General features: G+C 41.5%; 2 protein-coding genes, 1 long non-coding RNA gene and 1 pseudogene across 6 annotated transcripts; 3 read left to right on the top strand and 1 right to left on the bottom strand.

Annotated features, from left to right (window-relative positions):
- The first annotated feature begins 3,121 nt into the window (after positions 1-3,121).
- LOC100687423 lies at positions 3,122-3,892 on the top strand (annotated as a pseudogene).
- Positions 3,893-11,526: 7,634 nt separating this feature from the next.
- On the top strand, positions 11,527-90,130 carry AOX2 (aldehyde oxidase 2). The gene is given in 36 exon segments (NM_001048132.1): positions 11,527-11,718; positions 13,653-13,710; positions 15,199-15,295; positions 16,895-17,003; positions 18,386-18,512; positions 19,734-19,795; positions 22,351-22,440; positions 24,866-24,946; positions 26,741-26,885; positions 31,260-31,352; positions 35,665-35,816; positions 37,268-37,361; positions 39,321-39,430; positions 40,852-41,036; positions 41,688-41,865; positions 43,426-43,518; positions 44,623-44,792; positions 45,365-45,479; positions 46,989-47,111; positions 49,790-49,886; positions 50,341-50,465; positions 51,373-51,506; positions 53,488-53,575; positions 55,609-55,695; positions 55,881-56,072; positions 58,444-58,671; positions 62,908-63,003; positions 64,787-64,915; positions 66,635-66,709; positions 67,562-67,614; positions 68,980-69,094; positions 73,326-73,391; positions 73,504-73,692; positions 76,156-76,323; positions 86,798-86,873; positions 89,777-90,130. Coding segments are annotated over 35 exon segments (4,032 nt in total). The 5' UTR covers positions 11,527-11,664; the 3' UTR covers positions 86,852-86,873; positions 89,777-90,130.
- LOC102154768 lies at positions 78,991-83,822 on the bottom strand. The gene is made up of 5 exons (XR_005385215.1): positions 83,513-83,822; positions 82,189-82,332; positions 80,692-80,754; positions 80,474-80,552; positions 78,991-79,169 (listed from the first exon to the last, which is right to left on the bottom strand). It is a non-coding gene; the product is annotated as an uncharacterized LOC102154768 (long non-coding RNA).
- A 12,821-nt stretch (positions 90,131-102,951) lies between the features above and the next one.
- BZW1 (basic leucine zipper and W2 domains 1) lies at positions 102,952-119,257 on the top strand. 4 transcript variants are annotated; one of them, XM_038585299.1, is made up of 12 exons: positions 102,952-103,108; positions 104,253-104,326; positions 106,290-106,466; positions 108,458-108,552; positions 109,353-109,418; positions 110,057-110,192; positions 110,871-110,980; positions 111,116-111,286; positions 111,752-111,898; positions 112,739-112,877; positions 114,453-114,575; positions 114,979-119,257. In XM_038585299.1, exons 2-12 carry the CDS (start codon positions 104,263-104,265, stop codon positions 115,008-115,010), a joined length of 1,260 nt encoding a protein of 419 aa, XP_038441227.1. In that variant the 5' UTR covers positions 102,952-103,108; positions 104,253-104,262; the 3' UTR covers positions 115,011-119,257. The 4 variants fall into 4 exon arrangements, with proteins under 4 accessions (XP_038441227.1, XP_038441226.1, XP_038441228.1 ...); XM_038585298.1 differs by lacking the exon at positions 102,952-103,108 and adding an exon at positions 103,486-103,586; XM_038585300.1 differs by lacking the exon at positions 102,952-103,108 and adding an exon at positions 103,912-103,930.
- The last annotated feature ends 1,774 nt before the right edge of the window (positions 119,258-121,031 follow it).

Raw genomic sequence — 121,031 nt, forward strand, 5'->3', positions numbered from 1 at the left:
CTGTTCATGTGTTCATGAGACCAGACTGGAAGAAGAGAAGGCTGCCAGTAGAAAGGGAAGGCTTCTTTCCAAACAAAATTCTTGCCAATCAGTTTCTCTTATTCTAAAAGAAATGTGTGTGTGTGTGTGTGTGTGTGTGTGTACATATATATTTTTTAAATGTCTGTTTAAATTCACCCAATAATCTAGTTTGCCCAGAGCGCAACCCACACAAATTCATTGTGCCAGACAGAACAGCAAAAATAGGATTACTGGTATATTTCTCTAGCAGTAAAATGCGAAGACACATTTATCACAGACACAAATTAATTTAAAAAGTGTTGTATTTCATAGACTGTGTGGGCAAAGGCTCCGAAAACTCAGAAATTGAATTTTTACAAAATAAGTCTGATCATTTCAGCAGTACTTAATTAATGTGAAGAATGGGATTTGGGATAAAGTATTTACAAAAATAGTACATTTTATAGGATAGCAGTTTTCAAACATAGGATTAATATTCTAATGTCCTTAAAATTTGACAGTTTTTAATATCTATTATGTTAAAGCTTAATGCATATTACTAATTTAGATAAGTATCTTACAATTTAATTGTTGACCATCTAATTTTAAAGTGTTACCACATTGACAGTTGCACAGAAGGGTAAAATAGGGTCTTTTTTTAAAGACTTTATTTATTTATTTGAGAGAGAGAGCACGAGCGGGGGGTAGAGGGAGAAGCATTCTCCCAATTGAGCAGGGAGTTGGACTCGGGGCTCAATCCCTGGACCCTGGGATCATGACCTGAACCAAAGGCAGACCCTTAGCTGACTGAGCCACCCAGGCTCCCAGATAGGACTTCTTGAACCAATGGTCCATAAATGGTCGAGAGCCCTTTCAATGATGAAAGTACGTGATCATTATTAACTTTGGGCAAAACTGCAGTTGCTAGTAACTTGGAAACCTACCATGACTACTATTTGATTGTGGGTTCAGTAAAAGTTTGTCAGAAGAGGAATAACATGTGGCAGGCCTGCACTAGCTGTGCGCCTCCTTGCTCCTTTTGACCTGCGGGGCCAAAGACATCTTACCTCTCCTAGACCAAAAGTTTATGACAGACCAGTGTTGCACCATCTTACCAAAATGCTGGGCAGATGGAGCTGAGTGAGTAGTAGCAGGAAGATATTTGATTTCTGTTCATTGTCTTGACCTGTAGACACTCACATGCACTCAGGTTTTAGAAATGGGATTGATCGAAAAGGGGGCTGGGATTGGAGGGCTGGATTATCTACGTTGTTTCTTTTAAGGAAAAGTCTTTATTTCATTTTATTTTTAGATTTTATTTATTTACTCATGAGAATACACAGAGAGGAGAGAGAGAGGCAGAGACACAGGCAGAGGAGCAGACTCCACGCAGGGAGCCCAACATAGGACCCGATCCCGGGTCTCCAGGATCACGCCCTGGGCTGAAGGTGGCGCTAAACTGGTGAGCTACCCGGACTGCCCAAGGAAAAGTTTTTTTGTTTTTTTTTTTAAAGCAGAATTATTCCTTTTATTACAAAACTTAATAATCTAATGACTTCTAAAAACCAAAACAAAATTTAATGACTCCTGTACTTTTCCTTATAAGAATAAGATATTTAAAAAAAGCACTACTGATGTCCAAAATCGGAAACCAGATAATCAGACCAAAAAAAATCACATTTATTTCAATAGTTCAAAGTGAAAATACAGCAAGTCACTTCACAACATTTCAAGATATAGTTTTAAGTATAATGAAAACTTGATATACAAAAATGAAAGGGTAAATAGCAGAAATAAAACTCTTTAAAAAAAAATCAAGTAACCCGAAAACCTTTGGACTAAAATATTCCATTTACAGTTCGAAAACGCCTTAATTTATAGATACCAGTAGCACATTGCCATCCAAATAGGGCTTCTCAAAGAAGGAGAATCAGTCAGCTCAGGACCAGAGTGGAAGTTCTTGGGGTGGGCTTCTCCTGACTTGGCCACCTCAATCTCCCTGTCAACCCATATGGTACGACCCATGATACTTGGATGTTTAGGCAAATTCCAGAAAATTTTTAAAGTTCAATATGAGGCCAACACCCTGATAAGAGATACTGAAATGGCCACTATGTATTTACAGGATTTTAAAGACCAATCTTAGCTTCAGGCCTCTGGTGTTACAGGGGAAAGACAGACTGATTCTTCTTCCATTACCTAAAACCTTTCTGTAAGGTTAGCAACACGGCCTTTACAACCTCCTCACGAAATCACACTTCGTTATATATTTACTTATTTCTACACATACAGAACTTTTATGTAAAGTAGAAAAAGTTCCCACTAGGAAGATAATTAAACGTTGTTAATGTTCTTTGTATCACTGAGCAGCCAAGACACTTATTTCTGCTCCGCAGAAGCAATGTGAGCTACTCGCTTCAATTCAGGGAAGGTGTGTGCTTTCCGGATGGTGGAGATGAGATATTTATTGCATCTTTTTCTCAATCTTCTTCATCTTTTCATTATAAGCAATAAACTGAGAGTCTGTTCCGAAAATTCTATCCCACCATGTAAATGTGGAAGCATAGTTTCTGATGAAGTTCATGTGGTGGAAATCATGATGCTGAGAACCAGCATAGAAAGGGATCAGATTTAAAGGGTTCAGGGGGATAGTGGAAAGGGAGGTGGGTGGAGGGTTGGGGTGACTGGGTGACAGGCACTGAGGGGGGCACTTGATGGGATGAGCACTAGGTGATATGCTATATGTTGGTAAATTGAACTTCAATTTAAAAAATCTGAAAAAAAAATAATAATAAATAAAGGGTTCAGGGGAATGTCATAGCCACTATGGGCATCAATAGTTTCTATCAAACGAATGGGTGACTACCCATGCCCAAAGGAGAATGACATAATCACATAAAAGCATGAATCCAAGGAAAAATCCAGTTCCAAGAATCAGAGTTTCCAAAGGATGTGCATATTCAGCTTCCATTCCAAATGGAGCCTGAAACTCACGATGAACTTTATGAATATATTTATATATTCTTTTGTGATGTAAGAGCTTATGCAGGAAATAGTGCCAGGTAGCCTCAATTCCTGCCGTTCGGCCAGAATTCTAAGGCTTTCTGCAGAGATTTGAAAAATGGCAACAAATTAAAGTATCAGCATCTTTAGTTCAGCATCCTTGGCTGTAGAGTATGTAGATTCTCTTTTACCTGAGAACCCCCTACAAGAACCATTTAACAATGCTTGGAACTGTATGTTGAATAATTATGCAAAGTTCCAGATTGCAACATGGGGATCCTTGATAGTCCACGAAGTTCTTTATTTCTTGTTCTGTTTACCTGGATTTTTGTTCCAATTTATACCTTTCATGAAAAAGTACAAAATTCAAAAGGATAAACCAGAAACATGGGAAAACCAATGGAAATGTTTTAAAGTACTTCTCTTTAATCACTTTTGTATCCAGCTTCCTTTGATCTGTGGAACTTATTATTTTACAGAGTATTTTGATACACCTTATGATTGGGAAGGGATGCCAAGATGGTGTATGCTTTTGGCAAGATGCTTTAGCTGTGCGGTGACTGAGGCTACCTGGCACTATTTCCTCTTACATCACAAAAGGAAAAGTCTTTAAATCGTCTGCGCTATTGATGCTTTCAATTATGGAAACTGGCCAAATTCTTCACACTATAAGAATACGTGGAATCACAGGCTGAGTTTTCTGGAATCAGATGCAGAGACAGAGTATAGGGAGCAGGATGTTTTTCAGGGATCAACATGAGAGACAGGAAGGTTGGAGAAGCAGAATAGAGCAGAGGAAGAAATCAAGCAAGACCCTGGGGGCATCAGAACTCTGTGTGGAGCTTTGGAGCAAGCACTGCCCCCGCGACTCATCCCCCTTGGTTGAAAGGGAAAGGCCTGTGTGCTCAGTCACTCAGTCAGATGCCCCACCCCTCACCCCCAGGAAGGGCAGGCCTTGAGGAAGGACACTCTCTGCCCCTGAAGCCAACCCTGACGAACCTGCCTTCCATCTGCCAGATGGGATGCTGCCCAATTCATGCATTATTGCATAAAGCCAATCAGATCCTTACATTTACTCAGCTGAATTTTCTTTTTTGAACAGTATGTATCAAATACTTAACATAAAGTATCTTAAGCTATGATTTCCATTTTATTCTTCTCGTTATTTTTGCTGGTTTGTTCAGGGATAAGTAATTCCATTTCTTCTCTTAATTTTGAAGTTTTACTATACCACTAGTGATATATTTCCACTTATTTTAAGAAACAAACACATATTTCTCTACCACTATTTGAAAACACGATACCAACTATTTCCACCATGAAAAGTTACTCTCCTGGCCTCCTGGTCTCTGTCCCCCTGTTTCCACCCTTTGCCCAGTGAAATAATACTTTCATAGCTTTTACTTTCCCCTCTCCCCAGCAACCCCACCCCTGAATTGGTTGAGGCTGTGGTCAATTTTAGTTCTAGACTATGAATTGAATTTCCTGTACTATACAACTCTTTAGCATTTATGTTACACTTTCCCTAATAGCCTACCCTATCCACTTCGACTTCCTCCCCCTTTCTCTCTCATCTAAATTACGTTATTGTTTGATCCTTCTCCTCAGACGGGTGGTCTTTATCCAGGAGGGAAGATGTTTTGCTCCACTTACAGAGTCCTCATTGCCCTTCTTTCCTCTCAGAAACCTTCTGCTGCTAGGCTCCTGCCCTCTAGGGTCCACTGGGGCAGCCAGAACTTTTGATACCAGGAAGCAGGTGCCCACCAGCCCCAGAATCTGCAGGTGCCTCCATCTAGAGATAGGACCTGGGAGGGGAATGGCATAGTCAAAACAGTTGAGAAAAGAGGGTCTGGAACATAGGTGTTTAATGACCAACCCAAGGGTCCTAAAAGTGCCCTATTATGGGTCTGCTTGGCTGTGTTCTGCCTTTGGGGTTTGAAGAGCTCACCACAGAAAGCAGCAACCTGGGAACACTGAAGTCATGGCCAGTACTTTTCCATTTCCATCCATGAGCAGAATTTGTTGCAGATTTCTTCCAGAAATAGGTTTGTTTGGATTGTTGGGGAAGGCAGTGTCTCATCCAATATTATTCTTCCACTGGGTAAGAGGGACTTTTTGATGTGACTTTAAGACCTTTCTTACAACAAACATAAAACCTCATGGGTCAATATATGTCAAGTTTCTCTCGCTTACCAGAATAACCTGTTTAAAAGGGAAGAAATTTAGCCTTCCCTTTTCATTAAAGGAAGAAAAGAAAAAAGCAGTGGTGGCTTTTTTTTTCCCTTTGTCTTGACTAAGATCTGAGAGTCAGAAAACTTCAGCAGAGATTGCATGCTATCTTCCACTGTAGGCAACCTTTTGTTCCCTCTGCTGCTGAGTCATTTTCACACCGAGCTCCCCAGAGCCCTGGGGCTTTCTGAAAGCGAGAAAACCAGAGGTCTCCAGGCCTTACCCCCAGCCCTCTGGGCTAAGCGGTAACCTTTTTGTTTAATTTGTTGACACTCTAAGATTTCAATCAAACAAAAGTTTCCCTGCCTGAGACAAGTTTGAGAAACATTTCCCCAAAGCCATTCAGGGTCAGATTTCAGTTTCCCAGCAATTGATGTATTTGGTTCCGTAATCCAAACTAATTTTTTATCTTCCAAATCTAATACCATAATCACACTTTAGTACCCTAAAACCCTTCTTCTGCATTAAAGGCTTGTATTTTATGTTGACACTGAAGGATTTATTCCTCTAAGTATTTTGAAACTCCATGATCCATGCTTTTCATTGCTAGTGTGCATGCTCCTTCCTGTCAATGGGATCCGTGAGCTCTTGGTGTTCACGACTTCCCTCTCTTAGGGGCAGAGTGAGGTGGTGAATAGACGGTAGACCCTGGAAAACAATCCCTGTGTTAGTTTTCCCCTAAATGGAAGCAGCCATAAAAGGGGCCTCTGCCTCCCCTCCATTCCCAGTTCTAACGGAATCAACTCCCATTCATCTGTCAGGACTAGATGTCCCTTCCTCAGGCCTTCACTGATCCCCCTCCCCAGAACAAAGCTTATTTCCCTGCTCCATGCTTCTCACAATGATAAATATTTAATGGTATGTCAGTACCTACTGAGTGAATGAATGAATGAATCATTAATGCCTCTTTCACTTAAAAGTATCTCAGGTAACCAATCAGCCATATATTCACCCCCTCAGTTAACAAGTTGTCATTCGTGTTGAGCAGTGTGTAGGGGATACAACCACCTATTCTAACCTCCAAGAGCTTGCTACTCAATTGGGAAAATGAGATACAAACATCAAATAGACAACCAACTATTCGTGGCAAATAAGAGGCTAGTCTTATTTAATAAGCCGGGTTCCTGGTTTATTAAATGACAAGTAAAGAAGCAGTGGGTTGGATTTGCAGGTGCTTTTGGAGTTGCCTGAAAGAAGAGAGTGAAAATGAAAACAGGGATCCCTGGGTGGCGCAGCGGTTTGGCGCCTGCCTTTGGCCCAGGGCGCGATCCTGGAGACCCAGGATCGAATCCCACATCAGGCTCCCGGTGCATGGAGCCTGCTTCTCCCTCTGCCTGTGTCTCTGCCTCTCTCTCTCTCTCTGTGACTGTCATAAATAAATAAATTTAAAAAAAGAAAGAAAGAAAATGAAAACACAACTGCTCAAAACCTTTGGGATACAGCAAAGGCTGTCCTAAGAGGGAACTAACAAGCCTTTCTCAAGAAACAAGAAAAGTCTCAAATACACAACATAACCTTACACCTAAAGGAGCTGGAGAAAGAATAGCAAATAAAGCCTGAACCCAGCAGGAGAAGAGAAATTATAAAGATTAGAGCCACTGAGTGAAGTAAGTCAGTCGGAGAAGGACAAACATTATATGTTCTCATTCATTTGGGGAATATAAATAATAGTGAGAGGGAATATAAGGGAAGGGAGAAGAAATGTGTGGGAAATATCAGAAAGGGAGACAGAACATAAAGACTGCTAACTCTGGGAAACGAACTAGGGGTGGTAGAAGGGGAGGAGGGCGGGGGGTGGGAGTGAATGGGTGACGGGCATTGGGGGTTATTCTGTATGTTGGTAAATTGAACACCAATAAAAAATAAATTTAAAAAAAAAAGATTAGAGCCAAATCAATTAAATAGAAACCAAAAGAACAGTAGAATAGACCAACAAAACTAGGATCTGGTTCTTTGAAAGAATTAGTAAGATCGATAAACCCCTTGTCAGGCTTATCAAGAAGAAAAAAGACTCAAATTAATAAAATCATGAATGGAAGAGGAGAAATCACAACCAACACCAAGGAAATACAAACAGTTATAGGAACATTTTAAAAGCAACAATATGCCAGCAAATTAGGCAATCTGGAAGAAATGGATGCAATCCTATAAACATATAAACTACCAAAGTTGAAACAGGAAGAAATAGAAAACCTGAATAGACCATAACTAGCAAGGAAATTGAAGCAGTAATCAAAAATCTCTCAAAAAACAAGAGTCCATGGTTGCATGGCTTCCCAGGGGAATTCTAACAAACATTTAAAGAATAATTAATATTTAATCATCTGAAGCTGCTTCAAAAAATAAAAATGGAAAGAAAACTTCCAAACTCTTTCTATGAGGCCAGCATTACCGTGATCCCAAAACCAGACACAGATTCCACCAAAAAGGAGAATTACAGACTAATATTCCCAATGAACATGGATGCAAAAATTCTCACCAAGATACTGGTCAAGAGGATCCAATAGTACATTAAAAGGATTATTCACCGGGATGCATGGGTGGCTCAGCGGTTGGGCATCTGCCTTCAGCTCAGGTCGTGATCCTGGGGTCCCGGGATCGAGTTCCACATCGGGTTGCCTGCATGGAGCCTGCTTCTCCCTCTGCCTGTGTCTCTGCTTCTCTCTCTGTGTGTCTCCAATAAATAAATACATACATACATACATACATAAAATTTTTTTTAAAAAAAGGATTATTCACCACAACAAAGTGAGATTTATTCCTGGGCTGCAAGAGTGGTTCAACATATGCAAATCAATCAATGTGAAGGAATACATTAATAAAAGAAAGGACAAGAACCATATGATCCTCTCAAAAAGATGCAGAAAAAGCATTTGACAAAGTACAGCATGCTTTCATAATTAAAACTCCCCACAGTGTAGGGATAGAGGCAACATATCTCAATATCATAAAAACCATATATGATAAACCCACGGAGAATGTCATTCTCAACAGGGAAACACTGACAACTTTTCTCCTAAGGTCAGGAACACAACAGGGATGTCCACTCTAGTCACCATTGTTCAACATAGTACTAGAAGTCCTAGCCTCAGCAGATAACAAAAAGAAATAAAAGAAGAAAAAAAAAAGAAAAAAAGAAAAGGCATCTGAATAGGCAAAGAAGTCAAACTTTCACTCTTCACAGATGACATAACACTCAATGTGAAAAACCCAAAAGACTCCACCCCAAAATTACTAGAACTCATACAAAAGTTCAGCAAAGTAGCAGGATATAAAATCAATGCACAGAAATCAGTTCCATTTCTATACACTAACAATGAGACAGAAGAAAGAGAAATAAAGGAATGGATCTCATTTACAATCGCACCAAAAAGCATAAGATACCTAGGAATAAACCTAACTAAAGAGGTAAAGGATCTGTACTCTGAAAACTATGGAACACTCATGAAAGAAATTGAGGAAGACACAAAGAAATGGTAAAACATTCCATGCTCATGGATTGGAAGAATAAATATCGTTAAACTGTCTATGCTATCTAGAGCAATCTATACATTTAATGCAATCCCTATCAACATATCATCAACTTATTTCACAGAGTTGGAACAAATAATCCTACAATATATATGGAACCAGAAAAGACCCCAAATAGTCAAAGGAATGTTGAAAAAGAAAACCAAAACTGGGGATCCCTGGGTGGCGCAGCGGTTTGGCGCCTGCCTTTGGCCCAGGGCATGATCCTGGAGACCCGGGATCGAATCCCACGTCGGGCTCCTGGTGCATGGAGCCTGCTTCTCCCTCTGCCTGTGTCTCTGCCTCTCTCTCTCTCTGTGTGACTATCATAAATAAATTAAAAAAAAAAAAGAAAAAAAGAAAACCAAAACTGGTGGCATCGCAATTCCGGACTTCAAGCTCTGTTACAAAGCTGTAATCATCAAGACAGCATGGTACTGACAAAAAACAGACACACAGATCATGGAACAGAATAAAGAACCCAGAAATGGATGCTTGACTCTATGGTCAACTCATCTTCAACAAGGCAGGAAAGAATATCCAATGGAAAAAAAAAAGACAGTCTCTTAAACAAATGGTTTTGGAAAAATTGGACAGCCATGTGCAGAAGAATGAAATTGGACCATTTTATTACACCATACACAAAAATAAATTCAAAATGAATGGGAGACCTAAACGTGAGATGGGAATTCATCAAAATCCTAGAAGAGAACATAGCAGCAACCTCTTTGATCCGCAGCAACTTCTTGCTAGACACATTTCCAAAGGCAAGGGAAACAAAGGCAAAAGTGAATTATTGGGACTTTATCAAGATAAAAAGCTTTTGCACAGCAAAGAAAACAGTCAACAAAACCAAAACACAACCTACAGAATGGGAGAAGATAGTTGCAATGTTTTATCAGATAAAGGGTTAGTATCCAAGATCGATAAAGAATTTATCAAGCTCAACACCCAAAGAACAAATAATCCAATCAAGAAATGGGCAGAAGACATGAACAGATATTTCTGCAAAGAAGACATACAAATGGCCAACAGACACATGAAAAAATGCTCAACATCACTCAGCATTAGGGAAATACACATCAAAGCCACGATGAGATATCACCTTGCACCAGTCAGAATGGCTAACATTAACAAGTCAGGAAATGACAGATGTTGATGAGGATGCAGAGAAAGGGGAACCCTCTTACACTGTTGGTGGGAATGCAAGCTGGTGCAGCCACTCGGGAAAACAGCATGGAAGTTCCTCAAGAAGTTACAAATAGAAACACCCTAGAACCCAGCAATTGCACTACTAGGTATTTACCCCAAAGATTCAAATGTAATGACATGAAGGGGTACCTGCACCCCAATGTTTACAGCAGCAATGTCCACAATAGCCAAACTGTGGAAAGAACAAAGATGTCTACTGACAGATGAATGGATAAAGAAGATGCAGTATATATATACACAATGGAATATTAGCCATCGAAAACTGAAATCTTGCCACTTGCAATGGTGTGGCTGGAACTAGAATGTATTATGCTAAGCGAAATAAGTTAATCAGAGAAAGATAATTATCATATGGTTTCACTCATATGTGGAATTTAAGAAACAAGCATGATCTCCAACATCTCTTCTCAGGACCCAGTTGTGGGTTTATTCAGCAACTTTTTAACACATGTAGAACACCTGCATGCACATCCACACACGTGTGTAGACACTCATCTCCACAGGTGTAGGAAGACAGGTATGCCTGGAACTTCAGCATTAGAATAGTAAAGAAAGTCGGAAGCCACCAACTCCATTTGATTAGGAGTGTTTCTGGACTAGCTCTGTGGTGGGCGGATTCTGAAGCCCCATGTGGACCACGAAGGAAAGCCCATCATCCCAAGTTAACCTAGTCAGGAGGATGCTAGGTCCTTGCCGTCTCTGGCTTGAGGCCCTGTCGCAAGGTGAGGTCATCTTAAGGCAAAGGGTTGACCCTAACAGCGGTATGCCAAGGCTCCATGCACTTGTGAAGGACACGTCAGGGAGCAGAGGGGTCTTGCCTCCGCTCTGGAAACCAGTCCACTTGAGTGGTTACCTGCTTCACTCATAGGTGAGGCCTGGCCATTACTTTAGCCAAAACACAAGAACTGCTTGATTTTACCTCCTAATATCTAACTGGAGAGGTTCAGAAAAATCAAAAATTATATTTTTCCTTTTATTAAAGAATCTGTCTTTACACTTAGTGTTTTCAGCCAAGAGATCTTGGTTTGGGTTCCTGCTTTGCCACTAAACTTTCTGTGTGACGCTGAGCTACTGATCTCACATATCATTTACCTGCAAAGTGGCTGCCTTAACTATATCACTCTTTTCCAATGGAGCAACTCTGTGGGTGAAAAGGAAGTCGTGGTGGCAGAGAGGGGCTGGGTGGATGTGGCACCCCACACCTCCACTTTAGGGCACAGAGTAGTACACTTATCCACAGGATTCCCTATGAGGATATTTCTAGAGTAAGAAAAAAGTTGAGAAAAGTGGGAGGTCTCAGAAAGCCCACTTCTAGCTCTCTTTGAGAAGAATGAAATCCATTCAGAATATATTCCTGGGGCTGAGACAGTATGAAGAGTGGGTTTAAGTTTAGGTGGTTGTTTATGGTTTTCACACTAAAGCCCTCCAACTCACAAGAAGACAGGAAGAGTGGGCTGTGCACGGAGCAAGCTTTGAAGCCAGGATTGGTGGGAAACAGAGTAAGAGGCCGGGCCACACAGGTGCCCTAGACTTAAAAGGCCACAAAGCAAGGAAGTCCCCACCCATTGCCCTCTTCTCTGGGGCTCTAGGCTGCCTGCTTCTGCACGGGGAAGGATTTCAATTGCTTGGCACTACATTTTCATTTCTCTGACTGGTGCCAAAGAACATCTGCACCTAGAGTTGTAAGGCAAAACTGAACTTATGGGTACAATGCCTTGCCCATCGAAATCCGATGATTTGGTTTTCTTTGTGAATGGGAGAAAGGTAAGTGTCGGGTGATACTACCGTGGCTTGCAGAGAGCAGGAAACTATTAGCTTGGGGGCAGTTCTTGTCCAGTCAGGGACAAGAAGCCAGGGACTAGGAACCCATACTATTTTGGGCTCTTACCCACTCAGCCAAGGCTCAGCTTCTGAGGATATGGGGAGGTGGCAAAGCATTGGGGTTAATCACACACGCCTTGGCATCAGGCAGTCTGGTTCCAATCCAGCTCTGCCACTTTCTATATGACTTTATACAAGTTACTTCACCTTCGTGAGCCTCAGAGTACCCATCTCTAAAATCTACTTCCTAAAAAGATTAAAAGGACCCCTTAGGTCCTTATAAAGCACTTAGCACTGGGCCTGATATCCTAGAAGCACAGTATCTAGTAACATGTCTTGAACCTCAAACTCAGGAGGACAAGAAATAGAGCGCCATTTTTATATTTATCAATTTAATTTTTCTGTCAAGACTCCATTAATCACAATTGGTTGAAATGTAATTACAGTCAATTTTCAATCCCCTCTTTCCCAGGTTGCAACTAAGTTCTAGAGGAACCTATACAACGAAAAAAAGGGAGCTCTTCCATTGTAGCTCTTCCCTAGCAGCCCCTTTTCAGTGCTCACCATCTGCCCAACACAGGCCGCTGGTTGACCCTCGGTGTCCTTTGCCAGGCCTGCTCTGCTCATGAGCCTCTATCTCTCATTCTGTAGTCCCCAACGTGTGTGACTTCTCTGGCGTCTTGCCACCACCTCTAAGGCCCCTCAGCCCTCCAATCCCACAAACCTAACTGGGATTTGGCCATGTCTCTCCTCCCACCCCAAGAAAGAAGACAGAACATAGAGCCTCTAAGTTCTCATCATATCCCTTGTAACTCTCTTTCCTGTACCAGTCTCCACAGCCAGCAGCCACCATACATTTTTTCTAACCATTCATGACCTGAGTCCTAACTCACTTGCTCCACCGGCCTAGGCTTTGGAGGCTCCTTTGTCTATTTTCTGTTGCAAATCCCTTCTGAGCCATGAGTCTGGAATTATTTTTGGGGGGTCTACACAAATTCATGTTTTTCTTCTGAGGAGAAAGGAAGACCCTAACATGAATAGCCCACTGTGTCCTCCTTTCCTTTGGTTGCCACAGAATGGCTGGAGGTGTTTGCAGGACACTCTAAGACAAAGTCAAAGGAAATATCCCCAAATGAGCAAATGGAATAGAAGCACCAAAGAAGATCTCCCCAGGTTTCTGAGTGACAATCCCCCACTTTTCAAGGAGTTGGGGGAGAAATTCTAGGGTACCACCAGAGGCACCCTGGGTCCTGAGCTAGGACAACAAAGGTTCACCATTAGCCTCTGTGCCATGAGGGGACTGGCAGAGGACCCCTTCAGGATGACAGCAACTCTCCCCACCTCTCATTTCTGCCACCAACTCTTGAGATACCTCGTGTTATCAGGGATCCCCAGGAGTTGTCTCAGAAGTACCAGAATAGAAACCCTTCCCATTCAGACTTCTTCCCTCCAGGACCTTTCATTGTACACACATTGTACACACATTGTAAACACATTGTACACACACACACACACTCACACACACACAGCATCCAAGTCTCTCCCCAGTTTCAAATATTCCATGAATACAAAAGACTGAGTTGGAAGATTCCACAAACATAGAGAACGGAGCAAACATGAAGAATGTAACTCCCAGTGGTGGCTTACCCAGCGGTGGCTCCCTACTCTAGTCACCTACCAAAGCATTGTTGTCTCCCTTATTTGGTAAGCCTCCAGCTCTTTACAAATATGTGAAACTTGTTTGACTTCAGAGCAAAAACTAAACAGGCAAATGAAAGTATTATACCCCAGTCCCTAAATCAAGCAGGCCACCGCAGACATTACACTGGGTCACCCATTCGATCCCCATAATAATCTCTTTTCTGTTCTCAACACAGGTGATAGAGAGAAACGTGGACCCAGAAGTCACTCTGCTGACCTTCCTACGAAAGAACTGGATCCTTTTGATCAAAATCTGGGCAGTGTCTATGTTTGCCTTAAAACTTAAGCCTGTAATGATGATGAAAACTAATCTCACCTCTCCATCCCCAGCCAGCTCCACTGGCCCTTACTTTCTTTGCTTTTGGCAGTAGTTAAGGATATTAAGTTAATTGGGCTATTTGGAGAGGATGAAGTTTCCCCAGAGCTTCTTATATCTTGATTTAATAGCAATGAAAAAGAAGCTAAGCTCTTTACTTCAGTGCTAATTATTCTTTTAAGGGCTCTCCAAATCCCCAGGAGGGTAGTTATATAATAGAGGCTTGTGTTGCGTGTAGCCTGCCCTGGAGGGAAACCAAATTCTCCAGATTCAGAAAGATCATGTGTCATCGGAAAAGATTGCCTTTCCCTACATCCATCGTCTTATGACATATTTTCCCTACCATTTTATATTCTGAATTGTATATCTTCATAATGGCAAACATTTTAAATGGTAAGTCTAATGCATCTCTCAGAGAAGTCAAAGGTAAATAAAGAAATGGCTGAAATAATAAATTGATGGAGTCAACCCATGGACAAGTTTTGTTTAAAAGTCCACATGGTTTTTAGTTATCAATGTTTAAAAATTAGGAAACCTCAATTTTTAGAAAATCAAGATTTTTCAAGTTCTCACGAAAAATGAGAAAATAGTCATTGCTGCATGACAGCCGTCTTCCTGAGTAGAGATGGGACTGTCCCTAGTGCCCTATTTAGAATGAGGCACAAGATCTCCAGTTATACCCAGCCCACCCCATTCATTTACGTACCCTCTCTGATGCTATAACTTAATTTAGATGAATAAGCCCTATGGCTTAAAAAAAAAAAAGTCAGTGATTCTGAAATTTTCTTAGCCAGTCTAATGAATTATATCCAATCTCATAAACTAAACTAGGTGGAAATGGACCGCAATTGGGGAGGAGGACGAAAGAGACGGGAAAGAGTCTGAGCCTGGATTTGGGCTTGGACTCAGACCAAGCGAGAGCAGAGGGACACTTTAGGTGGAATCTGAAAGTAAGGCTGGGAGTTTTCTCCAAAGGCTCACTCACTTGTTTTCAAATGCAATACAAGTGGACAAAACTAGCAATACATTGAACTGCTAAAAATAAGATCTTCTCTTCTAATTACATGATTGGAACCCAGAATACCTATAATGAAATAGGACTTTTCAAAGTGTTTTTACAGCCATCATCCTATAAGATGCTTATGATAAACCTGTGAAGATAAAGTAGATATTACTTTTCCCTCTTTGCAAGTGAGAAAACAGGCAGAGAAAGGTTAATATGTTCAGTCCCACACAACTAATAAGATCTAAAGTGGCCTTTACTGAGACCTGGCGGACAAATGACTTCCCAGACCTATCCTTTACCCCCAGAAGAAGACCTTCCTTACTTTGACACCCTAGGGAGGCAGCTATAATGGGGGTAACATGTGTGCCATGCCATCTTTTCCTTAACCACCCCCCTGTAGTACGCCTCACAGGAACCAAGTATGCCTGTGGAAGAGGAGGCTGTGGTGCCTGTACTGTGATGGTGTCTAAGTATGACCCAGTGTTGGCGAAGATAAGGTATCCTACCCAGAAGCCCAGCAGCCAGAGGGGGTCTTTGTTTCTTTGCCAGGCTTGTATCCTCATCTCAGAGCAAAAAGTCTCTAAGATCTTGTGATTCTAACCCTCTCTAGATCTTCAACCCCTGAAAATCTGGTAAAAGCTATGAGCCCTCTACTCAGAAAGTATATAAACTAGGGACGCCTGGGTGGCTCAGCGGTTGAGTGTCTGCCTTCGGCCAGGGCCTGATCCTGGAGTCCCAGGATCGAGTTCCGCATCGGGCTCCCTGCATGGAATCTGCTTCTCTCTCTGCCTATGTCTCTGTCTCTCTCTCTCTCTGTGTCGCTCATGAATAAATAAAAAAAAAAAAGAAAGTATATAAACTAATTATGTTTGCACATAGTTTCAGGGTGATTACAGACTTCCTGAGGCCCCTCTATGCATCTCAGTTTAAGAAACCCCAATTTAGGTAAACCATTAATTTTATAGATGAAGAAACTGAAGCTTAAAGAGACGAAATTATGGGCAGCCCGGGTGGCTCAGCGATTTAGTGCCGCCTTCAGCTCAGGGTGTGATCCTGGAGACCTGGGATCGAGTCCCACGTTGGGCTCCCTGCATGGAGCCTGCTTCTCCCTCTGCCTGTGTCTCTGCCTCTGTGTGTGTGTGTGTGTCTCCCATGAATAAATAAAAATTTTTTAAAAAGATGAAATTGCTTGTTCAAGGTCATACAAGGTTGTAGAACAAGGACTTGAACCCACATTTTCTGGCTCTGAAGATAATGCCTTTTCTACCACTGGATTGGACCAACCCTGCAAAGCAGGGACCTGGGCCATGATTGCATCCTTAATTAAGGGCCAGTTTCAGGACTTGGGCTGCTCCCAAATCCACTGGCCCAAGAAATCAAGAAATGGTCTCAGAACACATGCCATTCCACTGTTGAATGATCTTATCCAGAGAGATTTTTTTTTAAGATTTTATTTATCTATTTATTTGAGAGAGAGAGAGAGAGAGAGAGAGAGAGGAGAGAGCATGAGTGAGGAGGCAGTTTCAGAGTGAGAGAGAATCCCAAGCAGACTCCCTGCCAAGTGTGGAGCTCGATGCCGGGCTCAATTCCAAGACCCTGAGATCATGATCTGAGCCGAAATCAAGAGTTGGAAGCTCAACTGACTGAACCACCCAAGCACCCCTCATCTAGAGAGTTTAAAATTAACAAGCAAAAAATTCTCAAATGTAGGCATAAAAGACGTAAGTGTGCTTTTACCTGTTATGGGGTCAATATCCTAATGAACACTAGTTGAAGTCGAATCATACTCCTAGTGACGTGAGTCTATTCTCATTGAGTCCAGACTCAAGTGAGTCTGTATAGGCTTAGAACGTTTTTCTGAAGTTCAGAATGCCCAAGTTCCCTCTAAGGGTCCTCAATTCTTACAGATAGTACAGAATCAGCAGAGAGGACTCTAAATTCTTCCTCCCTGTCACCCCTCCAGTTCCCCATCCCCCAGGCTGAATGATAGGCTTGGGGGAGGGGGATGGTTTCTGCTGCCCTCCTTGGTTCACTGGTTTTCCAAGGGGCAGGACTGTGTTACTCTCCTTATTTTTCTTTGTGTTCCTCGTATGAAGACACTTCTCCGTTACCGCATGCCTGGTGCCAATCTGCTCTCTGTACGGGAATGCTGTCACCACCGTGGAAGGTGTTGGAAGTATCAACACCAGGCTTCACCCTGTGCAGGTAAGAGCACAGTGTAATTTTCTCACTTCGTAACTCTTTCTTTTTAACCAACACTGTGTTACCGTGTTACCTGGAGCTTCTGGGCTGTGATCAGGCAAGTAGAAGCTTTGGATGCATACTGATCAAGATAATAATATTAAGGGATTGAAAGAAAGATGAAAATCCACTCACATTTTATTAGATGATCATCTTCTTTCTTACTTTTTCCATTAGAATGATAAGCGGGATTATCAAACATTCACTAATGCCTATGTGACTACAGGCTGGAATAAATATTGTACAAAGGATATTATTCATAGAATAAAATGTCAGAGGCAAACAAGATAAAGCTCAGGATCATTCCCTATGGCATAGGATATCTTGGGAGTAAAATTAGAACTGAGGCTGACTGTACCAGAGCACAAGGACAATCATTTCTCCACATCTTAACTTGAAGCTGGAACAGAGAGACTGTTTTTAAGAGAACTGTGACATGCATTGACAGAAAACACACTGACTCCTCTGTCATTGTCACAAAGAAGGGAGATAGAGAACTCATAGGTCCAGTTAAGAATCATAGGTCCAGATCCACCAACACTGCAAGTGCTTCCAGCAGGAGGAGCCCTGAGGGTCTCTGCGCTTCACAAGTGAGAATTAACTCCAGGAAAGGTCAGTGAAGGCAAAGGACCCAGCAGAACTTACTAGAGTGTCTGGGGAGATCAGAGAGGATTACACTGAAATCTAGAACAAGGATTCCCAAACTTTAATGTGCTAAGAATCATCTGGGAACTTGTTAAAAATAAAGATTCTGAGTCAGGACGTTTGGACCAGAGGGCTGAGATTTTGCACTTCCTGCAAGCTCCCAGGTGGAACCAACACTGCTGGTCCATGGACTACACTTTAAATAGCAGGGATCTAGGACACAGATCAAAATCTTGGATCTTTGAAAGTAGAACTTCTTTTGAACTAACACAAAAGAATTTGAAGAAGAAAGTAAAGTGAGGTCAACAGTAAATAGTCTCCAAATTAATCAAAAAGAGGTGGCCCCATGGTCAGAATCAAGATATGGAGGTGCTCAGGAAAATAGTTTTTGAAACTTACACATACTTTCCTTATAATTACTGATTTCTGGAGAATTCTTACTCTGGGAATAGAAACTGCACACCGCTAATTCCCAGTTAGAAAGATCTGAGCTTGAAAGCTGAATGTGATGATAGAATATGGCTTCTGAGGCACCTCCTCCAGAGCAGCATAGGAAAGGGGATGCTGGCCATCACTGAACAAGGGGAGGGGTGCACTGCTCAGGGACTGGGTTCCACCATGATAAGGGTGGGGCTGAATGTAGACTTTGGTGAGGGGTAGTGACAGCAGAAACACCTGTGATCATGCACATGTCCTTCCAGGAGAGGATCGCCAAGAGCCATGGCACCCAGTGTGGGTTCTGCACCCCCGGGATGGTGATGTCCATGTACACACTGCTTAGGAACCATCCACAGCCCTCAGAGGAGCAGCTCACAGAAGCCCTGGGAGGTAGGTCTTACACGAAAAAACACCACCACCTGCCTGAGGCTAGGTGGGAATCATGCTTCAGACTGCTCCACCCCACTCCTGAGGCCATCCCAAACCCACTGGGATGTTTCTGAGGTAGCCACAGCTCACCTAGGAGCAGAGAAGAATGCCAGAGTGCTGGCTGGAGAGGCCTGTGGACCACACGCCCATCTTGACCTCTCACTTCTCTACGCAGTGACCTATTTGGCTGCCTTCACTAAAGCTGTCATAACAAAGTGCCACCAGCTAGATGAGCTAAAACAACAGGAATTTATTCTTTCACAGTTCTAGAGGCTACAAGTCTGAAACCAAGGTGTCAGCAGGATGGTTTTTCCTTGCCTCTTCTTTGTTTCTGGTGGTTGATAGGCATCCTGGCATTCTTTGGCCTACAGATGCGTCACTACAGTCTCTGCCTCAGTCTTCTCATGGCCTTCTCCCTTGTGTGTCTTTGTCCAAATTTTCCTTAGGATGGATTAGGATTGGCCCGAATCCAATATGACCCCAATTTAACTTGAGTATATCTGCAGAGGACCTATTTCCAAATAAGATCACATTCATGGGTTCCAGGTGTTAGAACTGCAACATATCTACTGCAAGTGATATGTTCACTTCATATCAACAATTCAACCCTTCACATTTTGAAAAGATGCTTTAAATTTTCCAGTGGGTTTACGTTACTAAAGAGGATTGCCTACTCATATCCCTTTTGCAGGATCAATGAATACCATTTTCAAGCTCAACAATCTCTAAACAAGTCATCTATTAAAAACACAAATTCTTAGATTGAGACCTGAAGAGTGAGCACAGACACACCCTCATAATCTGCCAGTTGCTGGCAGTTGCTTCCTTTATTCTCTTGGCCCCATTACAGAAAATGATACAGTACCTTAGAAATGGCCTATATTTTCTTGTTTTAAGATTCCCTGTATCCTATATAAATACATGTTGAATGAACGAATAAACTAATAGAATGAATTCAAGTGAGCTCACCAGATAGATGATCCTCTTCTTTAGGACAGAGAATAAAACTGGAATTGATATGGTAGAAAGGTTCATATTCTAAGAAGAGGAAAAAAGCATTGAACAATCTGGAAGATATTTAAACATTCTCAAAAAAAGAAAACTCAACCTAGATCTGTTTTAACTTTCAAAAGAAACCAGTAAAAATAAAGCCTACTGATAAGTGTGCTTCTTCTCTATAAGGTAATCTTTGCCGCTGCACTGGGTATCGGCCAATTCTTGCAAGTGGAAGGACCTTCTGTGTGGTGAGTAGGTGACTGGGGATACCGTACAGAGCAAGAATGACAGTGACAGCTGGTCAAGGCTGGGAATACAGGGGTTGAATTGTTTAAATCATCTAATAAGACTACAAGGGAGACCAAGTGTGTTAGTTCCAACTGACTCATGAAAATTTTAGCTATTTGTTGAGGCTAGGGCGAAAGTTACACCACCTCTGATGTTCCACATCCCATCACAAAGGGAAGTTGGGTGATCTAACCAGGCATCCCGATATCTTCCATGACTCATTAAGCGAAGCATCAGAACAGAACAAGTAAGAGGGCTCCAGCAAACCCAAGGAGATGAGCAAAGGTATAGAATTTACTTTGGAGAGGCAAGGTTAGTTCCAAGAATCCAGACTGGCTGGCAAAGTGTAAGCAAGTAAAGAAACCAAATATACAAACTGGAATCCACAATTCACCCTAAGTACAAGAATACAAGACGTTTCCTCCATAACACTGGGTACTTCACTGGGCTGCTGTGAAGATCAAATGAGAAACCATGGGCAAAGCATGTAGCAGAGTCCTGGCTGGCACCTAGTTGCTACTGTTTACTGACCATGCTGTTGAGGCGGGATGGATGTGGGCAGTACTGCCTTTATGCCCAAGCAAGGGGGACTCCATATTTTGGAGGGCACTTTGCTGGTCCTCCCCTAGCCATTCTCGGGAGACCATGGAGCCAAGGTGAGTTGTTCAGCTAGACCTTTCACCCTTTTCTAGACCATGCTCCCGATATGGTCTTGACCCCATTCCCAGGCCTGACACCAACGTCTTCCTGAGCCCATCTTCCTAGGGAAGATCATAATGATAGCCAGTGTGTGTACCCCTAGGTTAAATGGTAGCCAACAAACTGGCTGTTTCTGGAAAAAGTGGGTGCAGCTGAGGCATTCTGACTGGGATGCACACCCACATGTTTGAGGCTCCTCGATACAGAACAGAGCCAGGGTAGGAAGAGGAGGGCAGCAGGCCAAGGCCGGGGCGTCCATTTATACTCTTGCCCTAGTTCCACAAATAGTAGAAGAGGTGGGCCTGGACGTAGGTCAGCAGGTGTATCCGTCTCTCCAGAGCCAGGCGTGTCCCAGACTTCTACTGCCACATGGGGGAGCCAAAGTTGATGAGCTGAGAAAATCAATAGCTTGTAAACCCATTAAATTGTCAAATATGAATAAAGGAAGTTAAAAGAAACCTCTCTCCCTCTGGAATATGGATGTTATGCACCTTTCTGGGCACAGACTCTGGGAATAAAGGCAAAAAATGTGGTTGGAGACCTACCCTGTAGCCAGCTGGCCCCAGGGACTTTAATAGGTGAAAGAAACTGTGCCCTGGCAGGAATATGTGAGGCTTATATCTACTAGGTCAAGAAAAAACTGGCTGCCTCTGTCATAGTTAGCTCGTGGCCCATTGTGAATGTTCTCAGAGCTCTGAGTAAGAGAGGAAGCTCTGGTCACTGGACCCAGGTGGTTTTGCCTCTTGGACAGAGTTAGGAAGATGGTACCCTGAAGCATTCGGGCAGAGAACTGGGGTGTCTAAAAGTATTTTACTAGACACTGCGGAGAAACTTTTTAAGGAAGAAAATACTAGAGATAAGTTTGGAGGAAATGGGAATTGAAGGAACTAGTAAATGGAAACCTGCTGTAAAATTCATCAATTGTCCATTCATTCCCAGCTAATCCCACACAGATCACATATGTTTAGAAGACTTGGTTCCAAAATAGTTTCTTTTTTCCTGCCTTTATTTTTTTTCTTTTGTTTTAAAGATCTTTATATAAATGATAATATTCAATGTTGTTGAATCTTACAAATACTAGAGAATGAATAAATCATCATTGCCCTAAAAGGCATTATATCAGTTAATTCTACCACTAGGAATTCACCTAGAAAAAAAGATATACACAAAGCTTTCCATGTAATGAACAGAAATGTCCATTATGTTATTTATAATTATACAATGTAGAGAAAAAAACCTGTGTATAATAATAGCAAATGTTATGAATATATTATAGACAAATCAGAAGATTGACTAATATATGATTGGCAAAATTAAATTTTAAAGACATTTTAATGATACAGAAGAAGATTTGCAACATAAGTGAATAAACATATAAATGAACAAAACAATAAGCAAATAAATGAACAAAAAGGCAAAATAAAAAGTATACTGTACCATAAATATAGTACAAATATATAATATATAATATATTATTGATGGAATAGGGTAATAATAGTGTCTTCTATGCTTCTTTATATTCTTTATTATTATATACATTATTATTATGCTGTATATTATATTTTTTGTATATATTACAAATGTTATACATTTCATATGGTCTATATTATCATTTTATTTTTGAAATAAAGCAAAGAAGAAAGATCTTGTGATTAGCCGTGTTCCAGCAAAAACCACCAAAAATAACTACCAAAAGCCTGGAGTCTCACTTGTATTGCCAAGCCTTTCAAGGCACACACCCATATACCTAATAAAAAGGTTTTCTCTTTTTTATTAAAAAGTTTTTCATCTCAAGGCATTTATTTCACTGTCCTAGGAGTCAAATGGCTGTCAACAGAGAGGAACAGGAAAATGCTGCTTGGATCCAGGAGGAAATGATTCTTCCTCAGTTGGCAGGGAAAGTGACGTGAGTCCCTCTTTGTTTTGTCCTCTCCCTGAGAGTATTGCTTAATGCTGGCTCAATGTTAAGACTTTGCTTGTAAATGTTGATAGTCATACTCTGCATTACTTCCAAAACTCCAAAGCACATGCATGAATAAAGCACTTTTCATTTGGAACTCAGTAATGGGGCGATTCAAAGCCAGGCTCTGATTTTCTCTTTCAAGTCTCTGGAAGGATAAAAAAATAAATAAAAAATAAAAAAAACACCATAAAACCACTCAGACAAGAGAAAAAGACCTGTCCCAGCTATGAGGAGTCCCATCCTTGGCTGAGAAAGGGGTTTTGTGCCTGCCCCACCCACCCACCCAGAGCTGTCCTCTATCACTGTGTCCCCCCCCACCTTTGCAGAGAGAGGGCGCTGCAACCTCAGGAAGGAAGCCTGTCCAAAGGTACATGGCAAGGGCATGATCATCACAGCTGAGAAAACTAGCCTGAAACATTGTAGTCTCTAGCTTTGCTCTCAGAGAGATTCTAGTTTCTTAAAAAGGCTCACTGCCAAGTTCTTAAAGGAATTACTTAGAGAAGTTGGAATAAGGATAAAATAGTCTACTTCCTATAGACGAGGAAATCTGAGAACAGAGCTGTCCTTAGATGAAACTGAGCCCATCATCCCCCTGCTGTAATTATTTCTATCCCACACACCTACATTGTTCCCATTCATGGCTCCCACTGTGACTCATTTTGGTCTGAAGAAAGTGTGCAGTGAAATAGAGAGCGTTATTGCCAAAGAAGGCTGGCTGCACCCCCACCCCACAACTACCTCATAGAGGATCAGTGCACCTCAGAGAAGTCCGTACATTCTAAAGTCTGGTTCTCAATTTTGCAGCCTCAGGGAGTCAATCTGGGCAATGACTGGGCTCTGGAGATCATGTGATTCACTTTAACCAAACTTGAAAAAACATGATATTTAAATTGGAATGTGCCCTAATATTTATTTACAGAAACACAATTTTAAAGTGGATCTTATGGTCACTGAGCTGCATGTTCTTTCCCTATAGGAGAACACACATAGGAAGCCACATTATAATGAGGTTGCTCAGTGAGCATGGATTCAGAGCAAATTGGGTAATTTTAAGGGTAATATAGAAAACCCCTCTCTTCCACCAGGGTAGACCGCTGGATGGCGGGTGTCTGCCCCATGACTCTCCCTTCTCTTAAAGCTCTGTTAAGATCTTCTATTATTAAGTCCTGGCCTAACACTTGATTGGATGAACTTTTAATTCCTCAGATCTGATTCATTATGCTTGTTTTACATTTTCATTCTCAAACACGATCTTATTTCTAGGTTTTAGAGATACACCACATAATTGCCCCCGGGTACTGCCTACTTTTCTAATTGTAGCTAATGCAAAAACTGATCGTTCAGATATTGGCCTATAATTCCTCAATCTGGAGTCTTACTAAGAAACTTTATAAGGAAGAGTTGCAAGTTTCCATTCTGGAACCTGGGAAGACCCCAGACAAATAGAAAAAGAGAGGAAGTGTTGGACAAATGTCAGGTCTATTTCACCTAATTGTCATGATTACCTTTCAAAATATGCATTATTTCCATTTAATCTTTAGAGAGGTTAAGTACCTTTCCACTGGGAGGGTCAGGGATCCAAGTCATGGCAAAGCTGAAAATGAACCCAGATTTACCCCCAGTGTCTACCCATGCTCTCCTCCACTACACAGACCTCTAGCTCTGCTTCCCATGGTTCTCCCAGTTTGCCTTACCTCTTCAGGAATGTTTTTTGGGAATAAGTGTTTCCAAAGCTAAAACAGGTCTCTTTTAGACAAGATTAGAGTTTGGGTAACCTTTCATTGTGCGTTTGATTCCTAATTGGTAAAAATGAAGATGATAATTTACTTTCTTTATATAACTGTTGTGAGGACTAAGCATGTTATTAATACATGTAAAAGCCCTTGGAATGCAACATTCCATAAATGTTAGCTATTGTTATTAAAATTAGTGTGTGAGGGGGTGTTCATGCATAGGCATGTATATCTAGTCATTTTTATTAAACTTCAGGATTTCTCAGAGCCGTTAGCATTTTGAACCCTGACTTGACAGGTGAGAGGACAGTGGCTGGGGCACAGGGGAGACAAGTCCCCAAACTTAATGACCCCTGTTCGTTTCTCATATACTGCCGTAGTGTGACGTAGGGGACTCTGAACTATTTCAGAGAACACTCTTTTCTTTAGTATTATATCAGTAGCAAATCAGTATTTCTCTTACAACAAAATTCTTATTTAACACTTTGATTGCATTTGAACCATTTCCCATTACTCTCGTATTAGGAGAGTAGGAGAGTTATTACTATGCTCATTTTTCCTAATTAAGGTAAAGAATTACAATGCTGTTTCCAGTTCAGCTGGGCTGACAAGGCCATCTTCTGCCTTTTATAAAGATTTGCACAGAGTTATTTGCGGAAGACGAGTTCCAACCCCTGGACCCTACCCAGGAGCTCATATTTCCCCCGGAACTCTTGGTAAGATAAGTTGAGTGCTTTATGCGTTTATGTAAATGTCACTGGTTATAGTCAGCTTTATAGAACCACCCTTTCCTTCCTGTGAAGTTGTCAAACTGTGGAAATATTTAATCACATCAAGAAGCCTGTCCTCACCCAGCTCACCAAGCCCTCCCTGCCTGATGCCCTGGACACACTCCCTGAAGCTTCAGCTAAGGCTATTTGTTGGATGATTTGGTCATTAGTCTCATCGTTGTCATCTGTAGTGTGTCCCTGTTGACGGTCCGAGCCATCCAACTTTGCTCAGCTTCTAACTTGGTCTTCCAGCCGCTCTGGTACATTGACCCCAAGGAGCACCTCCAGGGCCCTCCCTGAGCCCCCCTCTTCCCTCTGTCAGCATCTCTCTCCTCTCTGACTTCCAGTGGTTCCATCCTTTAAAACATCTATTTCTAAAGGGGGTTCTTATGTGTTTATTCACTCATTCAACAGATATCAATCATCCAGCAACGTGCCAGGTACTGTTCTAGGACTAAATATACAGCAATGCATAAAACTAATACAAAAACCTACCCTCGAGGAGTTGTAACCTGGTAGAAACGATAGATAATAACCAAGATAACAGATCAGAGATATAGTGTATTAACCAGTGAGAAGTGGTAAGAAGAAAAATAATAATAAAACAGAGAAGGGAGCTAGAATACTGGCCAGGGAAGAGTTCCCTGAGAAAGCAACATTTGATAGAAGTTCTAGCAGAAGTGAGGGAGCAGCCTCGAAGGTATGGGGAAAAGCATTCCAGGCAGTGCACACACCAAGAGCAAAGGTGCTAAGGAGAGGAGAATGCCTGCCCTGACCCAGGGGCAGAGCAGTGTCCAGCCCCGCTGGAGCAAGTGAACGAGGTTGGAAAGCCACTGGGGAACAGACCATAAGGACTCAGGCTGCTGACTTTCACCCTGCGAGAAATGAGAAATGATTAGGGAGGTTGGACAGGGGAGGGGCAGGCTCCTATTAATTCTGTGATGGGATATGGGATCGTTCTGGCTGTTGGGATGGGACTAGCCTACCAAGGGGCACAGGACAGAAAGGCGAGCCTAGTCAGGGTGCTAACACTGTCCTGAGAGAGGGTGGTACTGGACCAGGCTGCCAGCACGTAAGTAAGTAAGAGAGTGGATTCTGGATATATTTGGAAGGAGAGCCAACAAGATTTGCTGCTGGATGTGATGTGGGGTGTGGAACAGAGAGAGAGAGAGAGAGAGAGAGATCAAGGTTGACTCTGGGACTTCAGACAGCTGAAAAGAGGAGTGGCCATTTACAGAGAGGGGAAAGACCTCAAGAAGAGCAGGATATTTTTTTGATGGGGCTTTGAAAAGGATGGGCTATGAGGAGCTCAGTTTGAGATATGTTAAACCTGAGATGCCTATTAGACATCTAAGAAGAGACATCAAGTTCTCATTCAGAGCTATGAGTTTGGATTTCAGAGGAAAAGTCCAGACTGATGATAGTAATTTAGGAGTATTAGTATAATTATGATTTTTAAGGCCATGATACTGAATTGTGTTCAGTTAGTCTATACTGAGACAGGTGCCAGCCTATATCATCACTTGCCTGCAAAGAGCTACATATACTAATAAATCTTAAGTTAAAGAAGTTAATATCTAATTATGGAAATACAGGCTTTAGTCAATGGGTGTAGTGAGTATCTTTTCAGTCAAGTGGACCCCAGGTACTCCTGAAATCTCTCTAGAGGACCATACCTCCGTCTGGGATCCTGGAAGACAGGTGTGCACTTGTGCATACATACTTGTCCTTTGCACTTAGAGAATGGCAGAGAAGCCAGAAAAACAAACTCTGACCTTTCATGGAGAGAGGGTTACCTGGATCTCTCCTGGCACCCTCAAGGATCTCCTGGAGCTGAAAGCAAAACATCCTGAAGCCCCTCTCATCTTGGGCAACACCTCACTGGGTGAGTGATTATAATGTTTCCTACGCCACCGTTAACGCCGAGCTGAACTTCCTGTCCTCTAGTTTGCCCTCAGCCTACGAAAACTACTTTTTAAGGACAAAGCCTCATCCTTTATTACAAAAATATTATAATAGTATACTACAAAATATATATAATAATAGTATATTATAAAATATATATTATATTAGTATATAGTATAGTATATTTATATTACAAAATATACTATTACATATCATATGATATAATTATCTAATTTTTCTATAATTTAATATATAAATAATATATACATATTGTATATATTATATATTAGAATAATAATAGAATAGTTTTATTAGAATAATAGTTTTATTAGAATAATAAAATATATAATATAATAATATATATTATGTATTATAATAATGATGAGTGATGCCTATACCCTGGGAGTATGCAGCATGATCCCCCGAGATGTGGGGGAAAAATATTAGAGGGTCTTTTTTTAACATTTAATTTATCTTGTCCTTTTTAATTTTGTTTTTGTTAAATAGTGAGTAGATATAATAGAGGTTTGTAAAATATGTATGGTCACATTAATAGTGCACACCCAGTTATCACCTATACCCAGTTTAAGAATGAGAACTTTACCAAAAACCTTGAAAGCCCCATGAGCCCTCCCAAACCACATCCCCTTCCCTTCTCTTCCTCTCAGAAGCACTCATTAGTCTGAATGTGGCGGTGGTCAGTCACTTTCTTGTTTTTACAATTTTACCACATGTATTTGAGTGTTTGGGCAATATGTCATTTACTTTAGCATATTTTTGAACTTCACATAAATAGACTGGCACAGTATTATTCTTCTTCAGTTTGTTTTGTTTGTTTAATGTTCTTGACCTGAAATACACTCAGTGTTGCAGGTGACTGCTGGATTCCATTGTATGACTGTACAATTTGTTCATCCATTCCACTGTTGAAGGACATGGAGTGTTTTCCAAGTTTGGGCTATTATGATTATTCTTTTTTATTATTAAGTTTTTCATTTAAATTCCACTACAGTCAACATACAGTGTTATATTAAAATAAAGCTTTAATCCCCATCACCTATTTCACCCATTCATCCACCCACCTCCCCTGTAGTAACTATCAGTTTGTTCTCTGTAGTTAAAAATCATTTCTCAGTTTGTCCCTCCTCCTTTTTTTTGCCTTTTCTCATTTGTTTTGTTTCTTAAATTCTGCATATTAGTGAAATTGTATGTTATTTGTCTTTCTCTGACTGACTTATTTCACTCAGCATTTTGCCCTCTAACTCCATCCATGTCATTGCAAATGGCAAGATCTCACTCTTTCTTATGGCTGAGTAATATTCCATTATATATATGCCACATCTTCTTCATCCATTCATCTATTGATGGACACTTCCGCTGTTTCCGTAATTTGCCTTTTGTAAAAAATGTTGCAATAAACATAGGGCTGCATGTATCCCTTTGAATTAGTGTCTTTGTATTTTGGGGATAAATACCCAGTAATGAAATTATTGTATCAAAGGATAGTTCTACTTTTAACTTTTTGAAGAAACTCCATACTGTTTTGCACAGTGGTTGCAGCAGTTTGCATTCCTACCAATAGTGCATGAGTATTCCTTTTTTCTTCTTGTTTCTTGTGTTTTTTATTTTAGCCATTCAGACAGGTGTGAGGTGATGTCGTACTGTAGTTTGATTTGCATTTCCCTGATGATGAGTGATGCTGATCATCTTTTCATGTGTCTGTTAGCCATCTGTATGTTTTCTTTGGAGAAATATCTGTTCATGTCTTCTGCCCATTTTTAATTGGATTATTTGGTTATATAAGTTCTTTACACATTTGGGATACTAACCTTTTATTGGATATGTCATTTACAGATATGTTCTCCCATTCGGTAGGTTGCCTTTTAGTTTTGTTGATTGTTTCCTTTGCTGTGGAGAAACTTTATTTTGATAGAGTCCCAGTAGTTTGTTTTTACTTTTATTTCTCTTGCTTTGGAATTCATATCTAGAAAAATGTTACTACGGATATTGTCAGAGAGATTACTGCCTATGTTCTCTACTAGGATTTTTGTGGTTTCAGATCTTACAGTTAGATTTTTAATCCATTTTGAGTTTATTTTTGTGTATGGTGTAAGAAAGGGGTCCAGTTTCATTCTTTTGCAAGTAGCTGTTCAGTTTTCCCAACACCATTTGTTGAAGAAACTGTCTTTCTCCCATTGTATATGTTTGCCTCCTCTGTCAAAGGTTAATTGACCAAATAATTGTGGTATAATTCTGAGTTTTCTATTCTATTCCATTGATCTATGTGCCTATTTTTATGCCAGTACCATACTTTTTTTAAAGATTGATTATTTGTTTGTTTGTTTGTTTGTTTGTTTAAGAGAGAGCATGAGCAGGGAGGAGGGGCAAAGAGAGAGGTAGAAGCATACTCCCCACTGAGCAGGGAAGCCCAATGCAGGGCTCTATCCCAAGACCCTGAGATCACAACCTGAGCTGAAGGCAGACACTTAATCAACTCAGTCACCCAGGCACCCCTACCATACTGTTTTGATTACTATAGCTTTGTAATGTGATTTGAAGTTTTGAATTGTGATACCTGCAATTTTGCTTTTCTCTTTCAAGATTGCTTTGGTTATTCAGGCTCTTTCATGGTTCCATACAAACTTTAGGATTATTTGTTCTAGTTCTGTGAAAAATGCTGTTGGCATTTTGATAGAGATTGCATTAAATTTGTAGTTAGCTTTGGGTAGCATAGACATTTTAACAATATTTGTTCTCCTAACCCATGAACATGGAATGTCATTTCTTTTTGTCATCTTGAATTTCTTTCATCAATGTTTTATAGTTTTCAGAGTACAAGTCTTTAATCTCTTTGGTTAAGTTTATTCCTAGGTATTTTGTTATTTTTGGTGTCATTGTAAATGGGATTGTTTTCCTAATTTCACTTTCTGCTACTTCTTTTTTAGTGTATAAGAATGCAATGGATTTCTATACAATTGGTTTTATATCCTGCAACTTTACTGAATTCACTTATCAGTACTACGTTGTTGTTGTCATTTTTGGTGGAGTCTTTACAGTTTTCTATAAATAGTATCATGTCATCTGCAAATAGTGAAAGTTTTACTTCTTTCTTACCAATTGGGTGCCCTTTATATCTTTTCATTGTCTAGCTGCTGTGGATAGGACTTCCAGTACTGTGTTGAATAAAAGTCCACTGAGTGGACTGACTTTAGGGGAAAAGCTCTGTTTTTCCCCCTTCAGTATGATGTTAGTCATGGGGTTTTCATAGAAGGCTTTTATGATGTTGAGATATATTCCCTCCAAACCTTTGTCAAGGGTCTTTATTATGAATGGATGTTGTACTTTGTAAATGCCTTTTCTGCATCTATTGAAATGATCATATGGTTTTTATCCTTTCTCTTATTGATGTGATGCATCACGTTGATTGATTTGTGAATATTGAACCACCTTTGCCGTTCATTTCCCAGGAATGAATCCCACTTGATCATGGTGAATGATTTTTTTAATGTATTGTTGGATTCTGTTTGCTAGTATTTCATTGAGGATTTTTGCGTCTATGTTCATCAGCGATATTGGCCTGTAGTTCTCTTTTTAAGTCATGCCTCTATTTGGTTTTGGTATCAGAGTGATACTGGCCTCACAGATTTCCTCTTTTATTTTTTGGAATCGTTTGATAAAAATAGGTATTAACTCTTCTTTAGGTGTTTGGTAGATTTCACCTGTGAAGCTCTCTGGTCCAAGACTTTAGTTTGTTGGGAGTTTTTTGATTACTGAATCAAATTGCTTGTAATTAGTGTTTTCAAATTTTCTTTTCCTTCCTACTTCATTTTTGGTAGGTTATATGGTTGTTGTTTTTTTTTAAGATTTTATTTATTTATTCATGAGACACAGAGAGAGAATCAAAGACACAGGCAGAGGGAGAAGCAGGCTCCTTACACAGAGCCGGACACGGGACTCGATCCCCAGACTGGGATCAGACCCTGAGCCAAAGGCAGACGCTCAACCGCTGAGCCACCCAGGCGTCCCGGGTTATATGTTTCTTATTATGACTATTCTTATGTATGTCTCCTGGTGCCAATGTATCAGAGCTTTCTGATAATCTCCCATCCATTCTGTTTTCTATTTTTATTCACATATAGTGAATGTATAAATAAGTAAATACATATACTGGGAGAGCATCCTCATAAATTTACTTTGAAGGGTATATAGCCACTGCCTTTACATCTATATACATCTATATTATTATTCATTTTTTAAATTAGTATCTGAATATTTTTATGAGAAACTTTCAACACCAAAAAAAGGGCATTTATCTTTCCTAAATCTCTCTAAAATATATATATTTACTTTTCAGGACCTGCAATGAAATCTCAAGGACATTTTCACCCAATTCTCCTCTCTGCTGCTAGGATTTCTGAGCTCAGTGTGGTATCTAAAACAAGTGAGGGTGAGTTCCTGGTATTCTTAGTAAAACATTAGTGAACTAATCCCTGCACTAAGCTTACACTTCCCAAGGAGCTTTGAACCTACTTATATGTTTGTCTTGTCTGGCCTATTTCTAATTCTTCATCATTTTTCTGATGTGATATAATATCCCTACTATAAAACCTTACCATCAAAATTTTTGCATAGAATATGAGGTATTCAGATTATATCATTCAAGACCTTGTAGTCACCTGCAGGATTCTTGCCTATAAAATGCCATAGTGATCTAAAGACAATAAATTTACAGGGAAATTTTGATAGGAAGATAGCAAGAGAACTAGTGCTAACCATCAGTTGAATAATCAATTCCCAGGAGGGAGGATTTTGGAAGGAGAAAGTAAGAGAACTATCTGACACTTGAATGCTACTTATTTCATGTGGACAACGGCAAGAGGTAAAATGAGACAAAGACTTGCCCAGGTGAGCACCCTCCGTCCCTGACAACGTCTTTAAGGGCCTACTACAAGCAAATACTACTGATCATGCAAGGTGGAACTCACAAAGTAGGAAGAAAACATGTGAGATTTGCCTTCAAGATACAGAGTAAACCCTTTGATAAAAGGAACCTTATTTTATTCCTTTCCTCATCCCCCAGAGCTCCAGGCATGTAAGTACCTGCAAATAAATACATGCATGGAAGTGCTCAGTTCAATGACTGACTAATGAATTAATGGGAAAAAAAAATGAGTGAATGAGTGGATTAGGAACTTGAATTTGGGATGCAGTGGTAATGATGACTTTCTTAAGTCATCTTGGGCAACAAGATGGTGGGCTGAACTGAGAGCTGAGTCAAGACTAACTTGTGGGCCATTGTGTGCTCGTGGGCATCAGTGATAGCCAGGGGAGGGGACTTGCCTTGGCTGTATCACTGTCATCCAGGAGTCCTACCTTCCTGGCTTCTAACCATCATCAGCCGAACTTAGACTGTGCTGCAGGCCAGCAAGCATGCCCGTCCCTGGCATTACCCTACCCATTTGCCAGGGAAGGGACCCTTCCTGGTTTTCCCAGCACTGCGGCTTCACAGCTTCAGCCTCAGGACAATTCAGACAGCACACCTGAATATCACTCAGAAAATGAGGGGAATATGCTTAGATTCCCTCAAAATCTTGGTGATAACAGAAGGGAGAGAAGAGAGAGTAGTAGAATGGGTGGATTGGGAGCAGAGATAACCAGTATAAGCAAGAGGTTAAGGCAGGAAAACCCTTCCCAAATCTTCACCCCAGGTATCAGCCCACAGTTTTCAGACTTTTCTAGCACAACTGTGTCCTCAAAACAAATCTTAAACAGAATAAGTAAATGAAAATATGTTGTTCTATTTGGAGGAGAGGGGAGATTTTTCACCATCACCCTGTCACTGAGCCCCCTTATGTCTGTGCTTGAGAGGATGCTTCAGAGCACAGTTCAGAGTCCCCAGTGTAACCCCAATCCCTCATTTTAGGAATTTCTCATGAGGAATCCAAGAAGCAAAAGGAGAGTAGACTTGCCCAAGGTCCCCAAACTGGCTGGTGGCCAGGTCACCAAGCCACACATCTCCCATTTCCAACTCAGAACTCTTTTCCTTACTTGATGAGCCTTCCCCCAGGCCCACCCTGCGGCCTGCAGTTGTTGGAACAGACTGCTCAGTTTGGATATGCAAACAAAGCATAGCCAGATTCTGAAATCTGAAGAATCCGTATGCCAGCCTCAGGCCCTCTTAAAATTAAAGTGTGAGTTCCCTCTAGTGGCAGAATGTTCCCCAAAAAACATTTCCCAAGGTTCTCAAACTTTTCCCAAGGCCCAGAAGACTGCCAAAACAGATGGGACTGTTGAGGGAGGAGTACATTGGAGCCAGATGTGTGTTCCCCCTTCCCAGGACCCCTCCCTGGATAAATTTCTGTGAAGGCTTATGTTTGTTTAAATTTTGCATGCTGATCCATATCAGTGTACGTTTTCCCCCTCAAAAATCTTTAGTGTAATAAGTGCTCCAGAAAGTCCCTACATCTTTATCCCGTAGACCCATGAGCTCTGAAAAGCATGAAGTTAAAACCCACATTCTGAAAATTAAGCAAAGTTGAAGCTCTTTCTAATTCTATTGGAAGACAAGCGAGGTTTTGCGACCAAAGATGGAATGAAATAGGAATAGGAATATAGTAAATAGAATTTTCTCGGTATAGCTGTGTCTAGCCTGGCACAAAGTCAGGGGGTGATGTGAGCAATGCAGAAATAGAGCAGAGCAGACAGCAAGCATTTTATTCTCCCCTGGGGCTGAACTGCCCTGTTTACCTGTGTCAGATAAGAGATGGTCATGCTGGTCTATATGATGCTTCTGACCTTAAAAGAATAACAACAACATCTTTTTTGTTTCTGACTTCTTCCCCATGAATAAGGCTCTGGGACTATAGGGCAGGAGGGATTGCATGACAGGAAGCAAGCTTGGACTTCCCAGTGCTCCTGAAAGCAAAAGCATGGCCAGGATTTTTGCAGAAGTTAAAAACCAAGCTGCAATGGACCCTGGATAGGAAGAAATGAACCATCACTGATGGGCCTGGGATGTGCTCCCACGTTATGGAGTGCCTTTTATGAAACCCTGGGCAGTAACAGGGTGAGGACTCTAGACTGAGATATTCCAGGAAGGAGGAGAAGTTGAGTTACCTTTAGACAAGATTTGCTTAGTATAAGGATAATAAGGAACAGATAGTGGTTTCCCTAATCAGTTAGGTTAGCTGTGATTATTGAAGCTGCAGGTATGTTATGTGTATGAGGATATGTTGGCAGGGGTGGGGGAAGTATTGTGCCAAGTACATTTTTAATATTGATAAAAGATAAAGCTAGGTGGGAGGGTAAAATATTCTCAAAGATTAATCCACAAGAGGAAAATCAAAGCCTGGCCCGAAACCTGATGAGAACAGACTAACTGAAGTTAGAACTCAGCCCTCAAAGTGATGTCAAATCAGACTCTATGTGTGAGCTATTCGTTCTACAAACCCAGGGAAGTCAAGGATTAATTTAATTTTATTTTTTTAAGATTTTATTTATTTATTCACGACAGACACAGAGAGAAAGAGAGAGGCAGAGACACAGGCAGAGGGAGAAGCAGGCTCCATGCAGGGAGCCTGACATGGGACCCGATCCGGGGTCTCCAGGATCACACCCTGGGCTGAAGGCGGCACTAAACCACTGGGCCACTGGGGCTGCCCCCCAAGGATTAATTTTAAAGGCCAACTAAGTGATCTCCTGACGGTTTGGGTGACTTCTTCACTTTCAAAGATTGATCTAAACCCTTCATCCCTACTGTAGGGAAACCCCAAAGCTGGTACTAATATCCTGCCAATACTCACAAGTATGCCTGCAACACCTGTAAATTTTTAATTACTTCCTTGTCAAGTAGCAAATAACATTGCCCCGATCCTCCTGGATGCTCTCCCATCATTCCCACTGCCCTGGCCACCCCAGTGTTCCCACACCCAATAACACCTAATATAATACCCAGGGAAGCTCCCTGCATCCAGGAGCTGTTTTCATTCTGATTGGCTGGCATCCTCTTGGAACTGGTTGTCAAGGATTTTGAGTATCAACACTACCTGTAGAGGTGCAAATCACCAGTCATAGCATTTTTGAGGGGCGCCTGGGTGGCTCAGACAGTTAGGCATCTGCCTTCAGCTCAGGTCATGATCCCAGGGTCCTGAAATTAAGCCCTGTGTCACACTCCCTAATCAGAAGAGACTCTGCTTCTCCCTCTCCCTCTGCCACTCCCCACTGCTTATGCTCTCTCTGTCAAATAAATACATGAATAAAATCTAAAAAAAAAAAAAAATTTAAGCATTATTGATTACAGACAATGCTCTAGGCAATTGAAAGTCCTTTGTCATTTTTTAATGCCATCAAATTTATTCCCCTTAATCACGAAACAGTTTTGCATAATTTCACTGTGTTCAGTCAGGAGAGGGTAGAGAAAGGTTCTAACAGGGTCTGCTACCTACTAGTTGTCACTGTGAGTTCCTCTTTCTAGCCTCTATTTCCTTGCATTTGTCTACAGAAGAGTACAGACCATCCCAGGGGTTCCTCTTGGCTACACAAGAGAACTACCTGAGGAGTCTTTGAAAAAGCCACATGTCCAAAAATTCTGACTTCATTGATCTGGGAGTGAGGGATCTGTGCTGTTTTACGTTCCCAGTGGTTCCCCGTGCAACCAGTGTAGAGAGCAAATGTACCAGTGGAACACTAAGGCCCCGGCACCATGATTATAACTCAGTTGCTCCTCTCATGTCACCTATAAAAAACAATTTGCCTCCTAGGACTGATAATAGGTGCTGGCTGCAGTCTGGCCCAAGTGAAAGACATTTTGGCTGAGCGAGTTTCTGAGCTTCCAGAGGAGAAAACTCAGACATACCGAGCCCTGCTGAAGCAGCTGAAGAGTCTGGCGGGCCAGCAGATCCGGAATATGGCAGTACGTTCCGTGGCCAATCATGCGACACACTGCACCTATTTCTTAATCTCACTGCAGTGCTGAAATAAGCATCAGCAGAATCAGAATGCACAAAGGTCTCAGCAGATTGAAACGACAGGCACGATAAATAAATATTTAATACTTAATAAGCATTATTAAAAATATATTTTAAAAGACTCTGAGTCAAGCTCAATCTAATAGCCAAGTAGTAATGCAGGTGGGAAAGGGAGGTCATAGCTTTCATATTTTCATGATAAGACCATCAAAGAACCTAATCTAGTTTTAGAAGACATTAACAGAAGTTTAGTACCTAAAACAAGGAGGGTAGTCTTCTCTACTCCATACTGTTCAGACCGCAGCTCTGATCTGAGAGTCACACTTTAAAGTCTAGCTATTTCTGACCTCAGAAAAAAAGCAGAAGAGGCACAGTTAGGTTTTCAAAATATACTTGCTCCCTCTGCTACGTACCCCAAATGGGGTGTCAGAAATCCTTGGGATATGGGGAATTAAGGGAGGACATATTTCCTTCGAAAAAGCTCTTCAAGTGATTCCAAAATAGTCTCTCCTCCTGCGAAGAACTCTAACACCTTGCAGCCTGGCAAGGAGATGGTGGCAGGAGGGTAAGAGGTTGGAAACCACCTCAGAAGGAGATATGGTGGGGGATGGAACATCAGAGGGATCATGAGAGCTGCCTTCAAATGCTTATAGATTCATGAGGGCAGATGTGATTTATTTCATATAATCACAAAAGGTAGATGTATGATAGGGGAGAGTCCAGGGAGGCAAAGTCAGCTCAGCAGAAACTAGAGCTGTTCGCAGAGGACTGGGAAGACTGGGAACGTCCTCATCCACGTCCCAGCCCAGACCGTGGCAAGCCAGGGTGGTCCCCGGAGGCTCCATCGCTATGTGGGGTGGAGAGTACGAAGTTGAACAGCCAGTCATTTCCCTCCCATGTTCTGAGATGCTAGTGGCTCAACAAGATCCAAGAAGAGCAAGAGGGCAACTGGCTCTCAGCAGTGTGGTCCCCAGAGCCCCAGCACAGCCACATGGGTTCTGGCCATCTTGGAGGCAGTGCTGGGTGCAGGAGAGCACCTCTGGAGCTGACACCACAGCCCCCTGTGCCGTGGCCAAGCCTGAGTTGGCGCTGGTTCAGAATGGGCCATGGAGCCCCCTACTTGGGCTTGAATCCCAGTCCTGCCCCTTCCTCACTAGGATACCGTGGTCAAGGCTCATAATTTCTCTGTGTCCCAGTGTCCTCATCTGAAAAATGGGGATAATGGCATCAATTTCATTGGGTTGTTGAGAGAAGTGAGTAACTTCCTGTCCCTCTGCCAGGAAGACCAAGACTCCTTGTGACACTTTCACTGCAAGAGGACCTTAAGCAGGTGCATGTGGGGTGTTGGGCACAGGATGGGGATAAAATGACCAAAGCTATAACTCTCTCTCTTTAGTCCTTAGGGGGACATATTATAAGCCGGCACTGCTATTCGGATCTGAATCCAATTTTGGCTGTGGGCAACACTACCCTCAATCTGATATCAGTAGGTAAGCTACCCCAGAACATTCTGAACTGCACCTAAGATTTTCCGTCTTTCTTTTAGGGAATTATTGTAAGTGAAAGCCCTGGTCTCTAGCTCTTAATCCACCACGTGGGAGGGGGGGACACGACTCAGGATCCTAGAGGAAGACACACTGAGGCATGGGAGTGGCTAGTGCTTCCTTCTGGCACCACACCCCGCACACACACAGCCCTCACCCCACCGTAGCCATGGGACAGCCAGGGGTGGTGTTCAGAGACTGAGCTGGAGGCCCTCTGCTGCCTGAGGACTGCTCCCTCCTCCTCTCCATGCCCACCCTTCTAAGCTGTGGTGCATGAGGCCACAAGTCTCGGGAAGACACACTGCAGACACTGTGGGCCCTCGGGGGGGGGGGGGGCGGAGGAAGGCAATGATTAATTTTACACACTGGCTGAAAATATCACTCCCTGGGGGCCGCTCCATGCAGAACCACCCTCGTCTCCCTGGAAACCTCCTGTGCCTCCACTGCTCCAAGGATGCCGACACGCCCCTTTGCTGGGCACTAACTGTGCCAGGCTGTGCTGGACATTGTACACACAGCACGTCTAGTACATCCAACCTCCTGGCCAAGGTCACTCATAGAGACAGACACGGGGGGGGGGGTGGCGTGGACCATTGTCTGCAACAAGCCGTCTCTCCGGGGCCTCTACGTCTCCCTGCCATCACGCCTCCCCAGTCCTCACCCACGGCCCATCAGATACTCCCCCTTCCATCCATCTCACTTGGCCAGCTGCCGTTTGCCCCTCCTATGGGCTGACTGGACCCAAGGACTAGGGTGCAGGAAAGCAACCAATCTGCTCCCCACATGAACTTTGGGGGTGTGTCCAACCAGGAATTATATCACAGGCAACGTAATCCTCCCAAGGGGTTTGTTGGCCATAATATGATCCCATCCCTAGTTGGTAGGAAGTGTTGGGAGAGGCTTTGTGCAGAGGAAAAGCTCTCCTGCCCCTATTCAGCCTAGTATGGGGCCCACCCAGGAGGGAGGAAGGGAAAGGCCTCCCCCGGCCTGGCCCTGTCAGCCATTTTCCTGAGTCCTCCCTGCCTGTGGGCCGAGACAACCCCGGCCTGACCCCCAAAGACCAGGAAAGAAGAAGCCGAGACTCTGGGCATCAGGACAGCGAAGAGAGCCTGGCCCCCATGCAGAGCCTTCTGCTGCACCAGTACTGGTAGTACTAGTGGTACTAGTAATAGTGTGGTTCTACTCGGGTGTTGGTCGTCACCTTTGGCTTAAGGTCTCTGCTTCCCCCGCTTGACCAAAGCCACCTGCAGCCTGAGCGCAGCCCCGCTCCAGCAAGGTGGCGGCAGCAGGACGGGGCAGCAAAGGGCAGCGGGGGCTCCTCGGGGGCTCCTGCCTCCCCCGCGACCACCCCTAGATCCGGCCAGCGTCTGGCCGCCTTTGTCGGGGACAGAACCCATCAGACTACGGTTGGGTCCCGTCACCCCTGCTGAGGGGCCACAGAGCACGCTTTCCAGCAGCGGGGGCCAGTCCTCACCACTAACTGGTAACAACTGGGCTCAAGGGAGGTTTCGTGAGCTGCTCACTTGGTTTGAAAGGTGAGGGTGTCCAGCTTAGAAGCCAAAGGCAGCAGCGAGAAGGCAAAGCAAACACCGGGACTTGGGCTCGGCCACTGGTGGCAGCAAACCCTGAAGCTCCCCCCACTGTGGTCAGAGCGTTGACGAGGTGGGGTTCGTTGACCAGCCTCTGCCTGCGGGGCCTGGAGGAGGCAGAGGCCCAGCTGGTGGAGGCCGGGAGGCGGGGAGGCTGGGAGGCCGCACCAGCCCTGCGCTTGCAGAGGACCCGGTGCCCCGAGGGCGCACACGGAGCCCGAGGCGGCCTCTCCCCCTTCCTTGCTGACACTCAAGGCTGCAGAGCGACTCCTCGTCGCACCCTTGCACCGGGCAGAAATGTCACTTTCTTCACCAGAAGGTGCGCGGCAGATGCCTCTGAACGAACGTTTTCTTGCCGGGTTGGCAAGCGCAGACCTTAAGCCAGAGGAGATCTTGGAGTCTGTGTACGTCCCCCACTCTCACGCGGTAAGAATTCTGCTGGCTGCTTCTGAGAGCTGTTTTTCCCTTTTCACGACTGAATGCAGTCATCTTTAGAAATCCGAAAACAGATGGAAGGAAAATAACTCTGCCCTAAAAACCTGTTTCCCGTCCACCGTGGGCTGGCCCAGCACCAAAGCCCGCAGACAGCCTCGAGCCAGCAGCTCCGGGTGTGGACGTGGCCGCGGCCCGGGCTGTTGTTTCAGCTGCGGGGTGGGGCCTGCTGAGGGCAGCCGTCGTGCTTCCTCGCCTCCGCCTCGGGTCTACAGGCCGACCCGGGAGGCGGAAATTAAAGCTCTCCAGCTCCGGGCTGGGTTTCTCTGCCTGACCCACGAAGAGGTGGAAGCTGGGGCAGGGCCTCCCCACTTCCCACTCTAGCTAACTCCAACAGCTCATGGGAACGTGGGGCCTCCGGAGGTTTGCTAACGCGGGGTATCTGGGGGTGATGTGGCCATGGAGTGGGTCCAGCTGGCTATGGAGTGGGTCCTCTGTCCTCACTCAGTGTTCTGTGTCTCTCCCCAAAACTGTACCTGAATCCAGGAGGACAGTCTTCTCAGAGAGAGGCAATTTAATAAACACACACACACACACACACACACACACGCCCGCACACTGATCAAAAGCCAAGAGTTAGCTTGGTTATGCAGGAAGTCTTAAATTAAGTCATGTTTCCAGCCATGTATGACCTTCATTTATTTTTCCTTTGGAATGGAAACTTTGAAATGTGTTCTAGTCAAATGTGCATCTGTGTAAAGACCCAAGACAGAAAACCAGGCTGACTCAAGCATGGTGCCCTCGGTGGCTGCACAGATGGAAACACACTTGAGTCACAGGTCATTGCCATCAACCCCATGTCAAAATAATGTCAAAACACTGACAGTCACCATGCCCAAGGGCCCAGTGGGGCAGCCATCACCCTCCTGACTCTTGTTCCTGATATAAGATTTCCTAGTTCACTGTCAGAAAGTTCTATTCAACTCCCTTATGACCTTTGCATAGTGGAAACATAGTCGTTTCTACAAACTGGGGAAGGTGGGGGGTCTCTTTCACACTTGAAGCAAATCGCATTTAAAAGCACCTGTGCTGGCAGGGATCCTCCATCCTCCCGAAGACAGAAGCATCTGAAGACTAGCAGAGAGAGCTGCTGGACACGAGCCAGTCATCTTGGCCTCAGGAAGAATGCACAGTGATCCCTGGTCCTTGAGGGTATTGGGTGTTGGGGATGGGCCTTTGGGGGAACCCCATTCTCACTTCAAATGGGAAGGCCGCCGACTTATCCTCTAATTGTGCCAAGTGCCTCTTGTGTCCCCTTAGATTGAGTCTCAGTGATTAGTTAGTGGCACCAAGAAGCAGAAACCGTCTCTTTGTTTTGACATGTCGAACAACACACATGGTTCCTGTCTCCACAGTGGGAATTTGTGTCAGCCTTCCGACAGGCTCAGTGCCAGCAGAATGCCTTGGCCGATGTGAATGCTGGCATGCGAGTCCTCCTCAAGGAAGGCACAGGCACTATTGAGGACCTGAGCATCTCCTACGGAGGGGCTGGGGCTGTCATGGTCAGTGCACAGAAATCCTGCCAGCGGCTCATAGGGAGGTAAGCAACGAGCCGCCCTGCACCCCAAAGGTGATGCTTGATGTCAGAAAAAAAAGGTGGACATTTGGCTCTGGCAAATGTTGTTAACACCCTGGGAAGATGGAAACTCCTATTTGTAGAACCACTGCCTGTTATTTCTGTAATTTTCCTAATAGCAAACCTCACTGGACTTTGATTTCATTAGGAGTGAGGGCTACTGGCCCAGGATTGCATCCAGCCCTGGTTCTCGAACACACATCAGCATTCCAGTACCCACACCAGGCAGTGTCCAAGGGCACCTATTGCTGCTGCTGCCTGACTACACTCTAGCTCTTCCTCAATAAAGGCCTGTCCAGTTCATAAAGGAATTGTCCCCAATTTGTCTATTTGTTAAGTGCCCAGTTCCAGCACGGTCTGGCTCTTGAACATCCTTGGTTCACGTTGCAACGAAAGGGTCCCATCCTCACCCTGCCATGACCCTCAGGCCACTCGGTGCAGTCTCGCAGGCCTGGGTTTTCCTGAAGGACTTGGTTAGGTGATTTCTAAGTTCCCCTCCAACTCATAAAAGGAGACCCTGGGTTCTCTAAATTGTCACTATCCAATATCTAGCACCTACTGGGCGATTGAAACTGCCCTTGAACTCGTCCCATCCCTGCCTTTCAACCCTACCAGGCCCTGGGATGAGCTGATGCTGGAGGAAGCTTGCAGGCTGCTTCTGGAAGAAGTCTCCCTCCCAGGCTGGGCCCCAGGGGGGAAAGTGGAATTCAAGAGGACTCTGGTGGTCAGTTTCTTCTTCAAATTCTACCTAGAAGTTCTACAGGAACTGAAGAAGCTGGCAAAGTTTATGCCTGTAAGTGGTCTGGTACTTATGTGCTCCTTGCAGCCAAAAACTCCCAGCTTTTCCTACTACATTTGAGAACCATCTTGTGGGCAGCCTGTGCCATCATCTGTCACCTGTTCTGAGCCGGACCTCGTCCATTCCCAGCCATCCCGCCTTCAGGGATCCAGCCCTGAGGGGCTGCTCCATGAGGCTCAGGATGCCAGGCTGTCTTCCTTTCACAGATATCCACTGTGTGCCCTGAGCAATGCAGCATCATGGTGCGCCCTGCCTCCAGTGTGCAGTCTCTTTTTCTTTTAAAGTCAACCTATAGGGATCCCTGGGTGGCGCAGTGGTTTGGCGCCTGCCTTTGGCCCAGGGCGTGATCCTGGAGACCCGGGATCAAATCCCATGTCGGGCTCCCGGTGCATGGAGCCTGCTTCTCCCTCTGCCTGTGTCTCTGCCTCTCTCTCTCTCTCTCTCTCTCTCTCTCTGTGTGACTATCATAAATAAATTTAAAAAATTTTAAAAAAATAAAAAATAAAGTCAACCAATAAATAAATAAATAAATAAATAAATAAATAAATAAAATCAACTTTATACTGAAGTATAATTACATATAATAAAATGCACTTATTTAAACTCAATGAGTTTTAACAAATGTGCAAACCCATGTAGCCACCTTCAAACCAGGTATAGAGCATTTTCAACACTCCAAAAAGTACCTTTTGGCCCCTTTGCAGTAAATCCTCCTACCCCCACCCCCAGGCAGCCACCGATCTGCTTCATGGCACTATGGATTAGGTTGGCCTGTTCTGAAATTTTATATTCAACATAAAACACAAAATAAAATTTTATTTTTCAAAAAAAATACTAAAATTTATTTGTATGCAAATATTGAAGTGGTTCTAGACTTTCTGATTGCAAACTTCTGGAATAGATTAAGCAAAGTAAAACATTCTCTTTCCCTCCCTCTGTTTCCTTCCCTGACCATGAATATAGCTCTCTCCCTACCTTGTCCCCCCGTTTCCAACCACATCCTACTCCAACACTCTTCACGTCACCCAAAGTGTCCAATTTTCATTTACTCAGAGGTAGGCCCTCACCAACCACATCCACCAAGGGAATCATCACTGCCATTTAATTTCTGAATCCAAACACTTGGTGTGTTCAGACACCCAGAGAGCCTTCCCAGTTTTACTGCTGAATTGCTCAGTTGCTGAGAAAAACAATCAGGACATGGTTTCTTTTGTGTACAGTGAACTCTAGCTCATTCTGGGATGGCTTATCCAGCCCCCAATTTTCTTGTCTTTTCTGCCTTTACCCAGCTCACTGGCAGGCCTCTCTCTCCTTGGGGTGACTTGAGAATCAGATTCAAAGCAGTCAGTGCCGTCCCTCCTTCTGGGGAAAGGAAAAGAGGGCAGGATAGCTTCATCAAGGGAGATCCTGGGAGGTGATGTGGATTTTGGTCCTCGAGGCTACCCGGGCCCTGCAGTTTCTTGGGTACTTTAGCCACGTCATTTCACACAAATTAAAACCTAGCTTAACCATAGACTAATCAGTTCAACTTTATTGTTTTGAATTGTCTCTCAGGACAGCCATCATTATCCTGAAATTCCAGACGGATTCCTAAGTGCTCTAGAAGATTTCCCCATCACAGGACCCCAGGGAGTCCAAAGGTACCAGGTCAGTGAGGGTAATTTAATGGAAACTAGAAACTAAAAGATAAGCTATAGCTATGTGAACAAAGCAAGCATTTCAGGGTTGTGATCTGTAGTTCTGACTTTCTAGCTTTGGCCTGTACGTTGCCCTTTGTTTGGGCCTAGCCAAGAAGACTCTGGATCTAAGATCAGGCCTGAGCTACCACTACACACATTCGAGGCCGAACCAGCCTCGTGACTCATAATTGATGATAGTCCTCAAACTGATGTTCTTTGGGCTTTTGTTTGAAGAGCACCTAAGTCAGGTGTGTGGGAAGGACTGAGCAAGAAGTAGCAAGGTTCAGCCTTCAGCCCTGACTGCAAAATCTGATCTCCAGGCAGCAAAACAAGAGCCCTGCCCGTACCTGAACCCACACTTCCTGGAGGACAATTTAGAAAGTATCTGTTATTATCTGTTGGCATACAGCCCCTCCCCGACCCCATCTACACACACACACACACACACACACACACACACACACACACACACAACTTCCAGAGTAAACACTGTCTCCCTCTCCTTATCCACCCAGTGATGTTCTGGGGCCACTCACAGGGGCAGCCAAGGCACCTTGGTCTGGATCTGAGTGGACTCCACTGCCATTTGCTCTCCTCCCCTCTCTGCAGCTCCAGGCCCTGTTCAAGTTGACATTCAAGCTTTTGGCTTAGATTTGGGTTCCCCACCATCAGGATTTATATCACTTTAAGCTCCATCATCGTGATCACTTTACTGGTGAACGGTTTGGTCATGGGAAAGTTAAGACAGCAGGGCAGAGAGACCCACTGAATTCCAGAAAAAAAGCAGTACATGGGCATGACTTGGGAAAAGCTGCCAAAAGGAGAAGCTGGGGAGGCGGCCCCTTCACCTACTCCACAATTCTGCCAAAAGGTCAGCATGGCCACATAACTGCCAAGACAATTCCCCAGTCTAGTTACATCATTAAATTGTCACATTTATCATCTGACCCACTCCAGTGTTTGTTGCCTGTGGGTGACTGATTTCTTAATTCTGAATCAAGAGTGTTAGTAATTGGCCAGGCCACTTCTGGAGATTCAAGTTTTCCAGGGCAACTTCTGTCTCCCTCTGTAGAGTGTGGATTCTCACCAATCCCTCCAAGACCCAGTTGGACGCCCCATCGTGCACCTATCAGGTCTTAAACATGCTACAGGTGAAGCCATATTTTGTGATGACATTCCGACGATGGATAGAGAACTTTTCATGGTTTTGGTGACTAGTACCAGAGCCCATGCAAAAATCATGTAAGTAAATAGAAAACTTTCCAAAAAAACTTTTAAAAGCACACCTGCTGGTTCCTTCAAAAGAATGTGCCTCTTCCGCCATGTGCTAAACCCAAAGAACCTAAAATTAAAAGAATAAAGAAAAGGTCACCATCCCCAGGAGGAGCAAGGGAGAGTATCCGGAAATGACCATTAAGAAAGAGAGAACAAAAATAGTAGTTATGGGCTCCTTCCATTCTAACCTCACAGTACCTCAGCTCTCTGCTGGAGCCTGAGGCATGGTGCCCAGGAGTAACTGAGTACTGCGATACTCAGCTGGTGATATTTCTAAACGGTAAATGCCCATTGTCCTAAGCTTCCTAAGACTTGCCACAGCTACACAGGCCCCTCCCCCAACGCCCCTCCAGGAGCCAAAGTGTTACTCTGACGCAGCGGGGAGCCTCCTGGACCCTGGGGTAGGTCAACTCTTATTGGTCAGGACCTAAACTGGACCAGTTGCTATATATTTTGATTGTCAACAGTGTTCTATCCTTTCCTTGGGTCTGGGGCCCTCAAAATTTATATTTTGAATATAAATATTTCTCTTTTTTCAGATCAATTGATTCATCTGAGGCCCTTGAACTACCTGGGGTGGTTGATGTGATAACAGCTGAGGACATTCCAGGCACCAATGGGGCTGAGGATGACAAGTTGATGGCTGTAGATGAGGTACAGAGCATGCCTTCTGAGTGACTTAGTGCAGATAATTACCAAGGTACCACCTGGAGCCAGTTTTCAACCACCCCCCTCCACCCACCCACTGGGGGATAGAAGCGCTAATTCTTCTAGCTTCTCTCTATACCTAACATCGTTATTCAGACAGGCTTAGAAATTACAGAGTAAAAAGGACATTTATTACAGAGGAACAAGTCCTAGTTTTCCCACTGTGTGCTCTTGAGTCAATTTACCCTCGTCTGAAAAATAAATGTAGGATCCTGACCTACAGGATAGAATACCCTAGAAAGACCTAAATAGGAGAGTACAAAAAAAAATACAGCCACTCCCTGTTACTTATACTGAACTCCGTCCCTTCCTGGACCAACCCCACATACAGACCCCCAACACCCTCCTAACTCTTACACACTCCATTTTTTATAAAGTTGCTCTTGCCATCTGGGAACTTTTAATTCAATTCTACAGTCATTCATTGAAATCTTGCTTTTGGAGCCAAGCTACCTTGGCTCATGTTCCAGTTCCATCACTCACTAGCTGTGTGCCTTTGGGTATCATTATCTGTGAAATGGGAATCACCAAAGCCCCAACCCCATAGTGTTAGTGCATGTAAAATGCTTACAATAGTGCTTGGCACCTAAAGTGAAGGCTCTCAGTAAGTGTTAGCTAGTATTGTCACGTCTCAGTGAGTCACACAGACTGTTTCTCCTCCAGCCATGAAAGGAATCACTGTTCTTTTGGTTGAACTCCAAATGAAGAGATCAGCTGTTGCTTAAAGAGCTATATTATCTGCTCAGGCTGCCATAACAAAATACCACAGACTGGGTCACTTTAAAAAAAACAGGAATTTATTTTTTCACAGTTCTGGTGGCGGATCACCCAAGATCAAGGTATTAGCAGGTTTGGTTTCTCCTGAGGCCTCTCTTCCTGGCTTGCAGGTGGCCATCTTCTCACTGTGTCCTCACATGGCCTTTTGTCTGTGGATGAGCCTCCCTGGTATCACTTCCTCCCCTTATAAGAACATCAGTCATATTGGATTAGAGCTCCACCCTGATGACCTCATTTAATCTTAATTACCCCTTTAAGGCCCTGGCTCCAAATACAATCACACTGGAGATTAGGGCTTCAATATATCAGTTTAGGAAGAAGGAGGGGACACGGTGCAATTCATAACAGGAATCACATTGTACAAAAAAGCACTTTCCTCATCTTTAAACTCTAAAATGATAAGTGATACCATGAAGATGACCTATGTGAACCAAATTTGACAGAGATCCCAGACAATTTGACATCCACTCTGGGGTTTACATTCATTGAGTAAAATGGCCAATGGAATCATCTAATTATTTAAATTATTTTTGTAATTAAAAAGGTTTTTTTTACCCAAGCCTAATGTGATTATTATCACAGTGTGGTTATTCTCACAATAGAAACTAAGACACTGGTCTGTTGCTGGTAAGACTATTGCTACCAATATTTTCCTACCTATGCATGTACTTTCCACAGGTGCTTTGCGTGGGCCACATTATCTGTGCTGTGGTTGCAGAGACAAATGTACAGGCAAAGAGTGCGATTGAAAAGATAAAGATCACCTATGAAGATATAGAGCCAGTAATCTTCACCATCAATGTAAGCAGGACTGGCTGGCTTCTTTCCTGTAAGGTTATAGAATCAAAAGTACCTTTGTGAATTTCTTAATGCAAGGCTAATTCTAACTTTTCCTTGTCACTGGCTTGTTGTGGGAAAATCAGCTTTCTCTGGAAGGTATTACTTGTACGAATTGAAAGTAGTTTGGGCTCTAAGAAACGGTGAGGGGGGACGGGACACACCAAGAATTAAAATTTCTTTCTCTCTCACATTCAAAAAATCTAGAAGTGGTCAGTCCAGAGCTTATGGGGGGTTCTAGGTGTCAGGGATCTAGTTGCTCCATCATGCATGGTTTCTATCATCCAGGTCACACTGTGGTCCACAATGGCTGCTAAAGCTTTGGCCATTAAGTCCACATGCCAGACAACAGAGAGAATGAGAAAATGAAGAAGGGCATATCCTGTCCCTTTAAGGACACTTCCCATATCTCATTGGTTAATACCTATTCACATGCCATACCTACATGCAAGGGGTGCTGCGAAATGTAGACTTTATGCCAGGTGACTACATATCCACTAAAAATCAGGGAAGACGATGAGAATGGATATTGAGAACAATCATGTTTTCAAGGTGGGGTCCAAACACAGAGTCTTTCATGATGGAATTCCACAGAAACTTCCACTCTTATTTTTGAGTCTAGCTGATGGAATGCTAATGCTATTTCCAAAGCAGAAAGAATGAAGTTAGAATATAAAATTCAGATATAGACTGAGATTCGCAGGTTCTAAGTCCATGAAGGGCAAGTTCATAGTAATTGAGTTGAGAAAAGCTTTCTTATTTGTACACATGTGACAGAAAACAGAATTTTTTCAAAGGCCCCAGTGAACCATTTGACATTTTTTAAATGTGCCTAAAAGGTACAACTTGCTCAATATTCCAAGTGTTAAAAAGGCCATGTTTCTTGATCTTTCTAAACCAAATCAGGTCTGTTCCAAATTCCTATTTTGCCAAGTCTGCAAGAAGTCCAGGCCCTTTTTCTTGGCTCAATCTCCGTCCCTGGTTTGTACTAGGATTCAAATGTCAGTTTTTGAAATCTCAATTCTAATCCCATTTCCTCAAGGGTGAAATGGCACCCAGAAGAAAAACCATGAAATATCTTGGGACTCAGAATGGTTAGAGATCTAGAGTTCTCTCAGAATAGGATTGCCCAGAGTCAGCTAAAAATTTCTTTTGTGAACAAAAGTAGGTAACAAAATAGTCATACACATCAATTCTTATTCACTCACCCATCCATTCATTCATGTAAATGACCATATATATGAGAAGCAGTGCAGAGTAGTTCTAGAATGAAACTGCTAGGTTTGAACCCTGGCTGCACACCTGCAGACTAACTGCATCACCTTAGGTGAATTAAAGTGTAAGATGGAGATAATAATAATACTTACCTCATCAAATTGTTATAAGACTAAATGAGTTAATGCATGTAAAGCACTTAGCACAGTGCCTGGCACATACTTAATCCTCATTAAATATAGCATATATTACAATAAGATGATGTGATCTTATGATGCACTTCCAGTATGGCAGTAAACATACTTCCACACGAACTTGGGTGACTCATTGAGATCTTAGTGTAGCAGGAAATGAAAAATTCAATTATATCATACATTTTCTGCTGCTTTAAGAAATCAAGTATATTTTACTAGACAAGAGGCTTCTGAAAAACCAAGCCTGGACTTGAATGCTACCTCCATCACTTATTGGCAGCATGACTTTTAAGAAAGGTATTTGACCTCTCTAAGCTCAGTCTCTTTGTCTGGAAAATGGAGATCACAATGGAATTAATGTGAGAATGTACATAAATACACTGTGTATTGTGCAGTTGCTTGATACCAAGCAAGTACTCAGTAAATATTGGCTGCTCTCATTATCATTATCATAATTAGCAAGATAGATGATGAACTCTAAGGCTATTGGGGAGCAAGAATGCAGGACACAGGTGCCGTCCTGAAGTATGGAAAATCACCTTGGGCCTTAAGGCTAAGTGAGGATCAGTTGTCAATAGGTGAATCCACAGAGCCTCAAAGTGGGATGGATTCCAGTCTTCATGTGTAGTCAGTTCACACTATTGACAGAAAGAAAGCATGGAAGTAAGGACTAGAAAGGTCCTTAAAAGATGTGTGAAGTACCCAAAGAAATGAATAAACTTCCCACAACATCTATTGGGCTTTCTTGCCCAGAGATGTGTTAGGACTTAAGCCTCTTCCCTCAACATGGCCTCAATGCTTTAACCCCTGAGTTAGAGGTCCTTGTGCATGAGCTACATAAGTTTGACATGAATATTTTTCTTCAGGGAAAGGTTAAAGAGGGAGGGTCTAGAACCTTACCCATATTGCAGTTAGATCCATCTCCTGTTCCCTGGACATCCACACTGAAAATGAGAAAAGAGTGTTTATCATCCTGAGCCATCATAGCATCCTCAGATCTCTATTCTTGACATTTCTCTAAGGCTTCCTGTTGGTTTTCCCTGCAGTCTAGAAGACATCTTTTTGACATCTCATCTCTGCCACGAGCCCACTACTCTAGTACTCCCCCGTTTGATGACTCCCTTCATGGCTATTCTAGGGAGTTTACTGGCCTTTGATTAAGAAAAAAAAATACCATTGGATGAAAAAAAATTTTTAAAGTGGTTTGTGTGGTGTTTTTTCCCTATCATTTAGGATGCCATAAAGCACAACTCATTCCTATGTCCTGAAAAAAAACTTGAACAAGGAAATATTGAGGAGGCATTTGAAAAAGTTGATCAAATTGTTGAAGGTAAGCATATTTAATAGAATCTTTGCACAATTCTATTCCAAAGCAGACATTGAGAGCATGTGATTTCCTCTCAGAAAGGGCATCCTTTAAAGGTTCAGCTCTTTTGCCAAATTTCTCTTATATCTCTTCCTCTCAAATTGCAAGTTTGTGTGTGTGTATTGCCCTTAGAGGTTAGGGGATAGGGAGCAACAGAATATATAGAAGAAAAATCCCTAGCACTTTATGATTAGTCAAGGACAGGGGAATAGACCCAGACATTTTCAACTTGTTATCTAAAACTGTAGCCTCAGAAACAGACTGCCCTCGGTTGCCACAGGACAAATGCCTGATCCATCAGTTCTTTGGTCAGAACAAATCCAGACTGGTCAGTCCACATCTTATTTGTGAATTCCCCAACATGGTAGTTTCCAACTAGCACACACTTTCAAGAATTTCCCTACCTTGCACTTAACAGGAGAGGTCCATGTTGGAGGACAGGAACATTTTTACATGGAAACACAAAGAGTGCTTGTTATTCCGAAGGCGGAGGACAAAGAACTGGACATTTATGTGTCAACACAGGATCCAAGTCACGTGCAGGTGAGGTCCAGGATCGCCCTGGCCTTCCCAACTTCCTGATCCCATCGATGGCCTTCAGTCCCCAGAGCTTCCCAGTTGGCAGCCATTTTACCTGTAGAAACGTGATGTCCAGGTACTGGCCATCAGTGGAGCAACTAAGAAACCAGAACCCTTTTATTTTTCTGGTCTTATCAGGTAAGTAAAAGAACAGTCGAGGTGAAGGGGATTAAGAGGCACTAATGATGACCCCCGAGTAATGTATCAAATTGTTGAATCACTATATTGTACACCTGAAACTAACAACACTGTATGTTAACTACACTGGAATTAAAATTAGATCAAATAAATTTAATTTTTAAAAAAAGAACAGTCACCGTGACTTCAGATTTAGAGTACATTCATTTGCAACATGCTCAAATGAGTTCTACAATTGGATAACAACACTAAATTATATCTGTACTTGATTTTTCTCTAAAGTAACCATTACAGATAACCTTTGGAGTAGACATATCACTTTATAGCACACTTTCATTTCCCAGTCAGGAAGTGCTCTAGGTTTTAGCTGCAAACATCTTCTTTAGCAACTTGTCAGGAGTTTGCTGATTTTCACCTTGTTGGGACTTGAGGTCTAGGCGTGTGGCTATGATTCCAGCTTCTGACAGGAATCCAGGATTCAGAAAGTTTCCCTTCTGGAAAATACCGTTTTTCTGCTAGAATGGCTGTTCTGTAAGATTAACGATGTTTATGAACTGAATAGAGCTCCGCAAGGCCGATTTAGACTTGGTTTTTTGAGGGGTTTTTTGTTTGTTTGTTTGTTTTGTTTTTTTTCCTGACAGCAGGTGTGGATGAATATTGCTGTGGTATTTCAGAAAACAAAAGGCTTCTTTGCCATTTCTTGTAAAACTTTTCCATTATCCAACTTTTACAGAAAACAGTGTCCTCTACTTTAAGCATCCCCATCAACAGGATCACCTGTCACGTCAAACGGGTAGGTGGAGGTTTTGGAGGGAAAGTAGGAAGACCGGCTGTATTTGGAGCTATTGCAGCTGTGGGCGCTATCAAGTAAGTGCACTTGGGGATACAAGAGGGTGTAAAATGTACAGAGCTAAGGGTAAATCAGCAGACCGAGAGTCACTTGGATGCTGTCATAAGCATCTGGGTGTCCTTGGACAATTCAGGCTCCTGTCTCTTTTTCTTTATAATTATAGATATAATACCCACCCTCCTAGAGTTATTGGAAAAGTCAAATGTACATAGGACTTCACATAGGCTCATTTGCTATAAAAAGGAAAAGTGATGTCATTAGTTAAATAGCTCCAAGGCTGAGGCTGCCCTGTCCTTGAGCTTCAGGGAAGGTGACCCATTTAGGAGTGGAACAAGTACCCTGCCCAAGTGGAAGCCAAAGGAGTGGCTCCTCCCCCACATTTCCTTACTACTCTAACTGCAGACAGGGTGGATTAAGGAAAGAAAGGCTCCCACCCTCTGCCCCTCTGCACCTGGGGAGGGCTGGCTATTCAATGTTTGCTTAATGACAGATACCATCCTCAAAAAAAGTTCCCAGGCTAACCTCAACCGCAAGGCTTGCTCCTTTGCTGTTCTTGCTGTTCAAGTTGCTGGCTTTTCTGTTCCTTGTTCATTTTCTATGGCTGTTTCTCGGTGGTAACAAATACTGTCAGAGCCCCAATCAGCCTGCAAAGTTCAAAGATCCTCCTTCCTTTGACAGAGTCTGTGTAATTCAAAGCTAGGTCCCAAAGCACTCAGATGTATGTCTTGTTCTGCAATGAGAGGTGGGAAATCACAAGATCTGAATCCTATCTCCAGTTCTCTCCATTATGAACCTCTCTATTTACACCCACCAAGTACCAGCAAGGGATCAGTTCATCATTCCCCCACCAGGCTTTGTGCCTTTAAGACCTCCCAAGCATTGCTGCACAGTTAAAATCATCTGGAGAGTATTTAAATCCCAATGCCTAGGCTGCCCCATACCAATCCATCCAGGTCAGTACATTTAAAACTATCCCAGTGTTCTAAGTGTGGGAACCAAATGCCTTAGGCTACAACCCTACCTTAGCACACATCTAGCATGCATTAAGTAATCTAATCCCCAGAGCAGGGTTCCCAAACTGTTGAAAATAAGACTATTGCAGGTTCATAGAAATTCCTGCCTCTCCATTCCAGACCCACCAAATCAGAATCACCAGGGGGTGGACCCAGAAACTTTATATTTAACTCATGCTCCAGGTAGTCTTCACCATTAAAACAAAACAAAACAAGAAGTCTTGTGCCAGAATTGTAGTTTTCAACATGTACCTGAAAATACTTGCATAAGAATCACTGAGAATAATGACAATTCTGGGGCGCCTCCCTAACATACTGAATGAAACTCCTAGTGCTAAGGCTCAGGAATCTGCATTTTTACCTAAAAACCAGATGATTCTTTTGTCCAAAGAGCATGGAACCTCCACCCTAGAGATACAAAAAAGCTAAATCTCTGACTATCCAAGGGCCCAATGGGGCCAATATGATAGCATTCATGGGTAGAAATGAAGACACTAAACCATCAGACTAAGGACAAGTCCTTGGCCTTGTTTTTGCAGTTGTGTTAAGTTTGCATTTATCTATTTGCACGCTTTCTCTTTTGTCACATGTGGTAGGGATATGCAAAATGACTAGATCTGGGTGAGCATCAAATCTGAAGCCATTAGAATACAAGTTAACTGCCATGTGGCATTAATCACTTTAGCTAGATCTCCAACCACTAAGTTATAGGCTAAGAGACAGTAGTAATTTGGTCACATATTAATTCAGATCAGTGCCTACCTCATTGTATGTTCTCAAGGAATATATATGGGGTGGATGGATAGTTAAGTGAATGGTTGGATAAATGGGTGGGAGAATGAATGGAGGATGGATGGGTAGAAAGGTAGATGGATGGGTAGATAGTTAAATGAGAGGATGAATAAATGGGTGAGTGGATACAGAGGGATGAATAGGGGAATGGATGGGTGGAATGGGTGGAGAATGTAAGATTTATTTTCTTTAGAACTGGTCGTCCCATTCGTCTTGTTCTTGATCGTGAAGATGATATGTTAATAACTGGGGGAAGGCACCCATTATTTGGAAAATATAAAGTGAGTATTAAAGATGAAATTACTAAATTACCTCATTTTATCTGAGTGGTTTTAACATTTTCTATTATTTTGATTTTGCTAAATTCTAAAAACAATTACCTTATCTAAAATATTAAATGAAAAAGTTGTGCATTTAAATACTCAAATTTTATAAGGAACTTTTAGTAAATCTAGTGTAGATTATAAAGAAATCGAATGATAAAAATGCAATTTTAAATTATAAAAACATTATTGAAGGAACAAGATTTTCATTAGCAGTTCCTCAAAGATAAAAAAAGCTACAAGCACTTGTTATACCAAAACTCCTTGACTATAAAAGTATTTTGCAGTAGAAATGTTTAGACACAATTTTACCATTTTAACTACAAAATCATTTTTACAAGTGTTCCCACCTAGTTGTTATGAAAGTGTCCCAAAAGATCTTTGCAAATAGGAAGAAAAGAACTCACTAATGAAATAATTTTAAATTGTTTTAAACCATGCTCATTGCATTTTATGCAACTATGGCATAAATACCATTAAAAATACTGTTAACATTGGGCAGCCCTGGTGGCTTAGTGGTTTAGTGCCACCGTCAGCCCAGGGTGTGATCCTGGAGACCCAGGATCGAGTCCCGTGTTGGGCTCCTTGCATGGAGCCTGCTTCTTCCTCTGCCTGTGTCTCTGCCTCTCTGTGTGTGTATGTCTCTCATGAATAAATAAGTTTTTTTTAAAAAAAAGAATTCTCTCTGCTACCTTATTTGTTATACGATTTTGCTTAGCAATTCTTCATGAAAAGTCACAGGTAAACTTCCACCCTGCATTTGTCAAAATTACCATAAATTCTGAATTTGTGGGGTTTTCTACATGTGCTAAGTGCTCTGCTTTGTTATCCAACATGTCCATAGATGATAATAGTCATATAGTTGTGCCCATTTTTTGGGAACAAAGAGACCAGGGCCGATCCTTTTCTGGTAGGACTACAATAGGAAGTGGAAAATTTTCAATCTGAGCTGTGCAGACCAACAGGTCTAGATGAGCCACAAGGGAGTGGCAACTTCAGAAAAACGTAAGGTGCTTCTTTGAGTCCCAATAAGAACAGCAGCACTAGCTCACCTTTATTCCATCCTTAATCAATCACAAAGCCTCAGCTCTCTAAAATAAGAACAGCAGTTTTCATGTCCATTCCTCCCCAGCCTCAGTTTCCAAGGCTTTCCCATAACAAGATCCACTGTGATTCATTCCCATGCACTCTGGAATTCCAGAGACTTCCATAAGAAAGACAAGCTACAGACTAAATTATAAGGAAAACTAGTAAAAAGTGAAGGAGATTTGGGGTACCTGGGTGGTTGAGTCAGTTAAGCATCTGACTTTGGTTCAGGTCATGATCTCAGGGTCCCAGGATTGAGCCCCCAGGATGAGCCCCTGTCAGACTCCTCACTCAGCAGGGAGTCTGCTTCTCCGTCTTCCTCTGCCCCTCTCCCTACTCATGCATTCTCTCTCTCTCTCTCTCTCTCTCTCTCTCATAAGTAAATAAAGTCTTTTAAAAAAAAAAAGTGAAGGAAACTCTTCCAGAAATTAGGAAGAAGAGGGTAGCAATTATATACCAGGAGGCAAGGAAGGACTTTGGAATTCTATACTGACTGAGATCAGAAAATGACACTTTGAAAGGAAGGACTCAGCAAAATTCAGGTCAGAGGGGGTCTTTGTCAGTGGAGCACTGAGATACAAGGGGACGGCCAGGTGTGGCAAAGAACCACACAAACAAGAGCAGAGTCTGTCTTCAGTCCCACCGAATCGTAGAGATGGGCTGTGACTTAAACTTGGCATATAAATTTTTTTTAAGATTTTATTTATTTATTCATGACAGAGAGAGAGAGAGACAGGCAGGCAGAGGGAGAAGCAGGCTCCATGCTGGGAGCCTGATGTGGGACTCGATCCCCGGTCTCCAGGATCACACCCCAGGCAGAAGGCAGCGCTAAACCGCTGGGCCACCAGGGCTGCCTGGCATATAAATTTTAAACAGATCATAAAACGTCCTTCATTTGGTGACAGGTGGGATTCATGAACAACGGGCGAATCAAAGCTCTAGACATTGAGTGCTTCATTAATGGAGGATGCATGCTGGATGACTCTGAGCAGGTATGTGCATCAGAAACCAGCAACATCCTTAATGGTGAATAGAAGGAAGAATTTCCAGATGAGTCTTTATGGAATATATTTCTTCAAGTACTTACTCAAGTTCCACAAGCAGACTCTGTACTTGACTTTTACAGGGGAAAAAAAACATATTGTCCAATATATATTAATACCTCCTTTCCCTTTAGGTAACAGAATTTCTTATATTGAAGCTGGAAAATGCATATAAAATCCGTAACCTCAGGTTCCGGGGTCGTGCATGCATGACAAATTTACCATCTAATACGGCCTTTCGAGGATTTGGCTTCCCACAAGGAACCCTGATAACAGAATCTTGCATCACAGCTGTGGCAGCCAAGTGTGGCCTTCTGCCAGAAAAGGTGAGGTTGTAATCAAGGTCATAACCAACGTTGTTAAAGAAGCAGATGAGGTAGGGAACTAGCTACCCAAGGAAAGATCCTAGAAGAACCACTCAAATTAGCCCTAAATCAGATTTCAAGATAAATTAAGTGCTACCCAAAAGAAATGACTTTTCACTATCTTCCTACTTCCTTATGCAAACAACTTTCTGTTCCTTTCTTTTTTCTAACTTGTACTAAAATACTCTTTTTAAAATTCTAACCACATTGAGGTAAGTAAAGTAAAAAGTGAACATCCCCTTTTCCATCCCATCATCCCTATTGGTCAAGAGTAGCTACTGTGAATGGTTCTATGTTTATTGTTCCAGCCTTCTGTATTCATACACACATACATAAACATGGATGTATTATATATATATATATATATATATATATATATAGAGAGAGAGAGAGAGAGAGAGAGAGAGAGAATTATTTACCAAAATGGGACCATGATAAGCATATTATTCTGCACTTTACTTTTTCTACTTGACAGTAGGCCGTGGCCATCTTCCTGTGTCAGTAGAATGACCCACTTCATTCTTTTTCATAACTGAATAGTATTATGTTATATGGACTTACTGTAATTTGTTTAGCCACTCCACTATTGATACACATTTATGTTGTTATGCAGTTTTGGCTATTAAAATGATGTTGCAAGAAACATCTTGGTACAGAAATACCAAAATATAGATGTATTTTTGCCTTATTGTCTATCTCTGTACAATAAATTTATAGAAGTGGAATTGCCAGTACACTTGAAAACTTTTGAGAGATACACTGCCAAAAGAATACCCTCCAAGAATATTATTTTGTACAGTATCCTAGAAGGTGCACAGCATATACAGGATGCTAAGCCAGAGAGAGGCAGACACTGGCAATTGAGATAATTATTAATAACACCTTTCTAGCCTTTACACATTTCAATTAGACCCTACCCTACTTTTTACCCTTCTCTTCCCTGTTTCCTCCGCATAGTCCCTCTGCTCTAGAGAGCACACAATATATTGCCCTTTGAACCCCTTTGCCCCTAAGTTCAACAGAAAGGACCACCAGGTTTGTGATTGTCAGGGTACTTCCTATGCACAAGAAAACACCTACATATTGTACAATGAAGATAATAATTATCCTAAGAGAAGTCACAAAAAGTGTTCTATGTGTACAAAGGAGAAACACATCACTTTGACTTGTGGGGAGGAGAGTCAGGAAGAACTTTCTGGAGAAGATAACACTTAAAGATAGGCCTTGAAGAATAATGGGCACAGATAATGGGAAGGTAATCTAGGCAAATGGAATGGCTCCAACAAGGAGAGGCAATCTTTTTGTGGTTCAGTTTCCTTATCTGCAAAACAAGGACGATGTGACTCACTACACAGAGTTCCTGCAAGAATCAAATGAGTTAGCACTTGTTGAAACATTTGTTTTCATAAACTGGATAGTATTATTCCAATATTACTTCTGAGAATAATAATTCTTTTATTGTTACTAGAGTGAAATGGGGAGAATGAAGACTTCCTGGGCACGTCTCAGTAGCTGAGATATGGCAGCAATACTATTCCTCTTTGGCAGAACCAATCTTCAGTTAGGACAGTAAATCTTTGCTTTTTTTTTTTTTTTTTAGATTTTATTTATGTATTCATGACAGCCACAGAGTGAGAGAGAGAGGCAGAGACACAGGCAGAGGGAGAAAGAAGCAGGCTCCATGCAGGGAGCCTGACGTGGGACTCGATCCCGAGTCTCCAGGATCATACCCCGGGCTGAAGGCAGTGCCAAACCTCTGGGCCATCAGGGCTGCCCTAAATCCTTGCTTTTATATATAATATACCAACTCTTTTTTTATCCTCTGAATCTTGTAGGAAAAAAGGAGTATCTGCTTCCCTCACCCCTCCAGCCTACTGCCCTCCAGGGACCAGTTACTACCATTACCCTCTACTTTCAAGAGGGAAAAACCCTATTAGTACATTGAAGAAGAGATAGGAAATAACTCCCATTATTTTTTTTTTAAGATTTTATCTATTTGAGAGAGAGCACAAGTCGGGAATGGAAAGGAGGTGAGGGGCAGAGAAAGAGGGAGAAACAGACTCCCTGAGCAGCAGGGAGCCACCAGGGAGCTCAGTCCCAGGACCCTGAGATCATCACCCAAGCCGAAGGCAAATGCTTAACCGACTAAACCACCCAGGCACCCCTAACTCCCTTATTTTTGCAAAAGCACATGCTGTTCAAAGAAAGAAGAAACACCCTGTCTTCTCCCCACCAAAGTTTGTGTTTTAATGGGGAAGCTTTTGAAGTCTCTTTTTTACAGTCAGTTTCTGGTCTTACTGTAACCATCAACTCAACTTCTCACCCATTTCAGATTAGGGAGAAAAACATGTACAAAACAGTTGATAAGACCATCTACAAACAAGCATTCAGCCCTGAGACCCTGATAAGATGTTGGAATGAGTGTCTGGACAAGTCTTCCTTTCACAGCAGAAGAATGCAAGTGGAAGAGTTTAACAAGAAGAATTATTGGAAGAAGAAAGGCATTGCAATCGTCCCCATGAAGTTTTCAGTTGGCTTTGCTGCAACAAGCTATCATCAGGTAAGGCTTTCCTATGTGGTAAATAACCCTCAGGTCAGATGCACTTCTAGCCACATCAGCTCCTGTTGACTCTGGGAGAGTGCCATATTTTCCAGGTAGCGAGCCCCTTCCTCCCCCAGCACCTGGGAGAAATGTAAAGAACTCTCCTGGGCAGAGTAACCACATCTGTAAGCACGTTCAACACAGCGCAGTAGAAAACATGTCTCAGTGGCAGAAAATGGCATCAGCAGGCAGGCTGCCAGCATAACTGCCAGGTCACAGCAGCGTGACCACGACCACTACCCCACCCCACCCCGAACCATCCCTATCCCAAAGGGAACAAGAGCCTACAAGGCCTGTGGTGCTGAGTTCTCTGAGCCCAGATGTTATGACTTGGGCAGGAAATGGGCCTCGCCTGGTCTGTGCCCCAGACACCTCAGCTCTCTTCGGTGCCTGAAAGTCTAGCATGTTGTCCTGACAAGCTGGCTGTTTCCAGCCACCTCTCCCAGGCATCTGTGTCAATTCTAAAGGGAAAATGGAGGTACGTGGTCCAAAAATCCTTCCGGTAGATTTGCCAAAGGAAGAGGCCCCATCCAGAAGGGAGCAGGAAAAGTAGCAAATAGATGAGTCCATTAAATAACACAAGACTGGTACAGACAAGTGTTCCTAGCAATCCCAACAGGTCATATATGGGAATGCTGTTTAGAAACCTGGGAAATGTTATTGCCTCCCCATTATTGTCCACCAGAAGCAGAGGCTCCACAACTGGAAAAATCTTGTATACATTAGATCTCCCTTGTATATATACCATTGAAAGCATTTTTCCACTTATACCCAACTACAAGCAGCCAATAGACACACACACATACACACATAACAAAAGCTGCCCTGTCCAAGGAAATCTTTCTTAGGGAATAAAGCAGATGCCCCATAACCCTAAGCAACTAGAGTTGACCTGAGAAATTCCTTAGCCCTGCCACTTACTCACTGTGTAATATTAAGCAAGTCATTTAACCTCTCTGAGTCTCGGCTTCCTCAATTATAAAATAAGAGTAATAACCCTTTCTCCTAGGATTGATGAGGATTCAACAAGCTAAGAAACAAACGTAAAGCACTTGGCAGGGTTCCTGGAGCACTATATAGTTAGATCTCTCTCCCCCAGAGATCTCATACACACCTCTCAGGGCTGCGGCTACTCCTACAGGCAGGATAAGACTCCCTGGCCGCCGGAGTCACACTCCTATTCAGATCCAGCATGCCCATTTTATACAGAGGTGCGAAAAGGTTAACCGTTATACCTACGAGCCTGAACTAACTCAGCAGCTAGAGCATAAATGATTCTAGATATCCACCTGTGTGGTTTTTTTCTCTGACACAAAATGTGTTTTTTCTGCACCGATCCTCCAACACCAACTAAGCCTGCAGCAATTCAGTTCAATTCTGACACTAACTTTAACCCCAAGTTATCACAGACCCCACAGATCAAGGGCTAGTCTCACAAGACTGCCTCCATTTCAGACACCAGCAAAAGTGAGGTGACCAAACTATTCACACTTCTGCCCAGGCAACTACAAATTCAGGGGTTTCGACTAGCCACCTCCCTTAGGTGTAATAATTTGCTAGAATGACTCACAGAGCCCAGGAAAGCACTTTACCTACTGTTGGTACTAGTTTGTTATAAAGGATACTACCCATGAACAGCCACATGGAAGAGATGGGCAAGGTATGTGAGAGGGAGTGTGGGGCTGTCATGCCCTTCCCCTCTAGCTTGCCAACCCAGAAGCTACCCGAACGCTGTTGTTTCCGAGTTTTATGAAGGTTTCATTACATAGGCACAGTTGATTAAGTCATTGGCCATTGGTGGTTGAACTCAATCTCTAGTCCCTCTCCCCTCCCTGAAAGTCAGAGGGTGGGGCTGAAAGCTGGAACCCTTTAACCACGTGGTTCGTTTTTTCTGGCAACAATCCCCAGTCCCCAGGAGCTGTCTAAGCTCCTCCCAAGAATTATCTGAACAGCAGACAAAAGACAGTAAATTCCCAGGGTTTTAGGACCACTATGCCAAAAATCAGGGACAAAGACCATAGATTTATTTTTTATTATACAACACTTCCCCTCATGTGATGGCTGCCCCTCACCTAAACCACAGTCTACTCTCTGCCATCATCCATGGGAGCCAACTTCTCACCTCGACACACACACCCACACACACACACACACACACACACACAAACACACACAAATCCTTAAATCAAGCAATGACTTTAAAGCTCTATTTGGAAGATCTCCAGCTTCTTCACAGAGTTCCAAATTGATGCACCCAAGAATCACCAAGCTAGGAGTTGAAATGTGTAATTTCAGGGCAGCTGATGACTCACAAAGCTGGAATACCTACTCTTCAAACTAGGCATGGGTAGCATTGTCAGAGGGAGTCAAAAGGCCCATGATGATAAATATTGTCACTAGCATCTCAAGCCTGGCTGCCCCAAAGCTCCTCCAAGCCACTCTGAGCCTCCAGGCATCTCCAGACAGAATAAACTGAAGTCCTAATTCCTCCTCCTTCTCCTCCTCCCCCTCTTGGAATGAAAACTACCACATTTCCATTTGTCCAGTTCAACAAATAGTTATTTAGTGTCTCTGTGAGTCAGACTTGCTCTGACTTCTCTACAGGACACAAAACTGAATGAATCTCTCCATGAGACTCTCACAGAAGAGCTGGTCACCCCCTGTATTCATTTTCTGTGGCTGCCATAAGAAAGTACCACAGACTGGGTGTCTTACAGCAACCAGTTCTCCCAATTTATGCTCTCCCAGTTCTGGAGGCTTGGAGTTCAAAAACAAGGTGTGAGCAGGGCAATGCTCCTCAGAAATCTCCAGAGAACCCTTCCTTGCCTCTTCCAGCTTCTGGTGTTTCCTAGTGTTCCTTGGCTTGTGGCCACGCCACTCCGGTCTCTGCCTCCATCTTCACATGACCTTCTTTGCTCTGTGTCTTCACATGGCCTTGTATAAGGACACCAGTCATTGAATTTAGAGCCCACCATAATCCACTATGACCCCATCTTTATTAATTATGTCTGCAAAGACTCAATTTCCAAATAAGGTTGTATTCTGAGGTTCCAGGTAGACAGGAATTTGCAGGGGACACTACTCAGCCTAGTTCACCGAGAAGCAGGTAACTTATCCTTCCCAGATGGGAATGAGAAGTATTTGAGGAAGCTTTAACAGAACAGAGACCACAGATGTGGGTCTGAAGCCCGGGGAGCAGACCAGGAAGTGAGAACAGCGTAAGCATGAGCACAGGGCAGGAAGGAGCAGCAATCACACAAAGCAGGAAAAGACAGTGATGAACTGGGAAAATCTACTAGACCAAATCCTAAAAGGCCTCATATTGTAATGAGAAGCTTGGCTTTCCCATACAGACAGACAATGGGGAATTTTGCCCACCTTGCCCAGTGGTGACCCTTCCTCGCTTTCATGATTTCATTCAATTGTCCCTTTGGGGAACCCTTCCCCAAGCCTCTCCAAAGCAGCTGGGTCTGTCCTCCCAGGACCCTAGGGCCCCTTATGCCATGCCCATTGTCTCACAGATCATTCTGCATTATAATGACTTGCTTTCCAACCTGTCCCCCCCTTACAGTGTGTGCTACTGTTTTGTTGAGGAAGAACCACATCTTGTTCACCTGTGTATATCCAGAGCTGAGCACAGGTTGGCACATAACATGTGTCAAGGACTTAAGAAATGTTTATATGTTACCTGAGTGGTCAGCCAGAGCCTTTAAGCAGGGGAGTGACTTTCAAATAGTTGGAACCAATACTCATAACTCCTGAGTATCCAAAGACGTTCCTATTAAAATCAGGTTCCTGGGACACCTGGGGGGCTCAGTCAGTTAAATGTCTGACTCTTGGTTTTGTCTCAGGTCCTGATCTCAGGCTCATGAGACTGAGCCCCAAGTCAGCCCCACGTCAGGCTCTGCGCTCAGTGTGGAGTCTGCTTAAAATTTTTCCCCCTGCTTCTCCCCGCCCCCACTCCCCCCCTCCCCCCACCACATTCATGCTTGCTCACACTCTCTCTCTTTCCAGGTTCCTTGGAATACGAATGTTCTTTACAGGTGACTTTTGCACGGAACTAAGCTTCAGAATTCCACCAGAAGAGACTGCCCCTCTGACCCTCCACACTCCGTGAGACCGGGGTTTCACTATCTTATTTGTTTATATTGAACCTCACTAAACTGAACTGTGACTTCTGGGTTGTTTTACTAGGCAGCTGCCCTCGTTCATATCTACACAGATGGCTCTGTATTGGTCACACATGGAGGCAATGAACTAGGACAAGGTATTCACACCAAAATGCTACAGGTAAGCCACGTAAAATTAAGTCATTAATCTCTCTGTGCATTGTGGACATGACTGACATTTGGACTAATCTTAGGGTGGATGATAGTTCCTTGTATCCAAGCCCTAAACTCTTGGCTATTTAGTTGAAAAACTTCTTTCAGATCAAATAGAATGTCTAACGTAGCAGAAGTCCCATGTATGTATAGATAGTCCTAGCGTGTGGCCAGGCTGTATGGGTGGAGGTGGTTGCTGATGAAAACGCCACTAATGAGCCCCTGGAGTGCTGCGTAGGTGCCCCACGCAGGCTTTACCTAGAGTAGGAGTTTCTCAGGTTTTCTACTTTGAGACCAGTATGAACGATTTTTAAAGTTTGGGCAACAACAGTAGGTTGCTATATACAATTTGGACAAGTAAGGACAAGTATGTCATCAAGTGCCATCATGCTATAATTTTTCAGGTATATTTTAACACACACATACATAACACAAAGTAGGAAGATATGAGCTCAAGAGAAAAAAGAATAATCCTTTAAATTGAATAACTATGATAAATTTATTAGATTATTATAGGACACATATGCAGCTTCTTACTCTCCAGCCCATTAGCTCCTTTAGAGGAGCTATGTTCCCTAGAGTCCTAGAGGACTTCTCAAGTCTGGTACCTTTTAGCCTCATTTCCCTCCTTTCCCCAGCTCCTGCCACAGATACAGGCACAGGTGCCAGGTCCAGCTAGTCATGGCTCCTGAACTCACTGGCTGCAGGGACGGGTCCAGGGGGAAGGCATGTGACCAAGAGCCTTTCCTGGGACTGCTGTGTAGATGCTGGCAGAAAAGAACTATCATTCCCTTATGGTTGTTTAGCTCCTGTGCTGTAAACTAGGGGTTGTCAGAGGCAATTTTCCTGTGCCATCAAGAAAGCATGCCTATTCTTGGAAATAATATAGCCATTGTAGAAAGAAAAACAAATGTGAGAGGCAGCCAGAGGACTCTGAAGAAACCAGAGTCTTAAAGAAAGAAAGAAAGAAAGAAAGAAAGAAAGAAAGAAAGAAAGAAAGAAAGAAACCAGAAAGACTTAGATACAGATATATGTGACACTGGCTCCATCTGTCCTTCCCAGATAGGGAACCCAATAAATTCCCTTTGGCTCTTCATCATCAAGAATAAAACTGTCCTTTTTTTTTTTTTTTTTTCCATTTTGCCTCTTTCTGGGGAAACTTAGTCTTACAACAGCATTAGTCTGTTGATCACCACTCAGGAACAGGTACATAACTGCAGACATCTGGAGAAACTGTTTTTGCCAAAACTAAAAGACAACAGAAACCAAAATAATGCTTCTTCTCTTCCTTCCTTCACTCCCTTTATTCTCTCTTTTGCGTTCTTTGTGATTAAAGATCTTTCTTTTCACATGTGTCTGCTAGAGAAACTACAAGAAAAAGAACAGAACAGAGAACAGTGAAGAGCAAATGCAAGAGGAGTATAAACAAGAGGGAACAAATAAAAACAAAATTTAAAAAAGAGAGAGAGGGAACAAATAGAAGACAATGGGAAGAATGGAAAGATAAGGTGGGAATGAGGGCAAGAGAGAAGACAGGCCCTCAGGGTCACTTGAAATTCATCTGATGCTTATACCAACAGATTCAGGACCAACCTCTGAACCAATCAGTCCAATCTCTCTCTTCCTGTCACTGCTACCAAATAAAACTCAGAAAAAAAGGAAGTCCTTAACATCCTAAACACTTTAATTTTTTTTTTTTTTTTTTTTTTTTTTTTTTTTGCTGGGCTTGAAAATATTTATTTTTCTCATAGGTGGCCAGCCGTGAATTAAAAATACCCATGTCTTCTATGCACATCTGTGAAACAAGTACAGCCACGGTGCCTAATACAATTGCTACAGCAGCTTCCATTGGTTCTGATGTCAATGGCAGAGCCGTACAGGTGCTTCCTCCTGTCTGTCTTTCCCTTCAGCACTTTTTCCATATTGCTGGTTTTCTTAGCTGGATACAAACACAAGCAGTTGGCTTCAGGGCAGTCATCTGTGGCACTAAACATAGGATAGGATAGCCAGACTGTCAGGAGAGGGTGCTAGTTTGAGTAAGCTAAACTGAAGTGACACATAGACACATAATACAGTGGCTCAAACACAACAAAAGTCCCTTTTGTAACACGTAACAGTTCAGAGGGATCATTTGGTCATCAGGGCACCCTGGGATTAATGGCAGTTCCTCCACCTTCAACATGTGACTTTCATGGTTGCTCTGAGGATCATCAGCAAGGAACATGCCTGGAGGTCAGACCTGGAAGTGATCCAAGTGACTTCCACTAATCATCCACTAGCAGAACTAGTCTCAGGTCATGTCTACCTGCAGAGGAGGTTGGGGAAATGTGGAGTAGGATGCCATATGCCTGGCTACCATGGAACAAGGGGAGAATAAGGTTTGATGAGCAAGCAGTCTCTGTCCCTCGGAGACACAGAAAGAAGAAATCTGGGTACCAAGTAATGCAGAGCTGGGCAAGTTTCCTCTGACACAAGCAAGTTCTTGCAAGCAGGTAAGCAAGCAGAACCCCAGCCAAGTAGATATGGTTCAATTAAAGTGTCTACATCAGTGGAATTTTACCACAGCACTTACGCTTACCCTTTGTACTTATTTTCAAACTATTTTTTTAATTGCTTAATTTTCACTTCTTCAGAATAGCCTGTGTCTTTAATATCCCTTAATTCAAATATCTGATCACATGTACTTTTGAAGCAATGTCATGTTTCTGCTATATACTGTCCACTTTTTCCCATTGGGATATTGTGGAGGGATATATTCTCAGAACACTACACTTATGCTACGAAAAGCACCCACTTTCAAATCCATCTGATCTTCATGGAGACAATTGTTAGAGGCTAAAAACCAGAGGCTCTTTCACTCAGAACAAATACATAGGACACTTCAAATTCATGAGACCCAGTTTGGGGTAGGATCGAAACGAAGATAGGAATAGCTCAGTGTTAATGGGAATTGTCAACCCTAACTAAGCATTAACCCATCTTCTAGAGTTTTATGTTTCTGTGTTAAGGATCAGAAACTTTGCAGATCTAGGTTATTATAAAGACAAACTTAGTTATTTTCTCACTTCATATCCAAAACTAAGGCCTTCATTACAGTAGTTTGATGGTGGATGGATAAACTGATAGGAGGATAGACAGAGAATTGACTAATATTTCAGACCCACAGAGATATTGGCATGTTATTGTTGCAGATTGGAAAGCACATATTGGAATGAAAATAAGATGTTTTGTTCCTTTTATGTTAATGGCTGGAAAATACAAAATAATGTGCAAGTCAAAAATGTAGAAAAAGAGAAGGAATTAAGAGCACAAATAGAAAGGGGACCTGAAAGTAGAAATTCAGTTGAGCCCGTATTTTCATAGGAAGTGAACCAGGGAGGTTTAAAAAAAACAAAACAAAACAAAACAACCCTGCAGTAACTGATACTCTCCTTAAGGTCAGGGGCTGTGCTGTTATTGTGTCTGTGTTCCCAGCATATTAATATCAAGCAGTCCATAAACATTCACTGACCTAATCAGTTATCAGTTACTCTTCTTCCATAAAAATCCTAACTACCGGGCTCTTCTCTAATGAGGCTTCACTTCTTTACCCCTTCAAGAATGCTTGTCAGATCCTTCTGAAACGCCTTGAACCCATCATCAAGAAAAATCCAGAAGGTACTTGGGAAGACTGGGTAAGTGTTGCCCTCTGTTTGTGACTACAAATGAGAAAAGAATCCAAAGCAGTGCTGAGAACATCATGGCAACATACAGCCACACCCATACACAGGCAGTTTTTCTAAGAGCGGATTTCTGCAAAAGGGCAGGATCACAAGAGGTTGAGGCAGCTGCCCCCACACTGTATACCAGGTACGTGTGAGAGAGCGCACAAGGAGTAGCATCACTGAGAGGAGGAACGGAAGTGTGTGAAGAACACCCAGAAGACCTTACCCACTCTGCTTAAATAAGAAGAGGGAAAGACTTGGCCTTCCTAAGCCACACACACACACACACACACACACACACACACACAAACCATGTTTTAAATGGGGAAGAGGAAAAAAATATAAAATAAAATAAAATAAAATAAAATAAAATAAAATAAAATAAAATAAAATAAAATAAATGGGGAAGAGGAAAACTAAAAGGCCTAATTGCTATTAAATATGTCTCAAAGGAAATGACTCATCTAATCCAACTTCACAACGTCCTTTATCTTATCTCATTAGAACAGTTATCTCATACACGTACACTTATCAAGAGTTCTAACATTTAGAAACAAAGCCCATACCTTGTGAACTAAGCCCCTACATCACGGATGTGCAGTAGGAGTCTATTTATTTGTTTAATTCAGACATCTCAACCCAATCAGAAGGGAATTGTTAGTGTAACCAGCTGAGGAAAACAATATGACAATGAGTTCTATTATTGGTAACAAAGCATCAGCAACAATTATCAAATGTCAATTTTGATACAGGGAATATTTTCATTGTCACCTCTCAGATGATGTATCTATTTTACTCTGACTAAATATGCCCATTCTGCAGATAGAAGCTGCTTTTGAACAAAGAATCAGTCTTTCGGCCACTGGATACTTCAGGTAAAAATTACAATCATGGGAAGACCTGGGTGGCTCAGTGGTTGAGCATCTGCCTTTCGCTCAGGTTGTGATCCCGGGGTCCTGGGATCAAGTCCCACATCGGGCTCCCCACAGGGAGCCTGTTCTCCCTCTGCCTATGTCTCTGCCTCTCTCTGTGTGTCTATCATGAAGAAATAAATAAAATCTTCTTTAAAAAATTACAATCAAAAAAAAAATTACAATCATGTCTGGGCTTAGCTGAGAAAATATGAGGTGACCCAATTGCTCTGGGGTTTAGGTCCCTTATTTGTAAAACAAGTTTTTATTATGTGATCATTGAGGTCCCTTCTAAGCCTAAAATTATATGATTTTATGTAAGCCTTTGAACTATGTCCAAAGAAATATTAAATAATAAAGATACCCTTATTGGGTAAAAAGAAAATTTTTAATATGACTTAGAACACCTCATCATCATTTACTATTCATTGTTGAGTAGTAAAAAAATATATATCATTATTAGAAATAACTTCCAACTCAGCTTTACAAATCTCCCTCCCATTACCCTAAAACCTTTCTGTTTTGAATCTCCTCTCTGGGCAGGAAGAAACAAGTAGGATGATCATCACCAATCTTCATTTGTGCAGTTTCTGTCAATTCATGTTAATTGAATGAAGCACAAGGAGAACTGATTGTCAAGTTCAGGAAGTGTATGACATCAGTTTTATAATCTAGTGAAACAAGTGACCAAACCAAACATACACATACAGAGAGAGAGAGAACAATAACACAATTTTCTCATGAAGAAGGAAGGAAAAAAGAAGGCAACAGCCCAGCCCAGTGCCCTGTACTTGAGTTCTGAATTTCTGAGTTCAGTTACCCAAGAAGAGAGCAAATCAGCCCACGAGCTGAGTATATCTTCAGCTTATACATTGCTGCATTGAATTTACGTGTCCCCTTTTTTTAAGCCCTGAATTATCATCAATTCCCCAATGAGTTGGGCTAGCACAATGTAGAGGGTCCCTTTGGGAATGCTGATAAAATTCAGTTGAGGTTCTCAATCCACAGAGCTAAAGCTCAAACCCTAAATGATGGATACAGACACATTGGGAGGTCCACATCAAAATAGTCAGTTGGATTCTCTCTGTTCTTGGCATCTTAACTGTAGCACAGAGTATCCTCTTTAAATGGAGGCATCTGCTGGTGCTGTAATTAGCTAGGTTGGAAATACATGCAGTAGTTTAAATGAGCTTAAAAAGCAGTTGAAATAAATATCAATAAAATGAATTACTATCATAAAACTTTAATAACTTTTAACATGAGTCAACGTTGTTTGCAACCGCACCACCACCACCACCCCAAGTTGAGAGGCTTGTTTTCTCCCATCAGGGGCTACAAGGCCTTCATGGACTGGGAGAAGGGAGAAGGAGACCCTTTTCCATACTACGTCTATGGAGCTGCCTGTTCAGAGATTGAAATTGACTGCCTGACGGGAGCTCACAAGGTAAGCCAAATATAACTTTCCTCTTGGCAAATTAAAAGAACAACCACAAAATTGTGTTGTACAAGTAGGCCAATTTCATTGTGTAATGCTTGTACAATAAGAATAGGATTTTTTTCAGTTCCTTGGAAATGTCTCACAATCCAGCCTCATTCTGAATTTCCACTTAAGAAGTAGTCAGGAAGGCATTGCTCCTAACAGTGGCTGGTAGTTGCCAGAGGTAGGTGGTAAGGGCGTTGATGAAGGGGTAGAGAGGTCAAAAGGTACAAACTTCTAGTTATAAAATAATTAAGTCATGGGGATGTAAGGTACAACTTGGAGACCATAGTTAATAATACTTCATTGCATATTTGAAAGTTGCTAAAAGAGTAGATCTTAAAAGTCTTCATCAAAAATAAATAAATAAATAAAAGTCTTCATCAGATGAAAAAAAATTTTAACTACACGTGATGATGGTAACTATGTTAACTAGACTTACTGTGGTGGTCATTTTGCAATACATACAAATATCAAATCATTATGTTATACACCTGAAACTAATGTTATATGTCAACTATACCTCAAAAAATTAATTTAAGTTTAAAAAATTTTTAAAGAAGTAAGCAAAAAAGAATAGTTCATGCCAGCCTAAAATGCATTGTTTTTAATTCCATTTCAGACAATAAAATTGCCTTCCAAAGTTTTTGCAAAAAATAAAAGGATCTGTTCCTAAAGTAAGGTCAAGTTATCTAATCTAAAGGAAAAAGTCATTTAGTAAATTGTCTTGAGTAAACAATTGAGTACATAGCAATGTGATGTTTCTCTAAAGCCAGTTATCCCAAGGGTACTGCTGTCCTTAACAATATAGATGGAGGATGGCTGTGAAAATAATTTTTTAAGTTCACTAAAATTAATCAAGCATCCTGCTTAAGGCAGAGAGTCGGGATCCCTGGGTGGCGCAGCGGTTTGGCGCCTGCCTTTGGCCCAGGGCGCGATCCTGGAGACCCGGGATCGAATCCCACGTCGGGCTCCTGGTGCATGGAGCATGGAGCCTGCGTCTCCCTCTGCCTATGTCTCTGCCTCTCTCTCTCTCTCTCTGTGACTATCATAAATAAATAAAAATTAAAAAAAAAAAAAGGCAGAGAGTCATATTTAATCAAAAGTTAACAACTTAAAAAAAAAAGTTAACAACTTCCACTATAAAAGGTAAGCCCATGAATATACCCCAGGTATTCTTGGAATAGAGATTACAGAAACCTTAAGTAGAATATAGTATATACAGTAAGAGACTCTTAACTCTAGGAAACAAACTGAGGGTTGCTGGAGATGGAGGGATGGGGTAACTGCGTGATGAGCATTAATGAAGGCACATGATATAATGAGCCCTGGTTGTTACATGCAGCTGATGGATTACTGAACTCTACATCTGAAACTAGTGATACACTGTATGCTAATTGAATTTAAATCAAATAAGTTATAAAAAAAGAATATACTATATCCAAAATATAGAAATTGTTGGGAAATTTAGAGAATGGACCAATGACACATGTAAATTCCATACACAGGTTATTCCAACATCATCTTGAACCATCTTACCTGAAACTAGAAATAGTCAATTTATGTAAAACTGGAATGAATTTGCAAATGCTGACTTGCCAATCTTATCAAAATATCTTTGATTACCCCATTGTTAGTAAATTTGTCCATCACTTAAATTCTATATAAATAAGATATAAAATACAGGGGCACCTGGGTGACTCAGTCAGTTATGCGTCTGCCTGGCTCAGGTCATGAGCCCAGCATTAGGCTCCCATACAGTGGGGAGTCTGCTTCTCCCTCTGTCCCTCCCTCCCCCTCATGCTCTGTCTCTCACTCACTTTCTCTCTCTCAAATAAATAAATAAAATCAGGATGCCTGGCTGGCTCAGCGGTTGAGCATCTGCCTTTGGCTCAGGATGTGATCCCGGAGTTCTGGAATCGAGTCCCACATCAGACTCCCTGCACGAAGCCTGCTTCTCCCTTGCCTATGTCTCTGCTTCTCTCTCTGTGTCTCGAATTAATTAATTAGTTAATTTTAAAAATCTTTAGAATTAAAAAAAAGATAGAAAATACAGTAAATGGGGATCCCTGGGTGGCGCAGCGGTTTGGCGCCTGCCTTTAGCCCAGGGCGCGATCCTGGAGACCCGGGATCGAATCCCACATCGGGCTCCCGGTGCATGGAGCCTGCTTCTCCCTCTGCCTGTGTCTCTGCCTCTCTCTCTCTCTGTGACTATCATGAATAAATAAATAAAATCTTTAAAAAAAAAAAAATAAAAAATAAAAAAAAAATAAAAAAAGAAAATACAGTAAATGAAGGGATGCCTGGAGAGCAGTTGGCCTCACATCCCACTTGAGTTCATCCTTAGGATATATCATATCCCCATTTTCATTCTAGATCATTGTGAAGAAGTAAACTCATAAAATTAGGATCACAGATTGTTCATATGATTATTTTATGTTTCCTAATATTTTTTACATGATGGTACACATAGGTAATGATAATATTGATACAGCACACTTTTGCAAACAAGGAAGTCATGTTGGCAAGTGACCAGCCTAAGAATCCTGCCCCAGACCCCACAGAAGTCCAAGTGTCAGTGTCCTGACACACCTGTAACCCATTCAAGGCTCCAAACTCAGTGGAAAGCTGTTTTTAAATTTTTTTTTAAGATTGTTTATTTGAGAGAGAAAGAACATGAGCAGGAAGGTGGGCAGAAGGAAAGGGAGAAGCACACTCCCCACTGAGCAGGGAGCCTGATATAGGGCTTGGTTCCGGGACCCTGGGATCATGACCTGAGCTGAAGGCAGGTGCTTAACTGACTAAGACACCCAAGCACCCCTGGAAAGCTGTTTTTAGGAATCAACTAATTTTCTGATCCTCCACCCTGAAGGTGGTGTTGCCAGATTTGTTGCTAGCAAATATAAATACAGGATGGCTGGTTAAATTTGAATTTCAGATCAACAACAAATAAATTTCTGATATAAGTATGCTCAGTGCAGGGTTGGGACATACTTATTTTACCTGGCAATTCTATCTGGCGGCCTTGATATAAATCTCTGAAGAAACAAATCTCATGGGGGTCTTCCAGAATTTATGATAAAGTTAAAATCTGGTTGTACCTGTGCCTTCCTTGTTACTGTTTAAGGTTCAGTCATTTTGGTATCACTTCAGCCCTTGAAATAATTTATTCCTTAAAGAGGCAAAACTTCCTTTAATTAAAGGGAAATCAGAGAAATTAAATGACAGGCCTGTTACTGTTGGATATTTATGGTCGCTGAACCAGAATATATGCCAATCCCATTAGTGTGTATCTATCTCTTCCCCTTGTCCAACACCCCTAATGCAAAATATACCATTTTTTCAAATGGAAGTAAAGGCCTGCTCTGAGGTGTGTCCAATCTGCTGCCTTATCTGTTGAGAATAAATGAAGGCTGGTCCCAATGTCCATAGAAGCTTGTCTGAGAGGTCAACATTTGAGTCAAAAAAGAACTGCCGATATCCAAAGAGCTAGATAGAAAGTAGGAGCCCAGCTAGTGAGCCCAAGCAGAGAATGCTGATATTGTCAGAACAAGCGCATGGGGGCAGGAAGAAAGTCCAGAGATATTCCCAAGATAGACCACTGGCATTTTGGGGCTTTCTGTGACTCCTAAACAACCTATCTGCATGCCAAAGCATAAGGGCCAAATTAGTGTGATGTTTCTTGGGAAATTAAGTAAATTAGAATAGTCAAAGTTGGTCTCAACATTTTCCCTTAATATGTTCCAAGAACTTTCAATCTCCAATTTCATACATGCCATAGCTATATGACTTCCTCAGTAAAACAGCAATAATACCACCTACATCAAATCATCATGAGGACTAGATGAGCTCATTAATTGTATTAGAACAACAAACCCAGGTTTACAATCAGATGAACAACCAGGATCAATTATTTACTAAGTGACACTCAAAGGCACTAACATACCATGGACTTTGGAGTCACTTAGGAGAAGTCAAAACCATGATGACAAAAGATCTTCTGGGGTCATCGACATTCCTGGTACTAAAGTTGAAGAGTTTGTCAGATTTCTTACCACCCCTAATATTGATGAGGTTCAGTGCCATGTTAATTTACCAGCAGGCATTCTGAAATACCTGGAGACCTTTTCAATAAACTTTAAGATGATCTTTTTAATTTAAGTTTTTATGGTGAGGTAATTTTCATTTTTTTTGGCAGAAAATCAGAACGGACATCATCATGGATGCAGGTTGCAGCCTAAATCCCGCCATTGATATTGGGCAGGTAGGTGCTGGCCCACTGAGATGGATGCCACTCCCTGAAAAGTCATTGCAGGATAGGTAAGTACTTCTAAAAAGCATACAGTATCACAGAGCTTGACATTTCCCCCTTTCAGGTTGAAGGTTCCTTTATTCAGGGAATGGGCCTGTATACCACTGAAGAGCTGAAATATTCCCCAGAAGGCGTTCTGTACTCTCGAGGCCCAGATGAGTACAAAATTCCAACCATCACTGACATCCCAGAGGAGTTCAATGTCTCCCTGTTGCCATCATCACAAACTCCGCTAACCATCTATTCATCCAAAGTAAGGCCCCAAACCTACTGTTGTGCAATGTGATTGGTCAAGTTGCATGGTAAATGAAAGCAGGTGGACAAAGTAAAAAATAATGTCAACCTATATTAGGACTGACTCACAAAAGACTGTCGGGATTTGGAGAAGAATCACCTAGAGAAAAGTGAGATTCAGGGAGGATAAGTGATCTCTTCCCAATGGCCATCCTCAGCCACTTTATTTATTAATATCCTCTTTCACTGGAAATGCTAAAATTTTGTGAAAAGTTCTGATTTAATAGAATAATATTTTCACCTAAACTTAAGACTAAAATATTAAATGGGCTTGAAGGCATGATACTCCTGAAATCCTAGGAAGGAGTGGCAACATGGGAAGAAGCCTGGACTGAGACCTCAGTGGACCTGGGTTCTCAGCCTAGCCTTGCCAGCTCCCTATGATTGTAGATGAATCACTGACCTCTTGGGGGCTCACAGTCCTCATCCATACCCAGAAATGGATCTAGAATAGTGTTTCTCAACTGGTCTCCAGGGTACATTTGGCAATGTCTGAAGACATACCTGGTTGTCCCAACTGGGGTTGTGGAGGGAGGAGATGTTCTTACTCTGGGTAGAGAGGCCAAGGATGCTGCTCAATAGCCTTCAATGCACAAGACAGCCCCCACAACAAAGAATTACCTGGCCCAAAATGTCAGTGGTGTCAGGAAGCAAAGACACAAACCGTTAGTAATTGCCAAAGTAATGGAGTTGCAAATTAAAATAAAAGTCAGCATTTATTTCCATTGCTGTATGCAGAATGTGTGAAAATCACTCTCAGAATAGAAACTTCCTTTAGGTTTGAGATGTATTGTTAAAATTTTCGTTCACGTCTTTTAGGAGACTTCTTACTAGGGGTGACAAATTGATATAAAAGAAAATGAGTTCACGTATACCGGCTGAAATTTTATCATTTCCAAACTGGAACCCACTTTCAGCCTAGGAACTTTCTCTGGGCAGATGGTGAGGGAGCTGGGAGGTGGAGGGGTGGGACGTGCAAATATGAAAGGAAGAACAATCAGCATCACCTTTGGATTCTCATTAGGCTGGAAATCACTCAAAGAGCAGCCTTCAAGCCACCAAGAGCAATAGAACAGGCAGGACTGTGAGTTCTATGGTTGAGGCCAGCCACTCAGAGGTGGACCCTATGAGGAAAATCATGGGTTTACAGGTCCCCCATGGAGTGTACTATGTAATAATAACAGGGACTGACCATGCTAGGTGATTTTGTACTTCCTGAGCTGTTGATATCATTGCCTGAATTTCACTGATAAAGGAACAGAGGCTCAGAGAGATAACCTCACCCAGAGAAACAGAGAGAGTAAGGGCCAGCGTTCAAACTTAATGTTTCTAGCTCAGGGTTGCAAATTGGGAGCCCACTGGCTTAATCTAGGCTACAGATGTGTTTTCTGGGATCTACACAGTATTTTTAAAAATCAGGGAATTGTAGGGGCTCCTGGGTGGCTCAGTCAGTTAAGCCTAAGTCAGGGTTTTTTGTTTTTTTGTTTTTTTGTTTTTTTTAAGAATTTATTTCTTTATTCATGAGAGACACAGAGAAAGAGGCAGGGAGAAGCAGGCTCCTTGTGGGGATCCTGATGCAGGATCCAATCTCAGGACCCTGGGATCACAACCTGAGCCAAAAGCAGACACTCAACCACTGAGCCACCCAGGTGCCCCAAGCAACCAACTCTTGATTTTAACTCAGGTCATGATCTCAGGGTCCTGGGATCGAGCCCCTCGATGGGCTCCATGCTCAGCAGGGAGTCTTCTTGAGATTTTCTCTCTCCCTCTGCTCCTCCTCTCTCTCTCTCTTTCTCAAATAAATAAGTAAGTCTTAAAAATCACGGAATTGTACATTAAAATAAGAATATCTAAATTGTCTTGAAAACTTAGATGATCTGGTCATTTTGGTAACATTCTTAGAAGGCATTGATTAGCTATAGACAGCACATGAGGGTATCTCCACTTCACCATAATTTCCACTTTTCCTTGCTGTCCTCCAACTGCCCACATCACTCATTTATATTACCTGACCATTCCTTGCAGATAATAGGCTTGCAACCCATTGTCTGGTACCCAAGTCAATACTCTTCTACTAGAATACCCTACCTCCCCTGATGCTGGAGTCATAATGAGGCATTTTCTTTACTCATGAGGTTGGCCATTGCATGTGCTTCTCTAAATAGGATAACACACACACACACACACACACACACACACACACACACACACGGGGAAGTTCAGGTGGTACTGGGATTTTTCAGAGTACACAAGCTTCATTCTGTCAATAAGTCAGTGAACAAACATTTATTGAGAATTATTGTGAGCAAGACACTGTGCTAGGATTTGGGCATGAAATGGTGAATAAAGACCTGGGCCCTGAAATATAGCATAGCTTGTAGAATAGTGTAGAAGATTCTAAAACAAGTGTGCTCTCTTGCAGGGGCTGGGGGAATCTGGGATGTTCTTGGGGTCATCTGTGTTCTTCGCCATCACTGACGCTGTGGCCGCAGCACGCAGAGAAAGAGACATAGCTGAGGACTTCACAGTGAAGAGCCCAGCAACGCCAGAATGGATTCGAATGGCCTGTGCAGATCGGTTCACAGAGATGGTATGGAATTATTGTTTATTTCCCTAAAAAGCAATTTTTCTACCTGTCATTTCTTAGACGTCTAAGGTAAAGTAGACTTTATAATCTGATCAAATTATAAAGTCAAATTATAAAATATAAGCTAACCAAATTATAAGAGGATAAAAATAAATCACACAAATATGCTTTGTAAATGTAGCAATTTTAAATTTTTGAAAAGCATTTCTCCATCTGTTATTTAATTTGATTGTCTCGGCAACTCTGAAGTAGGATGATTTATCATGCTTCAAACACTAACAGCTAAATATGAAACAACTGGATAATTTCATTGAACCATTATAAATATTTCCTCCCTCTATCCTACCTAATCTATCCTACTCTTCAAGAAAATCAAACACAAAAAAATAATCCATGTGTCATGTAGCTGTATTTGATAATACACTTTCCACGTTCCCTATACAAACACAGAATACAGTCTACCTTTCCTTTAGAAATAACAGGATCTTATTACCAGCTCCACTTTTCCACTTCATTCCACTTCATGACAAGGCTCCCAGCCCAGGAGACAGAGGACTGAGGAGTTATCTGCTAGATGCACATGCACGCAGCAATCCAAACCTGCTAACTATTGCAGATACACCACGTTGGTGAGGTCACCGAGCCCACCTGTGCCCATGTCTTCATAGGATCCTAACATAAATAATAACACTAGTTAGCAATGATTGAACACTGTCCTAAATATTTTACACAAATTATTTCATTAGTCATTACTGTAACTCTATCAGGTAACTAGTATTATTTTCTTCATTTTACTATTGAGGAAATTTTGCCCAAAGTCAAGATTCAAACCCAGACTTGTCTGGCTTCAGTTTAGTATATGCCCTCTTAGAGAGAAAAGAATTTATTTTCTACCTCTTAAAAGAAATTTCTGTTTCATAACTATTTTACAAGAAGCTTAAATACTTAACTGACCTCTTCAAAACATCCAGCCATAGAGTGAAAGAATAATGGGACCCAGGATTTGGGAATACTGCTTAACAGGAAGTATAATTACACATTTCCTTCCCTTACGTGATCCAGTCCTCTTCCCATTTCCGAGTCTGACTCAATATCCCTCATACTCCAGTGGTACCAACCACCACCCTGTATTTCCCACCAAGTGTCCTAGCAATAGCTCTGCCCCCTAGGCTGCCCCTCACCTAACCGCACTATCCACAGAAGGGTTACAATCACCTGCCTCAGGCCAGTCCTGCTCAGCTGGCCACAGTCAGGGAAGCAGCACTTCTACTTCTACTGCAGGGACCCCTTCCCTGAGCTGACTTGGGCCTAGAGGGCCATGTCCACCCCTCCCAGGAGCAATGATCACACGGTAACTGCAGGTTCACATGGTCTCTACCCCAAAGCGTAAGCAATCCCTACCTTTTGAAAAATATTCTCAGTTGTCTTTTTCAGTAATAAATATCCTTTCCCAAAATGGGGCAGATCAGCAAAACCACAAACACAGGAACAGGTTCTAATCTTCCTTTCTTGTCCACACTGGACTTTGTTGGTCTTCAAATGGCCTGGCTCCCAAAAAACGAACTACTTCATTTCCAAGTCTTTGGGCCATTTTTAATAGTTGGGTTACCTGGCAAAGTCACTCTGACATGCAATGGTAAGAGGTGAACAACTTGGATTTCATCTACCATTTGGGACTCAGCCGCCAGGTACCTTGTCCGTGGGAAGGGGCCATAAGTCCGATAGTTTCTTGATAAGACTAATTTATTATGTCTTCACAGATATAAATCATCTACTAATTTGTATACCCATCAATCAAGTGCTCAGGGCCAATGTGAGAGTAACCTCACATTTTCTAAAATAGCATCTTATGTTATAATCTAGATTTGTTATGATAAAACTCATTTGAGTAACATGTATTATTTTTTATCTTCATGAAAGTAACACATCGGGGATCCCTGGGTGGCTCAGCGGTTTGGCACCTGCCTTTGGCCCAGGGCATGATCCTGGAGACCCAGGATCAAGTCCCACATCGGGCTCCCTGTATGGAGCCTGCTTCTCCCTCTGCCTGTGTCTCTGCCTCTCTCTATCTGTATCTCTCATGAATAAATAAATAAAATCTTGAAAGAAAGAAAAGAAAGAAAAGAAAGAAAGAAAGAAAGAAAGAAAGAAAGAAAGAAAGGAAGGAAGGAAGGAAGGAAGGAAGGAAGGAAGGAAGGAAGGAAGGAAGGAAGAAAGAAAGAAAGAAAGAAAGAAAGAAAGAAAGAAAGAAAGAAAGAAAGAAAAAAGAAACACATGTCCATTATGGAAAAGTAAGAAAATGTCACAAAGAATAAGATGAATGTTAAAATCAGCTAATCCCACTAACCAGAAATAACCATAAAAAATTTGGTATTTATATATATATACATATATATATACACATACATATATATGTGTATATATATATATACACACACACACACTTGTAATCAACTTTTAATTCATAATTATTTATATGTACAATGTACCTTATATACATACTCATTTTCCAAAATTGAGATATCCCTGACATGAATGCTTAAAAAGATTTGAACAGTATAATTGGGAGTGATTTCATTTTTTTTTTTAAGATTTTATTTATTTACGAGACACACACACACACGGGGGAGGGGGCAGAGACACAGGCAGAGGGAGGAGCAGGCTCCATGCCAGGAGCCTGACACGGGACTGGATCCCAGGTCTCCAGGATCATACCCCGGACCAAAGGCAGATGCTCAACCACTGGGCCACCTGGGCGTCCCTGGGAGTGACTTCATGATGAGAGTATGGGCTTCTTCAAATTCTTGACAAGACTTCAGGGAGAGATTCAAGAGTTTCTCTGTTTTGACCTATAGACAGCAAGAGCAAGAAGATAACCAGCAGCCAGCCTTGAGCGGGGCCTCCCAGGGGAAGCAGAAAGGAGGAAGTCCTGACTCTTGGTTTAACAAAGACACAGAACACAGATTCTTCTGCCACTTCCTGTCACAGGACATGGCAATACTCTGTGATCCATATTGTACCACAAAGCAGGTGCCAGGCATTGTTCTGGGTGCTGGGAACTCAGAAGTGGATGAAACACAGAGAGCAAGCAGGCACTCCCTTTGAGGGGCTCACTTTCTAGAGACCCTAACCTTCCATCTCTCCTGCCTGGGTCCACGCAGCCCCCTCACTGGTTTCCCTCTACCCCAGTGCAGCCACATATTTGTGGTGTGACAAATATGATCATGTCACTCTAGCGTGCACTCAAGGTGACAAGGTGCCTGTTGCTCTTAGGATAAAGATATAACTTTTTAGCTTGCGCCACCGAGCCTATAACCTGTGGAGCCCAGCATGGCCAGCCTCACCCACTTGTGCAGCCATGCGTGATACCCTACCCTGCCCTCTCTCTGAACACTTGCAACCTTCTGCTTCTCGTATCAAGGACAGAGGCCTCCACCAAGCTCTGCCTTCTGCCTGGAACCATCTTCTTCCTTTTCCTAGGCTAATCCCTACTCACCTTTCATATTTGTTTAATTCTTTTATTTGAGAGAGAAAGAGATAGTGACTGAGAGAGCACAAGTGGAGAGGAGAGGGAGAAGCGGGTTCCCCACTGAGCAGGGAGACCAATGTGGGGCTCAATCCCAGGATCCTGGGATCAGGACCTGAGTCAAAGGCAGACACTTAAGCAACTAAGCCACCCAGGTGCCCTTTCATATTTTTAATCAAATTCAAGAAATTAATTCACTACTTTCCTTTTTGCATATTTTGAGGTACCAGGAGTATACTGGTGAACCAGACTCATGAGAATTGCTCTCAAGTTGTTTACAGTGCAGCAGGGGAGAAAGACAATTAGTGTGAATTATAAGTGCTTAGCTGACTCTGGGTTATGCCTGTACATCAGTAGAACAAAATTTTTCTAACTTAGCCTTAACCTTTTCTTAAAGTCAAAGAGGTCATAGATTTGGCCCCAGCTTTGCTCATTCATCATCCAATCATTCGCTCATTTTTCCATGCGCCAGGCAGTCCTGAGGAACTAAAAAATAGTGAGCCAGTCAGTCACTGCCTGTATGGAGTTTACATTCTGGAGAAACCAGACAGTAAACAAATAAACAAACACACAATATAATTTCAGTAATAAACACTGTGATAAATACTGTGAACAGGCTTAACTGACCTGGTGGCTCAGCTGGTTAATCCTCTGCTTAGTCATGATCCCAGGGTCCTGCTGCTCCCCCCAGTCATACTTGCTCTCTCTAATGAACAAATAAAATATTTTTTAAATGTTTTTTAATTTTTAAAATGTTTTAAAAGAATAGTTAATGCAAAGGTCCTGTGGCAGTTTCATTAGATTGAAAGTAGCATGGGACCAAGCAGCCCTCGAAATGGCCTTACCTTTTAAGTCTGTGATAGTGGTAGAAAAAACTTGTAACTAAAAGGCTACAGTTGTTGTTCTTCCTAGAATAGAGATAGAAGAAATAAAAATGGGTGCCTGGGTGGCTCAGTCAGTTAAACATCCAACTCTTGATTTCAACTCAGATCACAATTTTAGGGTCATGAAATCAAGCCCCACATCAGGCTCTGTGCCAAGTGTGGAACCTGCTTAAGATTCCCTCTCTACCTCTACCTCTACTCCTCCCACACTTGCACTAATTAATTAATCAATTAATTTGTGGCCATACCACTTATCTTCAGATCAGGAGGGTAAAACCTGAATAATCCTTATTCCAGCTTCCCTTGCAACAATCCCATATCACAATCCAAGTCTACATCTTGAGTTCTTTAGAAATTATGATTTGTTCACACAGCAGGCCTCCTAAAGTTCTCATAGCCTGGCTCCTCACACAGACCAGTCTCTTTAAAGCATCTTAGAACAAATCTGAGCCTGTATCAGATTTACATTTAATCAAACTACAATATGGTATTTTAATCAAAATTCAGTCAACCCTTGAACAACAGGGGCTTGATCTGTGCAGGTCCACTTATACCCAAATTTACTGCAGTACACACTGTAAATGTGTTTTCTCTTCCTTAAGATTTTCTTTATAATATTTTCTCTTCTCTTACTTTATAATCAGAATATAGTATATAACACATATTTGTTAATCAACTATTTTATCAGTGACATAGTTCATTTCAGTCAACAGTAAGCCATTAGTATTTAAGTTTTGGGGGAGTCAAAATTTTAAGTGGATTTTCAACTTCATGGTGGGGAGTCAGGCCCCCATGTTGTTCAAGAGTCAACTATATGTAATGATTCACAATGGCATATAACACTCTTACTATGCAAAAACCAAACTTTTTTTGAGAAATAGATATTAACACTCTTAGTATTTGGCCTTTGAATTCTGTTGTCAAAACACAATTTGTTTGGACATGTAAGAAGCCGAGAGGTTCAAAGGATCTGTGTGCTAGAACATGAGCATTGGAAAGTCTAAAACCTCCTCTTTTAATAACCTCCTTACAACCATAAGGTAAATAACAGCTTACCTATATCAATTTTTAAACAGAAATGATGGCCAAACCCTCACTACTTTTCATTTGGAATCAAATAAAATAACACATGTAAAAATACTGTGTAAATACAAGTCACTCTATAAATATTAAAGTGAAGTTTCCACCAAATACCCGTAACTATTAATGACTTTCTTCAAAATAGGCCTCTCCCAATGGGCTTGAAAAGAATTTCCACATTAAATCAAGTTGACTTGCTAAAGGCTGGAAAAAAAAATCTTAAGACTAATAAACCTCATTTTCACAGATAATTAGTTTCCAGTTTCAACAAAAAAGCAACAACAACAACAAAAATTCTATTTGAACATTTACTATATCATTCTATTTGATCAATCATTTACTATATCAAAGACTGTTTACATCTGTGGCTATGGTTACCTTGATCAGAGTTGTTGATTGTCTTTATCCATGGGCCCTTTCCTAGGTGGTTAACTCCTGGTCAGTACAGTGTTGCTGGTGGTAGTTTGCTCTGAGCCCAGCAGAGCAGCCTGGCTCAGCCAGACCTGGCCAGAAACGTCATCTCTACATATTCGTTTTTTGGTGATGGGAGAAAGAAAAATGTGTTTTTTGGAAAATGTGTTTTATATAGTCATTTTAAAATTCCACAAGGGAAAAAAAAGGAAATTTATCTTAAAGATATAGAGAAAATACCTAATTAATACTTTCAAGTTAGAACTTTTCCTTAGCAACAATGATTTCATGAAAAAAAAAAAATCTTTAGGATTCAGAGACACAAAGAGTTCCACAGCCTTAAAAATTTTTTAAATCCTGCCTTGGAGAATTTGGCAGTAGGACAAATCAAAACCCTCGTTATCACTAGCAGCAAAAAAGTATTTATTGAAGTAACTTCAGAAACGTGGTGTGGAGGGCACCTGGGTGGTTTAGTGGTTGAGTGTCTGCCTTTGGCTCAGGTTGTGATCCCAGGGTCCTGGGATCGAGTCCCACATCAGGCTCCCTGCTCAGTGGGGAGCCTGCTTCTCCCTCTGCCTAGGTCTCTGCCTCTCTCTCTGTCTCTCATGAATAGATAAATAAAGTCTTTTAAAAAGAAAGGAAGGAAGGAAGGAAGGAAGGAAGGAAGGAAGGAAGGAAGGAAGGAAGGAAGGATGGATGGATGCGGGAGCTGCCACCGTGGGAGGCCACATAAAGCCAATGAGCAGATTCAGTTTCCATCTCCTGGAAGCTAAAACCAGACATTCGGCTTAGAAACAAGTATGTAAACAGGTTTCAGTTCACGCCACATTTTGAAAGGGAAGCTTCATGATGCTGACTCATAAGGAATACTTGCAACCACAAGTGGTTGTGTCCTGTGTTAGGCTGAAGCCTGACTTCAGAACAACTCCGTGGGGGACAGTCCTTTACTGCTAGACCAGTGCCCATTTCCAGCGCCCATGCCTGCCCTTCCCTGCTGTTCTGTACAGTTGGCGGAGGTCTACCTGCTGAAGGCTTTCACCTTCCCCGCTGGGCAAACCCTCAGCCAGCCTCCTCCCACCCACTCTCTTCCCTCTGCATCACTAGCACCTTGCAGCCCCCGTCTTTCTTTTTCCCTTCCTGCTTCTTTTCGCATTTCTAGACGCCCAGACTCAGTGAGAGTTGGCAGCATTTAAAGTGCCACCTGTTTAGTTCAGTAAAAGGAGCCCTTCCTGCCAGATGAAGGAGAGACACAGGGACATTTCCTGCGCTCTGAGCAGCCCGGTTTACCTACACGACTGTCAGCAGGTTTGCCCCCAAACTCTAGTTCTCAACCGCATATCCTGTGCACCTCCTTGCATTGCTCGGAGCAGAGGGAGATGTACGACTGCATTCTCTTTCTTTATGGTGTTGGAACCTACCCCAGTAACGTGTAGAAACACGCATTCTGCATCCTGTTCTGCTGAAAGCTAAGCCACAGCTACGTGGCAAAGGAGACCTTAAAAGCAGCACAGGCCCACCTCGGCCCCCTGAGCTCCCAGAGCTGGAGCACGGACACAATCTGCACGACTCAGGAGATGACTCGGAGTGGAGGCTCCCATGGTGCCTTCCTCAGAATGCTGTCTGCCACTCTGTCCCGTGAGATGCGCAGACACACAAACACGTACACGCGTGCAGGTGCACGCACACTCAGCCAGGCACACGCTCTCTCATTCTTCATCACATTCTTTCCCTCCCTGCCTCTCACGCTGTCTTGGAAGAGCCTTTTCTGGCACTCTCACAGGCTCGAAACTGGTTCCATGCTGAACATGCCTGTCCTAGGGTGCAGGGACTGAATCTGTTCCCTGCAATGCTTGGTGACACTTCACTCAGTGGCCTTTCTTACCACTGAAGGGGGATTATCTGACACTGTTACTGAGTGTATATTTTTGTATCTAAGAGCTCTCCTACCTGGTCTCTGGAAGGCAACCCCTTTAGTTGAGAGAAGCAGGGGGAAGAAGAAAGGTAGGGATAGCATCTAAAAAGGAACAGGACGAAGCCGGAGGCATTCCTCAGATGAAGAGAGGGGAGCAAGCAATGCAGAATACGAAACAGAAAAAAAAGTAGCCTTTAATTGGCAATGGAGCAGAGTTACAATGTACTATTTTAGCTTAGTGGTCAAGACACAGACCCTGGAGTCAGAAGGATGGGGGGTTAGAATCCTAGCTCTACCTTTGGTGATTTATGTCACTTCTCTGATCATTGGGTTTCCTTATCTATAAAATGAGGGGAGAGGTATGTGGAAAGAATAATTCTAATTATTGTATGGTGCTGTTGTAAGGATTAAGATAACTCATGAAAAACATTTCGCAGTTGTCACACGTAGTAAGTGGTCGATATACACCGATAATGAGGATGATGGTGGTGATGATAATAAAGATGATAGAGTCAAACGTCCACAAACCACCTTCAGACTTAATGGTTTGTCAGATGGATTCACAAAACTCAGAAAAGCAGGTATACTTATGGTTATGGTTTATTACAGTGAAAAGAGACAGGTGAACATGAGCAAAGGAACATAGGGCAGGGTCCAGGACAGACCAGGCACAAGCTTCCAGTTGTCCTCTCCCAGTGGAGTCACATAGATAATGCCTAATTCTCCCAGCAATGGTGTTTGAGAAAATCTACAAGGTATTGCCAACCAGGAAAGCTTACCTGAGCCTTGGTATCCAGGGTTTTTATTAGAGATCAGTTAAGTAGGCATAAGCTGTCTGCATCTGACCTTAGCTACTCAGTGTCCAGACCTTCCAGAAATCAAATGATACCACGTGGCTCAGGCCCCAGGTAAACAAAGACATCTTATCTTATGGGATTTCAGAGGCTTTGGTGTTACCTCCCAGGAGCTGGTCTGGGGCTAAAACTTTCTTTGAAGTGTGCAAGGTTTGGACAACTCAGGCCTGCTGACTGAATCCTTTACTGCACAATGATGATGATTAAGAATCCTGCATTCATGGCCACTACCTGTTGTCACTAGACCTTGAAACTGGTGAGATTGGACCAGATACATCTCGAAGCTGCGAGTTAATGAAAAGCAGAATTGGTCTTGACAGTCATAGTGAATATTGTCTTAATTATTGAGAACCAATAGGGAGGAATAGAATGGACAAGGAAAGGAATGATGGCACCAAGCAAAGAAGATAAAGGGAAGATCACCAAAAGCCAATGAAGAGCACCTCAAATCCCAGAGATGGGGCCTTTGAGACCAAAAAAAAAAAAGGTTATATCCTCACTCTAAGAGCTGGGTGGGAAGTTGGTAAGATTTAAGAAGGCCGGGAATGACTATTAATCTGTGTTCCAAGGCAGAGGGGCACCCTGGGAGCCCAGGTCTGGTGAAGAGAATTGGAAGCAGGTTCTGGAAAAGACTAAAAATTCCATTCCCTTTAGCAAAGGAGCTGACCTGAAACCACCTCAGACTAGACTGAGGCACTTTGTTCCGGTCTGGCCCAGCCCAGGTGCAACTGGCTGATTCTAAATAAGATTGCGAACAACTCCTGGAGCCCCAGTTAAGTAGAGAATACGGAAAGGCCCCCCATTTACATTTCAATACAGATTAAGAGCAAACAGAACAGGATTTGTAAAGATAACAGGTTAGAAATTGGGTTATTTTGTTTGCTTTGGTTCCTTGTCTTCTTTTTGTATTTCTGTGAAAAAAAAAAATATATGAGAAAAGTTTTGGAGGATCTTTAGAACTTTCCATTATTTATGGAAAGTTTGTTTTTGTTTTTAACACTTTTGTAACTAAAAGTCAAGTCTTCAAGCAAAAACAGGACAACAGCAGAGGGAGGGAATATCTGCTTTCTACCAGACCAAAGGGAGAGAATTCCCAGCAAAGGACTCAGGAATTGAGGAGCACAAGGGAGATGGATAAACAATTCAAATTCTTAGGGCATGTATTCCAGGATAATAGAATGAGCCTGGGGCTAATTAGCAAGGACACTGCTCCACACAAATTATTTGGCTAAAGGTGTAAAGGGGCTGTTCTTAGATCACTGCAGAGGAGACCAAGTCTGTAGGCTCCAAAGCAAACAACTCTCAGCCTAACCACTCTCCCCTTCCTACTATCACAACATTTTCATAATATCGATCATTCTCAGGGGTGCCTGGGTGGTGCAGTTGGTTAAGCATCTGCCTTGGGCTCAGGTCATGATCTCAGGGTCCTGGGATTGAATCCCACTTCAATTCCTGTTCAGCAGGGAGTCTGTTTCTCCCTCTGCCTCTCTCCCCCACCTCTGCTTTTGCATTCTCTCTCTCTCTCTCAAATAAGATATATCATTCTCTTTGGAATTCACATCTGGGAAGCAAAAAAGATAGCTACCTAATCAAAGTGCCCTCTTAAGCAACATTTAAGTGTAGCAGAGATCACAACACTGAATCACTGTCTCTTCAGAGTTGTCATGAGAGGAATAGTACTGTCCCATTCCTCAGGAAAATCCTGCCTCCTCTGCCAGAAAATTTTTCAAAACCTACAGACTCGATATAGTTTTTCTGATGAGACGCTGTAATGGCATTATGACATTATTTAATTTGCTTTCTTTCTTAGATCCCAAGAGATGACCTGAGGACATTTAAACCTTGGTCTATCCCTATAGCATAACATTGCTGTCATTTCTTAAAAGGTAAGATCATTAAGCTGTAAGAAAATTACTCAGGAAAAAAAAAATCAGCCAGTCCAGTAGCTTTCAAATTGTGTTCTGGGATCCCTGGGTGGCACAGCAGTTTAGCGCCTGCCTTTGGCCCTGGAGACCCGGGATCGAATCCCACGTCGGGCTCCCGGTGCATGGAGCCTGCTTCTCCCTCTGCCTGTGCCTCTGCCTCTCCCTCTCACTGTGTGCCTATCATTAATAAGTAAAATAAAATAAAAAAAAATAAAAATAAATTGTGTTCTAAGGAAATTTAGGATTGTACAAATGTATAAATCTAGTTTCATTTTTCTCAAGATTATTTATTTATTTATTCGAGAGAGTGAGCTAGAGAGAAAGAGAGAGAGAGAGAGAAGGAATGGGGGGAGAGGAAGAAGCAGGTTCCCTGTGGAGCAGAACACCCACTGCGGGGCTCCATCTCAGAATCCTGGGATCATGACCTGAGTCAAAGTCAGACACTTAACCATCTGAGCCACCCAGAAGCCCCTCCAGTTTCATTTTTAAATATTATCCAACATTTTAATTTTTTAACACTAAACATGCATGGGTTTGGATGCTGACAAGGAAAGTCAGGGTATTTATCTCAGAAAAACATAGCAGTTTTTCTTTTCATTTTCTTCTCTTTTCTTTTTTAAAGATTTTATTTTTAAGTAATCTCTATACCCAACATGGGACTCAAACTCACAACCCTGAGATCAAGAGTCACATACTCCATCAACTGAGCCAGCCAGGTGCCCCAGACTGTCTCTTTAACTAAAATAAAATTTAAAATGAGAAAGCTTGAATTAAGATATTTTAAAGATCCTATTTCTGATTTATTTGAGAACCACTTATATCTTGAGTGTAAAATACCAAATTAAAAATCTATTGTTCCCACATTTATAATTAATTATGCTATTTAAAAGCGATGTCTAGTTGTATTTGTTGGGTTTGACTGCTACAGTTTTGTAGTACAGCGTAATACAAAACATAGAGCATTCAAGGTTTTGGAGAAGGGCCACCAAAACTGCCTGGGAAATATATGCTGACAAAAAGAAACATATTTTCACTGTTAGAAAATTAAACTGGTTTTCTGCACACTTACTAGGCAACATTAAAAAAAATGAAAGCAGAAGAGAACTACATCATAAATTCAGAGAAAAAATTTTTTTCATCAAACTCTAATTTTCCAATTAAACGTCTAGAACAACCTATGCATATTAACAGATATATGTTTCATTTCATTGTGCTTTGTCACATTGAGTTAGGACCCATGGGGCTAGGCAGGGAAAGATAAGGGAAAGGCCCAGAGTCAGGCTCCCATAGATCCCAAGGAAACAGAGCTAAGGCAACAAAAACAGACAAGGAAGTAAATCTGCCAGCCCCCTGGCTCCAAATGTTAGGGAGACTCACCTAACTCACCAAATCTTCCTTTGACAGCTACAAAGTAATCACAGAGACTCACCAGACCCAAAAACAACCATATGTCATTCACTCAAGACAGCACAAGAAATCTCAAGGCCATAAACTCCCTGATTAGGTTCTCAGTAAAAGACCAACCCTACAAGCCCTCAGTGGCAACCCTGCCGGGACCCCTGTCACTTCTGAGACTTTCTCTGTATCTTTGCTTAAAAACTTCTAACGCTTTACTCACTCTCCTGTGTCCACGAGATTCATCCTTCAAGTCCCAGAGAGAACCTAGCTCTCCTGCTTCGATGTAAGAACTCACATTGATAGTTTTGCTAAATCAGATTACATAATCGATGAGGTTTGTTTTTCCTTTCACAATAACAACAAAAATCAAAATAGTCAGCATTTAAAATTGTTTTTTAAATTATTATAAAATGGTAATTAAAAAACATACACCCAATTATAGAGGGCAGACCACCTAGCTCTTTAATTATTCTCTCTCCTTCCAAGTATTAAAATTAAATGTGTATATGATGACAAATTCACTCTAATGCCGTAAACTGCACAGCATTGTGCCTGACACTAGTACTCAATAAAGGAAAGCTACACACACACACACACACACACACTCGGATAAGTTAAATGCCAAACTTTAACAAATTGGAGACCACCAGTGAATGAACTGAGTTGTCGTGTTTTTGTACAAACTTCAAAATAAAGACCATCCTCAGAGTGTAAGAGAAATTTAAAAAACAAAAATCAAAACCAAACCAAAAAAACTCTTTTGCTACTTTACTGCTTATAGCTATTTCTGTGTTGGAAGGATTTCCATGCTGTGCAATTTTTAAAAATTCAGATATAAATTGCATTCTGAGTCTTTAACTGTCATCCCTTACCTACACTTGCAGAGAGTTCTGCTTTCTTCAAAGTAGCATCGTTGTTCTCCTATATTTGCTTTATAAGGAAGTGTCAAACATCAACCTTATTAAATTTATACCAGAACAAAATCATATATGTGTGTGTTCCCATAACATTTTAAACCTCTGCTAAAAATGTGTGGAAATTTCTGAGCTCATCCAGCTTCTCATTTATTTTATAAATGAAGATATGGAGGCCAAGGAAGAATAACTACCTAATTGTACATATTTAGGACCCTGGGTGGCTCAGTCCGTTAAATATCTACCTTCAGCTCAGATCATGATCTTGGGGTCCTGGGATCAAGTCCTACCTTGGGTTCCCTGCTCAGTGGGGAACTGGCTTCTCCCTCTCCCTCTGCCCTACCCACTGCTTGTGATGTCACGTACTGGATCTCTCAAATAAATAAATAAAATCTTAAAAAACAATAAAAGTAAAATAAATGTATTTATTCATATCCATAAAGCTTACCAATCCAATTTTTCAACTATTGTTTTCCTTACATGCAAAAGTTATTGTTAAATATGAAATATTAAAATTAAATATTAAATATTATTCTCTTTTCTTTTTTCCAGGTTTCCAGTTTTTCACAAGTGAAAAGATGATTTGTTAATCCAAACCAATATTCTTATACTGTTGTGTTGTGACACAAATTTTAGAAACATTATTCAAGTCTGATTAGGTTAAAGATGAATCATTATTTACAAATTATTTACTTAGACTTTCTAGGCTAGAGGCCACCAGACAAACACTGCAATATCCACAGTAGCCAAGTTTAAGTTTGATTTGTTTCTGAAGATATCACGTAAATATTGCTCTAAAAGCAAATTTTTTCTTTCTGTGTCCATCCAATCTAACTCGACTAGTACTGCAAGTTACAATTCTCAAATGAAAGACACTTCTCAGCGAATAAATGGTGATTACTTTTCTCATGGGTGTGTTTGATTCAGTGGCCACAGGTAGGGACACCACAAGAGTTCTGCAAGGTTTGGTTTTGTTCCTCCTGTAGATTAGCTATGGGTCTGTGCATGTGCATTTGACAGCAAAGGAGGAGTGGTATTTTACTCATGTAGATCAGCTATTCAACTGGTTAACATTCTTTTGGAATTTGGAGATAAAAGGCAATGTAAAAACATTTTCAATGTATTGTCATAAAACCCTTTAATGTTTTTATCTGTAAAAAATATCCAATCTAGTATCAGTTTCAGAAATACTTCACTGCTCAGTTTCCCAATATTGAAGAGGTACCACAGAGCAAAATAATTCTAAATTGTAATCATCCCAATGTTATAGTTTAAAACCTGTGGGATCTGGGGCGCCTGGGTGGCTCAGTCAGTTAAGCAGCTGCCTTCAGCTCAGGCCATTAACTCTGGGTCCCCCCAGACTCCAGCATCTGGCTCCCTGCTCAGCAGGGAGTCTGCTTCTCCCTCTCCCCCGCCCCTCCCTCTGCTCATGCTCTCTCTCTCACTCCGCACTCTCTCTCTCTTTCAAATAAATAAAAACCTTTTTTAAAAAATAAATAAAAATAAAAAATAATAAAACCTGTGGGATCCACCATATTTTTTTTTAAGATTTATTTATTTACTTATTCAGAGAGAGCAAAAGAGAGGCAGAGACACAGGCAGAGAGAGAAGCAGGCTCCATGCAGGGAGCCCAACGTGGGACTCGATCCTGGGTCTCCAGGATCACACCCCGGGCCGCAGGCAGTGCTAAGCCACTGCACCACCAGGGCTGCCCTCCACCATATTGCATCAATCTGAGTTTTGGAGGCCTTCAGAGGAGAAACCAGAATATGAATTGGGCCTTATTTGACCAGGAAGTCAGGATATAAACTGACACTCTGTCAGCCAGATTCTGCATGATAAAGTCATCCAGCCACTGTCCACAGACTCCAGAAATGAAGGAGGGAGGTGGGGCTGACCAGAGAGCCCTGGGTGACTGTGAGAGGAGGCAGAGGTTCAGCTGGCAGTGCCACCTGGCAGAGGCTGTAGGTCACTGGAGGCAGTGAGCGCATCAGGCTGAAGGGACTGGGGTACAGCTGTCCACAGGCCTGTCCACTGACTTTGGAGACTCCACTAGGCCATAGGCGCAAAGAGAAAGGAGAACAGAAGGGTCACAGGCAGGACAAAACATTATGCAAGACTTCTGCGCACGTGAACAGAAATGCTGGGGAACTTCGTGGGAGTAGCCAGGGCAAAATAAGTTGAAAGTAACTTAAAAAAAAAGTTTTGGCTCTCGAAAATGAGATCCTTAACTGTGTCATCCAACGTGAATATAAGAAACTTGTTTTGGGGCGTCTGGGTGGCTCAGTCGGTTAAGCATCTGCCTTCAGCTCAGGTCATGATCTCAGGGTCCTGGGATCAAGTGGGAAGCCTACTTCTCCCTCTCCCTGCTCCCTGCTTGAGTGCTCACAGGCTCTCTCTCTCTCTAATAAATAAATCTTTTTCAAAAAATAAGCAGAAATAGCTGGAGACAGAAAATAAAGGCATTCTCTCAGTCTCCCTACACAACCTTGAATGAATTGATACTAAGATATCACTGAGCACAAAACAAGAATGTTCTTTCCTTGGCATCGCCACCACAGCAGGACATTCCCACACTCCCTTCAGATTTCGATGATATCACCAGCTGTCTAACTGGTCTTCCTCCAAACCATTCTGCCCATAGCTGCCTGGATAATCTTTCTCAACATCTATAACCACCTACCCTCACTAGGTAAAAGAGTAGCATTCAACAGGACAGTTTCTTCTTCCCCAAAGGGCTGTCCTATCATTTGTAGGTAGTCAGTTGTTTTCATCTGCTCGACGTCTTTTCTTTTGGGAAGTTTCCTGCCTTCCTGTGTTTCCTGTTTCTTCATGTGTTTCAGGAGGGCTTCTGGGAAAGGACAGGATAAGCTGGGTCAGAGTCTCTCCTGAGAGTGAGAGACTCTTGAGTAAGTTACGTGAGGTTCAAAGGCCATAGGAGCAGAATGCCTGGAAGGCCCAGCTGTGGAAAGCAAGTCCACAAGCTCTGCTACCAGGTCCTCAGAGGGGCCTCTGGCCCCATGCGTCTCAAGACTTGCTTCCATCAGCTAACCAATTTCTCCCCAGTTGTATTAGTTTCCTAGAGCTGCCAAAACAAATTCCCACACACTGGATGGCTTAAATATTTATTCTCTCAGAGTTCTGGAGGCTAGAAGTCCAAAATCACGCTGTTAGCTGGGCCATGCCAGGGAGGAACACTTCCTTGCCTCTTCTGTTGACTCCTAGCATTCTGTGGCATTTCTTGGCTTATTGCTACATCACTCCACACAGCCTCTAGCATCACATGGCCTTCTTCCCTGTATGTCTGGATCCAAATCCTCCTCTTTTTTCTCTTATAAAAACACCAGTATTTGGATTTAGGGCCCACCTGAATCCAGTGTGACTTCGTCCTAACTTAATTACATCTGCAAAGACTCTATTTCCAAATGAAGTCACATTCTGAGGTTCCAGGTAAACATGAATTTCAAGGGAACACTACTCAACCCACTATGCCAATAAGCCTTCTAGCTGAAGCTAACAGATACAGTTTTGGGTAGAAGTGACCCTTCCTCCTTTTCACCCCTATTGTACCTGGTTCTTCTATCACACTATCTATCTGCCTATAGGCCCACTGACTGATGGCAGGAACTGTATTTTACCACAGGGTCTGTCTCAAACTGATACTTTCACATGTTTGATTAAGGAAGAGTAAATGAAGGTGCTCTATTCAAAGTATTTGTGAGACCTATACTGTGTCAGATACCAATGAGCCAAGAGAGCTAAGAAAAGTAAAAAGAAGGAAGCTATAGTTCTTTGACTAAGAAATCAGGCTCCACATTGCTATTGGATTTTAATCTGTTGGAGTCACTATTTATTTTACTTGTATATTTTAAGAAAAACTTTCCAACACTCCGAAATAAGGGGGAAAAATACTGTGTGACCTTTCAATGTCATATTCCAACACTATCTAATAAGCCCATTCCAGAGTATTCTGATGCTCTAGGGCTGCCCTGTCAATATGCTGGCCACTAGCCACATGCACCTACTAAAATTTAAATTTTGATTACTTAAATTAAAAATTGGGATGCCTGGGTGGCTCAGCAGTTGAGCGAGACCCTTTAGCTTAGGGCGTGATCCCGGAGTCCCGGGATCAAGTCCCAAGTTGGGCTTCCTGCATGGAGCCTGCTTCTCCCTCTGCCTGTGTCTCTGCCTCTATCTGTGTGTCTCACATGAATAAATAAATAAATAAAATCTTTTTTAAAAAAATTAAATAAAAAATTAATTTCCTTAGTTGCCCTAGCCACCTTTCAAGTCATCAATAGCTACATGTGACTTATGGGTACCACACTGAACAACACAGAAGAGACCATACCATCATCTCAGAAATCTATATTGGACAATACTATTCTAGGGAAATGTAACTTTATATATTCACTGCTTATTAAGGTTCAAATTCTGAAAAGCTAGGTCTTGCGGTAGGCAGTCTCTAGAAGCTGGAAAAGGCAATGAAAGGGACTGTCCCCTGGAGTCTCCAGAAGGAACATGGCCCTGCTCACACCATGATTTTAACCCAGTGCAACTCATTTTGGATATATGAACTCCAGACTGTTATTTTAAGCTCTCTAGTTTATGGTAATTCTTTGTACCAGCAATAGGAAACTAGTACAGGTACTAACTTGCAGAAGATTGATAAATTGCAAATGATTTCTGTATAGTTGAAAAAAAAACTCTGAAGGTTTTACTTTTTTCACCCTGTAAGACTTTAACCAGTTTTGTTTTGGTTTTGGCTTTTGATTGGGAGGGGAGGGGGCTTAGTCTAATTGTGCAATCTTACTATCTTATTCTGACATTCTTTTTTTCTTTTTAAAGATTTTATTTATTTATTTATGAGAGGCACAGAGAGAGAGAGAGAAGAGAGAAAGAGAGAGAGAGGCAGAGACACAGGCAGAAGGAGAAGCAGGCTCCATGCTGGGAACCCAACGTGGGACTCGATCCCAGGTCTCCAGGATCACACCCGGGGCTGAAGGTGGCACTAAACCTCTGAGCCACCCGGACTGCCCTCTTTTTAAAGATTTTATTTATTTATTTGAGAGAGAGACAGAGAGAGAATGAGCAGGGAGGAGGAGCAGAGGGAAAGGGAGAAGCAGACTCCCCGCTGAGCAGGGAACCTGACACAGGGCTCTATACCAGGACCCTAAGACCATGACCTGTGTGGGAGGCAGACACTTAACCCACTGAGCCACCTAGCTGCCACTGACATTCTTTTTTTCCATATCGGTTTCTTATTACTTCCTTCAAACTTGCTTTATCATCCTGGCTCTCTCATTGACTACATCTGACGCTTGCTTGCTATATATAATAATAGTCATGGTTTAATATTTTAAAAGTTACATGCTGATGTGCATCTACAGACATAAGACTTTGAGATTTTTCAAAAGTCAAAAGAGCCGACACATTTATACAATGGTAATCTGTTGAACAGTTAGTTTACAATTTAAATGAATACACTTCATATTCTACAATAAATATAATTTGTAACCAGTAGACAATTACATTCCAGGAAGAGGATATGAAGAACTTTGTCTTGGGGCACAGTGGCTGGCTCAAACAGTAAAGCATGTGACTCTTGATCTTGGGGTCATGAGTTCAAGCCCCCTGTTGGGCATAGAGTTTACTTTTTAAGAAAAGTCTATAGTCTTTCTCAAAGAGAGTAAATAAATCTTTCTTGGTGGACTGGTATTAAAAAAAAAATTTCATCTTAACTTCAAACAAATAACCCAATGTAATTAACATTAAATGTATAACTAAGAATGGATATAACTAAGAACAAACTTCTTCCTTCTTTTAGCAAATAAAACAGAAATAGAACCTATATCCATTTCAGTAAGAACTTTTCCCACCTGTCTGGTCTCTTCGTACGTTGTGCTCAGGAAACTACTGGAATATAAATGTTCTCCAAGGCTTATAGAGACTAGTACATTGAAAATGCTAAGTACTTGATTTTTTTTCCTCCCTTAGGCCTTTCAAACACCATTGTGACCAATGGTTATTTATATATATATATATATATTTTTTTGGTTATTTATATTTTTAATGAAAGACTAGATGAATCACAGTTTGGAGCTTATTATTTTAAATTCTATCATCTCTCCTCAACAATCCATAAAAATTGAGGCGATAGAATGTATACACAAAAATAACCCCTCAACCACACACACACACACAAAAAGAAAAAACAAAGCCCCTGTCCTCTCTCTCTCTCCCTAGCCCTGACATTCTTCTCCCCATGCCATTCCATCCTCCACCTGGAGGAAGCAGAGGTAGACATGTCAGAATCAGCTAAGAAGCTTTTTCAAAATTCCCATACCCACACCTACCCTATCCTGATATACCACCCCAAATAGGAATTCCCAGAATCTGTGTAGTTTAAAAATCTATAGGAGGAAGAAGAAGAAAAGTAAGAGTATATAAAACACAGGTTATAGGAGGGTATATCGAGTTAGATAAAGTAGAATCCAATAGGGTTTTACTTTTTAGCCCACCATGGCTGTTTCAACCGAGAGTGACCTTTCTAAAATGCTGACAGTCCACTGGTGTCATACTGTGATAATCTCCAGTGGTCTCCACCACTGATCAGATTGTCACATACTGTCAAATACAGCAACTGACAGGCCCTTGGAGTAAATATCTGCAGCTTCCACCAGACCTCCACTAGGCCAAGCATCTTGCATGCTAGGTTCATAATGAGTAGATACGACACTCTAAATAAAATCTTTAAAAAATTTTTTTAAATGCTTAAGAAACCAATTTTGAAGTGCAGATTCATGATATGGAGTCTTCAAATGTAAACTAACTACACCTATGACACAAACTGACTATATCTGGGGCATAGATAAAAGTTAAATATGCTTAGAAATGCACAATGAGTAAAAGAGTATCTCATCTGATAAGTTGGCATTAGATCATCATAGGTCGTCCATAAGCTTTTTTTGGAAGAATAATAATTATATTTAGCTTCCTTTGAAAGCAAAACAGCCCTACTTCCTCACAAAGTTTATGTGAAGAATTCTGAAATCCATGTGAAAATATTTTGGGTTTTTTGGGTTTTTTTTTCAGTTTTTAAAGATTTTATTTATTTATTCATGAAAGACACACAGGAGAAAGGCAGAGACACAGGCAGAGGGAGAAGCAGGCTCCATGAAGGGAGCCCAACTCGGGACTTGATCCCAGGTCTCCAGGATCATGTCCTGGGCTGAAGGCGGAGCTAAACCACTGAGCCACCAGGGCTGCCCATAAAAATATTTTGTAAATAATATCTTCTCTAAATGTAAGGTCTACAATGACCACTCTACTACTAATCATAACAGTAGTACATACCAATAGTAACAGTAGTCGTTCTTGCTACCAGTAGTGTGGCTGCTGCTGCTATTACTACTATGACTAACACCAATAATAAAGCAGCAACTAATTTCTATTCAGTTTAGTTGCTTTCTCATTTTAGGCTAGTAACTTTATACCATACATAGGCCCCTAAAAAATGAAATTTGGGTTTATAAAAAGAAAGCAAAGAAAGGTGGCCATCTAAATATGCCAGGCAACAGTTCAACATACATTAGATATAATTTTCTAACAGAGATGTTTAGATTTAGATCATCAGCAAGATTTTCTTGTTCTTTAAATGAATTTTAATATATTAAGAGATAAGAATCAATAAGTAATAAACAGCCGTTCCTAAATAATCCTGTAACTAACAGTTATACTATATGCCATCACAGGTAACCTTGTTGTTTGTTTCCCTTTAAATAAATGCCTTGAATGTTAATAACTTAGAATGTAGATATTATGGTCATCCAAAATATTACTTACTTGGCAAGTTCCCTCAAACTATTTTCTGAATAAATATTTGACAGGAGCAAAGAGTTTTAACCTTAACCTATCATCATTCCTATGTGGAGAGAGAGCTTGAATGCCAAGTTTCTTGAATCTCTAAGCCTCAAAAATCTAAATAATAGAGTCTGTTTCAAGAGGAGAAATAAATATCTTAAAAGAATAACTTGTTTACCAAATTTTATTAAAATGTTCAGGTAATTAGCAATGCTTTTTTATAATCTTGATTTTAACAAATATTACTAATAATAAATATTCTTCTTTAATAGTAAATATTCTTAATAGCCAAATAAATAAAATCATTCTATACAGCAAATGAAAGCAATTGTATATATGAGGTATGCCTGGCTGCTAGCTCAGTCAGTAGAACATGCAACTTGATTTCAGAGTCCTGAGTTTGAGTCCCACCTTGGGTTTAGAGATTACTTTAAAAAAAATTTTTTTTAATGGTATATATGAGATACGTAGCAACTATTTGACGCATTTTCATCTAAAATGAAATTATTTGAAAGCTCACTGCACCTCAACACTTTTTCATTGTAAAAATCTTGTGGAGCCTGTAAAAATACTTCTAGCTACACACACATACATACATTCATATGTACATATGAGTACGTATATATATGTGTGTGTAAACATATATATACATGATACAATATTTAAGCCAGGTTCATAAGATATGCTACAATCTTCTATCCAAAGCATAGGAATATAAATACTTTTCCCACTAATTTTTAGGGAAAGCAATGTTCTTTCTGAAACAGCCTCTCAGCATCTTCCTAATTTTTGGAATAAATCCTATTGTTACTTGCCCTGCAAAAAGAAACACTTATCTATTTCCACCACCAAAGTTAAAAGTAATATCAAATTCACATGTTGCACATCTTTCATCAAAGTAGGTCAAAAATTTAGATCCAAAAATACTATGGGGAACTTGCAACAATGGCAGAATGAAGATGTCAGCAAATCCTCTCTCCAAAACCAGTGATAAAACCGGGTAAAATTATCCAAAACTACCATTTCAAGACTGTAGAATAATCAAAGACCAACAACAAATTGACAAGTGTCTATTCATGAAAAACTATTACACTTCAAATAAGAACACGAGGTTGGTGGCACCTCCTGTGGAAATCAAGGAAATAAAAAACAAAATCAAAAGAGAAAAATCAATAAAACCAAAAGATTTTGTTTCTTTGAAAACTTCAACCAAACTGATAAACCATTAGCTATTCTGACTCAGAAAAGAGAAGACACAAATTTTCAAAGAATGAAACAAAAGACATTACAACTAAATTTACAGATATCAAGAGGATTATAAAAGATTATGAACAACTAATTGTATGCTAACAAATTAGACAATTTAGACAAAATAATAAATTCCTAGAGAGACACAAAGTACCCAAGCAGACTCATGAGGAAATAGAAAATCTGAAAAGATCTATAACAAGTAAAGGAACTAAATTACTGATTAAAAATCTTCCCAGAGAGGAAAACCCAAGCCTATATGGCTTCACAGATAAATTATATCAAATGCTTCAGAAAGAAATAATACCAACCCTACACAGTGTTATAAAGACTACCAGGAGGGATTACTGAGATATTTTCATTCATGAAATAAATCTTCATTTAAAGCAGGAAACTCGGGGACACCTGGCTGGCTCAGTCAATAGAGCATGTGACTTGATCTCAAGGTCATGAGTTCCAGCCCCATGTTGGTGTGGAGCCTACTTACAAATAGATGGATGGAGAAACAGCTGGATCAATCAATCAATCAATAGATTGATAGATAAATAAAAAATAGGGAACCAAAACTGGCCTAGCAACGATGGAAAAAATTTCAAAAATACTTTTATCATAAGACACTGCCTTGAATGTTGTTAATATTTTACCAAAACCTTTTTTATTTACATGCTGGAGTTCACAAGGTTAGCCATTACAGAATTCTTAACTGAGCACAGAAAGTCTGAGTAACAAAATCCTGCTTAGCACTAACAAAACAAAAGGCAATTTAAGGTGGGTTTGTCTTATGAGGCATTTCCTCAAAGATCTGATTTATCCCTCTTCTCAAGCTCATTAACTTTAAGCTCCTTAACTTTAAAATTAACACTGTAACCTCCTTAAACTGTTAACACTAGTACAGCTTTTATCAGGTGGGGCATGTAGTATATTGTTGGAAACTCCAGTCAGTTTAAGGATACCAATAACAAGTCTACAAAAAGATATGGAACCCCAGGAAGGGTCTTAGCTGTCATGTAAAGCATCAGTACTTACACTTTACAGAGAGGTTAAGGGACTCAAGTAAAATCTCAAAAACAGCCAGGGACGAGATTCGTCCTTTAAAGTCTATATTCCAGCATTGCTATAAGAAATCAGCTCAACCTTCCTTGTCACCCTTCTTTCTCCTTCATGGGAAATACTAGCTTTATCAAACTCATTCCATACTTACTAACACATATTGCTTGCCATACATGGAGGCACCACTAAAATGAGTAAGAAATTGCCTTTGCCATCAACATTTTCAGTATAGGATAAAGGGTAAGACAATCGTAAATACAAAGTAGATGAAATACCAGAAAGAAAATACAAAGTTCAGAAAAAGGAATGTGTTCACATTGGCTTCAGTGACTAAGAACAGCTTAAGGGAGGGGTAATATTTGAGATAAGGCTTGAAACAATAAATAGGATTTTGACAGTAAAAAATGAGAAGGACATCTCAGTCTGACTAAAGCATAGAGTTCAGGTGTTTGGAACCTTTTCTGCCCTAATATGGTCTATAGCCATTTCCTTTGCAAGCCCACGGTATCTACTCCCATGGGCACACCTGAAAGCATAGATAAAATAGGCTGCCTGCCATATACAATTCCCAATGACCCCCATCCCCAACCACCACCACTTCTAGGAACACATATTAGAATGCAAATAAGTGAGAATGATCTTATAAGAGATAATCTTCAATCTGCTTTAATTTTTAAAAGAAAATCACTTGCTGGGGCGCCTGGGTGGCTCAGTAGGTTGGGTGTTTTGACTCTTGATATCTACTCAGGTCATGATCTCAGGGTCTTAGGATCAAGCCACACATAGGTTCCACGCTCAATAGGGAGTCTGCTCGAGAATTTTCTCTCTCCTTCCCTCCTGCCCCTTTCCCCATTCTCTCTTTCTACAAATAAACAACTCTTTTTAAAAAATGAAAATCATTTGCTAAATTTAATACAGTTTTTAGTCAAAAATTGCTTGCTATATACCCCACAATGGAGGGCAATAACAGATTAAGAACTACCAATGAGACGGGAAGTAAAGGTGAGAAACATTGGCCAAAACTATCCCTGGGTGATCTGGAATACAAACCAAGGTATTTAAACAGTGAAGAAAAATGATTCAGGCTGCATTTGGGAAGGTTACTCTGGAAGTGTGGAGAAAGGGATAGCAGTTAGGAAGTTATTGCAAAGTCCCAGTTACTTAGGGGAAATAGAAGTCTAGATGAAGATGATACTGGAAAAAAGTGATGGAATTGAGAAATGTGACAAATATAGATGATAAGCTTTGTGAGGTCAGCGGTCTAACTTGTCACCTCTGTACCTCTCGTGGTCTTTAGTTCCATAACTATTTGTTGAATGGATAAATAAGATCTTGGTGGCAAGGCAGTCATGCTATAGTGGTGCAGCCAGACTGCCTGAGTTCAAATGAAGCTCTTCAATTTACTACTTCTGTGACCGTGGGTTAGTTACTTGAGCTCTCTATGCCTCAGCCTTCTAGTCTATTAAATGGAGCAAATAATAGTTCCTAGATCATAAATTAGTTTTGAGGATTAAATAAGGTGAAGTGCTTAGAAGAATACACGATACATGTATCTGCCACATGAAAGTCGCTCTTATTTTTATTGGTAAAACACTGTATCTTTAACAGAACTTCTGAAGTGAGAAGAACAGCCTTGGGGTAAGAGGAAGAGTAATCAATAGTAAGAAGAGTGTTTAATTTGGCATTTAGGGAGGTACCAAAGAGTGGGGCTTGGGGACTTGGGAAAAAGGGTTAGACTTAGAAATCTGACTCTTGACACTTCTCCATTCTACCCGCAGTCCTCCCATCTCCCACCAAGATCCTGTCACACTAGCCTCTTTCAGATCCTCCAACAGGTCAGGGTTTTCCAACCTCAGGACTTTCCCACTGCTATTCCCTCAGTGTGGAAGGGCTTAGAGCCTAGACTTAACAAATATTTAATGATTCAATAGAATTTGTCCCACTTTTAAAAATTAAATCACTAGGAATATCTGAGACTGTCATGTAAGAAAGCATGATGGGAGAAAAAAAGGTTTGAGCACGAAAAAGAGGTGGCAGCAATTACAAAGGAGTATCAGGAAGGCAACCGGAACAAAGTTGTAAGGACATGCGTAATGCCCTAAGTGCTCAGAGGAGGATAGAACGGTGAGGACTGAAAGATCACTGGATTTGGCAATCATTTCAGAAAAGAACTCTTGAGAAAGTAATTTTCCAAACAGTTGTGAGAGGATGGGGGCAGGTCAGATAAAATAAATCAAATAAAAACTAATTTACCGGGCAGGCCGGGGGGGCTCAGCAGTTTAGTGCCTGCCTTCAGCCCAGGGCGGGACCCTGGAGTCCCGGGATCGAGTCCCACGTTGGGCTCCCTGCGTGGAGCTTGCTTCTCCCTCTGCCTCTCTCTCTGTGTGTGTGTCTCTCATGAATAAATGTATTTAAAAAAAAAAACTAATTTACCAAAAACGTGTAAGGAAGAGAAGCAGAGTCCAGGGAAGGTGACCTGTAGAAACAAACTCGGGAGTTTGTGGGGTTTTGGTGTTTGTTGTTTTCGAGGCAAATGACTAATGCAAACAGGAGATAAAAACACGAGGCTAGATCTTGGGAGACGTCGTACATCCGTTTGTACAGTGCTTCTGGCACTTATTGCCTCGCCCCCAGCTCCCTAATGATACAGCCCCTAACTCGGTGGTTCTCAAAGTGTAGATGAGATCATCAGCATCACATGGAAGTTGCTGTTAAAGTCCCGCTACAGGGACGCCTGGGCGGCTCAGCGGTTGGGTGTCTGCTCTGGCTCAGGACGTGGTCCCGGGGTCGAGTCCCGCGTCGGGCTCCCTGCAGGGAGCCTGCTCCTCCCTCTGCCTGTGTCTCTGCCATTCTCTCTCTGTCATGAATAAATAAATAAAATCTTAAAAAAATAATAAAATAGAAATAAAGCCCCATCTTCTGTGCTGGTGATCTGGCCCAGGAAGCCGTGTTTTTAAGTGTCCTGGGGGGAGGGGGGATCTGACGCTCTCCAGGTGCCCGAAAGCACGACACTCAGCAGAAAACGACAAAGGCCGCCGCCTGGAGCAGAGGCCGCAGGAGGAGGGCAGGGTCTTCCTCGGGGGCCCTCCGTCAGGGCCTCCCTCGCTCCTGGGAGCCGCGGGCCACGGCCCACCCGGCCAGCACCGCCGAGCGAACGCCACCGAGGCCCGCGGGCGCGGAGGTCAGCGGGGGTCAGCGGAGCAGCCCCCGGCCCGACTCCGCCACTGCCCAGGACGGGTCGGAGCGCGCCCGGCCCCCGGGCTCCACTTCCGACTCGAGGGGGAGGGGCTCCGGGCGGACGCGCCCAAGTCCATCGGGCCCGGCGGGGGGGGCGCCGGGGTATCTGCTCCCGCAGCCGCTCCAAGCGCTAGGAGGGCCGCGTGGGGCGGAGACGGAAGAAAGACCGGCTCGTCCAGGATAAGCTCCCGGAAAGCCTGGAACCCAAGAAAGGCGCAGAGAAGCCTCGACACCCCCGCTCCATCCCCTTGCCCGCTTTCCCACCCCCGAGCCCCAAGGAATGCGCGAGGCGGAGGCTCGAGGCCGCGACCGCGAGGGACGCGGGGGTGGACGCCCCGAGGAAGAAATCTCGCGATAGGAGGCTGGCCGGGGCGGGGGTGACACCTCTTCCCTCCTCCTCGCGTTAGTTCCGGTCGCAGAGGAGACACCGCCGCAGTTGCCGCCACATCGGGGATTTCTGGCTCTTTTCTCTTCGCCTTAAATTCGGTGAGGCGCGACGCCCGCTCGTCCCTGGCCGCGGCCGGGGCCCCTCGTCGGCGGCCCGGGGCGGGCGGCGGGGCGGGGGCGAGCGGAGGCCGCCGCAGGAGGCCAGGCCGGATGCGGGGCCTGGATTCGAGCCGCCGCCTCAGCCGCCTCAGCCGCCTCAGCAGGGAGGTCGACGGGTTGCGGCCCGGAGCGGAACGGGGGGCCCGGCTGTGCGCCGCGAGGCCAGGGACCGCGCCCGCCCCGGCTGCCGCCCTGCGCCGCCTGGGTAACAAAGCCGCTGCGGCCTCTGTTGGGTGATGTACGCGTGGGGGGTCCTGGCGGGCGGGGCGGAGGCGCCGCCACCACCTCTGCGGCCGCCTCCGCCGCCGCTGCTTTCGCTGGAGGGCGGGCGGATGTACGGGGCGGCCGGGCCCCCGGCGCGGAGCGCCTCGGCGCCTGTGGTGCGCGCGTTGCGGCGGCCGCCACCGCCGGCGACCGGGTCAGTGGGGAAGGGGCCGCGGGCGGGGAGCAGCCCCTACGGCGGCCCGCGGTGGCCACGGGCGGCCGGGGCGGGGGCGGATTATCGCGTTCGCGCGGCCGGCGCGGGAAGGGCGTGGAGGGAGAGACACGTGCCCGGGGAGGAGACGTGGGCCGCGGGGCCCGGGCACAGGAGGCTGGGCCTGCCGTCCGCTCGCCGTGCGCGCCGGGGTGCCGCGGGCGGCCGCTGCGGGCCCCTCTGGGGGACCGACTCCGCTTCTGACGGGGTCTGAAAACTGACGTGCACGGGTTGGATCCCTCCTGACCGTGGAGGTCGTCTCCTTTAGCCTTCCCGGATGCTTAGAGGTAGGGGACTCTGTAGAGGAGGGAGGAGGAAAGCCAACAATTGTGTTTGTGGTGGGTGATTTGCCACCAGTCGCTACGGGGCTGTAAGGCCCTCTAAAAGTGTACAATCCCATCCCACCTCTCTAAAGGGTTTCTCGTAGGGGAGAAATGCAGCGTTCGAGGTTACAGATCATCCAGGCCCAGGTGATTCATGGTAGTGCCCGGCTGAAAGTGTGTGTGATATTTGACTTCTCTCTGTGAGCAGACCAAGGTTCGATGCTTTGTTTTTAAAAATCAATGTTCCGGCACTGATGTTTTTAAAGCTCTGTTTGTCTTTTCTTAGGGTGTCTTTTATGAATAATCAAAAGCAGCAAAAGCCAACGCTATCAGGCCAGCGTTTTAAAACCAGAAAAAGAGGTAAATATTTATGTTTTAATCTCTCTCTTCAAACTCCCGGAATAACTTTTACATGTTGGTTTCTCTGGGGCGCAGCTGCTTAATAGTAAATTGTAATAGAAAATACCAGAAAGGAACTTGAATTTCTACCTGACTGCCATTTTAGATGTTCCCTTAATATTTGTTTTTTAAGCTTTTAGCTTTTAGTATCAACGTATATATATCTCTTTTTTTTCTTTAAGATTTTATTTATTTATTCATGAGAGACTCAGAGAGAGAGAGAGGCAGAGGCACAGGCAGAGGGAGAAGTAGGCTCTATGCAGGGAGCCCGACGTAGGACTCGATCCCAGGGCCCTAGGATCCCACCCTGGGCTGAAGGTGGCGCTAAACCGCTGAGCCACCGGGGCTGCCCAACATCTATATATCTCTATGCAGGTTACTGAATGGTCTTTTTATTGTGAGAATAAGGTACATTTCTTTTAAATATGGAGTGCATTTTCACTAGCTAAATTTTATCCAAGCAGACTTTTGCTTGAGGAGAAAAAGTCAACTTGTGAAAGGAGAGCTCCTGACATGATTGCTGATTTCTCCCAAACTTTGTGAAGGTTTGTGAGAGAAAAACCAGGCTTCATGTATGGAAGTTAATTATGGTATTGTCTTTTGAAGTTCCATATTTCTCAAAGACTAAAAAAAGTACTAGAATGTTATTAACCGCTTCTATTAGTGGATGGTTAGGTGAATATTAAATTCTGTAGCAAGGCACTATACTAGTGATACAAAGTTAAATGAGCTATGAACTCAGGTATATTTTGCATTAGGCTTAATGCTTTCCCCAAAATCTTTTGATGTTATTGCTCAAAAACCTATTGACCTTATTTTACAGGAAATTTTGAGGAAACTGGGTCAGCTACTGGTTATAAATTGTATTTTTCTACCCTGGCTAACACAGTTTGAGATACATGTTACAGAATCTTGTAATCCCTGATCATAGACTGTCCTCTTACAGTGGGGAGGCTGAAGAGTGATTAGATTCTAGTCTTTGCAGATTTCTTTAGATTTAACCTGGTAAATTTTCTCAAGAGGAGAAACAGAGTTTGGAAACCAAAGCAATTCAGCAGTAATGGAGGAAAGCCTGTATTCTCTTGAGTATGTGGTAGTATCAAGTAGTTTTATTGTTTTTTGTTTTTTTTTTTTTTAAGTAGTTTTATTGTTATTAGCTTCAAGAAGAGCTGCCACTTCCCAGTTCCAGATTGAGATCACTCATGCCCTCCTAGTTCTTGATGATGGGGTGCTGGGTAGCATGAACAATTAATTGGAATTTGCCTGAGACTGAAGATAGTTCCCAGGACATAGGCTATTCAGTGCTAAAACAGGGCAGAGTTGGTCACTCTAGTGCTGTGTGAAAAAGAAGATAGCATCTAACCTAGAGAGGGAGGTCAAACCGTGTCATGGAGTGTGTGATGGCAACCCAGTAAAGGCTGGGTATGCACCTAAGGCCCTGTTAAGTATCAAATGAATGATTTAAACAAACATAGTGTTATGGGCATTTAAAGAAAAGAATAAAGAGTTCCAGTGTTTGGGCAAAAATTCACCCAATAATGAAGTTTACCTGAAATTTAGAGAATGTCCTAAATTTCAGAAAAGCCCAGGGGTGATAGAAGAGCATTCAGGATAGAAATATTCTCCTGGCAGTAGGAACATACTAGCTCGTTTAACTTACCACTTATGAGACTTGTGTGAAAAAATAGTGGAAGAAAAGCCACACAATTCTTGTGACTAGGCTGTCATGCCTTGCATTTGCAGAGTGTATGTTTAGTCTTTTTTCTTGTGTTTGTATTTTCCAGCTGTTGAAATAAATAAGATTGTGCTAAACACGGTTAATTTATTCAGTATTTAACACTTTTCATAAAGTGATGGTTTCTTGGTATTTTGGTAAGCGGTTTAAATGTTGTGGGGTTTCTCTCCCCCCCCCCCCCCCGCCCAGATGAAAAAGAGAGGTTTGACCCTACTCAGTTTCAAGACTGTATTATTCAAGGCTTAACTGAAACTGGTACTGATTTGGAAGCAGTAGCAAAGTTTCTTGATGCTTCTGGAGCAAAACTTGATTACCGCCGATATGCAGAAACACTCTTTGACATTCTGGTGGCCGGCGGAATGCTGGGTAAGTGTCTGGGTTTTGTGGGAAGTGTTATGTATAGAGTTTATGTGGAATCCAGAATATGAACTATTTGAGAATCCTCTCAAATTGGGGTGGCTTTGTTTTTGGCTTTTTACCTCCTTATAATTTTTCCATTTTTTTTCCTCCTAGATTTTAGTAACGTAGCAAACTATTCCATAATCTAGCAAATTATAAAGCCTTGTCTAGCTTTATAGTTGAAATCTTTTACAAAGCCATAACATTTCAGGATGACTTTTCTGATTCTTGTGTCCTTATTGCATCCCCGATCAATAATTTTTCCAGCCTGTGTTTGAACACACCCTGTGTTTGAACACTCTTGAGTTAATGGAGAAACCCTTACCTCTTCTGTCTTACGAAATACTTTTTTTGTATGCTTGAGGACTATTCCTGCACTCTTCAGTACATTAGCCACTACCCGCATGTGGCTATTGATCGCTTGGAAAGTGGGTAATCTAAATTGAGGGTTCTATAAGCATCAAATACACATTGGATTTTAAAGACTTACTATAAAAAAGAACATAAGATCTCTCATTAATATTTTGAATACTGAAATGTTTAAATCAATATTTTTGATATGTTGGGTTAGAGTATATTAAAATTACACCTTTTAATAAAGTTACTAGACATGAAATTAAATCATGTGACTCATGTGTTTCTCTCACACAGCACTGCTCTAACTTACTCCTACCTCCACCCTTAGCAGCTCAGGATATCTTAAGAGAATGTGCCATTTAGCTATATATCTTCAAATGATGATGTTAATTTTATTTCCATAGCTCTTTAAGATATTTCAAAATGTTTTCACAGTGATACTATTTTGACCCTCACAGACAGGCTGATAGAGTCAGAACTCATTTTGTAAGCCTGTAGGGTGGAGGCTTAGAGAGGCATTGGTGACTTACATGAAGTCAAATAATTACTCTGGTGGAACCAAGAAACTTAGGTTCATATGTTCTAATGCTTAGTCAAATGAGTATTTCTTCCACTGTTATCATTTTGTAGTAAGAAATATCCATTTTCTTTTTTTTTTCTTTTTAGATTTTATTTAATTATTTGAGAGAGAGCAGAAGTAGGGGGGAGGGGAAGAGGCAGGCTCCCCACTGAGTAGGGAACCCCAGTGTAGGACTCCATAGGACTCCACTCAATCCCAGGATCATGACCTGAGCTGAAGGCAGATGCTTAACCAACTAAGCCACCCAGGTGCCCAGAAATATCCATTTTCTTCTTTCTTTCTTCCTTTCCTCCTTTCTTCCTTCATGAGAGAGAGAGAGTGGCAGAGACCTAGGCAGAGGGAGAAGCAGGTTTCCTGTAAGGAGCCCAATGTGGGACTCCATCCCAGGAACCTGGGATCACACCCTGAGCCAAAGGCAGGTGCTCAACCACTGAGCCACAATTCTTTCTAACACTTTTACTAAAGAAATTTTCAGAGCTGTCCTAGAGAGAATGCTATAATGAATTTCTGGTCTATTACCTGACTTTAGTAATTGTTAACAGTCATACTCTTGCTGTGTCCCAACTGACTTTGCCCCCCCTCCCCAATATTTCAAAGTATATATCAAACATCACTTTATCCGTAAATACTTACAAACATTTGTAAAAGATACAGTTTCTATCCTGTAGGGTTTTACAGTCCAGTCTCTCTGGCAACTTGAAGGGTTGTTTTCTCTATGGGAAGTTACATTATCAAAACCAACCTAGAACATCTCTGCTTGAGTGACAAATTTGATACTGTTGGATGGTTAATGCTACAAGTTTAATTGGGTTGCTGAAGGAGGTTGATTCCCTTAAATTGTTTCACTTTTTATGCTTATTGAACCAACCATGTTCCTACTGAGATACTGACTGCTTTCAGATCATCTTTTAGAATTTTTGTCATTTTATTTTATAATGGGAATCCTTCCAGAAAGTGAGATTGAAACAATTACTAATTGCAAATGAAAGTCACTGCAAATTTTTTGTAATATATACCTTAGCCCCAGGTGGTACACTGGCAGATGACATGATGCGTACAGATGTCTGTGTGTTCGCAGCACAAGAAGACCTAGAGACCATGCAAGCATTTGCTCAGGTAAATGAAATTTTACGTATTTATTGCAGTTAGCTATTATCTATCTGGGAATAGTCTACTTTTAAGAGGTTGAAAATAGGTTTGAAGAAATTTGAACTGAAGGTTTAGAGATACTCTTTGTTGCAATATAATGAAATGTGTTAAGGAAAACAAAGCAGAAAAGATTGAATCATTTTATTTATTTGAGAGCACATGAGAGACGCTGAGCAGAGGAGGGAACACAGAGTGACAAGGGGGTCTTGATCCCAGGACCCTGACTTGAGATCATGACCAGAGCCAAAGTCAAACACTTAAATGACTGAGCCACCCAGGCACCCTGCATATAACTTTTTTTTTTTTTTTTGCATATAACTTTTAAAGAAGAATGGGTTATAGGCAGATTAGCTTTCCAATCAAAATTTCATTTGAAGGTTTCATACATAATTAAGTTTCTGTTATTGCAAGCAAATAATTCAAGTGTATCTAGCCTAGAGATTTGTTATCTGTGTCATTAGGAAAGTAGAACTATATTCTGTGATCTTACTCTGTTAATATCTTACAAATGGTTAGATGACTTGTGTTTAAGCAATAATTAGTCCTTGCTTTAATATTTAGCAATAAAAATCTATTGTGGGGTGGCTTAAGTGTTAGATCAGCATACTGTAGAGTTTGAGAGTTGACAATCTCTTGTAACCTCTTCTCTTCAGTGGAAGGTTTACTTCTTCGATGTTCTAAAGATTCTATGAGATACTCAAATCTTTTAGGAATCTGACATGTATAAATACGAAATTATCATTAAGTTCCTTCACTGTTCTTCATAGGTTTTTAACAAGTTAATCAGGCGCTACAAATACCTGGAGAAAGGTTTTGAAGATGAAGTAAAAAAGGTATGAAGAACAGTATGCTTTGTGGAAACACAGGTTGGGGTCAAAGAGGAGAATGTTGTATCTTAGTCCTGTCACAGATTTGAAATGATTAGCTATTTAGGCCTGAAATGTAGTTTGGGGTGTATCATTTAGTTTAATTTGCTATACACTGTTTCCTCAGCTTTGTGTGCAAGCAAGTGGCAAAAGGTTAAAGATCAAAATGGAGTTTGTTCAAGATAGGGGATAGAGAATCAGAGCTAAGCATATTGTGAAAGAAATTTAGCACACTTGCTGTTGGAGTCTTAGTTATTCTATATATAGGCAGACCAAAAAATCTAGTAATGTTAATAGTAACATCACGTTTCAGGTACTATTGTAATTATTAACTCATTTATTTTTTTTTTATTTTTATTTTTTTATTAACTCATTTAATACTCCAACTCTGTGAGGCAAGTTTTATTATCCACATTTACTTATGAGGAAACTGAGCCACAGAGGTTAAGTAACTTGCCCAGGATCACTCAGCCAGTATTACAACTGAGGTAAAATTTGAATGGTTAGACCCCAGAGCCCCTACTTTTAACCACTGTAGTTTGTCTTACTACTTCTTTATATATAATGCAATTGCTCTTTTAACCTTTAACTGTTTACTTTTATAGCTGCTGCTGTTCTTAAAGGGCTTTTCAGAGTCGGAGAGGAACAAGCTGGCTATGTTGACTGGTGTTCTTCTGGCTAATGGAACACTTAATGCATCCATTCTTAATAGCCTTTATAATGAGAATTTGGTTAAAGAAGGTAATCAGTCTTTGGTAACGAATTCTCTTTGGTTAGCTGAGAGTGGGGATAGATAAGAGCATGAAAGATGAACTGATAGAAAAGCTAGGATGTTGTTCATATAGATTTGACTTGTATAATTGTCTTTGTTTTTTTTAACCATCCTTAGTTCTAATAAAATTCACTAGGTATTTCATGTATATCTTTGGCTATCTTTAAGCATATAGCAAATGTCCAAAGTTCAAACAAAATGTGGTTATGCATAAAAAGAGAAATGCCAGGGAAACCCAGAAAGATTAATTCCAGTTGGGGGACATGTTAAGCCAAAAAGAAAATAAGGTGTCCCTCTTGTAATTTTCATAGTTAAATAATTTGTTACACTTAAAAAACTAACTTTTTTAAAACTTTTAAAGTACTAAGTACTTAATGTGCCATATTTCTCACAGCCACCCTCTGAAGTGTCAGAACTGTTACTTCCATTTCACACATTCAAAAGGAGTTTAAAAAAAACAAAAACAAAAGGAGTTTAATCACTATAAAAATATATAACTAGCCAATGATAGAGAAATTGGAGTGAAATGGTAAGCAGCTTAGTGGCTGAAGGAAGTTTAGGGATAAAATGAATAATTCTGTGCGTTGAAATGAAGAGATACAGTTGTTGAAATCCGCTTTTGTTAAGTAAGCTCTTTTGTTCTACAGGGGTTTCAGCAGCTTTTGCTGTAAAGCTCTTTAAATCATGGATAAATGAAAAAGATATCAATGCAGTAGCTGCAAGTCTTCGGAAAGTCAGCATGGATAACAGACTGATGGTTTGTAACTTGTTTCATTCTTGCCAACACTTAAAGTGTAATAAGGGAATTTTCTCATTTCTAGTCTGTGAAAAGAGGAAGTGTTTTTCTTGATACGATTAAAGACCATTTAACCAGATTAAGTTCTCCTTTCAGGAACTTTTTCCTGCCAATAAACAAAGCGTTGAACACTTCACAAAGTATTTTACTGAGGCAGGCTTGAAAGAACTTTCAGAATATGTTCGGAATCAACAAACCATAGGAGCTCGAAAGGAACTCCAGAAAGAACTTCAAGAACAGATGTCCCGTGGTGATCCATTTAAGGATGTAAGATACTTTTGTTTAGACCATCTTTATGGTTTTTTTCTGGTGAAGAAAATAAACATTTTCTTGAAGCTTTAAAGTATTTCACCAGAGTGTTTTTTTAATTACTAGCTATAGAATGTTATGTTGGGGCCTTTCATCAGTCTTTTTCATATTTTATATTTAGTGCTTTACTAGTGCCCAGAAATTTCAATACTTGGGGATTTTGTAGGGTGCAAGCCAATAGGTAGATCATCTATTTCCATCTCCGTTCTTTCCTAGGCAGTTTGTCTATGTGTAAATTAAGGTTTGGACTTGAGGTCCATCTTTTCCAGTTTTAAAAGTTCTCTGACTACATGTGGTACACGTGTGGTCAATGCCAGTTGTGTGGAAAGGTGTTTTTATGTATTCATAAAAGGTCTGAGTTTGGTGTGTAGAGTGTACATATCAAAATTGATTTCTTTTACTAAATTTGGATTCTTTTTGCAGATAATTTTGTATGTCAAGGAGGAGATGAAAAAAAACAACATCCCAGAACCCGTTGTCATTGGAATAGTCTGGTCCAGCGTAATGAGCACCGTGGAATGGAACAAAAAGGAGGAGCTTGTAGCAGAGCAAGCCATCAAGCATTTGAAGGTATTAGAATTATGCCTTTGCAAAACATGAGTCTGCTTTTTAAGTGGGGATAAGTAAGCTGTTGTTGTACTTAGAGGATGTATCATATCCTGTGGTTCCTGGGAATAACCACTAGTGAGTCGACAGAGAACTATTTGTGGCAGTTCTCAACTTTTTAAAATTTATTTAAATTCAGTTAATTAACATGTAATATATTGCTGGTTTCAGAGGTAGAGGTCAGTAATAACACCCAATGCTCATTACATTGTATGCCCTCCTCAATGCCCATCACCCAGTTACCCCCCACCCCCTCCCCTCTAGCACCCCTCAGTGTGTTTTCTCTGATTGTCTTATGGATGACTCCCTCTCTGATTTCTTCTTTATTTTTCCCTTTCTTCACGTATGAGTGAGATCATATGGTGATTGTCTTCTCTGATTAACTTATTTCTCTTAGCATAATTTCCTCTAAGAACTTGGTAATCTTTTAAAAAGTCTGACTTTCCTTTGGTTCACAGGTTAAAAACAAATACATGTTTAAAATTAGCATAAGCCTGCAATTTGGTGTTTGCTTTTGAAGGGAATATTGGAAAATAAGAGCACTCCTTTTTTATCTTCTAAATTATTAACATTGTATTGACAGTTGTCTGGATTCCCTGGTGCCATATTGTTTATTTGAGTTACATGCTTTGTAGATTCTTCTCATTTATTTAATAACTTAATTTATTTATTTATTAAGTTTCCACTACACAGAATATAATTCATAGTGATTTTAAAAGATGTTATTTTCTATATTTTAGGAATTTTGAAATGAAGGGTTATTATAAAAAATAATGAAGTTTTTTTCTCCTTTCCCTTTAAAAGCAATACAGCCCTCTACTTGCTGCCTTTACTACTCAAGGTCAGTCTGAGCTGACTCTGTTATTGAAGATTCAGGAGTATTGCTATGACAACATTCATTTCATGAAAGCCTTCCAGAAAATAGTGGTGCTTTTTTATAAAGGTAATTTAAATTTTGAGTTTTGTGATTAAAAATTCTAGGGGTGCCTGGGTGGCATAGTCAGTTAAGTGTCTGACTGCTCCAGTCATGAGCTCAGAGTTCTGGGATCAAGCCCCCCATGGAGCTCCATGCTCAGCAGGGAGTCCACTTCTCCATCTCCCTCTCCCCTACCCCATGCTTACGTGTGAGCTCTCTTTTTCTCTCGCAGCTAAATAAAATCTTTTTTTAAAAATCCTAGAATACTCCTTTTAATTCCAATGAGTAGTTGTCTGAACATCAGCTCCATAAAATATTTTACTGTAATCGTAGGATGAAATTGGGTACTTTTTTAGTGCATTAATAGCAGAACATCTCTAAACCTCTTTAATAAGTTAAAACCTAAAACCTTGATGCAGCCTCAAACTTCACCTTCCCTTCTCTACCAGTTCTCTTCCTCAGACACACTCCACATCTCTCTAGTCTTTGGCCCATGACAGATTGACTTCCCTTCACCCTACCCCATTATCCACTATAGACTTTTACTTGTCTTGGAAGATCAGTTCAAAATGTTATTCCCTTTTTCAGCAACTGGTCTAAAGTGGTTAATAAAGATAAGAACTTTGTTGGGAGAGAGTCCTTTGCAATATCTAGTTTACTATGGTTGTTGATAATGTGTTCTTCAGTTCTACATAAATCAGACCAGCTTTGGTCCCAGTAAGTACAGTTTGTGTGCACATGTATTTCCATGACCTAGTTTTCATAAATGATTTTGTTGGTTCTTATATTCTAAACTTAGAACAGAAGCCTATATCCCCAGGGCACCTGGGTGGAAAAAGCCTATATCCCCATTCCCCCCCGCCCCCCAATTTTTTTTTTAAATATTCATGAGACACAGGCAGAGACACAGGCAGAGGGAGAAGCAGCTTTCCCCACAGGGAGCCCGATGCAGAACCAGATCCCGGATGCCAGGATCAGGCCCCTGAGCCAAAGGCAGATGCTCAACCACTGAGCCACCCAGGTGTCCCATAGAAACCTTTATTTAACTAATTTTTCAGTATAGGTTTGTAAAGTACATGGGCTTTTTTTTGTTTTTAGTAAAACCATAGTACCATTTTCACACCTAAAAAATTTAATCAGTCAAATATCCCTGATCATTTGTCAGAAGGTTTCTCAGTCTTGGCACTACTAATATTTTGGGCCATTTAACTCTGGTTGATAACAATCCTATTACTATAGAGTATTCAGTAGCATCCCTCCCCAGTGTAACAACCAAGAATGTCTCTGAACATTGTCTAATGTCCCAGTGGAGGAGGTGTAAATTGCCTTCAGTTGAGAGAATCACTGGTGGTTTAGTAAGTTTTTCCTAGTTGTAGGTTCATATATGGGCAACAAGTTGATAAAACATTTCTTATTATAAGGCTCTTAATTTTATCTTTCCTATTTTTCTTTAAAAATTGAAGAAACCAGTTGGGCCATTTTGAATACAATAGTTTTTACTTAACTTTTCAGTGGGCTCTTTTTTGCTGTGCAGGCATCTGCACTTTAGATGGTTTCTGACTGCCTGAAAACTCCCAAGTGTAATGATTGCTCTCTTTATAGCTGAAGTCCTGAGTGAAGAGCCCATTCTGAAGTGGTATAAAGATGCACATGTTGCCAAGGGGAAAAGTGTCTTCCTTGAGCAAATGAAAAAGTTTGTAGAGTGGCTCAAAAATGCTGAAGAAGGTAAGTCTTTTCCTTGGTGCAGTTTGTTTGGTAAAGTCTGAGAACTAATTTTAATGTGGCCTTTTTTCATTCAGATACTATTTTGTACCTCAAGTACACATTTTTGTTCATTTGTGGTAGACCTACAAATACTCATTTACTTTAAGTCAGGCGGGGAGAATTTGACTTTAAATATTATTTTGATGGCTTAGCCGATATGCTAACATACTTAGGGGAATTGGAAAATTTGAGATTATTTAATATAAACATTTGAGATTTACAAATGAAGGCTTTTGAATATCCCCCCTTATAAGTAGGGAATTATTAATAAAATTTTTAATTGTAATAAAAAGCTTCAAAGTTATAAATGGAAACTTTTGCTTTCTGATATATAATGCTTGGCTGCATTTTTCCCCTTTTCTAGAATCTGAGTCTGAAGCTGAAGAAGGTGACTGAATTTTGAAACTACACCCTCAGTAAAGCAAACAGGAGTTGTAGATAAAATGTCATGTCTCATGTGTCCTGGTTCTTACATCTTCCTACCTCCCTATATCAAGCATGATATAAGGGCTTTCATGGCAAATTTTATTTTAACTGTTTCTATGGTTACTGGAAATGTTGGGTTTAGTTTCTAAAACCATGTTTTAAGTAGCTACAGGAGCTATAGATTTGAATCTAATGTTGCATTAGTCTTTTCAGTTATCTTCTACCTCCTGTATTTTCTACTGTAATAATGTAATTTAAGGCCTTCCACAATGAACAGTTCACTTTATTCCCTGGGTTTTCTATATAAACAGTTTTCAAGATATGATTTGGTTAAAAATAATTTGTTACAAAAATTCTGTTTGCAAATTAAACTGTAAAAGTATCCAAAGTCTCAAAAGGCAATGATTTGTGTGATAATTTGGTATGCCCAAAGCCCTGCTCATCGATGAAAATCTCATATACAGTAATTGAATTCATTAACATGAATCTTGAATATTTGCACCATTGCTTGCATGTTGATATTTTCTTGCATTTTTAAACCCTGGATGTCCTTGAGCTCAATTGTTTGCTCTCTGGTTTTCATTCTTTAGTAAAGCCATGGAGAACAAGCTTGAAAGTGAGTTCTTTGGGAAATTATATGTGGCAGAGGTGGGAAGAAGAAAGTTGAGCTTTTTCCCTTTGAGAAACTTCTGCATTCAGTTTGTATCTTTCCCAGCAAAACAGATGGATATTCTTTTCATGACAACCATTTTCAAATGTACCTTAGAAATCTTGTCATTTAAAGTATTTTACACTTGTCATGCACTTGGATTGAAAGGAAAGGTTCAAAATAGTATGAGTTAGGGGTGCTCAGCTGACTCAGTCAGTTGGAGCATGCAGTTCTTGATTTCAGAGTTATGAGTTCAAGCCCCACAATGGGTATAGAGATTGCTATTTAAAAAATAAGTTAATGTGCATAAAGGAAATGACTATCCTAAAAACCCAGTTATTAAATATTTAAGTGGTCAGCATGTTCTAATTGAGACTCTAAATGTAACACATTTCCTCTTGGCTTAAGAGTATTTGTTGTAAAGAATGAAGTGCTATGGTAATATACTCCCACTTGATCATACTGGATCAGCTTCATTCTCTCAACATACTTATAGCTCCAGCATCTGGCTATTATTAACATACCCTAGGTGCCATTTTTAAATTGTCATGAGCCAAATATCTCTTCTATATAATTGATCCATTTATTTTAATGGCTGCCTTTTAATTTCCTTTTTTCTTTTCTTGCTGCTACCCACATATATATTTTATATATATATACACACACACATATATATATGTAGTCATTAGAAAAGAAGATATGACCACTTTGGTGGAGATACTTCATGTTAAAAGTGAACGTTTCGAAAGTTTTTTTTTTCCTTGATGAAAGAAACTAACTTGGAATAATGCCCCTTTCAAAGGTGCCATTCTTATGCACCAAGAATTTGGTGTTTAAAAGTTCATCTTGAGGGAAAAACGTGTAATATATAACCTTATATAAAGAAGAACATTATAACTGATACCATTGTGAATGGGTTGAAGTTGTTAAATGAATAATTTTGATAAAGTTTTCATGCACAGGCAAAATGTATTCACTAGGTTTCTACATAGTGATCTGCTTTTACTTTGTAATTTGTAGTCCTCAAAAGACTTTTTTTAAAAAATAAAGTCCATCCTTACACTTAGGTTATAGGTCAGTGTTCTTTAATTTATATATATATATATATATATTCCATGTTAATACTTAGGAGTAGCTGTATGTTATGTGTTCAGACGTCTCTACTATGTAAATGTTGAATAATTGTCCTCATCCTTCCACTTCCCAAACTGTAAACACCCATACAGAATTCTGATGTAGTGAAAACTACATTAATACTTCCACAGCCAAACCATTGCATGTTACTGTCGTACAAAGTGTACCCTATTTTATTATATACTGTGTATAGTGAAAGAGTGTGTAGTCTTCCAGAACTACATTATGATCTTTGATCATAATTTTTTTTCTTCATAACAACAAAGTAGTATTTACTTATTATGGTATTACAGTAAATGGTAAGTCACCTGTGACAGTATAGTAGAAAGAAAGGGAATGCTTCCTAAAGACAGCAGATTTTCATTTTGAATTTAAGTGGTAATTTTGGAACTCAGCTGCCAGTGCCCACCTATGGCCTCATATGTAATGCTTAATCTAGATGTTAAAATTGTACTTGTAATTATGATTGGATAAATGCTAGTTGATTTTCCTAACTTGGTGTTAGTTTCTAAGGATAAGTCTCTTTAGTCATAATTAAATGTGCATTTAGAATTGATTATAGGTTTTTTAATCTTAATTATTTTGGGAGTATTGTCCTAGAGATATTTATTCTGTTCTTATTGAAAACTCCAAACACCAAAAATGCCACAGGATATTTTGACATAGCATAGTGATGGTGGTGCCTAAGAGATGTATCTGCTTTATATGTGAAAAAGAGGAAGGGTGATTTTTCTTTTGGCCCCACTTGGCAATAACATCACCCCAATTGCAAATGCATGACCTAATATTAATGTATCTTTTTAAAGGACCTAATGATATTTCACCGGCGGACATTATCTTTTGTGTATCCATATCCTGAGGCAGTATTTTTTTCTGCCAATCTTAACAGTTGGGCTTTACACTCCAGCCCACCATAGACCACAGACAAATCATTTCCTGTTGGCTTTAAAGGTATTAACAGATTCTTGACTGTAAATGTTATCATAAATAGAATCATTTGGAATCCTAATCTATAAAAATCAATTAAAATCTTACGTGATGGTTTAATTAAAGTTGTTAGGCAAAACACATGGATAATGGTTTTGAAATTTTACCAAGGAAACTACAGGAGATTCAGGAACTGACAGAAATATTGGTTGGCTTTAAGTATAATACATGGTCAAAATTTTAGTGTGCTTTATTACTTGGACTACTGAATTAATCTTTGAAAATTTTCCTGAGATGCTATTTACAGGTAGCATGCAAAATAGGTTAAGCATTTCTGTGGGAATTCTGGTTAAATTGCCATGCTCTGATTTTTTTTTTTATGTGAAGTATTAGTCCTTTAGTATTGATAGAAGTTGTTTTTATTCAGCCTACTGAGGTCTAAAGGTTTAAAATATAATTAAATTTTTCAGTAGGCTTTATATAAGTGGACTAGAAGATATAAGTACTTTTGACTTCAAAATAATCAATCTATAATTGGCTTCTGTTTAAAAATGAATTGCATTGGATTTGTGTCTAAACCCAATCATGCATGCATAATTGTATGACACTTGGTGTGGATTAGAAAGGCTTCCCAACTACCCTTTCCTTACCAACTTTTTTCCCCCTTTTTAACTGGGCAGTGAGCAGCCATATCAAATCCAGTCTTGATTTTCCATGCATTTAAAATAATTTTTTTCTTATTCTGGGAGTGTAATCTCACCTCAATGAATTGAAAAAAGGATGGAGGATACTTTACAAATGCACTCAATCACTGTCAACTGAGTATTTTCAATAACCTTATTTAAATGAAAAGCTCAGCCACTTGTGGTGCCCACTGTAGCGCCATAGAGAAACACTGGAGTCTTATTTCCCAGACTATCTGGAGGGACCAGTACCTTGTCCAAATTATGACAATGTTGGTGGTGGTTTAGTGCAGGCTTGGGAACTGCATTAAATGTATATAATGACTTTGGGGTGTTACAAAGTTGTCAAATACAATTGAGTTGTTCTATTTCAAGAGTTTCCAGTCAGTGTAACTATTTTACAATCTCTAAGGACAGAAAGAGTTTTAGACCATTTTTTAAAGCTGAAACCCCGAAGACTGCTTTAGCGGCTGACTTAGAGGTAAACTTATTGGGGGAATAAGTGACCCATTTATATAGACTGAAGCCTCTATTCAAAAAGATGTTCTGTGTTCTCTGGCATCTTAAGAATATTTTCTCTGTAAATACACCTCATTTCCATTCTAGTTAGGAGTAATGGACCCGCCCTGGCAAACAGTTGAAGAACGGAGAAAACTGGATAGCTGATATATCAAATAGTTGTTGGCACTCAGAACCACCTCAAGTACAGCCATCCAAACCAATAATTACATTGCTGCATTATTTCTGTGTTAACTGTGAAATCTGCTTCTTGTCTGTACCCTTGAAATTGAATAAAATTTCATGAGACTCCTTGTTAACGTAAAGAGAGAAGCAATGACTGTTGTTGCATTGGTCGTTGTACAATAATAACCTTTAAGTGCTGGAGTTGGTTATGGCTCCTGGTCTTTTCAGTTTTACCTTGGTGTTTTAAATACCATCCAAAGGCCTGTTCCTCCAGAGACTTTTTTTTCTTCAGGCCACTTGCTTTTTTTGGGTCACATACCTCAGAATCATCCGGTCAAAAACTGTTCAAGTTTCACTTCATAAAATACTAGTGCCATCTACCCTCCCTGGAAAGTGTCAGCTCACTTCCTCAGCCCTCACATCTTGTGGATTAAGTTCTGTCCATTTCAACTCCCGACTTTAATGCCACCACTCTAATTCAGGCCACCAGCATCTCTCAACAGCTAGACTTAGTCTGAATGCAAATAAAACAGTTTAAGACCTTTTTGTCTGATTGGACCTGCATGATTAATTCTTTAGCTTGATCTGCCTTTTTTTCTTACCCCTATATGCCCAGCATCCAATAGTGCTTGTCAGGTAGCAAGCATTAAATATTAGGTAAGTGAAGAAATGAGAACATGGTAATACTTGTGGGTTTAGGATACTGAAATTGATACGAAAAGTGAGGAAGTGTTGCAAACCATGAAAGTTCTGTGAATTAGAAATATTTAAATATTTAAAAGCAATTTAAGGTTAAATCCAAGGTATTTCTGTTCCATGGTTAGGATTGCTATGACAAGTGACCAAAATTAGGTTAAGAACCTGTCAGTCAACAAATTGTAAGTGCATGTTGTCAGATACTCTGCTGAGCTTTATTTAGCACTACAGTGACAGGCAGGATTGGATACCAAAATTCAGGCTTCCAGGAGGAGGTAGGTCATCAAGAGTGAGGTGAAGGCAAAACCAAGGACATGGTAGGTACTGGCAAGTTGGAGGGTCAGGTTTCAAGGGTTAGGTAATCTGTAAATCATTAGAACCACCATGGGAGGCCAATTACACTCAACTATGGCTTGCAGTCCCTAACATTGAACAAAATAGACCGCATGCCTACCTGGAGCGGCTGGGGAAAGCTCCCATCTACTAGCTGTGTGACTGGGCAGGTAATTCAACCTCTGAGCCTTGTTTACTGCATCTGTAAGAATTACAATGCTTAAATAATGCCTATCTCATGGAATGATTGAGAAGTTTACAATAAAATAATCTACCTCAATAAAAGGAAGGTACTTAAAAACAGCACCTGTCCTAATCACCTGTGAACTGTGGCTGTTTTTGTTTGCCAAGGATGTGTTGTGGAAGAGCGAAAAACTACTGACACTGCTAAAGCCCTGAATACAGGTTTCTTGCTTGATTTAAGCTAAAAGAAGGTAATAAAAGTCCCCCAAACCATCATGCTTGCTTTAGCACTGTCGAAAGAGACACAAAATTAACATCCCCAGGGCTCAGTAGGAAGAACGGAAGCCACGTTTTGTGAGGGTGGTCAAGTACCTAGTCCATGTCTTCCAAAAGTCCATTCTAATAACACAGAAGTTATAAACCCACAAAGAATTAATGGTATGTGATAAATACGTTGAAAGAAGGAAGGCAGGTGACCAACAGGTGAGTGTGATTTTTAGCTTTCTCTGTTCGGCTAAGCGCCTGTGGTGCAGCGGAGAGCTAACCTAGGTCAGTATCACGGGGCCAAGGAAGGCTCAGAGGTTGGGGGCACTGGTCTCTTTTAAGGTAAGGGGCAAGGCTGAAAACATGACTTTATTGGAGTCTTTAAAAGGAGTAGCCACCTTCTCTGCTCCCCTTAACTTACATTGCCAGGTGACTGCC

Source organism: Canis lupus, chromosome 37 (genome assembly GCF_011100685.1).
Source record: "Canis lupus familiaris isolate Mischka breed German Shepherd chromosome 37, alternate assembly UU_Cfam_GSD_1.0, whole genome shotgun sequence".
In the NCBI taxonomy this organism is placed as follows: Eukaryota; Metazoa; Chordata; class Mammalia; order Carnivora; family Canidae; genus Canis; species Canis lupus.

Bases quoted from the DNA above. Each gene is read 5' to 3' on its own strand.
- BZW1 (XM_038585298.1), top strand. From the start codon at position 103,501: ATGTACGGGGCGGCCGGGCCCCCGGCGCGGAGCGCCTCGGCGCCTGTG. The intron at 110,981-111,115 runs GTTTGTAACTTG...TTCTCCTTTCAG, and splicing joins GCATGGATAACAGACTGATG to GAACTTTTTCCTGCCAATAA. The intron at 111,899-112,738 runs GTATTAGAATTA...TCCCTTTAAAAG, and splicing joins AAGCCATCAAGCATTTGAAG to CAATACAGCCCTCTACTTGC.